Genomic DNA, 128,812 nt, shown 5'->3' on the forward strand with positions numbered 1-128,812 from the left:
CAATACTTCTGGACTCATTCGTGTTGGAGGTCGGTTGCGGCAAAGCCATCAGCTGGAATCTGAGTCAATCCATCCAATTGTGCTTGATCCTAATCACCATGTCACAAAACTAATAATTCAGGATTATGATGACAAACTAAACCACACTGGATCAGAAAGACTCTTTGCAGAAATCCGGCGGAAATTCTGGATTTTGAGAGGACGAGAAGCAGTACGCCGACATCAGCAAAAATGTGTGTCATGTCAAAGGTGGAGAGCAAAACCAATCATCCCAAAAATGGCCGATCTACCTACTGCTCGTCTCAGGTTACTGAAACCTCCCTTCTACTCTACAGGAACAGACTGTTTTGGACCATACAGTGTCAAAGTTGGTCGCAGATCTGAAAAGAGGTGGGGAATAATCTTCAAGTGCCTCACTACACAATGTATACATCTCGACATTCTCAATAACATAGATACAGACTCCTTTCTCATGGCCCTTCGCCGATTCATCTCTCGAAGAGGAACACCATTCGAGATCTTTTGTGATCAGGGAACCAACTTTAAAGGAGGGAATAAAGAACTGCAGGATGCCTTTAACAATCTATCTCCCAGTCTCCAATCAGTGCTAGCAACAAGGAAAATCAGTTTCTGTTTCAATCCTCCACACGCACCCCATTTCGGTGGCATTTGGGAGCGAGAAATAAGATCAGTGAAGAATGCTCTGAAGAGGACCATTGGTGCACAAATGGTCACCGAAGAGGTTCTAAGAACTGTATTGATTGAAATTGAGGGCATGCTGAACTCAAAACCACTCGGCTATGTATCTACAGATATTGCAGATGTTGATCCAGTCACACCCAATCTTCTCATCATGGGACGACATGATTCATCACTCCCTCTAGTGTCCTACCCTAACTCTGAGCTCCTCAGTCGACAACGTTGGCGCCATACACAGATATTGTCAGATCACTTCTGGAAACACTTCATCAAATCCTACCTACCATTACTTCAAGCACGACAAAAATGGCAAAAGGACAAACCAGATCTACAGCTAAACTCCGCTGTGATGATTGTTGACTCCCAGCTACCAAGAGCTCTTTGGCCTGTGGGAAAAGTGACCCACCTTATGCCAAGCAAGGATGGCCGCATCAGGACAGCTGAGATTGCTGTCAAGGACAAAACCTATGTCAGGCCTGTAGCTCACCTGATCCCACTTCCTTCCTTACCTGACGACACCCCTTCCTGAACACACCTTTTAGTTAAGTTTGGTCTTTTTTTTTCTTATTTCTCATTAGAAATTGGCGGCTGTTGTGAAGCTCTTATTTTGTTAACCTTTTCCTGTTTGGTGTCTCACTTCCTTCATACTCACTAGATGTTTCTAGCTTTGCCACCACACCTAATTGCACTGATTGAGTTCACCTGTTCACTCCCTTATTTAAGACTGCACTTCCCTTCACTCCTTCTTTTCACTTTCACATGGGGTGGCAGACCTGGTGAGTTTTGTTTGTTTGTTTCCTTACAAATTTATTAGAAATTCTTGCAAACTTATTATGTTTCCAACACATGAGGAAAAGAAACAGCGCACATGCTAGGGGCTCTTTGCTTGCCAGCATCATTCTTTTCTCAAGTTCACTTCCGCGATGACAAAAAAGGAAACAGAAAACCAAAAACAGGAAGTTTTTAACAAACTAAGAAAATAAAGCATCACCTAGTGGTCAATGTCTGCCATTACACTCCCACCATCACACAATGTGTGATTCTCAACAGAAGTTAACAATTTTAAAGCATTTTACAAGATAAGTAATTATACTCAAACAAATATAGTTACATAACCTTCATGTGTAACTTAACCATTTACTCTGCTTCAAGTAACAACACCGTTTTATGTATGCAGCTTTCCAAATAAACTTGCTTTGTAGTGCGTGTGCCCTTGCTGTCTAATGTAGTGTCACTTATCAGCAGTTTGAGTTTTCTGACCCTTCCATCAGCTCCTGGTAAAACTTCCACTACCCTTGCCATTTTCCATTAGCTTCTTGGGGTATCTTCATCTACCAGTAAGACAATGTCATTTACTTCTGCATTTCTCTTGTCTCTGTTCCATTTACGTCTTTGTTGTAGATTAAGTAAGTACTCCTTTCTCCACCTGGTCCAGAACTCATTTGATAAGAATTGAACTCTCTTCCATCTCTTTCGCAGATAGAGATCTTCTCTTACAAATTCTCCAGGTGGTGGTGCAATAATTGACGACTTCATTGTCAATATATGATCTGGAGTTAAGGGTTCTGGTCCTAATGGATCATTGAGATTTTCTGCAGTTAATGGTCTACTGTTTACGATAGCCATCACTTCATATAGAAAAGTTCTTAGTGAAGAGCTGTCTTTTAGCAGACTGGTCTAGGATGGAGGTGAGGACACTTCTCACTGTCCGGATCTGTCTCTCCCAAACACCGCCCATGTGACTGGAAGAAGGAGGATTCATGACAAAACTGCATCCTAGCTCTTTCACTCGTTCCTGCTCCATTCCTTTCATCAGTTCTTGGAACTCATTTCGTGCACCAACAAAATTTGTGCCGCAGTCACTTTGGAGTTGACTTACATTGCCCCTTATGGCAATAAAGCAACACAATGCGTTAAGAAAGGCATCAGTAGTAAGGTCATCCAATAGCTCAATATGGATAGCTCGTGAACACATGCATGTGAATAAGAGTCCATATCTCTTCAGTTCTTTCCTTCCTTCTTTGACATAAAAAGGTCCGAAACAGTCCATCCCGCTATAAGTAAACGGAGGGGTGGTTTCCATCCTCTCTGGGGGAAGGTCAGCCATTTTTTGTTCTTGATTACACTTTCTATATTTCCTGCACTTAAAACACTTGAAAATAAGAGACGACACCTCACTACTACATCCCAGAATCCAAATCCCATTTGAGCGCATTTCATTGATGGTCATTCCACGACCTTGATGCTGCACTTTCTCGTGGTAATGTTTAATCAACAGACGAGATACGTGGTGTCCTTTTGGAAGGATAGCTGGGTGTTTGACATAAGGATGAAGTGCTGCTTGTGTCAGTCTTCCTCCCACCCTCAGGATATCACAGTTGTCTATAAATGGACTTAACTTGTACAGTTTGTTTGACTTGTTCTTATGTATTTCTTTCCCTTGTTTCAGAGATTTGACTTCCTCACTGAATGTTTCATCTTGAACAACATGAATTATGAATTGTTCAGCATCCTTTCTTTCTTCAAGCGTTGTGGCTTCGTTGGATCTCATTTTCAGACCCTTTGCTTCCTTTGCCCAGCGCTGAAGTCTTGCTATAGCTCTTACTAATCTTTTCCAATCTGAAAATTTCTGGAATCGATCTGACAGAGACCTGTCCTCTTTTGCCTTGGTGACATGAACCTGTATTCTTTTCAGTTCTGGGTCTTCCTCATTTAACTCTCCCACCTTGGGGTCATCGGGTTTAGGGAGTTCTCTTTGCCATAAGAACCTAGGCCCTGTGAACCAGTTTGACTCTACAAGTTCCTTTGCAGTGAGCCCACGAGATGCATGGTCAGCCGGGTTGTGTTCGGAGGCAACATATTGCCATTGATTTGGCTCTGCGCTTGATTTAACACGCTGAACGCGATTCGCCACAAATGTATGGAACCGCTTTGCATCATTATTAATGTAACCAAGTACAACCTTGGAGTCGGGCCTCGGGATTGTTGTGACCTTGACTGGTGCAACTCTGGCTTTTCCCATAATGAGAGCACAGTAGACTTCCTCTGACTTAGAAACAGCTCTGAGGTAAGAGGTAAGCGCTCTTTCCATCTTGTGTTCCCCTAGGGCCATGTCCAGGTCAGTTGATCCTTCAGCGCATTCTTCATTTGGTATTGTGGCAGTTACTTCTTTGCTGTTGGTGATGAATTTGTGTAAGCGAAGCTTTCCAGTGCTGCAGAGATCCCTTGCTTCTCTAACAAGCTGGATTGCTTCTGCTTCGCTGTCCACACTTGTGAGTCCATCATCCACATAAAAGCAGCGCTGTATAAACTTCACTGTAGCTTCACTAAACTTGTCTGATCCTTCTGCAGCCAGATGTTTAAGTCCAAAGTTTGCGCATCCAGGTGATGATGCGGTACCAAACAAGTGAACTTTCATGCGAAATTCTGATGGTGGAGCTTCCAAATTGCCTTCTTCCCACCACAGAAATCTGAGGTAATCTTGATCTTGTGGTGAAACATGAAATTGGTGAAACATTCGTTCCACATCACACATGATGGCTATTTGCCCTTTCCGGAAACGGCACAAAACCCCTACAAGGGTATTTGTGAGGTCTGGTCCAGTCAGCGGATGTTCATTAAGTGATGTATTCTGAAATCGTGCTGAACAATCAAAGACAACACGAATTTTTCCCGGCTTTTGGGGGTGGTAAACCCCATGGTGAGGGATGTACCATACTGACTGATTGTTTATCTCTGTTTCAGGAACCTTTTCAGCATCGCCTTTTGTTATTATGTCCTGCATAAAGGCCACATAATCCTTGCGGTACTGTTCATCTTTCCTCAGCCGTTTCTCCAGACATTTGAGTCGATGCTCTGCACATGCTCTGTTGTTTGGCAAACTTGGCATCTCATAGTGCCCATCTGGCTTTTGCTTTATGCCTTGTTTCAGTTTTGTCAAGAATGACCTGTCTTCTTGTGATATTGGAACATCTTCAGTGATCTTTTCTGCAAAATCTGACTCAAAGACTTTGATTATGTCTTCTGGAGTAATTGTTTCTCTGACTTGACTTCTACAAACAAAGTGGACTTCAGACTTGAGCTCAAAGTGAGGTTTGACAGCTGGTATGACTTGCTTTGTGATGATACGGTGACTCACACCTAGTTCATCTTCATAGTCAGTGTCAGCATTCTTGTAGCCAACAATACTCCAACCTAATGCAGACTTCTGTGCAAATGGCTGGTCTTCATTGCCACTAATGACATCTCTGGGAAGTAAGGCTTGGGGGCAGTTATAGCCAATTAACAATCCTACTTCACAGTCAAGCTCAGGAGACATTTCATCTGCCAGATGTTCTAAGTCAGGCCAAGACCTTGCTGTTGTACTTGTAGGTATATGTGATCTATTTGCTGGTATATAATCTCTGGTGTAAGTTGTTGGGAGTTTAATTTTAGTTTCAGATTGGATGCCTCTTACTTGTAGTCCGTTCACCCTTTGGCTGGACACAACCTTTGTTTTTGATGTTATTGTAGATACTTTGAGTTTCACTGGCTCTCTCTTAGCGTTCAGTGTCTCAGCTGCTTCCTTTAAGATGAAGGTGGTGTCGCTTTGAGTGTCAAGCAAAGCATACACTAACACTTCCTTGTCTGGTTCATTTGTTGTAGAGACATAGACTGGAACAATTGATGAGGTATGAGTGGTGCTCTTCTCTTGAATGACTCTGTTAGAAGTAGCTTGCTTAGATTCCTCTGTTTTTATTGGTAAGGACTCTTTGTCCTTAGCACCCTTGTTTTCATTCAACTGGTCTTGTTTGGTTCTCATTCTTTGTTCTTGGTTTTTCTTCTCACGATCTTGATGCAAGCAAGTTGGGTGAGGTTTTCCACATGAATCACATACACTCCTGGAAGTACAAGTTTTGGAGTTATGGCCAATCTTAAGGCAGCCAAAACATAACTTTTCCAGTTGAACAAACTTAACCCTTTCTTCAATTGGCCTTTCCATGATCTTGCGACATTTATGGAGAGTATGGCCTTGTTTCCTACAGAACATGCACATGATGCTTGTTTTTTCACTTGAACTAGTGCTGAAAGTCTTGGCGTTGAAGTTATGACTCCGTTGAGCCTTGAAGTGTTCTTGCTCTGTTGGCTTAGACCTTTCGTTCTCTGTTGGCTTTATTGCTTGCAACGATGTAATGGGGTTGCATGCAATTCGAGCCTCAAGGTTGAGAAATTCTATAAAATGTCTGAAATCAGGGAACCTTTTGTGTTCATCTTGAAACCTTGTGACTGCTCTGTTCCAGCGTGAGCTCAGCCAATCAGGTAATTTGGCGGCAATTTTTTGATTTTCCACATAGTCATTGAGAACTTGTAAACCTTGAACATAGGGCATGGCTGATTCAACACTGTTCAGAAAGTCTACAAACTCACGAAGATCCTCGCTGTCTTTGGGGACAATTTTGTGCCATGCATGTATCTTGTCACGATATGACTTGCTGATTATGAATGAATTACCAAATCTTGGTAAGCAGTTTCTATTCCTGCTAGGAAATGTCCTTCAATAGCTCTCTTAGCTGGGCCACTAACATACTTGCGTAGAAAGTAGAGCTTTTCTTGAGTTGACAGATTTTTGCGATCAATCAGAGTGCAGAAAGAAAGCTTCCAATCATTATATTTGAGAGGATCTCCACTGAAAACAGCAAGTTCTGGGATTGGAATCCGATTAGCGGTGATTGCTTCAGCGAGTATTCTCACAAGGTCATTGGAAGATTCATGGGAGGTTGCAAATGTGGCTGGGTGACTGGTAGGGACACTGGTGGATGGAGCCCTTTGCACTGGAAGAGACTGAGTGAGTGTAGTTTGCTGACTCACAGGTACTTGAGTATGTGTAACTTGCTGTGGGTCAGGTGCTGAGGTGAATACAGGGGAATGTGGGGAAGAGACTTTGGTAACTGTACCTTGGTGCGGATAATGGATGTGAGTGGGCTTGGCTTGTTGAGCAGGGAAAGCTTGTGGGAGTTGTGACTGTTGAGGTGGTAAGAAGGGACGACTTAAGGGGTTGAGTGTGGGTGACTGGAGAGAATCAGGGACTTTTGGTTGTGATGTGTGAACTGTTTTTTCTTGAAAGAGGGGAGCTAACAGCTGCTCTTCTTCATCACTGTGATCACTTTCTGAATAAACTTGCAGCCTTGCTTGTGCTGCATTGTGCCTTTTGAGCTCCTCCAATCTTTCCACTTCTTTTCTTTTCTCTTCCAGCTTCATTCTTCTGGCAGCGCTTTCTGATATAAACTGAACTCTTTTTCTTGCTTTCTCTGCTTCAATTTCCTTTTCTTCAGCTTCCCTTTCAGCCATTAACATTTGATCCTCTGCCTCAAGTCTTAAAATTTCTTGCTCTTGTTGATGTTCTGCTTTCATTATTTTAATCACTTCTTGTGTAGCTTCTTCTTCAGCTGCTGCTTGTTGTTTTACATGCTGTGACATTTGAGAAGATTGTTTAGACTTCTTGGAAGATGATTTTGATTTGCAGACACTAACTGAGGTAATACTAGACACTGTGTTATCAAACACTGATTCAGCATCAGGCCATGATATATCTTCTGAATCACCACCAGTAAGGAAGTGTTGTGCCTTTTCATTTGCAATCTTGGTGAACGAAAGACATGTGTCATTCATTCTTCGGATTTCAGGATCAGGACTAGATATGTCTCTTATACTGAGGTAAGTACTGTCAACATCGACTTGGATGGTGTTAATGGTGCTCACAACTTCATTAACCAAATCACTGGCATCATTATTTTTAATGGACCTTTTTAGACCATTGATGTGATACTTCCACCTTCTGTACAGCTTTACAAAGTTCACATTTAAATCCTTCAATCTGTCATCAAACAGAATCTTTCCCTTTTCAGTGAGCTTGCGTGTGCGTTGGCTTCTTCTACTGACTGGAGGCTGTTGCACATTATCTATCGCATCCTGGGATTGCATGTTTTGTGCTGATGCTTCAGCATGCTCACCACTGCCATCTTGTGGGGTAGTCTGCACTGCGTCATTATCCTCTTGCAGGTTTGAATGGCTCATGGCATTTTCATTTGTGAATGACATGATAATTATGTTTGATGTCAAGTGTTACTTGTAGGAATGTAAATAAATGTATTATATTCTCAAATGTGTAAATATGAAATGTAAATATCAGGCCTTATAAATTAGCTTACTCTAATCTTTACATGAATACACATCAAAGTACTACATTTTTGTAATAACAAACACTTAGAATAAGAATGAATTATAGAAATAGAAGCTGTAACTATAAGCACAAACTGTAGGCAATCTTAGCACAGTGTAAATAAAAAGGCATGAAATATAAGCATACTTAAATGTTAAACTTGCAATATCTTAATATTCTTTGGTCTATTTCAAGAGTGCATAGACGTAATTATTCAGTCTCTTAATCTTACAGGAAATCGATGGCAAGAAAGTCTCTGTTGCTTTAAGGATATGTGGATGAGATATCGGCACAGGGGAAGCTTGATTGACAGTAAAACAAGTGCTTGTGCTACTTCCAAGATGTTATCTTCAACATGCTTGCTTGTTTAGCCTTGTCCACTTGCTTACGTCCATACGCAGCTGTACCAAACGCGATACCTTCCGTTTCGCGGCGACTCTCTCTGTCCGACTTCCACTTGCTTGGAGCCTTCACCACCGCAGTGAAGTGTTCTACTATGCCGCCCATTGATTAGATGCGAGACTCCGGTTCTTTTTACAGATGTTTATTATCTTGGCAGATCTTCTTAAAATCATGTAAACACCGTAGAACTAAAATATAGACAGACAAACATCATAAAGAAAATAAATAAAGGTTAGTTCGCATCACATAGCTTAAGAAACAAAATGCGACAACCAACAAACAAAATAAAATAAAATATACCACTTTGCCTGCTTGCCAATCAATGAGAGATTAAACTTCTTGGTCAATAATCTTCACAGCCTTTTATATTTCTTAGAAATTCTTGCAAACTTATTATGTTTCCAACACATGAGGAAAAGAAACAGCGCACATGCTAGGGGCTCTTTGCTTGCCAGCATCATTCTTTTCTCAAGTTCACTTCCGCGATGACAAAAAAGGAAACAGAAAACCAAAAACAGGAAGTTTCAAACAAACTAAGAAAATAAAGCATCACCTAGTGGTCAATGTCTGCCATTACACCTGATGACCCATGTGTGTCTGTTTGCCCCCTTTTCTCATGCTGAACCTGAGAATAAATCCTTTAAATAATCTGCATCTCCTGGCAATGCTTTACATTCCTGACAGAATGTTTCTGTAATGATAGTCTCAATAAGAAAATTGAACCTCCTACATTACAGGAGTCAGTCGCATAAATAATGTGTGTTTCAACATATTTTTGTGGAAATGTCAGTTATTTTGTTGCTATTTTTTTTATGAAGTGTATATTTATAAATTCTTTTTGTTGTTTTTTCTACTTCAATTTCAAAAGGGCTATTTTGCAAATGTATGTTTTATTTTTTAATTTTTAGGTTTTTTGGTCATTCTTTACACTGATCTCATTTATTTTTTTATTAATGTCTTAATCATTTGTTGTATTTTTTTTTCGCTGATTTGCTCATTATTTTTCCCCCATGTCTCAGAAAGTAATAAAGTGAATTCACGCAGGTCACAGAGGGTTAATAATACATAATAATTGCTCTTCACTGGTTCACTCCTCCTTACTCACTTTGCTGAGTTGTGAAGTCATCTTTTTTTACTGAATATATATTTACAGTCATAGAAAAATAAAAACAAAAACAATTATCTAAAATCTCAGTGTCTGAATATTTTCCTCGAGCAACAGCAGTCATCCCTACATTAACCATATTGAGGTATTTGGTCAAAATATTTCACGATATTTGATTTAGTCTCAGAAAGTAATATAGTGAATTTAGCACAGTAGACTTCCTCTGACTTAGAAACAGCTCTGAGGTAAGAGGTAAGCGCTCTTTCCATCTTGTGTTCCCCTAGGGCCATGTCCAGGTCAGTTGATCCTTCAGCGCATTCTTCATTTGGTATTGTGGCAGTTACTTCTTTGCTGTTGGTGATGAATTTGTGTAAGCGAAGCTTTCCAGTGCTGCAGAGATCCCTTGCTTCTCTAACAAGCTGGATTGCTTCTGCTTCGCTGTCCACACTTGTGAGTCCATCATCCACATAAAAGCAGCGCTGTATAAACTTCACTGTAGCTTCACTAAACTTGTCTGATCCTTCTGCAGCCAGATGTTTAAGTCCAAAGTTTGCGCATCCAGGTGATGATGCGGTACCAAACAAGTGAACTTTCATGCGAAATTCTGATGGTGGAGCTTCCAAATTGCCTTCTTCCCACCACAGAAATCTGAGGTAATCTTGATCTTGAAAAATAAAAGCAAAATAAAAATAAAAACAATTATCTAAAATCTCAGTGTCTGAATATTTTCCTCGAGCAACAGCAGTCATCCCTACATTAACCATATTGAGGTATTTGGTCAAAATATTTCACGATATTTGATTTAGTCTCAGAAAGTAATATAGTGAATTTACAAAGGTGATAGAGGGTTAATAATACACATACTGAAACTCTCTCTCTCTCTCACACACACACACACACACACACACACACACACACACACACACACACACTGAGGCCCGAACCTTACAGTGAAATTTTACATTTTAATTTTAATTCGTCATGGCGACCAGTTTCATGCATGTAGCGTTTGGTCTTTGTAAAGGAGCCGGGAGCCGCTGATGATCTGCACAAATAAATGCAGATTCACAAACAATTTGTGAAGCACAAATTCAATTTAGGAATGCACAAATGAAAGAGTGTGAATGCAGCAAAGCTCATGGACATGTTTCCCTGTTTCTGGTCCAATCCAGAGGCTGCGTTCCAGACGCTGCGCTCACCAGCAAATCCTGGTGAAGGAGCTAAGCCTATTGCTTTGCTACTGAGATGCTTGACCGGGATAACCTGTGGTTGACGCGCCTCGCTACTGCTTGCTGCGTTCTCAGTAAAAAGGTCCGCACGCTGTTCTTCTAATGCAAATTTAACAAAACCATTTATTCCCAGCGCACAGTAACAGTGTTTCAGTCCATTATCTTTTGTTTCCATCACAAAAAATACCGAGCAAACACACTCAAACATTTTGCGGCATTGCGGTCAAAAACCATTTGCCCTTCCGGGTCAAACACCTGCCGACAACAGTGACATCACTACCTATATACACCTGAGCAAGATGACAACACAGCGACACCCATAGTATATACAGGGAATAACAATTAAATTTAACGCAACATACAGTATTTGGCTCCTATACCTGGTGTCGTCATGAAACCTGCAGATCTTTCTTTCAGTAGTTTTGGTGGCGCACCGTGTTCCCTTCAGGTCTTTTTGTTGTTGTTGTTCTCAGAGAACAGAGCCTCAGCAGAAAAACACAAACTCCTTTCCATCAAATCTCCAAAGCAGATGATGCTTTCTTGTTAAGGCGCCACAGGTTTGGCCCTTATTCTCTTTTCTGTGTTGAGGGAACAGAGGCCTGTTCTCACTCTGACAAACAGGAAACACTGCATTCTTTTCAGGCTGGAAAAAGAAAAAGCCACAGGCCTGTTCAGGGCCCTGGGAACACAGGGGGCCCTGCTCACTTTGCAAACTATTAATAGATTTACTGTATTTATTTATCCATTTGTTCATTTTCCAGTGGCGGGTTTCATACATACAGATCAGTCTGTATTTCCTGTGGAATAAACGGAATTAAACGACTTTACGTGCTGTCTGACGTATAGAACTGGCTAACATTTGTTTTTACCGCCTGATGAGATTTTTTTCATCACCACAAAGAAAATGATCACTGCTTTACTTCTTAAAGTTATTTCTAACAGATGAACTCAACAGTGAAAAATGCAGCTTGAAAATGGCGACAGTCAAAAGTAGCGACTCACAGCAGAAGTGGAAATTTCTTTCTTTCTCTGTTCCTTTCTTTCTACTTGGACTTGAATGCAAAGATCAAACAGAAATCCTCTCCTGACGTCCGAACGTGTGCAGCTCTTCTAGATCATGACAGTGAGACAGAAGTCCGACATTAATCATAGCTGCTGCGCAGCGATGGGTCGGGTCCGGGCATTTTTAGGCATTTCTAAGCAACAAGCAGAAAAATATGAACTAAAATACAAACTGAACTGATTGACACACCAGGTAAGAAAGGGGCGGGACACCACCGGCTCTACCTGTGTTGCCGCCCTGGGCGAAATTCCATGTTAGTACTCCTCCTCCTGGAATAGCCTACCTAAGGTGGCATTTTTATATGCACTTTGCATCATATGAGACTTGAACTCACAATTTTTGGCATGAAGGACAAGGCTCTATCTCACTGAGCTAATTGACAAGTGTCAATTCATGTGAGGCTTCACAAACTGACTAAGCCAGTCACATGACAGCAGCCGCCTATGCATGGAAAGGCAGATTTCAAACCACTTTAAAAATAATAATAATAATTAAAAAAAAAAAAAAAAAAAAAATGATGATCATCAGTCATAGCGCCGTGATTTTTCTTTTTTTTTTTTTTGTCAAGCCAGACGATCTCAGAGGGGGAGGTGTCGGTTCATGATGCAACCAGAGGGAGGGGGTAATACTCTGAGAAAAAAAAAAAAAAAAAACTCTGAATTTTTAAGATTAAAGTGATAAATTTATGGGGGGAAAAAACTTGAATTCTCAGATTATATAGTCACAAATTTATGAAAAAAAAAAACGTAAACATTCTGAGATTATAAAGTTACAAATCTTACAAAAAAAAAATATATATATATATATATTTCCTTCTCCTGTGGAATCCAGTCTGAAGGAAATCCTGCTGGTTTGAGCCCAGAATCACAATCTCCTCCTCAGCATCTGGACTCTGAAGAGACGTTGCTGTGACTTGGGCCGATTCAGAAGAAAACAATCTGCTGATTCTGGGCTCAAATCAGCGGGATCTCCTTGTTCCTGAATCCCATGTCAGAGTAGATTCTACTCAGTAGAATCTGCTGATCAGCTGCAGGCTTGAGACACGGCCAGCAGTGGGCAGCACATGTTGTTCCTGTATAAGTATAGAAAGATAAGTATAAGAATGTTTTTCCTTGTAAATTTCATAAAGTTGTGGGTTTTCTTCTCATAAATTTACCATTTTTATCTCACAGAATATTCTGATTTTTGTTTCCTAAATTTAAATCTTTAATCTCAGAAATTCCTAATTTATTTTTTCAGAATATTACCATCCCTCCCCTTCCCAGCTCTGTAATTTTTTTTTTTTTTTTTTTTGCCCAGTGTGCCGTCGTGCAGTTGAACCAGGAGGATGTTTCAGGAGGATCACAAGTCACATTTCACTCTGAAAGCTCGGACTGCCTTCATGAATCTCATTTGGACAAATAAAAGATACCTTCACCGTTCTGTCGTTCCATTCATGCCCATTTTTTGTGAGGGGGCAGCGGAGCTTCAGGCAGAAAGCAGAAGGCAACAGTAGAATACAAATAGAAGTGGTGAACATCATTTTTTATGTTGATGCCATTCATGTCTGACGAGTAGAAAGCCTCTGCCAACTCCAAATATGCCATATGTGTGTGTGTGTGTGTGTGTGTGTGTGTGTGTGTGTGTGTGTGTGTGTGTGTGTGATGGGTCGCAGGTGAGCTCACCTGACTGTGACTGTGTGTGTGTGTGTGTGTGTGTGTGTGTTGTCCCAGGGAGCTGATTGGCTCCAGCAGCTGAAGGGGAAGTTTAAAGGCCGGTTTCTCTCAGCTCCTCCTGTGTACTGCCACTCAGCCTGCTTTTTGTGAAATATGTAATTCTGTTTTCTAATTAATATGCCATCCCAGGTTCAGTGGAGGTGTGTAGCATGTTTTTAGTTCTTTTTCTTCTATTTGTGTTAAGCCAGGAGCTCAGGTTAGCCCTTTATCTTCATTTTATTTGGGCAGGTGACTCCAGGTTGTTAACATCAGCTCTAATTTTCAGTGTTAAAAATGAAAACGTCAATAAAATATAAATAATAAAAACAAATAAGCAGAGTAAACTTAAAGATAACTTGTTTGATGTAAGTGTACAAAACTTAAAAGTCTGTGTTAGTTGTACTATTAAAGTTAATGCAACTTAAAATCCATGCCTTGTGATAATTAAATTTTTTTCATGTTGTGTGCTCTGACGGATACAAACCGATTCCTACTCAAATCAAACACAAACCACAACCACGACTTTTTCTGATACTCGCTCAGCATTTTTCAGGTTCACCTAATTAAATTAAATTAATTTCCTGGAACAGAGAGAGCTGTAAACACACTGTAAACAACCTGTAAACACACTGTAAACAACCTGTAAACCAGTGGTGTAGTCTATGTCAGTGGTTCTCAAACTTTTTTTCAGTGAAGTAGCCCCCATGAATTATTTCAGCCAAAGTACCCCCAAGTCCAGCCAGAGAGGGGCGGGGGGTCTGGGGGCGTATCATGTCTTGTAGACATCTTGATTTCCCAAAACTGAATAAATACCAAACATAGCAACACAGCTGATTTTTATCAACAACTAACCAAATACTAACAGTTATACTTAAATATAGGCTACTGCTTTCCAGTGTCTGCAAACATCTGGCTTTTCATAAACTCACTGGCAGATGTTTTATTTCAGCTGGGGGTGTGTCACTCCAATTTAACATCAGCTCCAATTAATGTGGCTATGCAGCAAAAGTAACAAAAGTAAGCAGTAACATTAAGGCTGAACAGAGTTATATAATCCCCTTTTCAGGCTACTATCACTTTACCTCTGAAATAAAGACTACAGTTTTCACAGATGTGTTGATTTATTAAATGTTCATTTCAATGTGCAGATGCAATGAATCTGATGCAGATGAATCTGCATCAGCGGGTACTGTCCACAATGCTGAATCCGCCTCAGCGGGTGCTGTCCACGGTGCTGAAGCTGACTCAGCAGGTACTGTCCGTGGCGCTGAATCTGCCACAGCAGGTGCTGTCCATGGTGCTGAATTTGCCTCGGCGGGTACTGTCCGTGCTGCTGAATCTTCTGAGGCAGGTGCTGTCCATGGTGCTGAATTTGCCTCGGCGGGTACTGTCCGTGGTGCTGAATCTTCTGAGGCAGGTACTGTCGTGGTGCTTCATTTCCTGACCTCTCCAGCTGATCCAGCTCTTCACTCGTCACTCTCGCGTATCTCGGCTTTTTCTGTTCTGTCTTGTCGTCCTCGTTCAGCCATTCATCCAAGCTTATATCGCCAAATAAATCAAAATTGACAACAAAACGGTCCATTATGCAGACTAACAAAGTTGACAGGCTTTTGATGCGGGCTTCAGTGAAACGTTTCGTGTTGCCATGGAAACCACACAGACCCGGGCAATAAGATGTAGGCGGAGTAATATTTTCAGTGATTGATTCAGTATTTTTCATTTGAGCACAGCTAACCGTGCTGTCATGCTCATTTGAGCACATTCTAAACGTCTGATTGATCAATCAGATCGCTCGGATCTACGCGTTGTATAATTTTTAAAAAATCTCAAGTACCCCCTTGGAGTTCCTCCAAGTACCTCCAAGTGGCTTAGAAGAAGAGGGGCACGAGTCAACAACCTCAAAGTAACCTCAGTAATCCCAGTAATCATATAATTAAGCATTATTACACGAGAGGGTGTGCTTGAACGTTATTATTGTCATTACAGTGATGCGCCTCGCCAGGAACGAGGCTATAGCTATGTTAGAGTCAGTCAAACGGGCGTTCTAAGGCACGACACGCAGCCGTTGTAAAATCACTGTAACCCACGGCTTCTCGGGGCTTATTGCTTAACGAACAGAGTCCTGAGAGGGACTAGCTAGCTAACGTTAGTAGCTAGCATCGCTACTAGTAAACAAACCCTACTTGAGTTTGTTAGCTAACGGTAGCTACGTTAGCTAACTACACTGAGTTTGTTTTGACTGTCTCTAACATGGCTAAGGTTATATACGTTTGATAACGTTTTAATATGAAACTGACCTTGTAAAAAATGTTCGCTGCAGATCCGGGAGTATTTGGATGGCTGCCAGTCCTTATGATTGATAGCAGCTACCCATCGCCGTCTTCTGTCCGCATCAAAAGGTATCCTGTAAAAGGCTAGATTAGACTTACAGCCTTGCCTGTTGGCACACTGCACGGAAATCACCATCTTACCACCATAAAAGTAAATTAAAAACTATCTTCAACCACGGAATGTCACGAACTATAACGCGCCTCCGTATCTTAAATTGACGTCCACTGTCAATCAATCAGTCAATCAATCATACTTTATTTGTCCCCAGGGGAAAATTTGGTTTAAGTTACATCCCGTCCAAGAAACACAAAAAGACATGACAAATACAGGGTAACTTCGGGTCAGCCAGCGTGCGCGGCGCCCCTTACATTAGATGAGAAAGGAGGACAAGTGTTCTTCTGCAGTCCGTCATGGCGTTCATATTTCGTGCGAGTGGAACGTGACGTCACGTGCAAAGGGTCAGTAGCCAGGGCCAGCATTATTCAATTGGCAGCTACGTCGGATTGAGAGCCGGGAATAACCATTATTTTAACGATCCACCTCTTAGTCGAGCATGGTGTCTCATGCAAGACACTGAGTTCACGACTTCTAACATCGTCTTCAGTGGACTCATCAAGTCTCTCAAGAGGCTCAGAGAGCTGGTCATGACAAGACTCAGCACCATCCCGCCATTACAGAGGAGGACCTTAAGATACTGAGGAACTGCGCTGCCATGAACCCAAAACACCACAGGGGCTGGTAAATAAAGTGTGGTTTGACATGCAGCTTCACTTTGGGAGGAGAGGAAAGGAGGTCCTGCGGAGACTGACACCGCAGTCATTCATCATTAAACGAGATGCAACAGGTGGGTTAATCAAGCACACACACACACACACACACACACACACACAAACGGTGTCACCTGCCTAATGATTGTGGTTTTATTTTGAATTTAAGGAGCCAAATATGTGACTCTCGCCTTCAACGAGGAAACGAAAATCACAAAAGCCACCAGGAAAGGGATCGCCAGAGCAGAAGAGGAGAGCATGTTTGAGGAGCTGGGGAGTGAGTTTTGTCCAGTCTCATCTTTTGAAAAGTATGTGTCTAAATCACGGACGTAAAAACTGCCATTTTTCAAATGGCAGTTTTGGTCCTCAAGCAGTTCAAGCCCCCCGGCCCCCCACCCCCGTACTCAAGCCAGTTGTGTCCCCCCCACATCTGAAATCAAAATTTCATCCATGGTCTAAATTGCCTAAAGAGGCGAAAGCTTTTTACCACCATCCAAGGAGAGCAGCAAAGTTTGAGGATGAGGTGTGGTACTCTTTGGAGCCGATGGGTGTAAACTACCTCGGCTCAATGCTTGCTCGCATTTGTAAGGAGGCTGGCACGTCAGTCATCTATACAAATCACTGTATAAGAAGTACCACAATCCAAAGACTGGCTGATGCGGGACTTGAAGGAAGAGAGATCATGTCAGTCAGCGGCCACAAGTCCGAGAGCTCGCTGCACAGCTACTGGGATCCTTCCCTGACCTGAGATGGAGCAGCGTGCTCTGTCAACATGTCAATCCTCTGGAGGAAAGATCCTCTAACATCTCTGTTCCCCCTGCTAAACGGCAGACATCAGGCATGGGATTTGTGGACAGCTATTTTAGCAATTGTTCTTTTAATGGCAGCATCCACTTTAATTTCTATGATAAAGAGAGTGACATGCCTCAGAAGATTCAGCACCACGGACAGCACCTGTAACATTGTCCACGGAGATGTGCGGCTATAACTTGTTAACTGTTCTTGTTATTAATGTTTTTAGTTATTAATTAGCATATTAATCGTTATCCATTTGTTTATTCTTTATGAGCTGCCTAGACCATAGATTTAATTAATTTATCGATTTTTTGTTTTTGTTCATTGAAATGAACATTTAATAAATCAACACATCTGTGAAAACTGTTGTTTTTATTTCAGAGGTAAATTGATAATAGCCTTACAAGGTGATAAGCAAAGCCACCGAAAGGTGGGGTTGAAATTATATAACTCTGTTCAGCCTTAATGTTACTGGTTACTTTTGTTACTTTTGCTGCTTAGCCACATTAATCGGAGCTGACATTAAATTGGAGTGACACACCCCCAGCTGAAATCAAACATCTGCCGGTGAGTTTATAGAAAGATAGCTGTTTGTTCTGGCGCCGACACTGGAAAGCAGTAGCCTATGCACGGCACCTGTTAGATTAAAAATGACTGAGAAGTCACTGCGGTCACGCCAGCCGTCTCCCGTTTTCGCGTAGTCAAGCCAGCCGCTCCAACATTTTAAGTGCTCCCTTATTACAGACTTTAAGGCAAATACACGGAGGCAGCTGGGAAAGTCAGCGCTAACATGAAAGAGCGTGTGGAAACTTCCGGTTTACAAAATAAAGCGTATGTATTAAATGTAATAAAATTTCATTTTGAAAATATGGGAAGTGTAAAAATGCCATGAATAGAGGTGTGCATCATACAGTAATTGTAGCTCTACTGTTCCACACTTATTTTGACCCAATAGGTCATATGACCTGGGAGTTATTAAACTATAATGCTCATATTTACATTTTGAAATGGTTTTAAAAATTAATAGAAAATATGAGAAGGGTTACAATGACATAAAAAAGGGGTGTGCATCATACAGCAAGTGTAACTCTACTGTTCCACACTGATTTTGACCCAATAGGTCACATGACCTGGGAGTTATTAAGCTATAATGCTCATATTTACATTATGAAATGCATTTAAAAGTTCATTAAAAATATGTCACCCAATAGGTCATGTGACCTTTTTATATCATTTTGACACTTCTCATATTTTTTATGAATTTTTAAATCCATTTCATAATATGAATATGAGCATCATATCTTAATAACGCCCATATTTTCCCAAATTAAATTTTAATACATTTAACACACACGCTTTATTTTGAAAACCGAATGGGATTTTGCTCCCCTCAAAAAGGGGGAAGGGGACATGTTTAGCCATGTTGGTCATACCAATCGATTGACAATCCTTACAGCTTATTTCTCTATGAAAAGGGGACTAATCAGGCTTTCTAACGGTATAAAAGACCAATCGGTATTGTTAAATGGGAGAAATGATCAACTGAAAAAATATTGCAGGGGATTTTCTCCAAAAAAAATTTGTCGCTTCCCACACAATTACCGGTGTCACTCATTCCAGAAATGCAGGATCCTTACAGGTTCTATCTCATTGGAAAGAGGACGAATCAGGCTTCACAACAGTATAAGATACAACACTATTGGGTAAAAATAAAGGGGAGAAATTATAGACTGAAAAAGCAGTGCAGAACCTTTTTTGCCTAGTTTATATATGTGTATATGTGAAGTGTGTATATGTATACATATGCGTATATATATTTTGCTTGTTTTGTGTTCTCTTTTCTTTGGCTTTTGACACCATGTAAGGTGTTGATTTTATGATTTTATGTGTGCATGTTTTTTTTTGTTTTTTTTTTTTATCTTGTGCAGGCCGTGCATGTTAAATTATTTTATTTATTTTATTTTATTTTATTTTATCTTATCTTATTTTATTATTTTATCCTATTGTGTACTTCACCTTTTTATTCTGCTTCTATTGTGTTATCTAGTTGTGTTTTATCTTGTGCAGCACTTTGGAAAACCTTGTGTTTGTCAAAATTGTGCTATTTAAATAAAGTGAATTGGATTGGATTCTTCCTTTTTGTGTCTGTACAGTGTACAACTTAAAGATAACTTGTTTGATATAAGTGTACAAAACTTAAAAGTCTGTGTTAGTTGTACTATTTAATTTAATGCAACTTAAAATCCATGCCTTGTGATAATTTAATTTTGTCATGTTGTGTGAACTGATGGATACAAACTGATTCCTGCTCAAATCAAACACCAACCACAACTTTTACTGATACTCGCTCAGCATTTTTCAGGTTCACTTAATTAAATTAATTTCCTGAAACAGAGAGAACTGTAAACACCAGCCAGTAGGTGGCGTCAGAGCGCTGCCCAACATGGGTTTGCGTTGCAGAGAGGTGGGGAGTGGGTGCTGGTTCAAATCCAAACACCAAACTCAATCCAAACTTTTTTTTTTTTTGGTAATTGCTACTTTGGCCAGTGAAGTATGGCTCTCAAAATATAGTTGTTTCTTTATCCATTTAATATTTCTAATTTTTAACATTTTTGTGTGACTTTTTCATATTTTTGCCATGTAAAAAAAATAATTGTATTTATTAGTCTTATTGTAATTTTTGTTTTTATGTTTTTATGATATATTTTGAAGAAATCATCAGAGGCAGAATACGTTTAGCCGGCATACAAGGAATTTACAGCTGCAGGGCACATTAAGTGAGCTCCCAGTTCCTCTGCATTACATGAAGCTTCACTCCACTGAAGCTCCCCACCAGAGAAACACAGCAAGCTGAGCTACAATACATATGACAACATGGAGCTCAACTACATCAAAGGTACTTTTTTTTTCTAACATCGAACCAACTTCATTCCAAGTCACTGCTCTCTCAGTGATCAATAAAACTGTCAGTCAAATAGAGTCAGGCAAAAAAAAAAGTTCAGCTCAATAATTGATGAAACTGAGCTCTCTCTGATTTTACTGCTACAAACCCTGGCAACAAAAACACACAACATGCCTCAACATATATACACAACAAGTATGTATATATGTTAGTGTGTGTGTGTGTGTGTGTGTGTGTGTGTGTGTGTGTGTGTACCTGTGTTTGCATGTCTGCTAAAATTAGGGCCCATTTGGAGGACAGTGTAAATGACCTTAAAAGTCAATAACTTGGTACAAACCACAGAAACAAAAGAAGAAACGAGGGAAAGAGAGAGAGAGAGAGAGAGAGGGAGAGAGAGAGAGAGAGCTCATAGACACAGGCTGTAGGAGCGAAGGAGTGGCCCGCCTTGTGTTTTTGTGTGCTTGTGGTATCTGGGGATGAGACGGGATCATCATCCATGTCCGTCTGCAGGCAGAAGAGGATCCCGCCGCCCAGCCGAAGCCGTGGCCCGCCTTGAACTCTTGATGGGTCTGCGGGACCGTCCCGTCAATGAACTTGATTGGGTAGAGAACCAGAGTGCAGGCCTGAAGCTCCACTGAAACAAAGCAAGAGACAGGAACATGTCCTTCTGTTTCTTGCTGATGCCCAGGTGCTGATTTACAGAGCTGTATCTAACTTACAGTTTCCTCAGCTGAATCAGATACAGATGCACAACACAAAAACTAAAAGATTCAGCTGCTTTAATTTAAGTTGTTCTGACAATCAGAAAATGAACTGGTGCAAGTTTCAGTGTAGACGGACCATGTTAATAATAATCAAAGCAGTCCCGATCAATCATGATCAAATGCAACAGAGTTACACAAACCTAAACATGTGCAAACAGAGCTTATGACTTATTTTTTATTTTTTAAACATCCAAAAAATGTAACTGCTCAAATTATTTAACAAAATGACTACTCAACTCAAAGTATCTCAGTTAACTAACTATACTTTGCTAATATAAAATCAAAAATGTAAATGTTAACAATGTTTCTGATGTACAAAACACGGTTCACAGCAGGGCCACTCAACTTCAGACGGTTCAGGGGCCACTCAGCAAAATTCAGCTGTGTCCAAGGGCCACAAGCTAAAAATGTCTGTGCTATTTTGGCCGTTTAAACAATAATTTTGTCACAAGCTACATGACTGGTCTAAAAATGAATGAAACCTACAGAAAACAGCTCCATTGCCATCCAAGGCCAAACCTCACTGAAGAAAAGATTGTCCTGCAACGAGTAATGATGAAATGATCAAGTTACAACAAAACGAGGCTTCATTCCCAAAATGCTGCTTTAATTTAATTGAAGTTGTTCTGACAATCAGAAAATGAACTGGTGCTGCTGCTTTCTTCTCTCCAGTCTCTTCCAAACTGGTTTCTCTACATCCCATCATCATTTGGTTTCCTCTGACTGGTTTTTGGAAAGTGGTGCTGTCCCGCTGCAGAGAGTCAAATATAAACACAAGGTCCTGGTTAAAGTCAGGTTCCACCGAGATTTGAACTCGGATCGCTGGATTCAGAGTCCAGAGTGCTAACCATTACACCATGGAACCACACACACACAGAAACACACACTCACACAACCACCGTGTGTATGTGTGCGCGCGCGTGTGTGTGTGTGTGTGTGTGTGTGTGTGTGAAATGACATTTCTTAGGATTAGGCTACTTCTTTCATACTTTATTTCCTAAATTTACTTCACGTGTGTTATGTTGTGTTTAATGTGCCCTGCAGCTGTAAATTCCTTGTATGCCAGCTAAACCTATTCTGCTTCTGATGATTTTTTCAAAATATATTATAAAAACATAAAAACAAAATTTACAATAAGACTAATAAATAAAATTATTTTTTTACATGGGAAAAATATGAAAAAGGTCACACACACACACAAAAAAAGTTTACAATGCAAACCCATGTGGAGCAGCGCTCTGACGCCACCTACTGGCTGTGTGTGTGTGTGTGTGTGTGTGTGTGTGTGTGTGTGTGTGTGTGTGTGTGTGTGTGTGTGTGTGTGTGTGTGTGTGTGTGTGTGTGTGTGTGTGTGTGTGTGTGTGTGTGTGTGTGTGTGTGTGTGTGTGTGTGTGTGTGTGTGTGTGTGTGTGTGTGTGTGTGTGTGATTGTCGTGGTTCCATGGTGTAATGGTTAGCACTCTGGACTCTGAATCCAGCGATCCGAGTTCAAATCTCGGTCGAACCTAAAGGAGCAGTTTGAATTATGTTTCTGCCTCCTGCTACAATCTAAGAAATGTGAAAGACAGGAGGACTGTGGGGTCTTTAAACGCATCACCAGAGGAGTCTTTAACATTATCATTTTTGTCTCTTGCTCATAGAGCGCTCTCTCTTGCTGCTGTGATTTCTGCTGCTGCTGCTCTGTGACATGGATCTGATGCATCAACTTTACAGCTAATGTCAAGTAAAAAATGTAAATGTTGACAATGTTACTGACGTACAAAACACCGTTTACAGCTAAATGGATATCGTTTGGGCGGTAATGTGAATGTAGATCTGAAAACAAGAGCAGAGGGCAGCAAGTCTTTCCACAAGCAAAGACACAGGAATGACGCTCATTTTGCACAGTTTTACTTCTCATTGAATAGTTTAAAAAATAAAAATATGTCTTCATGGACTGTGTGGTTCAGCACCATTCTTTTCAAACTCACTATCATCCCTTACTGTCTCTTATAGCAGCATAGGTGAAAAAGCTCATGATTACTGTACCTCTATGCATCTGGATGTGCTGCACATTCTGCACAAACATAAATTAGAACAGTTCTTTAAAAAACACATACAACGACACATTTTAGTGTAACCGGTTACTCTTGAATTAGTTGATGGTCCACTAAACAATTAATACAGTGTTTACTAGATTTAGTTACAGTCATACTAATGAATGAATGAATGGTTATGTAGCACCGGATGCACAGATGGTGCATCGGGAATATCTGAAGAGGAGGTCGCTGTGCAGCTTCTAACCCCTCGGGAGACGAAACATGCAAAGCCGAGGAATAGTGCCATGAGTGTGAAAATCCTCGCAGTACAAGAGAGCCAAGGTATAAGGGAGTGAGAGTCACAGAAGAAGAAGAGGGAGTGAGTTTGACCCTGTGTTAGAGGAGCGACGTGGCACCTTTCAGCCGGATCCATCACATGTTTGGGGTAGGACTCGCTGGGAACTGGAGGGACAAGTCAAACAAGCCAGTGAGCCTTGGACCACCATGCCAGTGAGCTATGACCAGACCTCGGGGTCGCTGCCCAGGACCAGCAGAGCCAGGCAGCCCGACTTTCCCCCAAAAGACCGCCTCCTGGCCATTTTTGCGAATCTTCACATCAGCAATCCATCCCGAGATGCAGAAAGTGACAGGAAAAGGGGCACAGAGGAGTACGATCGCCTTCACCGGGTCACACCACTCTACTACTACTAGCCTACTCTAATGATACTAAATATATAAACATCCATATACAAGAAATTGGTGCATATACATAGAATCTAGCATCACATTATGTACAGGTAGCAAAGAAAAAAAATTGTGATTGCAATAAGCAGTTATAATGCAGTTATAATGTATGTGAAGTCCTGTGCGTGATCTACGAATCTGCAGTCACACACAGGACAGGAGATCAGCACATACGCACAACATGGAAACATATACATTGGCACATACAAGAAATCAGAACACATATGGATTATAGAAATGCTTCTTATTTTGATACAGTTATAGATGAAAGCGCTATGCACAACTGCATCAAGCTGAGGACCATGTAGACTCAACTCAAAAAAGGTGCAGGAAAGAACAGGTTGACTCTCTGACGCTCATATTCAGACATCAAACTGAGAATATTTATTGAGCTATCGTGTTGTGACGTCACAGTGTGCTTCTGTGACCTCACAGCAGCACACTCTGATTCTAGATTTTGTCACCCGATATGAAAAGCGGCACGTTAAATTATCATCCTCAGAGGTAAACAGTTTCCACGGCAAACCAGAGACTCCAAGGGAATACCACAAATAATCCCAGCGGGTATGGTATTAAATACATGCCGATGACGGCAGGGATACCGAACAGTAGGTCAAAACCAATACACCATAACGGGTTATTTGTGAGCCAAAGCATACATGCTGTCAGTCTATTTTTGAGGCTGCTCCAAGAGGCAGACACCCTGGAGTGGAGCCGCTTCCACAGGCTGGGGCGGGTTGCGGTGGTGGATAGGTGGGGCCCACGTCGGAGGGGGTCGCTCCTCTTGGCCTTGGCGGTGGGCGGCTCTTTGGCCTGTTGTGCGCCATGCTCCTGCGGCATGGCTGTGTATGCACCCAGCCGGCCTGGGCCTGGGTGGGCGCTGTCTGGGTGGGCAGGGCGCTGCTCCCGCGTCCCGGTGTCAGGGCTCCCTGCGGCCATCTCCAGGTTCTCCTCTGGAGGGGCCTTCTTTTTTCTCCTGGGGAAGGAAAATATTTTGCAAAACCAGTTTGTCACACGTTGCATGGCGAGTCTCTGGGGGCAGTTGGGGGCGAATTTTCCATGAGACCTGCATCTTAAATATACTCTGTTGGCTATGACGTCATGAACCGCTACTGTGACATAGGCGCAATCGCTTACCTCACAGTAGGCAATTACGTGAGGAAATTAAGTGAGGAAAGTTACAGGTGTACATGGCGCCGTGGGTGAACAGCCCAGACCACACACACACACACACACACACACGCACGCACGCACGCACGCACACACACACGCACACAAACACAGACCAATATTATTTGTGTTTGTTTTTCAGCTGTTGAGGCAAACGGAAGGCTGTAATTAGGCAGATAGCTCTTGTTAATTACAACATATTGCTTTCGCTTATTTCTGGCAAAGAGGATTTACAGCAGGCCTGTTTGCTGTGCGCATGCGCCGCCTGTATCCGCCGTTCTCCTCCCCTATGTGTGTGTGTGTGTGTGTGTGTGTGTGTGTGTGTGAGAGAGAGAGAGAGAGAGAGAGACACCAGGGTACCACGGTCAAGCTGGGCGCAAGAACAATACAACTTCCGGTCATTACCTTAAAAATAAAAGCATTATTGAAGACCAAAATCTTTTTGGAGGAGAGGTTGAGCACTGTCTCTACTTTTTAATATTTAATGCAATTTTAATAAGCATGTGCTTTATTTTGGTAATCAGTATTGGAGAGATGATGGATGGACATTAATTCTTTATATCTTTAAAATAATATCAATCATATTACTGAAAACAGGTAAGTTTAAAACTGGTAAAACTGTGGTCACTACATCCAAACAATGGGAAACCATGGTGAATTTTCAATACTTGAAGCCTACAAAAACCCTACCCCTAACCCGTCCCCACTGTGATTTGGGCCTATTCAGAAGAAAAAAAAAAACACTAATTATAATTATTTCGTTTTTCTGTCATAAATTTAGAGTCCTTGAGAGTTTTTTCTTGTGAAATTGTGACTTTATAACTCATAATTGTGCGTTGTAAATCTACGACTTTAATCTTGGAAATTCTTGGAAAGTTTTTTTCTAAGAATATCACACCCCCTCTCCAATTCCCCCAGCTCTGTTTTTTTTTTTTTTTTTTTTCTCCCTATAAAGGCCCTAACACGCCGCCGGATATCCCTACACTCTTATTTCTCCAGAGACCCACAGAGCTTGCGCATTTATTTTGAACGACTTCCGGCTGCACGGCGCTGTGTTCCCGCGCTGCTTGACGCCGCGGAGGAGAGGAGAGAGCCGTCGGACCGGAGAGAGAGAGAGAGAGAGAGAGAGCAAGAGAGAGAGAGAGCGGGGGTGAGGAATCCCAGCAGCCCCAGGAGAGTGAGAGCCGGACCGGCCGGACCCCGGAGGAGGACCCGAGAGAGAACCACGTCGCCACGGGAGAGGCCTCTGTACAGGTAACGGTACCGGAGAACCGGTTCATTCCGCCTCCCCGGCAGGTGGCTGGAGCGGCCGCTGGTGATGGAGAGGCGGCGGATGGCGAGCCGCATGAGGAGATATTTCACATCCTGTTACTTACTCACTGAGGCCGTCGGATTTATGTCCCCTCGGTGCGTGATTGTGCAGCCGATAATCGATATGCAGGGAGGGAGGGGGGTTATGTTTATCGGGATAACACGGCTTTATCTCCATTTATCCGCTTCTTTGCGCAGAAACAGCGGCATATATCGGCTGCCACAACCGCCCCCCCCCTCTCCCTCTGCTGCCCCGAGTGCCGCTGAGCCTCTCCTCCTCTTCATCACAATGGACGGGGGCGTGAATTAGGTACGGCAAGGTGTGGCGTTCAGCAGACTTTACTGAGGGAGTCCAAATGTTATCATGCAGCTTTTGTCATTATAATGAAGGGAGGAGGAGGAGGGAGGAGGGAGGAGGTGGGGAGGCAAACACCAAAACCACCATGCCAAAACTGACAGGTACCCATGAGGAAGCCATCTCTGAACCTCCCCCCACCTAACACTGTAAAACACTGGGAGACTAAAAGCAGTGATGCTCCCAGCCGTGTGCTCCCTGCTCCTCCTGACAGGCAGGAGGTGTGTGAAGTTGTGGTGTCAGCTGACAGGAGCTGCCCTGATGCTGTTGTTTTTCTGTTGCATGAGGATGGAGAGCGGCTTGCAGCGCCGCGTGAATCATTTCAGATTGTTGTCCACTGAGCTCCAGCTTGGGAATTAATGCACTCTTGATAAGGACTCGTGTTGGTATCTGGATACTAGTCTGGTGCAGCTGTTGCCAAAATTATTATTCTTTTAATATTACAAATATAGTAACAATTACTCATTTGACATTGCAGCTTCAGTGTTGGTTTAGAAAAAGATAGACTGTGTGTGAAAGCGTCAAATCAAAACTGGTGTGCCAAGGGGTTGAAGAAAATAAATAGAAAATAGAATAAATAAATGCAAACTTTGTAATTTTTGTATAGCCTATTCTATAACAGCTTTTTTTTTTTTTTTTTTATCCTTATTGTTTTTATAGTCAGCAGTAGGGTTAATGTATTTTTTGAGTGCAGCAAGCAACCTGGGAAAGCTTGGCTTCTTACTTCTAAATATGGATTCATGAATTTGGAATTTGGCGTGTTAGCCCGTTATACTGATTGCATGTTTAAATTCCTTTTTCTGCTCCGAAAACCCAAACGATACATGTTTCCGTCTCAGTGATAACTGATAGATATCCTGACAGTTTACTCAGATAATCAGCCACATGCAGCACAATATCTGTAACTGAAGAGGAAAAAATATTCTGGAAAAGCTAATTCATTTTCCTATAAGCAGGAATGAGTTGTGTTTTAATCTGCATGGCGACAACAACGTGACAGAACAGTTCCGGTTCAAATCCCTAAAGGCAGGGAACAGATACGCCTCGTAGGAACTTGAATGTGCATCTGTGCAAGTGAAGTTGAAAGCTCAAGTAGCCATATTTGGCACAAGTGTATTGATAACATCTCACAAGAGGAAATATTGCGATATATTGCACCTAGATTTATCGTTCCAGCCCTCATCTTCCCATTTGGGTCCAGTGTCCATTTTCCAGTGTCCATTTTTTCTTACTCTTCATAAAATAAAATGGGTAAAATCAGGGTCCCTTGGTGTAAATCAGATAGAAACGCATGTGCATGGCTCTAGTGCGTGTGTGTGTGTGTGTGTGTCTGTGTGTGTGTGTGTGTGTGTGTTTTGGGGATCAGTGACTGGCCGATGGGAGCCACTCAGCCCAGCCTTAGTTAACCTCAAATGAGCCTCTGGAAAATGGAAAATAACCACATCCTAATGTGAGCCTAATCGGGATGTGGGCCATTTGTCAAAGCGTGTGCCATTATTAGCCAGAGAGAGAGAGAAATCAATGTCCCATATGATTCAACCAAGAGAAAATCTTTGCAATTATTCTGATGTCAACTGTTAATGCATTTGCGGTACTCAGTAATTAGCTTATACTGACCCTGTTTTAGGATTTATTTGCTGTATGATTTTGCTTAGAGCATGTAGGTGGAATTTGCTGCAGAGACAAAAAAAAAGTCCTCTCCTACTATATAAATAAATCCCAGTAATGCGTCTCGCAGCTGGTAAACTGAGGCTTCATTCGGATGCACGGCGGACGGCGACTTAACGGGAATTCGGCCGAAAGACATGAGGAGGAAAGTGACTTTCAGTGCAGGTGTTGTATGTCATGGCCAAGCCTAGAGACGCTGGCAGGAGGAGAAGACACTGCAGAGAGATCACGATGCTGGGAGGATAGATGCTGGGATAGCCCTTCTCCTCCTCCTCCTCCTCCTCTGTGATGCAGGAGGGAGGATGGATGAGGGATGGTCTGGCGCACCCCTCCCTCTCTTTCCCTCTCTCTCTGGTATACTGGTGCATTACTGCTCCCGGTTCACTACCCTGAGTGTAATCAGTCTGTCAGCAGAAGCAGACTCAATCAGTCACCCCCCTCTGAACCCCTGCACCCACCCATACACCCACACACACACACACACACACACACACACAAAGGCACTATCCCCCTCTCCTCAACACTCTCCCAAGCAGAACGCAGCGAGGATCTGTTGCCTGCTGCGTCGCCTCTTGCTCACACACTACTGCCCTGATTCTGTGTTTTGTGAACAGTTGTAATCGTGACATCTAACGGGAAACACTCTGAGGGCAGCAGAGCATCTGCACGGCACACGCAGCCAAGCCGAAGAAGAGCTACGGTGGCAAGAGAGGGACAAAAGAGGAGCAAGAGATTCATAGTAAACAACTATTTCCCCCCTAAAAAAAATCACTGCACTTGCGCTTCTTTAGCAGTCGGTTTATATCAAGTGTGCAACAATAAATGGATAATGCAATATAACACCATACTTCCTCTTGTGAGGTGTTATCGATGCACTTGTGCCAAATATGGCTACTTGAGCGTTCAGCTTCATTTGCATGGATAGCACGTTGGAGTCGGGGTGTAGTTGTTCCCTGCCTTTAGGTGTTTCAAAGGAGCACAACAGGGATTTTGAATGTTCAGCCTGTTTACTAGCATTTTACACCGCAACAAACCATTTTGCAAAACATGCAGGGGCGCTAAAGATTTCACAACATGTATAATCAGAATCTCCACATTTTCAGTTGTGAATTTTTAGTTGACACAGCCGCCTTATAATGTTCTGCTTCTGCGGCAAAAAAGTCACCAACATTCATAAACCACAGAGCTGATAATTGCTTGTGGAAAGCAAACTTTTCCCCGGGACTATTTTCCCCGGCGGAGGAGGGAGCGTTTGACTCTGCCCAATTTCAAGTCCGGAAAACCCAACAGTGCTGCTGCTTTTAGGAAAACTCATGCGGAGGACTTTATTCCGCTGATGGAAAACTGGAGTGAAGAAAGTGTGAAGGCTCTGAGAGTTCATGTTCATATCGTGGTGGAATGAATGGAAACCAGCGGCTGGAGGAAAGGGAGGAGGAGTGATGTGGCAGCTCTGAAATGCCACTGGTCGCTTTGGAAAACTGTTAAGTGTATATATTTTGTAGATATTATGCTATAGCCCACATGCACTGGTATGGTCCTCTAACCGGAACTGATCTGTTGCGGTACATGACGCTGTGCATTAGGGCTGAAATGATTAGGCGATCAATCGATTAGTCAGTTGACCGAAAATTAATCCATCATGATTATGATCCATTTTGATGACTGATTAATCATTTGATCATTCAGTCATTCTAAAATAATAATGCATCTATGATACTTTGGTGTCTTGAACAATTTTGCTGTCCAACAGTTTAATACTCAGCTATATCTTGGGTGATTTCACTTATAATTTTAATATTTAATATAATTTTAATAACAAGTGAAATTAATTTTCGCTCACTTCAGTGGTTCAGTGGTCTGGTTTGCGGAGCCACGTTGTACATGTTGCAGTTTTTATGAATAAAATAAACAGCAGTGTAATCATAACATATTCCACTGAGCGATCGCTTCACTTCGTCCACGACGTCACAACATCCTCACACATCTGGAACGCCTGTCAAACTTCTCACTGAGGAAACTGCTGGCTGCCGTGTTTCTGAAGTACTTCACTTTCATTTTACGAATCCAATGTTGGATTTTTGGTGCGACACAGTTTGAGATATTGTGTTATTCGGTCATGCTGCTGTGTTGTTGTTGTTGTGGTTAGCACCTTGTGTAACAGGAAATGGGGTCCATCTAGCGACTTGTGCCTTGCAGAATTTGTGTTTCTAAGAACTGAGGAAAAATAGATTTAAGCCGCGATTCAATGTGTGATTCATTCAGTCGGTTTCTTTAAGGCGATCAGTTCATTTGAATCAGCTTTATTTAAAACCGTTCCCCTCTAAATGTGAGTGTTGCATGATTCACTCTGAGGATGAGACTGGAGTTGTGGTGCAGCTGATAACACACACTCTGTGTTACACATCTTAATACAACATGGAGGCTACTTTGTTCCTGCTTTATTGTGTCACGTCTGAGTCAGCAGTCGGACACTGCTCTTCCCATTATTCTTCTTTCTTTATCTTTTTACTCTCCATCATTTTTGGCACGCTTCTTCTCCCACATATTGTCAGCTGGAAACTCCAACAGGAGATTTGTGCACCTGCTTTTCCGGTTGACAACCTCGAGCCTCTCTAATACTTTATACTTTATAAATGTTGAATATTTGGATCAGCCAGTTTTGATATTCAAATTTAGCGGTGTACGAGATGCGACTTTCAATGGAATAAAGTAATTATAGCAAAGGCGAACAAACTCACAGCATTTACAAAAAGAGATAATCTTTCAACTTTCAACTTTCTAAAGCAGTTTTTAAACATGAATGGGCCAGTCACTGTGTACCTTCATGATCACAGTGACAAAGCAGAGCAGCACACAGTATCCTATCCCTATCATATCTCTATAGTAATTCAATAGCGTGGCTGCCGAAAATACGTATACCGTATGCTATTGTATGAAAAAATCATACTGTTACTTCCAAATCCAAATCCTTTTCAAATGTTAAAATAGGGACAGATGATCTTTGTGTGAATTGAGACAGTTTCACCAGAGGAAGCAAGTAAAGCAAAAAAAAAACCATTAAAACTGCAGAGAACATAGAGGAAAATAATTTTTTTTTTTTTTTTTTTTTTTTTTTTTTTTAATATTATAGGCTTTTACACTGTTGTACACTATTTAAACTGTTGATTTAACCATTTGTGCAGTAAGTTATACCTGTAGTACAACAACTCAACAGTACAATATTCCTATACATTAAGTGTATATCGGTATATGTTTTTCTTTTTTTATATGTGCTCAATTTCTTATTTCTGTATTTGTTGTTGTAATATTTTGTAGGATTAATGCACATTTTATGATTTAATGCACATACTTTTGATACAACTTTACACATAATGCACCTTTTTAAAAAAAAAGAAATTGCCAGGCACGTTTTTATATTTCGTATTTCTTTCTATTTCTTATAGTTTAATTAATTTCTTGCGAATTTGAGCAGCTGCAACTGGCTCGGTTTTCCCTCAGGGGTCAATAAAGTATTTCTGATTCTGATTGCGATTCTGATTGAAATTCAAGTCAACGACATTCATAATGTGAGTAAAAGGTCAGTTTGTCAGTCATGCCTCTTGCGATGGCTGTTGTTTTCTTTTTGTTTGAGCTCGGTGAGTAAATTAACGGACATTTAGGATTCTGCTGCTGAGATTTGTTGCTGCTGTTCTTTGCTCTCTTTGCCTGCCATCTTCAGTCTGTCCTTCCTTATTATTCATTTTCTTTGTGAAAAAAGTTTCTTGGGCTTGTAAGAACCACTGAGTGACTGTTGCAATCATTTGGTTTCCACTGTATTGCTTTTAATAGTGTCCAATATGTCTTTCTCCTGACCTCCACTCACAGCAGAGGTGGACTGGTACATCATCATAGATAACTTGTACCCAACATCTGTCCGCATTTGAACTTTTTTTTTTTTTTTAGCGCGTACAAGCATCCATTTTCACCAATATGCTGCTAAACCTCATAGATTAGGTGTAAGTTTGGTGCCTTCAGCTGTTACAGGGTGTTTTTCATCAAACTTCAGCTCAGTGAGGTCATTTATTTTGCTTGAGCATTCTTTTTCATTGAGATTTTCAAGCTTAATTAACAGATTGATACCAAAAACATACAAAAAAGACAGCAGCTGCAGTACAAAGATCCCCACTAACGTACAAAGTTAAAATGGTAGACCATTCGAAAAAGGACAAAAACAAGTGCCAGTTCTCGTAAAAAAAGTTCAGGTTTCCTACGAGAACTAAATTGTTGGCTGAGGAAACCCAGCACGTCCCAGACCTAATGTTCGTAAGATGGTACAAAATTACATTTCCAATTTTGTAAAATGAGATGTGCGGCCAGAAGAGTGGCATAGTGTTTTGCCCCGTGACAGACCAGGAGCCAAAACACAGAGTAGATCTGTAAGAGGGCAAAGACCTGAAAGACTTTAGAAAAATAACTAAAGATGAGCTTCCAGAGCCCCGTCGATTAGCGGACACCGTACCCCAGACCTGGTGTCTGGCTCTAAGTGGGGTCAGTGTCTGGGAATGTCTGCCGGGGTCATTTGTTTTACAGTCTTACTTTACGGTACAGTGAATACAAGTTGGAGGAATATTTCTCGACGTCCGTCAGTGTTGCAGTATTCATTTCTCTTCATTACTGCTGAATGAAGAGAAGTCATTCAGCAGTACTTCCTTGAAGAAGTAAGAAAATGTTACATCAATGACAATAGAAATTTTCCATTTTTTTGTATTAGGAAGAGCAGCAACATCAAGCAAGGATAACTTAATTTAGACCAGAGACACGCGGCATCCCAAGATGCCCCATATTTTTTTTGTACACAGTTTGAAAATGAAAAAATGAATGAATCATAACAAGAACAAAAAAGACAATGGGACAGGACAAAGGAGTCTTTCTGATCTTGAGGAGAATGAGCATCTTTGTGGTTATAGATGTCTCCAACAACACAAACACACACAAACAAGTGAATGCCATTGAACCAGTGAATTAACTTCCTCTTGTCCGTAACAGCAGGTTCACTGGTCACAAGTTGCGATATAAAATTTCACCAAACATTAAGAAATGAGGTAAGGCAGGTGTGTCACAATATATACTTGAAGTTTGACTCGTCAACAAAATGGTTTGCAGATCTTTTGAGCAGGATGGTCTGTCAGAAAATACCAATCTGCTTCCCTCAGTATAAAATATATTTCTGTCTTCAGAATGGAGGGGAGACAGACAGACATGAGGTAAACTCTGGCACCTTCAGCATCTCCAAAACCCCCCAGATGGAGTTTGGCTCTGAGTCACTAGGAGGTTTGATTCTGGAGATATGGTCCCAGTGAACCTCCATTATTAGGGAATCCAAGAAAAAATCTTTGGTCAATACTAAAGCCCCTATTTTCGAGCATGTTTCAGGTCATTCTGAGTCTATTGACACCCATTCTTTGTTAGCTTTTTTACTGGACCATGCCATCATATGAAAAATTGCAATCATATTTGCTACTGCTGGAAAAGGTGTAATTGCGATTGGTAGGTGTGTTTAAACTCAGTAAACAGTACGTCAGTGACCAAAATGAAGTGGTGAGGCAGCCACTATCTTGGAGAAATCACACACTATTCCTTTAAATGTGAATGCAGTTAAGCAGAATATTTAGAATTAAGTGTTATTATGGATCCCACCAAGACTCTCGGCAAGATACGCCCACCTGCACTCCGACCGGTCATAAGATTGGTTGAACTGTTGCCCATTTGCTAAAACAGGCTTGACATGAGTCATCACCCTAACCTGAACCCTGTGGGTGGATCTAAATGATGCAGTGAACACATTTAACAGAATGTCAGTGGATATGCCAGCATGTTGTTGAAATGCAATGTATTCTCCTGAACTCTTGTTGATATTCAACTCACATGTCAACTTGTAATTGACTTTCTATTGAACGTCTAAAGGGGACTATCCAAACAAAGTGTGACCGAGTCAAGTGAAGATGTAATATATCACCATGTGAAACCATAAGAATAGTATTTCTTTATCATTTGCTGTTATGGCTGGTTAGCTGCTGGTTAGCTGTTGTCAGTTGCACCATCCATTAGGTCAGGTGTTTTGGTACAATGTGATGTGATGTGATGTGATGTGATGTGATGTGAAGTGAAGCCAGACAGACTTTGTCGTCCTAAGATATTTTACAAATTCACTGAGCCCATTTTAACATCTGGATCTGAATCTTTAATTTTGTTATGGGAGCTCTGAGCCTCTGCTTTTACGGAGCTGCTCAGGCCTGGGACATGAGGGGACCTAAGAACCGCTTTGAGGACATCAGGGTAACGCTCGCAACGAGACTCAGACACTGCTCGGTGGCTATAGTTTGTTTGCTCTTAAGTGTAGCCTTTCACTTTTAATTTACAGCTATTGGTTGTGTTATTCAATAAAATATGCAGAACTAGTGGTGAACCTACTAATTCAATGCAAGTTGCATAAAGGCAAGAAAAGGGCCATAGCGGCAGGGCCATACAGTGTCCTCTTAGTATTCATTCTTGCAGGTAATACTGTTGGCCCTCTGTGCAGCGTGCATGACAGCATGGTTTTTCCCAGTGCAGTCACGAGCCGGCACACCACGCCATCTGTCACATTTAGCTTCCAACTGCGACCTCTTCATTTCCCCAGGAATGTACTTGGTCACTCACTCAACAGTCAGACAGCTTGCTTATTGCAGTTGTTTGGTTTTTTTCTTCAGTTAAGGCCTCCTTTTTCTTGCAAAGACCTTGAGGTGATTGTAACAACACATGACCCAGCGCTTGGGGACCTCCTCCACCAGTTTGTCAAGCTGTGCAAGGGGCGCTATTACAGGAATAATAATAAAAAAGCCCTTGTATATACATATATGATCATCTATGTTTAATGAAGAGTATTAAAGTTTTATTTTGTTTGAGAGAATAAATTTAAAGTTATTTAATTTTCAAAAATCTACCCTTAGAGCTATAGTTCCAGTTATCTGCCATTCTGAGAGAGGGAAAGAACTAGATTGCTCGGAGGGCGAATAAATTGGAGTAAGATTCTGTAAGCATGAATAAATTCAGTACTGCATCGAACAGAAGAGAGCTTTAGTTTGACAGCCAGCTCTCATGGAGCTAATGCTTGCTTTTTTTATCATTAAATTTAGTTAGAGGACTGCTGTAACACAACACTCAACAGTATGCAATAATGCTCAACTATCACATTGAGCAGACACTGATGTTGGATTTCTGCTGGACAGTGTTTCCTGTAGACAAATGGTCAGGCTCGGTGGTAATGTGGTGGGTGTGTGTATGTGTGTGTGTGTGTGTGTGTATGTGTGTACATGGACGGGGAGATGGACACTCGAACTACAAGTTACGAAGAACAAAAAGTGCAAGTTACTTTGTCTTTTAGTATTGTTTTGGCTGTATGAGAAACATTTTTATATTAAATTGGGAAGCAACCAAGTCCAAAACTCTGCTCCTCTCTTTGTCCATTGCCCTCTTTGTCCCAGAGTGGACGAACTGAATGAAAAACAACAACAACGTGCTTAATAAAACGGTCACTGATTTACTTAATGTGGCATTTACTTCAGTGTCCTTGTGGAGATCTGATGAAAAGGAGTTTTGGACACGGAGATGTTTTTCACAGACACAGCAAGCACTATGTTATGTAATTAGTTTTTTTTGTTTTGTTTTTTTTAGATTTTGGTAAAACCAGAAAAGCCAGGAATTTTTGATTTTTGATTTGCTGTAAGTTGCTGTAGAGAATGAAAGTAAGTCAATCCATAATGGAGAGTCTATTTGCACCTGGGTGAGAATAGTCCACACAGCAGCTATTTTGGCTATTTACACCCGCCCTCTGGCTCCCCTGCCGCTGTTGAACTTATCTCAAGACACTTTGCAGAAACCCAACAGATATCGGCCAATCCCATGAACCAAAATCTGCCCCAAGAGCAGCGCAGGGCGACAGTGGCGAGGAATAAAAAACCTTTCAACAGGGTAAAAAACCTTGAGCAGAACCCGGCTCTGGGTGGGCAGCCATCTGCCTCCATGCCTGCAAGTTGATAACTTTGTGCCTCAGCGGCTGAACATGCAGAAGTGGCTTACAAATATAAAATGCAGGCAATGTTAAACACAAGCATTTATCCTTTCCAACAAAGCTATTTTTTCATATACAAACTGTCTTTGATCATATGATATACATGGTACATATGACAGCATGTGATCAGTGAAGTTGTAGCATACCAGTTCGTGTTTAGTGCTTCAGTGCCAGAAACCGCTGGTTAGATTTCTCCACACAGGCATGTAGAAACCATTGTGTCATCAGTGGCATGGAAAGGTAATCTGAATAATATCTTGTTTTTGTCTGCACATATTGAATGCATACACCTGTTGACTGCTTATTAGGTATTTAAACGGCTGAAAAATATTGCTACTGCAAATGCAAAAGGTAAAAACTGTCTAAATATGGATGTTCAGTTGACATATACATTTCGTCAGTGAATAACTTTCACTTTTCAACTGAAAAATTCTCACCAGCCTCCTTAGCTATCCTTCACTCTCTTTTCATTTCCTTTTTTGCCTAATTTTAGATGTCATTGACCACCATGTGAATACAAACTAGGGATAAAATTAGACTTATCTGGATTTAGGTTTATTACATATACTGCAGTGTGCCCTTAGGAATAATTGCATAATTTTAAATCACGCAGTTATGTTGTGCAAAGTTAATTGTATATTTCTGTAGTATTTTGGTAAAGAGAAATCCAGAGATGCATACTTGTCTGGGTGTCATTTAATGATTACTGTATTATAACCTAGATATATTACATTATAACTTTATGGTTTCAGTCTGGGAGTCAACCCTTAACAGATGTCTTTGTGGGAACTGTCCATGATGTTCCTGCACTGGACAGTTTGTCTGTCATGGCATTCCTGTTCCTGCCATGGCTGACAGACAGCATTAGAGTAACATTTAGTCAGAGAGTTTTACGAGTGTTTGAAAAGCTCTAGAGGACGGCTAACTGTCCCTCCTGCACTGTGTGAACATCTCTCCTCTGTCTCTTTGTTGGAGTGAAGCATTAGTTAAACATGCTGAGTCCGACTCAGACCATCAAATGCCTGAAGCAGATTATACCTGCACTGAAGATCTTACTGCACTGATGGAGAAATTAACAGGTTCATTACAAAATGCTAGATCTGGCAGGAAAATAATCTTACCTGATGTTCATTGGATGTAGAGAAAACACAATTACATCCCTTAAAATTGTGCAAGTATGTGCATTACCAAATAACTTCAATTTTTATCTTCATGCCAATAACCATTTTTTAGGAGAAGTGCCACAGGGCAGTTTCCCAGACAGGGATTAAATTAAAACAGGACTAGGGCTTAATCCTGAATAGTTAATCATGGCCTAAAAACTGATTTTCTAAAACACACCTTAATGTCAGAGCAGCTACTTCTGGGCTGTAGTCCTTGATTCAATTTGAAGTGAAAAATGTGAGAAGTGGTCATTGCTGTGGTGTTTTGCATTTGGTGTAGGCACTAGCCCTGCTAAACAATACTCTCAGTGCAGACTGTTGTCTCATATATTTCTTCTGCTGTCTCTCATTTCTGACAAACAACCTACTGTTGTTGCTTCCGTAAACATAAAACACAAAACCTCTGCCAGATTTTTCACAGGGAAAAGCCCCTCTATCCTACAAAGGGTTTAGAGTAACGCATGTGAAAGCTGTCATGAACTACCTGTGGGCTTCTCTGATAATGCCACCCAGAGGAAGCATACGAGAAAAGTAAGGGACCAAGACCACTTCCCTGAGGAACACCAAGCTATACTTTCCTGAAACATGATCACTTATAGTGACAAAAAATGTGGTTCCTGATTTGTATGAGCAGAAAATAGATATTTATGAAAGGGATGTGGCTTATTACTCTAGTTTCAAAACTGATGTTGCTTGTAAAACCTGGACTGGATGTAGTTCAAAGCCCGAAATTGTGTGGAACTGCAAGAGAAACAGGTTAGATACTGTCTCTCTTCTGACAAACAGCAGTAATCTGAAGTTAAAGGTGCTGCCCTGATGTTACTTATTAATATTATTTAATTAAGAACTAACACTAATCTAATATACTTTTCTGTCAAAACGCTGCCACAGTTATACCACAGGTGTGTGTGGCTCCTGCAGAGGCTTTCCGATCCTCTCCCAAACTGTGCATGCACGTAGGGCGACGCAAGACCACTTGGGTCCACTGGACTCCTTTGTGCTGTTTCTGTGTTTTGTGCTGGTTGACTGAATGAAGACAACGCAGTGCGGGTTATCATCTCTCGCAAACCGTCTGGAACTGAGGAGGTTTGTATATCTGATGTTGCCGCAGCGACGTCATACCTGCATCAGCTCTTCCACACAGGATTTAACACAGGATTTAACTTCAGCTGTGTTCCTATGTGTGTTATGCAGTTGGTGTATGTTGCCTAGGTTCATACATGCTCCACCGATCAACGTAAAGTGTCGTCCATATTACGAAAACTAAAGTGCTGTATTATGTAAACAGGTTGATTTGTGACACAAAATAAATGATAAAGCATAAAAGGAAACATAGACATTTTTCTATTGTCACACATCATACATTTCCATATTGCACAGCCCTCCCTCTATACTATAATTTTAGATGCTTGTTGGCAATTAAGTAAATAAAATAGCAGCTTTTCTAATTAACCTTAAAGACAAGAGGGCTGTATTGATCTGAATACTGATGAGGATGTGTTGAACATCACGCTTTGTGACATGAGAAAGTCAATATTGTCAAGACGTCAGCTGTTGCATTTAAGCTGAAATGCGCTGCCGGACTTCTGTCTTTGGGTGCCATTTGTCAGAAAAACACCTGATGATAGAGGGACCCACTTATCTCTGTTTATGTAAATGCATGTTGTGGTGAATGCATGGCCCTTTTAGCGGCCCAGGAGTAGTCTGTGTTGAAGACTTACAGTTTCCACCTGTTTAGGTCTGTTTTCACACCTGGTTCAATACTTTGTTTCATTGTTCATTTGGTTTAGTTTGCTTTCCCATGGCAAAAAAATGAACCAAATGAATCAGCTGAACCAAAATGTGTCCACAAAAGCCACGTGGGAGCCATCAGTCCACTCATTAGTCAGGGTCAGACAAATATCACCAGGCTGAGTGGTGTAGAAATGAAGTGTTTATTTCAGGGATATTTCTTTTTCTCTCACTTTACAGTACCAACACATTTGGGCCAATACAGGATCCAACATGGCAGCATTATTGCAGTGTTCATTTGAGCTATATACCAAGAGGACTATGTATTTCTAGTTGTGTGTTTTGTGTACTGTCCCCATTTCAAGGGGACAGTACCCGTGCCTTCTATCCCCAGTTCCAAATGCTCTTGTGCCTGAAATGCTCCTTCATGGCTCGTGAAGCGAGTGGTGTTCCTAGCTAAACAGCAGCATCCTAAGCCACGTTTGATTGATTGACAGCAGGAAGATTGACATCAAGTGTCACAACATATCAGAATGCCTCAAAATGAAAAGGTGGGAGTAATTTGCTCACAGTTGAGCTTGTTATATTGCACAGCGTGTCGCCCACATGTAGATGTGCACTTTTTAATGACACAGCACAATTTCATCAATTATTCATTTTATCAGTTATTCTGCGGCCCCGCTGGCCATGTGTCACCCCACTTTGACAGCCACTGTGATAGAGAACCACTAGGTAGTGGAATAAGAGCCAGGAATAAAGGTAGAACTTTTTTCCCCTTTGTTTAGTGATGCAATATTGATTAGCCTTTTAGTGGTTCCACCCTAGTTTCCTTCAGCCCTGGCTCGCCATTTCCTCCGTATGCCCTGTCAGCACTAATCAATGTGCATATGGCTTGTTCAATGCATAGCAGTGATAATTAGGCCCCAGGGATATCTGCAAATTGACAGGTGAATCATTCTGACCTGGTGACTCCAGGTTGTGCTGAAGGCAGTAGTACACATTGACTTTCCATTTCCACTGAGACTTTTCACTGTTAAGGTATTAAAGCCTGCGAGACTGTGCTGTCAGTCACCTGTGAGTGCATAAGAGTGCGGCAAAGCAGAGGCAAAAGTGGAAGCAAAATTGGTCACTGCAACACAGGTACAGGTAACTAGCAACGTGTTTTTGAGAGAAGATACACTGTAGGGCTATTGGACTTTGTTGCTATTGTTGCTATTATATGACTTTGCCGTTCTTTAGGACGGTAGTGAAGACAGCACTAGTGCTATCTTCCTCTCATTGTTACTGAGTGCTGGATACTGGCTGGATGCTCCAAATGCTAACTGTTAGCCTCCTGCCATTGAGGTGGACTTCGTCCCCGGCTAACCTTCTTAAAGACATCTGCCTTTGGTAACTTGCCATTGTCTGTTTTCTTCATTGAACACATGAATGCATGTTGGAGGACAAAAAGAACAACCTTCTCCATGATACTAAAAGATACTTGGCAAGTCACGTTTTGGCTAGCTTCCTTTTTTTTTTTTTTTTTTTTGAAACAGGTGAACTATCCTCATTTTTAGCACCTAGTTGGTCTGACTGGCGCCCCTCCTTGTCCTTGTCCGCTCCATCAGGGCTGCAGGATGTTCACTTCAGTGAAGGCCTTTGAGGGGCAGCAGTACTCCACCCTGAAGAGGCAGTGTTTGCAGAGCGGCCTGCTGTTCGAGGACCCCCGCTTCCCCGCCACCGACGACTCCCTGTTTTACCAAGGCAACAGGATTGGACGTGTGGTCTGGAAGAGGCCGCGGGTAAGTTAGTTGGTCCAACTGGAGTTGACTGATAGCTGTTATAGACTGACACTGATATTTTGGGTGTGAGGTTGCGTGTATCTCATATTTTGTGTTTAAGTGATATTTTGTACCATTATCAGCGTTATCTACACCTTCCACTGTTGCCCAGAAATGTCCCCACCCTCTTCACCACCAGTCTTAGGTGTCAATGGGGCATGTTAAGATGCATTTTTATTTTCCAAAATCCTTTTCATAACTGTGGTGTACTTAGTTGTGGCCACTCAAACAATTCTTTCATACCTGTGTCTGTAAGAACAGGGCGATGTTTTGAGTTCACTTGACTTCAGTGTAGAAAAAAACGATCTACAGACCTAAACTGATCCAAATATTGACAACAGCTTCAGTGCAACCTGTTTGACATTGGGACATCCGCCTGCAGGCACAATGTTCAAAAACTCTGTGGTTCCTTGTCTCAAAACACATTAAGTCATCCTCAGAAAGTTCAATCATCTCTAACTGAGATGCTGCTTCGTCTGCCGCTAAAGGGGCTTTCAGACGATCCCATTCAACAGCGAAAGGGTTGATGATCCGCAGATAACTGGTCCAACTGAGTTGTTAATATCTGATATTCTTTGTTCAGTGGTGTGCCGTGACTGCTGCAGGTCTGAGAGAGAATGCTTCAAATTGTCATTTTCAGGAGTGAGGATAGCAAAAACATTGCTGAGGCACATCATCACAAATTCCCTTTCACTGTATGGCTTTTTAATGCAAGAAATCAATGCCCCCTGATGTAATAGCAACCAGTCAGCTTCCCTGACTGATGTCTCCATCTTGTGCTTGCAAAGTTCAGCACCTTTGTAAAACTTGGCATTACCAGTTTTAATTATGTATTATAAGCTGCTAAGAACTGGTGTAAGGACGTTAAACGGGATTTACCTTTGCACAATACTCATTTTTACTAAATACAGCTTGATCCTCAACCCTGTTCTGTCCTGACTTGTAGGCCGACTTCAGTAGGATGCAGCTCTCTTGTGTTGGTGGGCAGTTTGTGTGTCATCTGTGACAGTGCCTCCATATACTCTCTTTACAAATCGTCAAAGGTAACATTCTTATTGCTGGCATGATTTGGACAATGATCGCTACTGTGGGAACATTATAGAATCATTATTTTTCTCTCATGGGTCTCAGTCAACAAAGGAGACAGCCAGTGATTACCAACAGTGACAACAAGAGAAGAGACATGTTGTGGTCAGCCTCTGTAGTGGAAAACACCGGTTGTAGCCGAATTTGATGCGCAATTATTCTATTCTTGTCATTTTCTAAGTGCTAGGCAAATAACAGTGATAATAAAATCCCCTTTTGTCCCAGAAGCATCCTGGGGGCATCCGATTTGTCTGTCCCAAACAGTGTTTTTCCCATCTTCAGGACGATGGGACCACCTTAGTCTCAAGCCCTGCAGGTGTGTGTTTTGGTGGCAAATGATATCAGACACTGGGACTTTGTCATACCCAAGGGTTTAGCAAACAGCCACCGTTACCCCATTTACCCAGCAAGCGACGGTTCTGCATGGAGTAACCTCCTTCTGCATGCATGCCACTGTAATGATAGCTAGCATTTATTGCCATGGAAACTGGGTCACACAGATGGTGTTGTTTTGATCTCCATGGTGATGTCAGCCATGCGGACCAAAAACTGGAAGATGTCAAGAGGAGAAAAAGCAGGAACAGCATCCTCTTCGTTTTTGTTGATCTCTGAGTCACAACGGTAATCACTGTCTTCGCTGACAGCGGTTTATATCAGCGGTCCAATCACAATTAATGTCACTGACCCCAAAATCACACATTATTGACCCTGAGTTTTCAAAATGTTGTCCATATGAGAAGATTTTGATCTAGTATTGAACTATGATATTGTCTCCTCTGTACATCAGGGGAGATAATGTTGGTGAGAGTGAAACCTTTATACATTCACTATTCACACTACTATTTCTAGTGAATAAAATAATAATAAAATATACTATTTATTCCAGGGGACCCCCTTAATCTTCATCAACAACCCCTGGTGGTCACGGGACCCCACTTTGAAAACAATGGAAAAAAAAGAAACCTGAAAATAACTGTGTGGCTCTTGATGTTGATGATTTTAATTTATTTCATGCGGTAACTCTCCCTAAAACCCTTGTTGTTGTTGTGAGCTGCGCACACTGTGACAGATAGATTCACATCCAAACAGTGACGTGCTTGTTCTGCCATGATGGAAAGGCTGCATGGAGCCTGTTCACACGATGCATCCAGGTTGGTACACAGGTTTTCTGGGGATGAGCGGCTTAAAAAAAAAAAACACCTACTTTTCAAAAAGGACACATTACAATGTGGGCAGAAAAAAAAATTAAAACTGGAAACTAAAAATCTTTGGCCATCTTCAGTGATTTCCATCGACTGATATTTATTCTTATTTCCTGCAGTTGTTTGTCCCCTCTTTTTTCTTGTTTGACAGCCTCACACTCACTTCCTCTTGCTGCAGTTTATGATCCACAATGGGCACAACCCGAAACAACACAAACTACTGCTTTTCTTTTAGTTGCAATTCCAGAAATTTGCTACGGGCCGGCCTCATTAGCATCACGTGACGAAGCAACATGGCAGTGCGTGTAAAACTGTTCATTAAAAAGACTCCTCCGACTTTATAAAAACACTGCGACGGTGTTCTAAAAAATTACAGAGCTGGAGGAGGAGGGTAATATTTAGAGGAAAAAAAACTTAAAGTTTAAATTTTATGAGAAAAAAACTAAAACATTTATGAACAAAAAAAACTTGAAAATTTTGAGATTATAAAGTCACAGATTTGCGAGAAAAAAAAAAAAAAGATTTTCTTATACTCTCAGATTCAGTAAGAAGGTAATCCTGGTGATTTTAGTCCAGAATCACAGTATTATCATCAGCGTCTGGACTTGGAGGAGACATTGCTGTGTCTCTAAACTGAAACTGATTGCAAAATATAATGGTTCCTTTATAAATATAAGAGCATAACAAAGATAAATATTAGAAAAAATGTTTTTACAATTTTTTTTCATAAAGTTGTGACTTTATAATCTCAGAATTTTCTTGTTTTTTTTCCACATAAATTTGTGAGTTTTTTTCTTGTAGTTTTACAACGTTAATCTCCAAAATTCTGACTTTTCTTCTCAGAATATTACCCCCCCCTCCCCCAGCTGTGTTATTTTTTTTTTTGGCCCTAGTATGCCGTTGAAGACTTTGATTCTCCATTTCTTGCTTTTCTACATTCATAAAAACATGTTTATGAACGTTATATGCCATCTCTGTCTTTGACTCAGTTTAAATCCGTCACACAGGACCTTTAAATGAAATTGCGCCTCAACAATGGTGATTAACTTGAATCATCGTAAGCTCACTGGTGATTCCCACGTCTACTACATCGATCCTGAGTGTCAAACACATCAGTCAAGTTGCTTAAAGTGTGAATGTGGCGTAAGCGATCCAAGAGGGCATTTTACCAGCGAAGGGTTGAAGGCTCCCAGGGCCCTGTAATGCCTGGTGTTATCCTCGCTGAAATGCATTTAGACTGCATTTGCTGCTGCGATGACGTCCAATATGGCAGAGTGTGCAAGAGGTTGTTCCTCCGCTCTGTCTGGCTCTCATTCTCTCTCTCTGTCCTGCCGCTCCATTTCCACCTCTTCTTTACATCAGCTGAGGGTATTTATGTCTCGACTGACAAGAAATAAAGTTAGTGGGCCATTTATCTGTTGTATGGGCCGGCTTTGCCATCCTTCCATAACAAGGATCCGTAGCACACTCTGGATCGGTCTTACAGAGCCTCCTCTTGTGCCTGTGCATGTGTGTGTTGTTGTATGGTTGTGTGTGTGTGTGTGTGTGTGTGTGTGTGTGTGTGTGTGTGTGTGTGTGTGTTTGTGCACCGCTGAAGGCTAATGTCACATGCTGATGGATGTCGTTGGGGAGACGCTACGAAAGCGGTCGGCAGGTTCTCAGTAGCGGGATAAATGATTAGGCTCTGCCAGCAACAGCCACAAAATTCACATTACTTCAGTGTCCGTAGGGCCGGCCGGGGATCGATACTCTATTACTCTTCCACCTAAGCCAATCCGTGATCGCCAGGCCACCGTAGGGAGGCCCAACCGCTGCCCAGACTCCACCGATCAATGGTAATGCAGACAGGAAAAAAAAAAGCCAAAACAAAAACAAAACGTGATTAGAGATCTTAACTCTCGGTCAGACAGTATCCCACAGAATGGCATGCAAGCATATGTATTTGTCTCACGCAGTCACACACACACACACTGCAGACGCTGACACTCACACACTGGCCTTTGTAAGGTGAGAGGGACTGCTGTGAGAGACTGGGAGGCCTCCAGGGAGCTCTGCAGCAGCTTCTGATTAAAAGTTTGCTTTTGCAGCAATCAGCTTTTTGCTGAGTCAGCAAATTACTGACCTTGGTTGTGTACTGTGTGCAGGTGTGTGTGTGTGTGTGTGTGTGCGTGTGCTTGCGGTGTGTTTGCGCTCTCCCAATGCTCACACTTGAACAGCCACCCTAGTGAACACGATCTTTGATCCGTATTTTTGCATATTCCTGTGCACATGCTCCATCCACCTCTGTGTTTTTTCTTTCCCACTGTGTGGATTAAGTCAGGGGGTGTTCTCCTGTTTTGCCTGTTGTAAAGTTGTGGGCCTGTGATGCTCTTTGAGCCTGTCAGCAGAACTAAAACTAACTAAAATAAACAGGCTTCATTCACAAAAAGTGAACAGTGATATGTGACACTTCTATCTTCCTTTTTGGTTTGGAATTGGCCATCGCACTGGAACATCGAACATGAAAGCCCACTGGGACACATCGCCTCCCGCCTCCCGACTCCAGTTGCACCTGAGTGCAGTCCGCAGATCGGGGTTGGGCTAAATGTGGGCGGAGCTAAACATTTGACTCCGCACACTTGCCCAATAGCAAGTAGCCCTGGTGTAGTGTATAGCATGCGACTATTCCAGCGTGTGCATTCGATATTGCACACTGGTGAATGTTGGTGCACCCCCCTCTCTTGAGAAATTGAGGACTTGACCCCCCCCAGAGGTGGAGTCGGATTTGCGCCCCTGCATGAGGGTCTAAATAAACTTGAACTTACTTAAATTAGTTGTTGGTGCAAGTGTTAGGCCAAATGTGTCAATGTGGGGGTTACTGACCTGAAAACCTTTGAGAACCCCTGGTTTAAATCATCATGTGACACAAAAAAATCTCCACTGAAAACAATAAATACTGTTTTGGAGGGTTAGCAGCTCCATGAGGCAGATTGAGGCTAACCCAAAACACCTGAAGCTGGACTAATGTATATGAAATAATAATGGTAATAACAGTAACCAACACATATTCACTGGCTTTGGGAGGAGCCATCATCGCAGTACATGTGCACCACAGTGTTGGGAAAGTAAAAGGCCAACATTGGCTCGATGTTACGGGTCCCTCCCCGGTGCAGGAGGCTGCAGTGTGCGCTGTATGTTGCATGGGCAGCTGCCCACATACACACACTCTTCCTCTTGCTCCCTCTTTTACTTTTCTAACCCTAGTTGAGTGCTGCAAGTGTGTAAAGATAAAGAGCTGTTAAGTGGTGCTGTGCTTTTTGCTGTCTGTTGAGTAATGGCCGAGGTGCCCATCGACCCGCCGGTCCCATAAAACAGAGGACAGAAAACAGACAGACCATTCCCACCCAGACTACAACAAGCACAGCTGTGTGGGCAGCACTAAAAGACTAGAGTTATACAGATATGTCGGGCTGCTGTCGGCTTTTTATCAAAAATAAGGCTTAAACCAGTCACGTGCCTTTCTTCTATCTCAACACTGGAGCTCCCTCCGCTCCTTTTGCTACTGACAGCTGTGATTCAGAGGCTCAGGCCGGCCACATACAAAACGTTTTGCTGTTTTACCTTGAGGTGGTTGCATTGTTATCCTGAATGTCACCATCAACTTATTGTTCCCTGCGGTCGAGAGCTCCATGGCACACTAACAGCTCGCTTCCCTGCATTATCTGCACTGACAAGGACCGCCCTTTGGCAAGGTTTCTGAAAAATAAGCCACTATTTACATAGAAATCTTCAAATAAACAATTGACGGTCTTCATAACTGAAAAGGCGTACTGAAATATTCCCATGGAAGAATTGGATATAAAATTCCATGTTATTAATAATAATTAGTGCTGCAAATGGTTATTTTTATGGTTAATAAAATAAATAAAAACAAATACTCATCAAAAGTTACCAAACGCAGTTATCACTGTTAGTTTTGAAATGTAATATGGTAACAGATTACTGGTTGCCCTGTTAAAAATATAATAAGTAATGCAACTGTTTTAAGTACTCCATCAGTGTAATGTATCTTATTACATTTAATTATGATTTGATTACTCTTTTAACAAATGTGTTAAACTGTACAATAAAGCTGAAAAGTCCTAAAATCAGAAGTTTAAACTAGGCAGTGTAAACCTCACAACAGAACTCAGCGGTCTTTTATTAAAAGTTCTTCAGCAGAGCTTGAAATAAGATCACCACCAAAACAAATCACAAGGATGCAGGTCACAAACAATAAAGCACCTTGACTGGTTGCTTTAGAGTAATGCACTTGAATGATTGGCAGAGGAGAGATGGAGCAAATTCAAACAAGACAACCAATCAAACACAAAGCTCAAAATTTGAGTGCATAATGCCAAATGAATGGAGTCTGTCTGTACGTAGAGACGCTCCTTGTATGCAGTGTGGAGATGCGGGAGAAGCTCCTCCAGATGTGTGAGTTGAAGTTCTTCCAGACAGGGTCCTCCACCAGACAATCCAAGATGACCCTCACTAAACTTCAAGGTTCACAAGGACTGTCCAGTGTCTCCCAGTTGAACTAGAGACGTCCCCTACTGCCTCTAAGAAGGCTGCCATTTGGCACGCATTGCTCCAACAACAGTCAGAGTCTGTCCACACAGTGGCAGCGAGGTGAGCATTTCATTCACGGGGACAAACTCCAACACAGCAGCGCTCAGGAGGAGACTTACAAGCAGCCACATACCTGCCTGCCGCCTCTCACCTTTGGCAGCTTGGCAGAGGACCGGGTCCAGCCCCTGACCACTGGAGGGTGGTCTCACCTCCCTCATTCAGCCTGAGCATGACCAGATCCTGGGTCAGCTCCACCCAGTAGTCGAGTTGTAAAAAAAAATCAGGTTGGATGGTCAATTTTTTTCACTTGATGAAAAGTGAGGATGGCAGTTTTACAGGGGGGGGGATGATTTTTGACCGTTTTTATTTCAGGGGGGATGCCGTCCACCCTCATCCCCCCTCAACTCGAGTACTGGGTCCACCCACCAGGCACTCACCTCTGAGCTCACATCCCACACCTGGCTTCAGGAGAGGGACCCCGGTCTCCTGAATCCGGGCGAGGAGTCTGTTTCTTCATGCTGATGCTCCACAGGGGCTTCAGATTTGCTCTTATTCTTGAACCTCACTTGAGGACTGATTTGTCTCTAGTGACCCCACCACCCACTGCGTGCCCCCAGGATCCCAGAGGAACACAAAAACTCTGATTCCAGGATGGGTTGACCAATCCTTTCAGCTCTTGTAATAATAATAATAATAATAATGATGTTTTTCTCTATTGATCCTTGCAGGGAAATGTCTCCCCTCCCCCACTCCACACGCAGTGCAGAGGTCAGGCTCGGTTACAGAACAGCAGCCCCAGAGCTACCAGCGATTCAATGTCTTGCTGAAGGACAGCTCAGCAGGGCGAACTGTTTTACGATGATAACCGCTGATTAAAATTGCGTGTTGTTTGGTATAGGAAAGGGAGCAAATCCAACAAACATTCCTATAGCGATACATCTTGCACTCACTCCGTTGTTTCCTTGTAGAGGAATATGAAAAAAACATTGTCAACAAACTGGGTTTGTTTTGAGGCGAACATTGGCACTTACACAAACACTCAAACATGCAGCGTGTAATAGATTATTTGCCGCTTGTTTATGTAGACAGATGGAAATATAGGCATTGTGTTTAGACAATAGGAGAGAGGACACTGTTGTTTCCTTAGTTTGCCAATGGAGAGCATAGGCCCACAGCCCATATTAATCATCCCAAACATTATCACAGGAAGAGAGAGAGTCTTTCCTCTGCATGAGAGAGAGAGAGTGATGGAGCACCATATTGTTAGCAGTAATAGTGGTTTGTCCACTCTGCAAAAGAAAATGGAAATCACTGCCAACATGTAATTTAGTTCCATAAAAACACAGAGCCCTGTCACACCTAACCGGCAGATTTTCTGAACATCCAGAGGTGGAAATATGAAAATGTGAGAGGACAGATTGTCTCTTTCTGATACATGAATTTGTCCCTCACATGTGCCTCACGTCTTGCACTTTGTACTTGCACTGTACACCTTTACGCATACGTCAACATATAAAGTTATTAAACATGTTTTTTCTACATTGCCAAGAATATAATTCGGGTTGAAATATGAAATTTTTAAGTTTTAAGTTTTTTTTAAATATTGTAGCATGAGAATGATCACAGTTACAGATGGACGCATAATAAAAAATATCGGCATCAGCCTTCAAAAATGTACATCGATTGAGCCCTAATTTGAAATGTTTTAGGATATTTGCTGGTTGCTTATGGCAGAAGCCTCACCTTGACTTGAAAATGGGTGGCTGAACTTTTCTGTAACTCGATGGTCGCCTTTGCGTCGACCAGATGAAGTGGCCTGGATGAAGCTGCCGGTCTGCTGTTCCTTGTCACGTTTTTCCAATTTCATCTTCTCTGAATCTCCAAGACGCCATTCACCAGCTGGCAAATCTCTTACATGTCCTTTGTCTTTCTTTGTCTTCATGTCTTTTTGTCTCTGTCTTTTTGACTATAGGAGCTGTGTGAGGATCCTCACCTGTTTGTGGATGGCATCAGTGCACATGATCTGCACCAGGGACAACTGGGGAACTGCTGGTTTGTAGCGGCATGCTCAAGTCTGGCCTCCAGAGAGTCTCTGTGGCAAAAAGTAAGTGTGTGTGTGTGTGTGTGTGTGTGTGTGTGTGTGTGTGTGTGTGTGTGTGTGTGTGTGATAGAATCTCATCAAGTTCGGAGTGTGTAACTGCAAGAGTTTTGTTCCAAAAGGAGATCCCCATCAGTTGATAAAAGTGCTGCTGTCTTACACAGTGATTGATAATACTAAATTAAAAGTCGTTACTCTACTTTTTTTTTTTTTTTTAAAGAGGAGCAGGTAATTTAAGTCTTGGGTGGTGGAGACATTGGCAACATTTTCATCAGATAGACCCTTTTACTATTCAAATATATGGAAAGATAAGAGCTCAGTTACTGGTTTGTTTTTGGTTTGTTCAAAAATGAACATGTATTTTGGACGAGAATTTACCAAATTGTAAATGTTGTGCAACGCTCCACCTCCAGTGTATAAGCGTCCATTAGGAGTCATTACATAAAGAGGAGTAAACATCAGGGGACTCATTACGGCACATCGACACTTCCCTGGGTCTCAGCAGACTCCACCAGTCAGTAGAATAACTCAGCTCAAAGCAGGCTCGCAGGACCAGCTGGAAACCCTGAGGTTAGACCAATATATTGTTTTTTTGCTAGCTCTTGTTGTTGTTTTTACTGTTAGTATTATTTTTATTGCACATGGCCAACCAAACAAATCCCTCCAGCTTCAGGTGTGTCGAACCCTGTCTTACTTTAGCTAACAGGCCTAAAGAGTGCCATTAAACAACCACATCAGAGATTTTGAATGTTTGGCCCATTTACTACAGTTTACCCCCATTTTATATTGCAATGAACCATTTTGCAGATTTTGCAAACATTTCTACTTGGATGTTCTTCCAGTGGAGGGACAGTTTCACTTCAGGTCCTGAAAACCCAACAGTGCTGCTGCTTTTAGGAAAGCTCATGTGGAGGACTTTATTCCTCTGATGGAAAACTGGAGTGAAGAAAGTCTGAAGGCTCTGAAATTTCATTTTCATATCGTAGTGGAATGAATGGAAACCAGCGTCTGAGGAACACCAAACGGCTGGAGAATAGGGAGGAGAAATGATGTGGCAGCTCTAAAATACGACTGCCTTGTCTTGGGAAGAGATTAGCAGAAACATAAAGTGCATACATTTTGTAAATATTGTTGTAAACATGCAGAATGACAGGTATCATTCTGTAATGTGGCTGTAACAGCTGAGCGCTCTTGGTGTCCCGGGACAGTCTAAATGCTGTTTCAGATGCTTTTGCGACAAGAATAAAAAATTTTGAGGAAGCACTTGAAAACACTCAAATTCTGAGATATCGAGTACTGATAGCTAAAACATTTGACTATCAACAGGTAGGGATGGGTATCGAGGAACTTCTGCGTTGGAACGGATTAGAACCCTATCCCTATCCCTAACTGGGACATCAGCGGGACTAAAGACCAAAAGATGCCTCTGTATCAGCAGGTTCTGATGGTGTTGAAAACTCAAGTAAACAGATGTGAAAGTAGGGTGGCACTGGTCAGGTGCTTTCTACCATATAAAGGTCCAGTTCTGCTGCACAGAATGAGGAACAGGCAGCTGCAACGTGCACATGCATTTCCAGCAAGAAAACATTTACATTTACCAGCTCAACGAAAACCAGCAATTAGCGAGCTGGGTGACTTACAAATTGTTTCCCCCCGGTTCCAGTGTGTGTGTGTCCAGCACACCTGTGGGCTTTTTGTTCAGAGACTGTATTGAGCTAATGCTAACACTAGGTAATGTGGCTAACCTTTGGCTATAGCTGCAAAATACATCGTGATCATGACGTTCAGTTTTATACTAGTTTTATTTCAGTTAACTAAAATGTCCTCACACCCAGTTTTAGTTTTTAGTTTTAGTTTTAGTTAGCTATAATAACCTTGGTTGTAGGGCAGACAGTGGTTACCTTTTCACTTTTGAGCTTCTACTTTTTATTGTTTTCTCACTTTGCCAGTGCGTTCAATATATTATATGCTAAAATGTCAGCATGCAGCTCATTATCACTCAGTATAGCGGATGCCAAAGCGCACACTCTATGTTGTGAACATGGAGCACCAGAACCAATTATCTTGATCTGATGATTTTTGTGTCTGTCTTTAGCATACGGCCAATGAACCGGTTTTCAGAGACATCCTTTAATTCACGCTGGTAGGCTGATCGGTAAGTGTCAGCAGCAGTGACACATGACCAGGAGGGCACTGAACAACCACAGGAGTGTGTGACTGATATTTACATATTCAGGGCTGCAGTGAATTTGATTTAATTAGACTCATGAGACCGTGTGTTGCTGCTCCAGCAATGCAGAACGGGCGTTTCTGTTAATCAGGAGGTTTCAGCCAAAGGCGGCTTGATCGCTGAGATGGACAGGAAACAAGCCTAAAATCACTGGATATCTGAGTTTTTTCCCTTTTCAATCTCCTGTGATCCGACACAAGGCTTTTCATTCACTGTCACAGTTCCCACCGTCCCTTGTGGCTCGCAGGGTCACACCTAAAGGGGAGAGGTTGTTGTGCAGATGAAACTACCACGGCCTCCCTCCCCACCCCCATTTGTCAGGGTCACCATGCAGAAAGGAGATGTATGAGGGCAAACACACACACACACACACACACACACACACACACACACACACACAGCGTCTCCAGTCACTATCTCATATGGGACTCATCTCTACCAGGCACGTCAAGGACAGATATTTGTCACACACGAGGAGGAGAATAACATTTTTGCTCACTACCAAAGCATAAAGAAACCATAGTTCAGATGTTTTTTTTGTTTTGTTTTGTTTTGTTTTTTTGTCAGGAAAGTACAGATACATGTCTTATTTATTTGATTATTCCAGATTTATTTGTTTTTGAGGTAATTCATTCATAAAAACTACAGGTAAGAGACTGGATAATTAAATAACTCCTCTAAAAAGGCTCCTCTGGTAGAGCTGTGAAGTGATCGAGGCTTGTACTTGTTGCACCTTATATTCCTGAGCGACTTTACTTCCTGAGATAATATTCAGCTCTATTATTTCCAGCACCATAATAGCAAATATATTAAGACACATTTTTCAAGATCAGCACATCTAGTTACAGCAGGAAGTCATACATTTGATTTTATTGCCAAAGATATAGAGAAAGGACAGTTGATCTTGAGCTTCTAGAAGGTATCAGATGTCTCCGCAGTGTGGGACTCCTCCCCTGCAACAGTCTTTCACTGACACTGAAAATGGAGCCACCCCTACAGCAAATGTAGTTTTAAAGGACCATACCAGTGATTTTGCATGCTTAGTGTAATCTCTACAAAATGTGTACGTGCTTCTTATTTCTGCTGATCTTTTTCCAAAACAAACAGTCGTATTTTAGATGTCATATTCCCTCCCTTTTATGCAGCCACTAATTTCCATTTATTCCCCCACCATATGAAAATGAACTTTCTGAGACTTCAAACTTTGTACTCCATCAGTGTAGTTGAGTCCTCCACATTAGCTTTCTTAGTTAGATCTGATGACTTGAAATTGGATGGAGTGAAGCGGCCTCTGGGAAGTAGTCCCAGGGAAATGTTTGCTTTACTTAGCCAATTATCAGCTCTGTGGTTTATGAATAATGAAAACTTTGTTAGCCACATAGGAAGAACATTTAAGGGTCGATGTTTCAACCAGAAATTCAGATTTTAAAATCAATGGATTTTGATACCTTTGAGTACCTCGTATGATTTGTCAGATGGTTCACTGCAATGTAAAATGTTGGTAAATTGTACTAAAATGGGCCAAACATCCAAAATCACTGATAGGTAACCTAAATCTAATTCCACAACCCCACAGCACACTGGCTCTGAACAAATACACTCACAATCAGGAAAAGCATCAATTTTGCAGCAAGTGTCTGTTCGGTTACATATACCCAAGACTCAGCTATCCACTTTGAAGGTAATGGAGCAGTCGACGCTCTCTGGGATGCAGCCCTCCTCAAACGCAAACAGGAAGTACATCACCTTCCTTACCTTGGCCAGCTCAGCAATTCTCTCACCGAACTCTTGAGCGTCTGCCTCATAACAGTGGACGGACGCATCCTGAGCGCCACCCTGGACCTTCCAGAAAACCCCGGCGGGTTCAAGCAACTGACGGGTCATCAGGTGGGTCAGGTCGGGCGTCCACAGCTGTGAGGTGGCCGTGACGGTGAGGCGTCCCGTCTGCGCCAGCCGCACTGTCCAATGTGAGAACTGGAGGGACTGCTTGGAGAAGTCCAACCGGTAGACCGCCTCGTTGGGCCGCAGCAGGCGCTCGCCCTCCTGCCGCCTCTGGCCTCGCTGCTGCAGAGACTGCACCCGCAGGCGCATCACCTCCGTCAGCTGGGGATCCAGGCGAAAGGGCAGCTCCAGCTCGGCGTGCATGCTTGGATGTCACACTCCAGCAGCGTCAGGAGGTTGATAGCAATTTCAAGGCTGGATTGGATCAGCAGCTGCGTGGAAACCGGCTGTCTTGGCTTTCACTTTCTCTTTGTCACTCCTCGCTCCTCTCTTTGCGGTTTTGTTCCCTCCAGCACAGACAAGTAAGGCACGACCAGGTGTAGGTTCAGCTTTAACACGATTTCCGCCTCCTTTTCCAACTGTATAGCTCATGTGACTGTCTCTCGTGTGTGTGTGTACCATCAATGCATCTCAAGAAGTGGGTGGGTCTTGCACAGAGGTGCCGATGAGCAGAGGTGCTAGGCAACCAGATCTAATGACATTTGCAGCTGCAGCGTGGGGATTGCCCTCAGGGGACTGGGCACAGCAATGTTTGCCACATATTTGTTTATCTCAGGTTCTTTGCTTAGCTACAGATCCTTTCCTGTAATGCATTCTGCATGGCTGATAAGTGTCCCTAAATGTAAAAGTGCCAGGGGGATTGCATGAGAGTCGGTGCAAATGTGAAATACGGAGAAGGTGTAGTTAGAGCAAGAGAGTCCTTTTCACGTTGGAGTTGGATTCTTAAGGCCGGTGAGGGGGAGGAGAAGAGGATGAGGGGAATACCTCTTTACTCCTGTTGGTCTGTACTTTAACCCGGTGCAGGTGATGCTGTCAGCAAGGCACCCTCCACTTGTGTCTCTGATCAGCAGTGAGGTCAGCCAGTACACTCACCTCGCCGAGTTTAGCTATTATAGAGCCTCACCGGGCCCAGGATGAAAGCTAAGATAGATAGACCCCTTGCTTTCTCACACTCTGTAGTACAAAGTCACAGAGAGTAAGCAAGAGCGGGGTGAGGTGCAGGACAGACGGATTCCCAGAGGATTACAAAATGACTGTGAGGTTTATGTGGTGCAGTGCTTTGTTTTTTTCTGTCCGCTCCTCCTCTTCTGCTCTTAAAGGAGCTGTTGCTGCTTCACATCGTCGGCCCTCTGGAGAGGCCAAAGTCCCTCCATCAGCAGAACGTCTCCTCCTGCAGAGCCACAGAAACTGCGAAAGGCTGTTTCGTCCACACGCTTTGACGTCTCCAAGGACGCTCAATACAACACCGATTCCTCTGATTGAAGATTACCCTCTCAGGGCTTTTCCTGGCTCAAAATGAGACAAAGGTTCACTACTGAGTGGGGGAATAATCACAGTGACAGGCCAATGGACATGTGCACATACTGCCACCTATTAGAGCAGGTTCCCTGACAGTGGCTCTCATGAAACAGTATGGACACATAAGCCATAATAATGTGTAAAAGTAAGACCAAGAAAAAAATGGAAAAGAAAACGTAAAAGTAAAAACTAAGATGACAATAAAAAGATGTAAAATACATAGACTTTCATATAAAAACCCAAATTGTCCAATTACATATTTACAGTTTGTTCACTTTGCTAGATACAGAGAACCATCTTTCCAATATTTTTTTTTTTTTACTTTTTTTTACCTTATCCCAAATTACCTGTAACTGAGGACAGTCCCCTAAAAATGTGTGACAAGTCTCCTGTCAGGCCAGCGGAGAGGTTCTTCTTATCATAGTTGGATATTAGCAGTGGGGATCTAAAATATCTCATTCTTAGGTTCGGGTAAAATGCATCAGAGATGACACTGATAGCAGCAACCAGGAAGCTGATCCTCACTTGCTCTGCCAAGATGTGCCAGCATGTCCACTCTGAACGAAATCCCTGTGGGATTTTACCATTCTCAAAAAAAAAAAAAAAAAAAAAAAAAGTGGCAATGAGAAATAACTGTTTTTAAAGTTTGTACTAGCCAATCTGTTGCAGCTGACCAGTGAGCAACAAAACTTGGTTAAAGAAATTAAGAACTGATGTTGTGTCTTGCTGGTGTTTTAGGGTGAAACTCAGATCACGATATTTGAAATGTGGTCACACTCAGATTTTCATGCTCCCCCTCTGTTTCATTCATTTTCACATTTTGTACAGAGACAAAACATTTTCAGACTTTAGCCTTCATCAGTGTCACTTCTTTACTAGTGAACAGGAATTCTCAAGTTTTTAGAGATTAACAGATTTCCCACAGGTGTTCTTCGTAATGACAATCACCTGGGATCGCCTGTCCCCTCTCGGAAAAATCAGCAGTGGCAGTCGGGCCATACCAAGAATCACACTGAAAAAAAAAACCATTACATATCAATCACTAGGCTGTACACAACATGTGAAAAAAACACCAGTAAAATAAGTTACTCATATATCAATTTCAGAAGTCATCGGCTATCGTCTGACAATGATTTTGGGCACCACACCAATTTTTCAGGTCTTCTGGTGTAGCTACATATAAATTTTCAGTACTTTATAACAATCTATGAGAATATGAGTAGATACTGAATTTTTTTTTTTAAGGTAAACACAGTTTGTCAATAAGTTACTGATAATTTAACTTAAAAGGCATGGATGAAAAAAAATGATATGGACTGAAAGCATCACACATATGTGCAGTGAAAACCCTCCTCAACTCTCATTTAACTCCTTTTTAAATATTGAGGAAATTATAGACAGTCTTGACCTTTTGAAATAACATTAGTCATGTACATGTTTCTCTTTAGTGTGCACAGTGTGTTCTGCACAGTTTGCTTCTCCTTCAGGTTGTGGATAAGCAATATTTGATACCGTCATACCATCATGATACCACCATATCAGCGTGTTTGGAGGTTAGAGATGTGTGAATGTGCTTTTCCTTTTTCATGACTTTTGCCTAGAAAATAGAAACCTGAAAGCGAGAAGCGAGAAGACTGAAAAAAAGAATGGAGGCTGGTTTAAAGGGGTTCCTTCGCCCAGAGCAGGCAACCAGTCGACCAATCATTCCCTCTTACCCACGTCCTGTTATTGCTGGATTTATGACTTGAAGATCCAAGGTGATAAATGTGTCCCCTAATCCTGAATGCATCAGCAGACATGGGGGAACGCTGTCACAGGCCACTCCACCTTGGTGTTATTTATGATCCGCAGACTGACGCTGTTTGTCTTTTTCACCCTCTTGCTCATTCTAACCTCCTCCCAAACTGCCGTCCTCTCCTTCCCCACCCTCCCCTTTCCGTTCTGCAGGTCATTCCTGACTGGAAGGAACAGGAGTGGGACTCAGAGAAGCCCGACTCCTATGCCGGGATCTTCCACTTCCGCTTCTGGCGTTTCGGCGAGTGGGTGGACGTGGTGATCGACGACCGGCTGCCCACAGTGGACAACCAGCTGGTCTACTGCCACTCGGATGACAGCAACGAGTTTTGGAGTGCCCTGGTGGAGAAGGCCTACGCCAAGTTAGTACTGGTGCCAGCAAATAAAGCAGTACATTCTTAGATTTCATGATGTTACTACTTTCCCTCTACAACCAGCTTAAACCATAAGACATCATGCTTATTATGGACATAAATGCTTTTATGCTTTATTTGCATAACAGCGAATCAGACTTGAAGGATATATTACACTTGAATTGAGTATCAAAAAACACTATATGGGTAAGAACCCCATCTGTCACTTTAATGCTGTTTCAGAACCTTTTCAGTCCTGCCAACAATAAAAATCTGAAGGACTTTTTGACAAGAAAATTGATATGGTGACTATCAGTCACAACATACGTTGCACATGCAATGTGCAGGCGAAGAAGTAAACTGTAAAACTCAGTGTGTAGCCAGTATTGTCAGGTGTGTTTAAGATGACAGTTTCGCAAACAGAACTTTAGAAAGATCCTAAGTTGTTGTTTGAAATGTTGATCCTCTACAGTTAAACTCTTTTGGGAATAGATTTTCTGTCCTATACTTCACCTGTTAGGACATTACAGGCCCTCATAGCCTGCTACAGCAAACCCATACAAAGTCAACATGGGTTCAGTATATCAGCAATAAGGCGATAGGTTGCTGACTCAGTGATGATCATACAAAAGTAAATGCATAAAAATGCACCATAGTCCCAGTTACATTTGGAGTGGATGGAAAAAACAGGTATAGTTAATATTTATATATGGCAGTGAAGTGAAGTATCTGATAGCATGGCCTTTTTTAGACCAGGTGGTTTTACCATGGGGAGAGAGTATTCTCATGTCTCCTTTTTTTAGTCAGAGGTTGCAAATGTCACCTCCTATACACAGACAGCTCACCTTTTCCACTCTTTATACACCTCAGGAAAGAGACACTCTTCCCCACCATAGCAACAAGATCAGTGATCCCCTCAGTGGGTACCAGTAACCAGACTCTCCTCTCCCTGCAGGGTTTATGGCTGCTACGAGGCTTTGGATGGGGGTAATACAGCCGATGCACTGGTGGACTTCACCGGCGGTGTTTCGGAGCCTGTGGACTTGCTGGAGGGCCAGATGGCCACAGATGAGGCAGCCCGCAACCAGCTGTTTGAAAGAGTCCTCAAAGTCCACAACCGAGATGGCCTCATCAGCTGCTCCATCAGGGTGAGCTAAGACTTACACAGCAGGCTCAGTTACTGCGGCCTGCCTGGAAGATGACTTTTAGGTTTAAGAAAGTTAAGCAGAGCTCTGTTGTACAGTTAAAAACGAATGCTGGTTTAGGAAACCAAAGCATAGTGGTATAAACCTAACTTAATTCGTAGAGTTCATATTCTTGGTGCTCGCTTACCAAATAAAAAAGAACAAGCGATCAAGAAGGAGTTTATGTTTTTCAAGGGTTTTTCAAACCCTGCAGCACACTAAGACAGAAACTGGTGCACCCAAACACAACAAGAGCAATCTAGTGTATGCAGTCCAATGCAGTGAGGAATGTACAGACGAAAATATTGGTGACCAACTCCTCAGGTCAAGCCTCAGCAGTTTACCTGAACCTGAGGGATACGGGACACTCCTTTGAGGACCTCAACATTCAAATCTTGGATAGAAAGGACAGATGGTTTGAAAGAGGAATGAGGGAAGCAATCTATGTGAAGAGGAGGTCTCAGGTACCATCTATCTGCAGCCTGCAATGCTGTCCTGTCATCCCTTCCCAGAAAATGTAACCATTCCCTCTTGGCCTCTTGTGACCTAAAGAGTCGTTGTTCACTCCTGGAGTCAGGTGACTTCAGCGATACTAAGGACGGTCGTCACAACAGGGAGGAGCACTAACGAGCCAGTGGTTTCAATAACAGTCCCACTAAGGTTGAATACCTGGGACTCCCCACCAGTCTGCCAGAGCTGAAGAAGCTTCTTGGATGAGAAGTGATGTCTTCAAAGAATCTACAAACAAATCCAGCTGCCCTTGACTCAGCTCTCCGTGGATAACCATGACCTGGATGACTGAGAATCTGCACAGACAACAAGTGATCTAATGAACATTTTAGACCAGGGGTGTCAAACTGGTGCCATGGAGGGCCGAGAGGCTGCAGGTTTTCATTCCAACTGAAAACTCCCCCAGGTGATTTCACTGATTACCTCACCTTCAAGCAGAGAGGAGGAACCAATCAGTGAAGTCACCTGGTGACGTTTTTGGTTGGAATGAAAACCTGCAGCCTCTCAGCCTTCCATGGCACTAGTTTGACACCCCTGTTTTAGACCAGTGGTTCCTAACCCAGTCCTCAAGGCACCCCTGTCCTGCAGGTTTTTGTTTCAGCTCTACTCAAGCACAGCTGACCCAATTAAGGCCCATGCACCCTCATGCACAGCCTGTTCAGGTAGATCTATTTCAACCAATCAGCATGAAACCCTTAAGTGGATCAGGTGTGAAAGAGTAGAGCTGAAACATAAAGCTGCAGGACAGGGGTGCCTTGAGGACTGGGTTGGGAACCACTGTTTTAGACTAACAAGTCAGCCTATTCATTATGGCTTGACAGAACTTCAAATTTCTCTTTCTCTTTATCTTCGGTGAAACAGGTTTGGATAAATGGAGCAGTAGGCCAAATTATTGAAGATACAGGTTTTCTAAAAGTCATGGAATTGGGAAATTTGTTTTCAAGGCCTGGAAATGTCTTGGAAAATTATGAAATATCTGTAAAGTTGTGGAAAAAGTCATTAACATTTTGATCATATTTGAGCTAGAACCTGACAAGGGAGAACAATTCAAATTTTTATTTCTTCAAAAGCAGTTCTCATATTGTTCTGGACAATCAGTCTGTCAGAGTAAAGAGATGAAGAGGCGACTGCTATGAGATGTTTTTATTATGCCTTCACGTCGACAGCAGCCAGAGGCATTATGTTTTCAGTTTGTCCCTCCGTCTATACGTACATACGTCCCATTCTGGTGAACACAGTATCTCATGAACGACTTGAGGGAATTTCTTCAAATTTGGCATCCATTTGGACTCAAGGATGAACTGATTAGATTTTGGTAGTCAAAGGTCACTTCCATATCGAACATATCTCAGGAACACCTTGAAGGAATTTCTTCAAATCTGGCAAAAAAAAAAAAAAAAAATGGATTTGCAGATCTGTTTGTGTCAAGAGAAAACATAGTGTCTGCTGGAATTTTTTTTTTTTTTTTTGAAAGTATTGGAAGGGATTTTTTTAGCATCCGACCAGTATCCAGCACTCAGTAACAATGAGAGGAAGATACCACCACCACTGTCCTGTCAAGAACAGCTGGCTGAAGTGAAATAATCTAAAATTTTTCAAAAGGGATGAAATGAACTATCCCTTTAAGAACCACCACTCCACACCAATCCATGAGTATGCAAGGAGTGTAGGTTATTGCACTGGCTAAAGCCTTAAAGTAAAATGAACTAATTTGAATGTTATTCTGGCATTTCTGCCTGTGCTCCCCCATTGGGAATATCTGTTACAGCTGTTGGTTTGGGAACATACTGTTACCACCGTTTTTTAACAAATTACTCTTGACTGAGAGGACTCCTGAATGTGTGCCGCGTTTTGTTTCAGAATGAGATATCCAACCATTCGGAAAAAAAGAACACCTTGTACAAAATGACACATAACAACAGAACAACATTAAAACAAGCCAGGTTTGGATAATAAGCCAATGAGATGTCTGGGTAACAATATGACACTGCAGCATGCAGACTGGTGCACTCCACAGATGGGAATTTTATGCCCTGGAAATGAACTCCCCCTCTGAGCTTTAATCTATAATCCTAGATATGGAAACAAGGACTAAGACTAGTGCTTTACTTTAAGTCTGGCTAATAACACACCGATAGGTCCGAATGCACCTTTCATTACAGCTGCAGAGCTCATTCACCAATAAGTCACTCTATTTGTCATCCTTTTTGTGGGGAAGAAAATGCATCATCGCAGTAACACACTCGCTGACTGATTCACGGTGAGAACAGATCGGACTGTGTTTCATTTGTCTCTTGCTTTTTTGAATACGAATGTGCTTTTTTAGGAAGTGTGTGCCCTTCTTTGTCTACCTTGCCTAGCATGCCAGTGAGTAGATCTGTCTGTCTGTCTGTCTGTCTGTCTATGAATGCTTTTTGAAAGGTGTCACATGGAGGCAAAGTGCACTGAACACACAATTATTGGATCGAAGAACCAATTTTCTGATAACACAGCCTGATGACTCTCTTTTTTCTATTACTATCCAATGGTTTTGAGTCACAAGTGGTTCATCAGAAGTATTTCAACGTGTCAATAACCACGAACAACTGGATTTTCCCTGTTTGGCAGACAGAGCTGTCAGGGTCAGCAGATAGATCAGGCACATTGCCTAGAGCCTATCTTTTTTTTTTTTTTTTAAGAAAAACTACTAGATATCTACATATGTAATTATTATTATTGAATATATTTATATAATATATAAATATATATGTCACAGTGACTCTGGAACTGACCAAAGATTCTTTACAAATTACAAAAAAAAAAAAAAAAAAAATGTCGAAACTAGTAAAAAACCCATACTCTATATTATATTATACATTATGCATAATACATACATAGTATTATACAAGATAAGATTAAGATTACACCACAAGAAAAATACCATAAAACAACCACAAAATTACCAAATACATAAATTGATAAATACATAAATAAATAACAAATAACAAGAAAATCACACAAAAAAATTCTCCCAAAAAATGAAAAATAAAAAAAATTTGCAAACCTCTCAGATTGGTCCTGTTTTGGATCTATTTGCGCTAAAACACAAGGGGGCCCAAATGATTTTTTGCTGTGGGCCCCCAAATGTCTAGGAGCGGCACTGTTCCCACGCATCCGCACAGCGTCTCTGGTTTGTGGTTTTCCAAGCAACTACTAATTTATTATTATTTTTTTTTTTTTTTTAAATCACCCAGGCAACCACAGTGGAGGACATGGAGGCGCGGCTGGACTGCGGCTTGGTGAAAGGCCACGCCTACGCCGTGACGGATGTACGGAAAGTGCGGCTGGGTCACGGGCTGCTGGCCTTCTTCAAATCGGAGAAGCTGCACATGATCCGCATGAGGAACCCCTGGGGGGAGAAGGAGTGGAGCGGCCCGTGGAGTGACAGGTAAACACGCCTCTGCCACCTGCAGGCACAAACCACTCACTGCAGCTCCTGTAATCTGAACCTCGAGGAAAAGAGGATAATACAGAATGTCAGGTCTCAAGGAGGCTAATGGATTCTTCTCCATCTTCATCCATCTGTGCCACTAATATAGAACAGAAGCAGGGTGTTTCTAGAGAGAGGTTAAAACTCAACAAGGCGCTGTCGAACATGCCACCTTGTTTTACCTCTCATAGATCAATCAGCGTAATTACTTCCACCAGTGGAGGCGGACAGGGATTACGTTTTCGTCTCATTCCTTCTGTTTGTTTGTTTGTTAGCAGAATATCTCAAAAAGTTCTGAGTGGATTTGCACCAAAAATTCTGTAAAGATTAGTCGTGGGTTGATCACAAAAAGGGCCATGCAAAAAAAGCTTGGCCATGGGGCACGAAAGAGCTCATTGTGCTGATTGGCCAAAAGGGGGCGTGGCCTGTCACAACAAAGTACAACAAAACTTGATCATTGGACAAGAAGGAGCTGAGGCGAACAAGCGAACGCATGAATGAGCAGACACCAGTCCATAGTCTCCACCACACAGACACCACAGCCATGCAATGGGAAACAGCCCGTGGTGGAGATGCGATTAGGGCATTGTTTGTCTGCAGAGAGCCATAATCCCCCGTACACTCCCACGGCATCCAAACAAGTTGCCTTTGCCACAGTGAGCCTTGTATTCAAACGCCTGGGTGAGTAGAAGTGATTTGTGCACGTGGTCATTTAATCAGGTGCACAGATCTCTCTTTTCTCCACCGTTTCTTGTTCCACTACAGCCCAGCCAGCCCATAGTACAGAATCAGGATCAGAATCAGAAATACTTTATTGACCCCCGAAGGGAAATTGAGTCGTGTCTCCTTTACCCCGTCTATTCCTGCTCTGCTGCACCCCGCAGAAGAAGAGATGGAGCTGAATTCAGCAAAGAGAAAGTCGTTCCCTCTCTATGTCTGTGTATTTAAATTGGTAGTTACCAGGCTCCGTGAAACACAGGCTGGATCATAATGGAGACTGAATTATTGATGCAATCGAAAGAAGGAGAGAGATGTTATTAAACAGGAGCTCTCTCTCCCTCTCTCTCTCTCAATCATTCACTCACTCTTACTGAATTATTTATTTACGGTTTGATAAAAAACTGTTACTTGACATGGATTCTGACAGACTGGTGAGATGAGGAGTTGGCGAGTGAATCACAAACAGAGCTGTAAACACACAGCTAATGTGTCCAGGAACCACCTGTGCTTCCCTTGAGCAGTTAATACGGACTGAACCTGGATGTTCAAGCGTGATTCACAGTGAGAAACACTCGCAGAGAGCCGACTAACACGTTAACACAGTCGGGCACATTACTCCAAACCCAAGTATAGAAGGCTGGGCATTCTCTTTTCCAGATAATATGACATTTGAAGAATTCCTCTCACCAGCCTGACAAGATGATTCCTGACATGAAAGTAAAGATCACTCTTTGGTGTTACATGCTGTCGGCTTCTTAATGAATCCCTTCACTGACTTTCTGTGTGTGTGTGTGCTTGCGGCAGCTCGGAGGAGTGGAACAAGGTGAGCAAGAGTGAGAGAGAAAAGCTGGGTGTCACCGTGCAGGACGACGGCGAGTTCTGGTGAGTTCAGATCACCTCAATCAAGGTCAGACCCATACTTCGAGCTAGTGTTGGCCTTGGTGCATGTAATGTTTAATAAATTAATATTGTACTGGTTGTATATGGGACGCCCAGCAAAATTGAACTTTGGTAGCATGTGGGGTTGTGTAGCTCCCTGGGCGTGATATGAATCCACATGGTGTTGAAATATCCTCATTAGCTGCTTCATGCTCCCCTGGGCTGCTAATCCACAATACTGTATTTTTATCCCTCCATTAACCTCCATAGCATGGCAAAACAGCTTCCAAAATAGTCCGTAAATGAACACGAACAAAGAGCTTTATATGAATATAAAAAAATAACAAGTCCTGGTACCCATTTTTCATGTAGTTATAGTTATTTGTATAAGTACTATGAGGGTGCTTGTTCTTCAAACAGGAAAATAACAAGAGAGGAGCTGTTTAATGTCTCAAAAGCTGGGTGGAAAGCAGGGGCCTGTACATCACCGTGTCAGTCTGTCAGCAGCCGTATCTCCAAATCTGTTTGGTGGTTTGCCATGAATATTGGTGACAACGTTCATATTGGCCAGAAGATGAAATCCAGCAGTTTTGGTGACTCCATGGCTTTCTGTCCAGTGCCATCAGCAGGTGGATTATACAGCAGTTAGTCCCATTGCCACCATGTGATTGTACAAGAGACATTCTGTGAGTGCTAATATACAGTATAACAGCACTCTGGTGATTTACCATTATGTTATCACTCTGCTTTACTGGTGCTCATAAATAACTGTCAGTTGCATCTACACTGTACCACTGTAATGGCACAAAAATGGACACATTTCTAAAAATAACTGGCATTAAATTGTGAATGGTGGTCGGGAGATGACATGTGGGAGGACAGAAGTGTGGAAACCAGAGTCCTCTCTCTTTGTTTTTTACTCCAACTGTTGACTGGCAGCGCTGCGTCCTCGGCTGTGGTTTTGGTTTTGGTTATGGCAGTGGTCAAGATGAGAGTCAGGAAGCGTTGTTTTGTGGCAGTGTTTGGGGCAAGAAAGCACCATGAGTGGATATTACAGTGGAATCCTTCGTGCAAACCAGCTTGAGCTTGGGGAACTGTTTTAAGTCCACTGCAGTTGCTTGATTTCTGATGGAACTATTTGTGTTGGCGGACCCGAAAAATGATTGAATAAATAAATCGTAATCTGTTGTTTTATTTCCGTTATTTGATAAATGATATTGTTTGCAGAACTGAGGTTGTGCTGTTATACTGAATATCAGTACAGCTGTGATTATCTTCGATCAAATGCTGATATACAATATAACACCACAACCTTCTTTTGGTAATGTAAAACTATCATGCAATTTGGTGACAGCGTTCAGGATGAAATCTGGTATTTTTGGTAATTTTGTTAAATTATTGGTCTTTATAAAAAAACATCTTGCCTGCTGGTGGCGCTTCAGAGACGGTCCCCAGTGAACACACAACGTCAGGGAGATGTTTTAGTGATGTCTCTAAAAAAAATCAACATAATAAAACAACAAAACAAACTTATAAAATTTGGTGACTGCATGACATTTCCTCTAGCGCCACCAACAGGCCAAAATGAGTTGAAGTGATGGTTGTTGGTGACCCGAACCCTAACCCTAACATTCACGTTGCCTAGAGGATTAAACCTGGCCGTCTTGGTGACCCCATGACCTTTCCTCTAGCGCCACCAGCAGGCCCAGTGGGACAGTGTATATCTCCATATCTATTTGGCGGATTTGGTTGACATTTTTCTGACCCTGTAACATTCCCTCTAGCGCCACCAATAGGTCAAATTGTTAATATTGCACCCTAATATCTCAAAAGGTTTTGGATTGCCATTAAATTTGGTGACAACATTCTTATTGCCTTGAGGATTAAACCTTGGACATCTTGGTGACCCCATGACCTTACCTCTAGCGCCACCAGCAGGCCCAGCGGGGCATCTGCGTTAGAGATAGCGTGTTTGTTATATTGGCATAATTGCATGTTTGCATTTGTTTATGTGCTACAAGTGTTATTTTTGGACTTTGGACGTTTTGTCAAGCCATGGAAGTGAATGGACAGACAGAGATACAGTATTCTTTTGGGCACCCCAGTAGGTCACCTGATAGAGTGCATACCACATATCAAGGCTGCCTCTGGGCCGCACTCTACTGTCACTGTCAAATAAAGCAGATATGCACCCCCAAAAAATCTTGTTTAACAAAAAAGAAAGAAATACAGAATTCTGGATTAGCCGCCCAGGAGAGCATGGAGCAGCTAATGATTGGACCAACAATGTGGACTCCCAGGACACCCAGGTAACTATACAACCCAGCAAGGTTCAATGTTGCTTCAATTCTGATGTGATTCTGTTTATCTGATTCCAGGTAAGCATGCATCAGTATGGTGTTGTTGTCATCATCATCGCTGTTGGTGTCATTACTATTAGTGTCGGTGTCCCAAGGTCTAAATGCTGTTGAAATGTCTTTAATTCTAGGGAAAACACTAAACACTTAAAATTTCTTAAATTTAAAGATATCAGCAGCATCAACCCAAAAATATTAATACTGATTATATCGGTCCAAGCCTAATCTCAATCCTTGTCTTTGCTGAAAATCCCAGTTCCCCGTTAACATATAACCCTTCCCTCTGTTCCTTATCTCATTTCCTATATTCTTTCCCTCATTTGCACTGCACTGTTTACCTATTCAAGGTCTTACTTCCGAGCTTTCCCCTCCAGTCAGTGTCCACTCTCTCCAGTATCTTCTCTCCTGTCCTTCTCCTGACCTCCTGTAGGATGACATTCGATGACTTCTGCCAGTACTTCACTGACCTGATCCTGTGTCGTCTCATCAACACCTCCTACCTGAGCATCCATAAGACCTGGGAGGAGGAGGTGATGAGGGGCTCTTGGGTCCACCGTCAGGACCCCCTGCGTAACCGATCCGGAGGTTGCATCAATCACAAGGCCACTTTCCTGCAGAACCCACAGGTTAGTCTGCATGTGTGTGTGTTTGCATGTGAGGAAGAGCTACACTGTAAAAACTGAAACTGAACAGATATCCAAAAGGCTACTGAAGGAGCTTAAAAATATATTTTAGGTGCTTCAAAATCCTTTACATGTGATGAGATCACTCAAATATTCTGCTGGGTAGTTGAGGGCACTCAGAGAACTTACATTGGCGGTGCTTCAAGAAACTTTTTGTCTTTGCTGGAAGAACCTTGACAAACTGTAAGCTCTTGCAGGAACCTCTGAATACCTCAGTTTGTTTCAGAAAGCGCTTTGCTTCGGCTCACAGCTTCTCACTGTGTCCTACTTGGCACCTGGAGCTTTCTAGGGTTCCTTAATCAAAGAATTAAGGTTTCTATGACCAGTGTCCATAACTGTGATCAATGTGGAATGGGATTTCATGTCCTGCTCTCTCTCCCCAGTATGTGTTTGATGTAAAGAAGGTAGAGGACGAGGTGCTCATCTGCCTCCAGCAGAAAGAGAAGAGAGCCACGCCCAAAGAAGGCAAAGGGGAAAACCTGGCCATCGGCTTCGACATTCACCGGGTACAGACACATACCCAAACACGCCTCGTCACCCATGAATGTTTTTCACCATTTCCACAATGAGACGCTGTTTCTGCTATAATGTCGCATCACCCTGCAGGTAGAGCTCAACCGGAAGTACCGTATGCACTCAGCCCAGCAAAAAGTGGCAGGCTCCATCTATATCAACTCACGCTGCGTCTTCCTCAGGAAGGAGCTGAAAGAGGGCCGTTACGTCATTATTCCCACAACCTTTGACCCCGGGCAGCAGGGCGACTTCTTGCTCCGCGTCTTCACCGATGTGCCTTCAGACTGCAAGTAAAGCCAGCTGGTCATGTGAATGTTAAGCCATGACAGAATAGATCCAAGACATGACATGACTGAGTTGGGTCCCCTCTGATGAGATCTGGAACTCGGGGGGTTGGGGAGATAATGCAATGCTCTATTTCCATTTGTTTGTCCATCTGTCAATATCTGACCACTGAGGCTATGTTCAGACCACAGGCAAAAAAAAAAAAAAAAAAAAAAGCAGTTCTTCCCTCATGGCTTTGTCCCTTTATTTGAGCTACTAAACTAAACCTGTAACACAAAGTTAGCTGATTTCTCCTGAGTCAAACAAGCGGTTTTGGTGCAGATTCAAAAGTTACCTTCAGTCAAGAGTGCAAGTGGGCCAGTCGGAACACAACTTCATTTTTAATTCCTCCCAGGTTGTTAGCAGTAGTAAAAGTAACTAACCAAGTAGCTTAGCAGTCTGCTGCTATTTCAGAAGAGGTGAGGGCTAGTGATGTGGAAACTTCGGTCCAGATCAGGCCAGATTGACTGCTGAGAGCTTTCTTAAACTTTGTTCTCAAAAACATGAATAAAAATAAGTATTGGAAGCTTAAAAAAAATAAGGCTTCAATTCAGACAGAGTCCAGAGCAGGCAAATCTTTATTTTCAAATGAGATCTCAAATGAAAACAGGCAGTGAGTCATTCTCCAGAGAAGACTGAAATCCCCAACCTGTAGACCTGCCTTTATACCGTTTTTTGAGCCCCATCAGCCATATCTGCCCATTGGTATGGGGCGCTCTGACATTTGAAAATGCTGATGTCTGCGATTTATTCCTTTGAAGACCATGGTTTGGTGTATATCACCCCATAGGTATCAGCCCAATGACCAGTGGACACGATTGTATCTTTCAAACACCCCTCATTCCCCTTTAGCGCACAAACTAGGTCTTCCTTCAAAGTAGTGGCCGACGTTGAGTAAGCACTTGTCAAGACAAAAAAAAAATTCAGCAGTCAGAGTGGCTGAGATGGAGTGGAGTGAACACACATACAAAAGCAGGTCTAGCTCTAGATGGATTTTCTTTTAACTATATGGTTGAAATACACACAAGCCTAAATCTATCACACTTTTTCCAGTACATGTGAGTTTCTTGAAAATTATGACGTATATATTAAATTTTATCAGCTTATATGGTGTTTTGGTTCAGGATTACTTCCACACTAGCATAGCACCTCAGGCTGATGTGGAGCTTCAGCTGGTGATGGTGTCGGTTTCTCACATCAGCTCTATTCCTACAAGCCTCCAAAATGGAAGTTTTCACTGTGTGAGCTCTTCAGCAATGTTAGTCGTGAAAACACATGCCAACATTGCTGCAGCAGTGGTAAGACCTGCAGCTATTTCAGTTCCAGTAAGCAAGACATTTTCACTGCGGCTGGCTGGACTGATGAGCCAACAATAACTACACTCTTGGGGAACAAAAGCCTTACCCCACCCTGCTGGAATGTATCACTGTGGAAAATGCAGCCTTTAAAACTGAATTTTATCAAAGTTAGTGACTTTCAGGAACTCTCAAATCTTGGTTGCTGATGAAGATAGTACTCAAGAATACTACCGAGTAAGAAAAGCCACATTTTTAACTGGGTCTACCGTTCCTTAAAGAGCATTTAAGGTATTTTGGATCATGGAGCGATCTCATCGTGTCCTCCTTAGTTTAGTTTGTTTGGGCCTATCCAGCGGTTGCACCTGGATACTGGCCTAACCACCTGCACAAGACCTTAGTTGAGATGGTGGTTTCCCAGAAGCTTCCAAACCCGCCTTCAGTTCGGCTTCATTTCAATATTTGCTCAAACAGCTTTTTCATTTGTAGCGACAAAACAGTGGAATGCTATCCCTACAAACACTAGAGAGTGTATTAGTTTAAAATGGTTAAAATGCTCAAAAGACAGTCATGTTGTCAATAAGATCTGACAATGCTTCTCTGAATCAATATGCACTGCTCTCTATAGTTGTGTTTATCAGTGTCATTTTTATAGTGTTAAATCTGCATTATATACACATCCAAGGACAACAGATGGGAATTAGCATTGTGCCATATCTGGTGCAATAAATTTATTTTACACTGCCCCTGTTTTAAATGCACCAATAAATGAAGTGAAAGAAAAAACAAGGGAAAGGGGCATTTTCCTTGATTTCACACAACTACGTGAAGCACTGTGCATTAGTTTGGTTGGATCACAGCCAATACCACTGCTGCTGGCGCTATAAGCTCGTTTGGAGATCACACAACTCAGAAATGTATGTCAGCCAGCACATTTTATACACACTGCGAAAGTAAACAGGGAGTGAACAGTATCTGTGATCCACTGGTTAAAAAAAGATTGTGAAAGTTGTGCGACATTTGTTTTTCCCTGCTTATGAGACTGTTTGATCTCCATAATGTACGCCAAGGCAACGCAAACAACCTGTATTTGTTTCGCATATTTCATACACAGTACTCAAGAAAATTAAAAGTGCTTTACATATGACGCAAAAGCCATTTAGTCAGAAATAAAGAGCCTTAAGATTAAAAATAAAATAGCATAAGAGAATACATAAAGTGCAGTGGGGAACATGCATTTTTATTTATTTATTTATTTATTTTATTATTTAAAAGTAGTTGGAGTTGCATTAAGTCTCAGCATCTCGTCCCACTTCTTCTCCACAATTGTTTTTTACCTCTAATGTATTATGGTCATTGGTAAATTAGTGAATTGTCCCCAACAATGACTGCAGTTTGGCCAGTGGAGCCCAGTGGAGAACAGGGCAACAGAACATTATTTTCACAGTTTCACTCATAACTTGCAGTTCTCATAGAATGGTCTGGTCATATTTTGGATTTTTTTTTTTTTTTTTTTTTTTTTTTTTATTTGTCTCGAACAGTTCAACATATCAGTTGAAAATTCTTCTTTAAAAAAAAAAAAAAAAGTCAAACGCATAGAAATTAACTGTACAGTGAACTAATTCATACACATTCATTTACAAAACACCATATTACATGTCCGAGAGGGGACAAAAAAAAAGCCATGCTTGTTTGTTAAGAGTGTTAGTACACTGAATGTACAAAATACTTCCCTGATGTCTGAATCTACATCTCATACATAACAATCCCTCTGTAACCGATTTACAGCTCCTATGGACTTAATCAGGGAAATCAATGAGGGATAATGACTTTACCTCATCAGTCTACTGCATGAAAAATCCATAATGTTTTGTGCTTTTAGTGTATAATAATTTTGTTCTAGTCTGCAGTATTTAAGAAACAGTGGCCAAGAATACTAATGAGGGATAGATGTCTATGAGAATGGGTGTGTGATGTGTTTTGTCATGTGAGCATCTGCCTGGTTTGGGCTCAGCTCCCTAACATCTGTGTCCTCCTCCTGTCTCCGTCCAGAGAGCTGACTCTGGACGAGCCTCCCCAGACATGCTGGACGGGGATGTGTGGCTACCCTCAGCTGGTCACTCAGGTCCACGTACTGAACGCTGAGGGACTGCAGGGACAGGACTCCAACGGAGGTAGGACCACCTGACACAGCAGACAGATGGACGAAGCATTGAAAAGAGTGGAGAAAATGTCAGGGATGTGATTTTGGGGAGGAGGCGGGTGCACTGTCAAGTCAAGCTTTATTTATATAGCACATTTAAAAACAACAAAAGCTGACCAAAGTGCTTTACAGACTACAGAATTAGTAAAATATGCTAAAATAAGATATACTAAGAACAGAATAATTTCAAGTCGAAATAAAATCAAGATACAAAAGATAAAAGATAAAGAAAAGATAAAAAAAAAAATAAAAAGATAAAGGATAAAAGTTTAAAAAAAGATTAAAAAAAAGATTTAAAAAAAAATAAAAGATAAAACGATAAAACATGGAGAAACAAAAATCATGTTGGGATAAAACATGCACATCATGAAGAGAAGGCCAAGGAAAAGACATGAGTCTTCAACAGTGACTTAAAATGGGTAATAGAAGGGGCAGTTCTTATGTGGAGGGGTAAACTGTCTCACAGATTTGGGGTGGCCCCGCAAAAGCCCGATCTCCCCTTGTTTTGAGTCTTGACTTCGGGACATCCAGCAGTAGCTGGTTGGCAGATCTCAGTGCTCGAGCTGGAGTGTGAGCGTGAAGCAATTCGCCTAAATAAGTTGGTGCCAGAACATTAAGGGCTTAAAAAAGAAAGCAACAGAGTTTTAAAAACAATCCTGGGATCTGCACACATCTACTCAGCGCCTGTGTCTTGGATTGAATCTGACTCTGCATGCAGGTGTGCACTGTATTAGTAGAGCTGTTACTGATACAGTATTAATATTGGGTGCCGATACTTACATAATTCACACGATGGATATCAGACTGACATTACTGATCCACGTACTGATCCAGAATCCATAGGCTCTGTTTTTATGAATAATAAATATGGAATAATGCAATCTCAAACCCATAGCCAAAATGTTGTAGCATGTAAATGTTTACTCAGTTCTGCCTGGATATCCGTAGTCAAATATTTTTTTGTCTCCCATAACTCTATGAGGTAGATGTACAGGTGGAGCTTGAGTTGGACTATTAGTCTGCAGCTGATTGAGCTTGTAAAGGGCTTTTCATACAGGTGACCAAATTCACCTGGCCTTAGTTCAAGTTCAATGAGAGGTGAGTGGAGAAGAAACACAGGGTGAGTGATGCAGGCGGGCACAGCAGAGCAGAACCAGGGCTTGTCCTCGTAACGAGGGCTTGTCCTCGTAAAAAAGTTGCACCCTCGCTTGTATGTGCCCATGCCTGCCGCAGGTGCGTTATGGGCTGCCATCAAACAATGAAACTCAGATCTGGAAGCCAGCGCAGGATGTACCCGTTTTCCTGACGCTCCTGCTTCCATAGCAAAACTAAACTGATGATGATTTGCAACAGATTACAGCACATGCTGTTTGTGATGCTTTTCTGCTAAAGTTTTATGGTCACAGCGTGCAGACCCACAGTTCAGCCTGATGCAATTTATCCCTTCATGTGGGAAGTGGTCAGTACAGAAGAGCAGCAGTGTGGAGCTGCATGTGATTTTTGTCAGCCAAGAGGTGCTGTGTGATTTACTACAGCCTCATGTAACCTCACACACAACACCAACAGCAACAAGAACAATAATGCTAATAATTATAATAATAACTAGGCAAAAGTGATCTGGTATCAGTATCAGTATCGGCACAGATCCAAATTCAGGTATCAGAATCGGATCAGACCCGCCAGATCCCTCACTGCTCGCCCAACTGGAGTCTGTAGATTCTTAGTAGACTGTCAAGTGTGAAGTGTCAAGTGCAATGCAGGTTAAGAGTTTCATTACAAAATATGATTTGCACATGATGGATAGCATGAGATTATAACACCTTTTTTTTTTTTTTTTAACAAATAGTGCTTAACTCAAGTCCTGTGTTGACAAAATTATAAAGCGTTTGCAAACTGGATCCTTTGCATTTTAGAGACGTTAAAGGATAAACAACAGGTGATTTTTTTAATACAGCATCCTGTTTTGGAAATGAGCACCCAGTCTCTCTGCGTGAAGTGATAATGACGTATACACATAGGAAACAGTATATCAATTATCAGTATGATGTGGTGATCTAAAGCCTCTTTCCCACAGCCTCAGATCCATATGTGATCATCACCTGTGAAGGAGAGAGGGTGCGTTCACCGGTTCACAAGGACACACGCTGCCCAAACTTTGACATCAAGGGTGTTTTCTACCGTAAGAAACCCAAGGACGGGATCCATGTAGAGGTGAGCTGTCGCTTTCTAACACCACAACCTATCACAATACTCAATACTTACTAATGGTAATACTACAGCTATGACAAAGTGAGCCGAACCAAAGAACCAAAGAAATTACAAATATAATTGTGTCTCTGTCCAGCACCACACGTTTTTAATATATTTCTCTATTACTCTGCATTCTCCCAGTGAGCATCTTCACTCACTTTACCTTTACTGGTCACCTGTTAGGACAGCAGCTTTGGCACTGTTACTGTCCACACTGGCAGAAACAACACATACCCAAAAACACACAAGTTAAGCACAAATTCCTTTGGACGATGCTATCCGGGTAACAGGCCTAAAAAACAGGCTATACAGCATCTGAGTATACTGATTTAGTGCACGACCATCATGTGTATGGACTGAAAATATTAAAGGGATACTTCACACAATATGCATAATTTTTGTATCAAATACTCACCATGTGCTGCCTTCACTCTGCCATGCTGAGCGTTTTACTCGCCAGCCTTCATGGCAAACTCAAAAACGCTAGCCATCTGTCTATCTCCATAATTTTAATATTTTTACAAGTCCTTGGTATCCAGTTGTTTACTCAGTATTTCCCAAACATACACATTTTCACTTAAATCTTACCGCAAAGACCACTTCAGCAAAATCCTCGCATGCAAAGTCACGAAGCGTGCGTCCACACAAGCGCATGCATTTGACTGGAGGAGCAGCTTCAACGATTATGCATGATGGATGAAATATTCCTTTCAACACCCAAATTCTGAAATGGACTGATTTGCTCTGAGCATTGTGGCTGAGTGCATGACACGCTTCTCACATGAACTTTATTATGGCATTATTAATCAAAGTGTGAATAAACAGCATCTCCCACATGGGTCCACTTCTTTGTCCTCATGACGGACTCCTTTCCCAAACAAAAGTTTATTTGAACCAAAAAAAAAAAAAAATGTTTTGTATCATGATTTTACATTCTGGTGTGGCGTAATGGTTTCAACTAAAGATGTAGTCGAGAGCACCTGAACTGGAGAGGTGCTGGCTTACAGAAGAGACATGAGAAGGGGAGAGAGAAGCCGATCACTGATAACTTTTGATGATATTAATTTTTTTAAAGAATGTTTCGCCACACACTGCCTTGTATTTACAGTTATGAGTGTACAGCTTCCCTCTCCTCCTCTGCAACTAATAATCCAACACATCTTCCAGGTGAACTGCAATAAAAATGAACATTGTGACAAATAATTCTAGCATAACTTCTTGTGATATCACAGTCTTTGGGTTTTTCTGTTGTGGTAGCTAATTATTACCTCAGTCTATGTTTTCTTAAGAAATTTAAAATCTTTATGAAGTGTAAACTTCATCAGGACACATCAAATAATGACTGCTGGACTATCTGTGCATCTACTTTTCTAATAAGTTAAATCAGTGCTACAAATGCCACAAATGGAGGTCAAAATAAAAGGACACATCAACAAGCTGTGTAGGCTGCTGTCTGTCTGCCAGTGTCCTTACAGGCCAGTCTGTGCTAATGAACCTCAGGCTGTATGAATTATTTGGTGCCACAAGGTGACCATAAGATTACAGCATTGCTTGCTGGAAACACTGTGACAGAAACAGCAATGACAGCACACCAACTATTTAGCTCTCATAGGGCAAGGTTGCTTTATATTACTGTAAGTTAACACGAGCTGTCCCTGACAGCATCATTTCAACAACAACAACAACAACAATAACAACAACAAAGGGCTAATTGATGCCAGGTTGAGACAGCTACGTGTGGTTTTGCTTCTAAGTTGGCCACATATATCAAACACAAAATGTATCATTAAATTCATGTCTTCTAGCTGACATTCACCTGATTTCATTGTAGTAGCAAATGTGTTAACACAGATGAACACCTATAAGGTGAGCTGGCCAGGTGCTACTTTTAGTTAATTGAGCTGGGCTGCTAATTATTGGCAAGACTTGTCTTCCTGGGCCTGATAATACAGCTGAACTCAGAACAAGACATTTTATTGATGAGCAAACCGGTATAGCTAATTGCTCCTCTAATCAACAACATTAGCTCTTGCTATGGAGAAGCCCACTTAGTGATCTGTCAGTAAAATGGTAGGCACTCGTTAAAAGCAAACCTGCTTTATAGCCTTTTGTACTCTAAATGGCACCATCATTTTCAAAATGAATATACAGCTGTAGGTATTTAAGAGAACCCGAAACTATAAACTCATGAGAGAAATGTTAACTGAGGTAACGGCTTTCATTGAGTCCCCCTGCTGGTCATTAGAAAGAATACAGGTTTATGACACCTATGCATTGGCCTTATTTTTCAGCCCCAGATGTTAGACCCCGACATCCAAGACTATTGACAGATTTGGGTCAGATATCAGGTTGATTTTCACCTCACTAGCTTTGGCTCTCGCTTTTCGCTTCCTCACACACTGCCTCATGCCACAAACAAGTAGCTAATCCATTATGGATGAAATAAAGCACAAAACTGGAAAGGGAGAACTTCTTAAGGTCCCAAAATATGAAGGGAAAGTCATCTTTTTGACATATTCTTAAAGTTACAACACCAACCAATGAGCCAGCGGGACTTGTAGAGTTGCGATGCCAACAAAAAAGGCAAGATCTTCTGATTTACAGCAACATTTTGATCATGGATGCCAAGGGACCAGCAGCACTAAACCCAACTCTGAACCAGTACCATCTATGATGGAATCACAAATCCCAGCTAAATGTTTGGATTTTTGCTTTATGGACATTCAGCCATCTGAAACGATACCTGGTAAAGGGTTCATTCAGTTAGCACAGGAGCTAATAAATGTAGGGGCGTCCATCTACACTTCCAGCTGTACTGCCTGAAAAAAACCTGAGGTAGAAAACAACTGTTAAAGGGGGGAAACCAGATACAGCACAGTATTCCTCAGTGACACTGTATGCTGAAGTACAGGAGACACTCTCATAGGTAGATAGGGCAGATAAATGATGTGTCCTCAGATGTGTCGGCATTCCTGGTGCAATTTCTGAGCCTATTCTGTGACAAATACCGAGCTGGAAAGCGTTCAGCACCTAACACTACACCTCGTCATGTCAGAGGCTGAAGTGCCAAGCAGTTTTCTGTCAACGACAGCTTGAGATGGATAATTCAGAAAGTCCTGATCCAGCCATTTCACAAACTGGCCAGACTGTTATGGATGAAGTTCGGTCAATTGAGGATGTTTCCTGTGTCTAAGAGAGAGGAAATCCAGCGAGAGGCGAGACGCCAGTTAATCTGCTTAAGAGGGAAGACAAGGTGATCCATCAGGTGAGCATGATACCAACTCCAGCAGCCAAGAAGAGAGCTCTGTTTGAGAGTTTGAGGAAGAGTGGGAAATAATACCCCTCAGCTTGGGGAAACCAGTGAAGCTCCAGTGGACCTACACCTCAATCTCTGCATGGAGGAGATGGAAGAGACATGCTGCACTGTTGAAAGCAACACGAGAGCTTTCTGCTGTGTCTGACCTGAGTAACACGCTCAGTGCCAGATATATCTGCATAGCAGCAAGCATGCATTTAGCTCAGCTGGAAGAATGCTAGAAGAGAGGAAGACTGTGCTGAAGCCTTCATCTGTGGATGCTGTAGTTTCCCTCCATGATGCTCTGGCTTAATGGACTAAGACTGTTTACGAGAGGCTCTACGGCAGGCGGACTGGGATCTGTTTTTTAGTTGGGATGGGGGTAGTTTTTTCCTTGATGCACTGAAGCCGTACTTTTTCTCCAAGCATCCCTGGACTTCATTGACTGAGGTTATTTGTTCTTGGAATGTTCTTGAGAAAATGGACTTTAGCCCTGTTCTTTGGTGAAGCTTTTGATTCTTGATTCATGTTCATCCTTGCAGATAGCTACGGTAAGATTAGTGTTGATCTGAGTTTCAAACACGATCAAACACATTAGGTTTATTTAAAAAAAATACTATAACACACCTAATTAAAACAAAAGTGCTGTGTTAATTTTTCAACACAGTTTTAGTATAACAACATGTCAAACACACAATAGGTGGGGAACAGGGGCAGCAGCAATGAATGTTTAGAGAAAGATAGCAGATGATTGGATCAACCATCTGTTTATGATTAGCTAACCTTGTCAACTAGACAAATAAACCATATGTCTTAGGATGAAAGCGTCATGCCAAACAAACATGTAGACAAATCTGCAGTACACAATGAATGGCCTAAGCTTCCTTGGGATGAACACACCTGTTTACCTGCTCCTCTAGAGGGCCTTAGTGTTGGGCTGCCATTCTGCCTTGTTGTCCACGTGGACTCCCGGGTACTGTGGCTGTAGATGATTTTCTGTGAGCCACATGACAAAGTTCTCAACCAGGCCCTTTTACTCCTCTTCCTCCTCATCACTGATAGAGCCCTTAATCAAAGAAACTGCAGGAAGCCAAATTTGGGGGTGAATTTGAAAGAATGAGCAGGAATAGGAACAGCAGAGCCCCCTGCTGGGTCTCCATGTTGCTCACCTTGATACTGGACACACGTCTCAGGTGATGCACACACTGTGGACTACTGGTGAGATAATCTGCAATCTGGATCTGTTTTAACAAACTTTCATGTTCCTTTAAAGGCCACATGAGAAAGCACACAGAGATATTATCAAGTAGCTCCCGTCTTCAGATCAGCATTACAGCATTGGCCTGAAGAACACATGCATTAGCTAATCACAACTGACGTCTGTTTTATGTGACATGATCACTGAACACAGTATTGCACGTTTAACTTTAAGAAGCTAGTATTAATTAATGGGGCTATCTTTCAACTTTAAATTCCCCAGGAAATGACCTCACATGACTTCTACCTCCCGTGAATCAGCGCATCTTCAATAGTGACATCATCCTGCACCAGTTAGTGCAATAAAACCTTCACAAATCCTAAAACATCCTCTCTCACCCTACCTAACCCTTCAAATGAAATTGTGTTTTTCTCTCACACTGAGGTTCTGCTGGTTTGCACTTGTGAATGATCCTTCCCTGCACCATGCCCCGCTCAAACTTCCTGTTTCAACAGGAAATACTTCAGATCAAGAAAGTAAGATGGGGTCTTTAATGTTTATTTAGATATTTTATATTTAGATTCAGCAGAAAATGCTGAATATTTTTGATGTTTATGTTTGTTTAAAAATGTGTGAATAGAGACACATAAAGTGCGTGAAGAGCGAGACATTTCTGAGGGGATCTAGAAATCTTTATCGAACACAATATTGCCGGCTTCTGAGGGTCAAAGCATCAAAAGTCAAGGTCAGATTGCTTCGACCCTGGCACTATTAGATTCAGCCGAAAACACTGATCATTATTGGTATAAATAATGTACATGTTCATTATAAATTACAGGGGTGATTAGCGAAAAATGAAACAATTTGATAGTAATTTGTAATTTGGTGAAAATGTATTTTTTACTTGGGACAACCAGCTTGAACCCGGGACATTCACAGACAAACTGGGACACCTGGTCACTGTTAAAAAATAACAACCATATGGAGCTCATAGTGATTTCAGTTCTCTGAATTCAACATCTCATTTTTCACTCAGACACCTAAGGTATCTAAATAATAGACAAGTTCAGGATTAAAACAAAGTTAACAAGAATGCTTTGAACCTTAACTGGTTGCCTCTGTTAGCTGACTTGCTCAAAGACCAGTCAACCTGCTGCGTCCCTTGTCCCTTCATTGGTTTGGACATATTTTTTCTTCTACTAATAAACAGACAAGGCTTATTTGCCTGCGCAACACATTTAAATTAATGTCTTATGTCAGCGATGTTGCACCTTGTTCAACTCAAACTGACGCTTTGCAGATCTTTTTTGTTTTTAACATCTCTGGGGCACAAAGTGATGATGAAGGCCTGTGGTGTTTGAACAGCTGGCTTCGTAAATGTTTTTGGTGTAAAACTGTCTGTGGCATGTAGGGAAGGAATGGATTTTACCATATTTATATAACATATTGGCTTTTTGAAATTATAGAAATGAACAAAGTTCTGCCCATGGTAAGATTACCTGCATACTTCTATGGCCTCTTATGCATGGGACCCTGAGTGGGACCTCTCGCTGTATCCATCCTCTTTGATAATAATGCGCTCAGTGATGCTGTCACATAAAACAGAGGTAACTTTGATTGGGTGATATGTGTGTTGACGTTAGGACAGTGTTGGTCACATGTCGCCAGCTTCATGTAGGTCGGAGGAGGCCCGGAGTCCTTTGGGCGTCAGATGGTTAAGCATCGGCTTGTTGAAGGTCTTCATGATGTGTGTTGTTTTTCATGTCTACAGTCATGAAGAACGGAGAGTCAACCTGTCTTAGGTACTGGGACTAAACCAAAAAACATTGTGTGTCACTCGTGGCAGTGTGGCACCCTTTGCAGATGCTTGAATGAAGTGCTGGAAGAGTTTGCCCAGCTGATTGGCACATGTTTTTAGCACCCTAGGATTGATGCCATCCAGTCTGGCTGCCTTTCCCGAGTGGATCCTCCTCAGCTCTCTCCTCACCTGATCGTCAGAGATGCAATGGCTGGGGTGAGGGAGGGAGGCAAGGGAGGGGCAGCTGTGACTAGGCTGCCTTTATATGGCATGTAACAGCACCTGTCTTCATACAGAAACCAGGCCTCATCTCTACACTGTTTTCATTTTTCCTCTTTCATTTTACTTTCCTCTGCCCCTGAATCATTATATCGCATTTAAAGCCATTTCTCATCTGCACGCATCCCTATATGCATGACAGCGCACATCACTCGGAGTGGGGCAGTTGTGGTGGTTTGCTGAACATCCATAGCCAATCAATTAAGAACCCTCTCAGGCATTACCCTGGAGATATGAGCTTGTCAGCGTGATACGGAATGATCGGTAGTGATATTATATTATTGGACATACTCAATCAGACCTGTGAAATTGTATAACCTCTATCAGAGTAAGTGGAGCAGAGCCGTGCGTGCTCTGTGAGGAGGTAATGCCTGAGTTCCCTGAGCATGGCTGTTTTGATCACTTTTGAAGTCCATACTAAAAACAAGAGGACCAGGCCTTTTCTGTTGAGGTCCGTGGACCCGTCTTTAGACTTTGGAACAACCCACCTAAAGAAATTAGGCTTGCCAAATCAACCTGTTTTCCAAAGTTTTCTATGTTGCTTTTTATTTTCTCTATTTGAAATATTTTCATGTTCTCTTCTGGTTTTAGATTTTTGTTTAGTGGGGGGGAATTTTTAAAATGAAATATTAAGGGCTGTGTAACTTCATTGTTTTTGAAGAGTGCCGTATAAGTAAGGTTTATTATTTTATTATAGCTATTGCTGTTCTTCTTAGAGTCTCTTGTACATCAGCACTTTTTTTATCGTCACAGTTTTCCTCTGTGCTTCTTGGTGTCCCCTCTTTACCTTCCATAAAGTTTTAATTTCTGTGTCCCTTCTGTGTTTCCTCCTGTGAATTCTCTTAATGCCTGTTATTGCTCAGCCTTTTCCTTTTATGCTTTCTCTTCTCTTTGTCTCTCACATTTTGCTGTCGGGACACCTTCCCCCACGACCGGCTAACAGATTTACAACAAGAACGTGATCGTGGACACCTTCCTGGGTCAGGTGACCCTGTTCAGCGACCCCAATGAACGGCAGGAGCAGCACACGCTTCACCTTCGTGACAAGGGAAGTCGCCAAGACAACGACCTTCCAGGCACGCTCACTGTGCGCCTCATCACCTCCACCACGCTCACCAACATCTGATGCCATCGCTGCCACCGGCCCACCATTTCTGTCTTTGTTCAGCTGTGCGGTCCATCCCAGAATCACCCTCTAACCCCCCTCTGGACCTCAGTGTCTTCTTCTGCCTTTTGCTCTTTCTCTCTCTCTGTTTTTCCTTTTTGCCACCATTGAAATCAGGCTCTTACTGATACAGGCTTTTTGAAGGCAGATGCCAGTATTTTGATACTGAAGCTGGCAGTAGCAAATATCTTGTGTTAGTATTCAATACATTTAAATTTGACTGTACTTGTACCAAAACATCCCAAGTAATCAGTATTCAGCATTTCCCCTAAGAAATGTGTTCTCGTAAGGGTGGAAAAGCGTCTGGACACTCAACCAATCCCTATGAATTTGAAGTTTTGCCCTGCCATGGAATCATTTTAGACCCCAACAATCCCTAAAAAGTTTGCAGAATCCTGGAGGACTGCCTGAATCAGCTTTTAGCATTTTGCTAAATGTGACAGGTTTGGTGTCATATTTAGTGTGTGGCAGCAAAAATCTCCACAGAAGCCCATAAAGAAATTCCTTCGGGTCATTTAACAGCTCCTTAATTACAGATTTTACAGACAGAACCTCCATCATAATCAGCAGTGGACGTCACTGGGGGGCTTATACCTAATTTTTAATAAAATGCCAATAATAGCCCTATGTTTCATTAAACCAATATATTAGTCTAACCTTATCTGAGACATGCATTCCCATTCGCAATCCTCCAAATTTCTTTCTGCAAAGTGTCATATTTCTGTAACACAAACACACATATACATGCATGCGCATATGCACAAAAACACAAACATGTTCCTGTACTCTCCATGCATGTGCCAGTGTTTCTAAGGGCTATGCATTGCCTTAACGCAGAGTCTGTGTCTCCAACCCTGGGACTGGCCATGTATGTTGAGGAGAGGGGGGGTTATGCTAAATCCTGGGTGATTCTATCTGTGTTTTTCTACTCCATCAACTGTCTTCAATTTTAGCACGGCCTCCATTTCAGCTTCTTAAAATCGCTCGCCCTTGTGATGGACATCATCATAACCTGGTCAACGTTTCTATCCCCTATTTACTGACATACAATATACTCTTTTCTAACTGTGGATAATACCAGTCATGTCCCAAACTCTCTGCCCACCCAGACACCTGAAGTCTTCTCCAGTTTGCTAGTGCTTTGGTGAGCATGCACCACTGTCTGTCTGTAATTTTTTACTGTGGACTTTACTAACAAAAGCCAACAGCAGCTATACTCTCCCTCTATCGAGAGTTTGTGTGTGTTGTTCTGTGAGTGTGCTCGTGTTTGAAACCTCACCTTGCGTTTCCCCCCACCACCACCATCTTCAACCCCCTAAGACTGCGCTTTCTACCGGTTGCTATGGACGGTCTCCAAGCTGCATGGCTAAAAAGAAAAACTCTTTGCCCGTATTGCACATCTCTCCACTCGTAGCTTAGCAGCCGGTGCTTTTGATAGTGCTTCCCTTCCCCTTCCATCTCCCCGTGAAACCCTTTCCATTCTAGTGGAGTACAAAGTTTCACCCCGACATAATCAAGTGCTTTACGGGACCAAAGATGAGCCAGGCCCTCCCTTCTGCTTGTCCAGCTTGGACCAGCCTGGCGTGGCCCAAGCCTCGCTAAGAACCTCCACCCCCTGTGCCACATCATCTCTTAATGGCAACACCACTGCCTGACGCTTCCTCTGACTCGAGTCGCTCGGCCCGGGCCGGCGACTCACGCCACATGACCCAGAGACAGCAGCTGTGCTTCTGTCGTTGGCATAGAATAGGTGTGTGTATGAAAGAGTGAGTGTGTGTGTGTGTGTGTGTAGAGGTGTGTGTGTCATGCTAGTGCTAGAGCTGCTTTGAAAGAGAGCACTTGAGCGTGCATGGATGAATGTATATCTCTTAATACACGTGTGTCTGAAAGCAAGTGATTACCTGTGAGGAGCATGAATATTACCGGACAGAAAAACGAGTCTTTTTCGGGGAAGACACACGTTGCACTTTACTTCGTAACGATGGGAACAAGTGATCCGTGAAGGCTGGACGGAAGGACGGAAGAGAGAGAGCAAAGGGGAAGCCCTGCCAAACAACCTGTGCCATCGCCTTGGCCCTGGCTTTGCCTCCACAGCAGGAACTGGAAACCACATCAAACATGGGATGTACTGTTCAGTGCTTTCAGAGCAACTTCAAATGGCTTTTTGCATACCGAGCCATCACTGGTACAAACAGTCTCTGCTGAACCATTGGCGTTTCTGGCATTAGATCATCTTGTTTGACCTTCAAGCTTTTGACATAGAAGCCCTGACAGTATATCACATCTTGTCTTTTTTTTTCCTCTTCAGAAGTGCAATATGATTGCAGAGACTTTTCATTCCAAGTTTTATTGACTATTGGGTATGTCATAGTGTTTTTTTTTTGTTTGTTTGTTCGTTTTGTTTTTTTTAGTAAGTATGCTTCTTTGTTTAATAGAAACTGAGCAGGGGGGTGGGGTCTTAGACATTACAGTCATTCTCAAGACGTTTCATTTGAATGTAAGACAGTGGACTAATTTCTCAATCAAACCATCGAGTCCTTTTTACTCTTGTTGATTTTCAGCGCCTTTTTCCATTACTTGAACTGTCACATATGGCATTTAATTGTCACATTCCTTTGTGTACAGCATCTTTATAAATGTGTCTTGCATGGGTTATTTTCCAATATGTCCATGGCCTTGTATTGTACTGTTCTATTGTTACTATATATTTATTCTTTGTATCTCTAAGTCTTGAAAATGCTAGTTTTAAGCAATCAGCATGTCTACACTAATGCACCTCATATCAGTCTAATCATATCAACAGGTTTGAAACAGTTATGTTTTGTAAAATACAGTGATTCATTCATAATGCCTTTAGCATTGATGAACATTGTTAGCGGCAGTTGTTGACTACTATTTAGGTGCTATTTAAAATACCTGTGTTCTCTGTGCTACCTTTATGTTGCACTCAGTCTGATAGTGGGACTGAAAATGAGGGAGAAGTTTTATGTAAGAGATGAAAGGAGGTAATGCAGAGACTGAATCTGAAAATAACAAAATGTTAGTTTTCCAGAAAGCCAGAGTTGAGAACTGTAGTGCCAAGCAGTCTGAGGATAGAGATGAAAGCATGTGCCTGGAAGGCTGCTGGTTCTAATGTCCAGACCAGATGGGAAAAGGAAGGAGCTCTTTTCCCTCCCTCAGTAACTACCATTGAAGTGTCCTTGTGCAAGGCACTGAACTCCCAACTGCTCCAGTGGAGCCTCTCGCTGGCCAACTCTACAAGACTGTTGCACTGGGCAGCTCCCAGTTGTGAGTGTACATATCTGTAATTCTGCCTCTCCAACGTATCTAACTCCCCCAGGTCATTACTGTGAATAAGAATGTGTTCATAATCAGCTTGCCTGGCTAAGTGACGGTTGAATTTAAGTTTGGTTGGTTGATGGTGCCAAAAGCATAGGCGGCCACATGGACGTGGTAAGACTGCCAGCATGCAGAACAGGAGGGTGACGCTGGCATCGACTTAAGACTTCAGCTTTAGGGTGACTCGCAAACTCAACGAGCATCCTCTCCTATCCTGCTTACTGACTGAGCGAGCACAGCGTCTTGCCTGTTACTGCAAGGCCCTAGGACACCTCAGTGTCACAGAGTCTCCACCAGCTGTCTGCCACAGCCAAAAACAAGAGATCAGTACCTTCTGCAGCGCTGCTCTAACCTGCACTGCTTCATAGGCAGAGATGGAAAAGGGGATTTTGAAGCAAACTGAAATGGCTCTCAGGTTTACGGGTCGATTTGTTTCGGAGCTCCATACATCACATCAGTATCACAATTTACAGAATCTGCTTGTTTTTTTTACTCCATAAATTCTGACTGGACTGTCAATTAATAACACAGCAACTCATTCAAGCTTGAAATTATTAACTCGCTCAGTAAACCCAGACAAAAATTTGATAGATGGATAGATAGATTTACTTTATTGATCCCAAACTGGGAAATTCTTAAAATACAAATACAAGGTCCTGGTTAAAGTCAGGTTCCACCGAGATTTGAACTCGGATCGCTGGATTCAGAGTCCAGAGTGCTAACCATTACACCATGGAACCACACACCAGGCATCACCAATGATCATAGCTATGTGGCATTTGCATGCTTCAGTCTTCATGTCAACTTAAAGTCGGTCTTCAAATAATATACATGCCATTGTGATAGTTGGGAAAAACTAACCCATATCAACAACCACACTGTCCTATCCAACCCAACATCAGACTGTTAGACTGATTTGTAGCAGCGCTATCAACACTAAAGCGGCCACTTTGCAGCATTACAGTAAAAGGAGAACAATTCACAGTATGAATATGTATATTCACAATTTATCATTTTACATATCATGGGACAAAATGATCGATAATTATCAATATTTTTATTATATTTACATTGCTGTCAAGTCATCAGAAGATCAACTGCGTTCAACTTCACTTCACATATTGGCCAGAAGTTGGTGCCAAAACATGAACTAGAGTTTGGATATGCAATGGGTCGGGCCGGGTTTGGACAAAATTTAGAAATTATGTTCGGGTTTGGTCACAATGGTGTTATTGTAGTGAAAAATGATGGACCTGCATAGGCTATGTCAGGCGGTGAATTTATCCTAGCGATGGAGAAAGCAAAATCCGAGGCTTGGGTTTGGTTTGCGAGAGCACAAGAACCCCAGAACAGATTCATTACACCGGTTTTAATCGTCACGAGTTAAAATGGCAATCACCGCACTGATATTCCCTTGAAATACATGCATTCATCAATACCCTGTCACAGTTTCCCCTCTGTCTGAAATGGCATGAAATTATCTGAACACCCGATTAAGGCTGTTAAGGAGTGATTCTCTCCATGAATGTGCCATGTAGCTGTCATTATAAAACTCTGTTAGTCTTTATAAATGTCGTGATCCAGAGTCTTGCCAGCGCTTCATCAGGATTTGGCTCCTTACTTTTATTACTTTGGATTTGACCCGACGCAGCAACAGAGAGGCTGAAGCACGATCTGTCAGCCTTAATGTGGGCATTTTCAGAAGAGCTACCGTCTACGTCTACAACCCATAAACATCACCAAGCAATTTCAGCAGTCGGGCTCTTCTGCCGGCCGTTTTCCATTTCATGGTTTCTTTATGAGGATGCAGCTGTTATCGTCTCTCGTTTCCTGTGCAGAGCAGCCCACATGCTTGCTAAAGTGATTAAAAGTCATGATGCTCCTGCTACAGAGGTCTTAGTGAGACATGACTCAGTTTGAAGGGGTCAGAGGTCAGGTGTCGCCAACTGAGATCTAACTAAAGACAGTAATTCATATTGCTTATGTTGAACTGCTGACGTCACAGGCGCTAAATCAACAGTTCCCTTCTCTTTGTGGTAAATTATCCAAAGTAGGTGAGCATCACCGGATGTTTTGCAGTGCTCTAGTTTAGTTTGGAGCCCTTCCTTCTCCGCTGCTGCTCGTTTTGCTCGGTGCATTGCAGTTTTCAAGCTGGTGATACAGGAGGAGTGTGGAGGAGTACACAGAGGATATCAGATTATCTTTATTAGTGTCTGTCTTGACGTTCTGTATCAGGAGCTAAAGATGGCGCTATTTCTGTATGAAATATCTCTCCAGTCAGACTGAGGACCAGTTTAGGATGTAGGGGGCTACTTTTTGTTTTGCAAACGAACAGCGTCTGTAATCTATTTACCGAGGTGCCGCAGTGCAGGTCTGTGCAGGTGAAATCATGTGCGACCACATTCATTGGTGCAGCATTTTAGGGGGTTCTCATGTAGAAGGAGGCAATGGAAATTCATTTAAATGACTTGCGAAAGCTGATTTATCATCATATATCGGTGGCAGTTCCCTCAAGTTTAAAAAAGCACATCTTAACTCGTTTGCGGCACCGACAGCCAGACTGATTCAGATGATCCTACACAGTCAGCCAGCTTCATGCAAACTGCTTTGTTCACATTCATTTATGCGCTAAAAAGTGTCATTTTGGACGTGTTTTGCTGCGCTGTAGAAGCGACTGGAGAGACAGAAGGGTTAGCAGCCCGGGGGGCGTGTGTATCAGCAGTGTGTACGTGTGAAAATGATGCCGAGCAAAACTCTACACAAAGATCAGCATGCATCAAAGGGAAACTCGACGTGAGACGGCGCGTGGCTCTGCTCAGACTCTGCACAGACTTTAGCAGAGATTTTACTGTTCTTAAACTCAGTGTGATAGTCTGTGTCTGTGTCCAGAAATGGTAAAACAGACAGTAAAAACACACTGTTACACCATTTTTATCTATGAAAATAAATCAGAGTCACAGTGGCCCAGGATAGATGATGGATTTGGCTATGTCTTGCAGTAAATCGTAATCAAACCGGCTACTCTTAAAACACAAAGTGCTGCATCATCAGACACTCAAATTCAATGCACACTTTCCCCGCCGGGGCAAAACATCACGAATAAACGAGCCGACACGTTTCATCCGCGAAAAAGCAAAACTACAGTGTCAAAGTGTGCGACCGCATGTGCCAGTATTTCCTGTTTCCCTGTGTGTGAAATGATGATGCTTCTTCTGTGGTGCTCGTTTGGTCTCTGACATTTAATATGAACTCGGACTTGGGCATCTTTAGGGCATTAGGGCACTGATTTCTCTGCTTGACGATGTCTGATGAAAAATCTCCACACAGTGAAACTCAGAGATGTTTATGTGCGTGTGTGTGCATCAGTTTAGTGTTTAGTGTGTATGCTGTGTTGATACATGCGGCTCCTGGGGGGCGTGGACCAGCTGATCAGGAGGTTTCACCACCAGGTGGGCTTCTCTAACACCCAGAGAACCAGACCAGCCAACTCCCTGCCACCGTTTGATTTTCATTTTCACATCCTCAGTGATAACTAGAAGGAGCCAAACTATCCAAAAGTGCGCTGCGTTCCCCTCCTGGAAAGTGTGTGTGCCAAAACGTGAGACAGAGGTGTGCGTTAAAGGGAGACGGGGGGGGTGATGGAGGTCTACTGGACATTGTTATTATCACATTTTGCTGAAACACTTTTTCTGTCCTTTTGGTTCTCTGCTGTGTTTTGCTCTTTCTCATGAACGCCTGTTGTATTCTTACTGCATTGCTGTTGTAACTCATTGTAATTACCTGCACATTGTGATCATTGCCAAAATGACTGTCACTGTTAACCACCACAACACACACACACACACACACACACACACACACACACACACACACACACACACACACACACTCATACACTGTATTACCTGATGGAGATGGCTGGAGGTGCACACCTTGACTGTGTGGTGGTTGAAAAAAAACAAAAAGTTGATTTGTCCTTTTTGCTTCTTCTGCATCTGTTTTCCTACGGGCCTCGCTAAAGCAGGTTTCAGGAACCCGAACGCACCGTTTGATGAAGCTGAGATGTTCGGATGCCGGTGACTTTTCTATGAATCCAAAAAATGCCAGTGCATGTAGCAAACCGCTTCAGATCTGCTCGTACCGCTGAGGTTCACAGAGGATTTATTTTTGGTTCTCAAGGTGTGTGTACAGAACATAATCAGCTGTTGCTACTTTGATAAACATACTGTGTGAGGTAAAAGGCTTATATTGCATACTTGCATGCATTAAAAAAACAGTATCCAGTTTTCTAATATTTTATATTCTGTAATCTGCAGTATACAGTATGTATATAAAAGTAGCAGCAATTTGAATTATCAGTTATTTATAGAATCCATGTTTTGATGGATGTGATTATTTATCCTGGATATTATTTATTTCAAGAGGAAATAAGTGTGGTATTAAAAAGAATTGTTTTTTGTTTTTTGTTTTTTGTTTTTTTTTTCATCAGCAAGAATATGTATCAGAGGAATCAAGTGGAATATATATGAAACAGAAACTGCGTGGGATTCGGAGAGCTCCGGAAGTGATTTCTACAATCTTTTGTGATTATTTAAAGGGTCATTCCGTGTGTCAACTCAGCGAAGATGGTTTGCTTGACCACCTCAGAATCTCTTGAAACTTTGTAGGAACGATCTTTGGCATCTGAAACTGACATCCGCCAACATTTTCAGAATTTTTTTTTTGTCTGAAAACCTGAATTTGAGAGTATTTTAAGCAAAAAATTGAGGCCAGAATTTGCTGCGTTCTCTCCATTCACCAGAAACGTCTGAGCATCTCCTGAACCTTTGAAGACTCTAGGACATAGACTTCAAGAGATGTGGACATCTGAAAGTGGCATCTCGTTGAATTTCCATCTCGCGAGTGATTTATTGAAAATTTCCACTGGGTGAAAAATTCTGAAAATGTTGGAATTTCAGCTAAAAAAAAAAAACTGGCAGATGTCAGTTTTCAACATTTTCAGAATTTTTCACCCAAAGGAAATTTTCAATAAATCACTCGCGAGTTGGAAATTCAATGAGATGCCACTTTCAGATGTCCATATCTCTTCAAGTCTATGTCCTAGAGTCTTCAAAGTTTCAGGAGATGTTCAGAAGTTTCTGGTGAATGGAGAGAACGCAGCAAATTCTGGCCTCAATTTTTTGCTTACGATCTCTCAAATTCAGGATTTCAGATAAAAAAAATTCTGAAAATGTTGGAATTTCAGCTAAAAGATTGGCGGATGTCAGTTTCAGATGCCAAAGATCATCCCTACAAAGTTTCAAGAGACTCTGAGATGGTCAAGCACCCGACCTCCCCTGATCTCACTGCGCTGGTACACGAAACGACCCTAAAACGTCTGCACACGGGAGACGCATTTTAACGTCCCTCCGTTGGAGACAAAACGCCGACGGGTTAGGGTTTGCTTGCCTGCTGATCGTAGCGCCTCGTCCGCTTGCATACCGCTGCATGTGTCTCCGCCGTTCGGCACGCCGGTGTGCCGCTATCCGAGCGATGGCGTCACACGAGGGCTGCACGACGCTCGACTCAGTTTGACCACCGGACACCTTCCGTACTCTCGTCATGAACATTTTTATCCAAGTTGGCGTCTTGTCCACTTAACAAACAAAGCTTGTGATTCTCTTGTATTTTTCTGCTAATGTTTATTATCTGGAAATCCGAAAAATACCCACTGCATGGTGACACTTCTAGAAGATATTACGGTCTTTATAACAAGTACCTTTTATCAGTATTTTATAACCTTGTTAATTTTATATATCCACTTAAACTTGTGTTCCAGACTGGTCCGTTTTCCTGGTAGCTAGCTGTCGAGAGCTGTGCCGTACCTTCTGTACCGTGTGCTTGTCCGTGCGTTCCTTCTTTTCCACGTGAGCTTTTGTTCTCTTTTTTTTCTTTTTCCAAAGCGTGTTTGTTGAATTTGGTTCTCGGTTACACTGTGGTTATTTTATAGCTACAATCTATTTTTTTTTCTTTTGTATTTTATGTCAACTTGTGGCATGACTTTGAAATAAAAGATGAAAACCTGTGCCGGGTTTGTCGTCATTTAACAGGAATGAACATGAACAGACGAATGTCCACACGGATGGATTTGCAGTGAAGGGTAAGGGTTCAAATTTGGGCTTCAAAGCAAAAACAAAAAGCATGAAGGTCATCATCAGACATTTCAATTGTCCACTGAAACCCAGAATAACACTTGAAGAGGAAGAATCACACATTTAATCAGATTATACTTTCTAATCCGTCTTCACTGACAGCCAGTATTTATCCATTCTGACCGGTTATCCAAGATTGAACTCTTAAAAAGCTGAGCAAATTCATCTGATTTCCTTCGAGAATGTACATTGTAATTCAATGACGAGAACATTACCATGAATCCAAGAAAAAATTACCCCAAAAGTAAAACAAATGATAAGAAAAAGACCTGAACAAGACCCAGAAAATTTGCAAAAAACAGTTACCAGAAAACTGTTTATAATCATCAGCCTATTATATTTATAATTAAGTCACAAAAATGTACAAGAAAAGTACCACAAAACTACCAAAAAAAAGAAAGAAAAGAAAAGAAAGGAAGAAAGAAAATGAATTTTTGATATAAAAGCCAGACTTTGGGCTCCTGGGTTTCAAAGCTTTAAATCAAATCAACAAAAACAGCAAACCAACAAGTCTAGATTTAATCTGGGATGATTCAGTCCTGGGATTTCACCTGGACTGTAAATTTTATAGATTTGCTTTTATGTGATGTCTTATGTTGGATTATTGTGTCTTGTGCGTCATCGTGTTGTGCAGCAGAGGAGGTGTTTACAACCACAAATTAAAAAAAAAAAAAAAAAAACATGAACTGGCTTTTGGTTGAAATCCTGCTGTGTTCTATGAGTTGACGATAGACGGCTGCAAAAAAAAAAAAAAAAATTATATAAACAAGTTATACATTATTACTCGAACCCTTGAGCCCTAAATTTCCCGTTAGGGAACCTCAAAGTGGAAAAAAGCTTTTTTTCTTCTTCATATTGTGTGACAGTCTCTCATCCAAACTGTGCATGATCTCCAGACCAGTGGTTCTCAGATGGAGGTAAGCATACCCCTAGTGGTATATTGGAGTACTGCGGGGGGAGATTTTTTTAGCATGTTCATTTTATGTCATGCATAATTCCTAAAATAATCAGCCTATGCTATAATAATATCAATAACTAATGTCAGTGCAAGTTTGATAAAGCACAGTTTATCTTCAGTTCTCCCTCTGGGTTCCCTGAAGGTGTCAGATGTGTGTGTTTGCCGCGGTCATCAAGCGATGACGTTTGTTCACCATGACCAAAAAAAAAAAAAAAAAAAAAAATCCAGAAAGTGGATCAGTGGTTGAAGCATAGTAGTGATACAGCCGGAAACAAGGAGGAAGAAGAGAAGAATAAGCAGAAACAGAAAAGAGAGAATCTGCTCAGCATCAGGTTGTTGTTTGTTTCACACATACAGGCTTTTTTTTTTTTTTTTTTACCTTTTTTTTGCACTGGTCAGTGGGAACTTAGTTAAAAAATATTTTAAGGAGAAACACTGTTTAAAAAAAAAAAAAAAAAAAAAAACATCTGAGAACCACTGATCTAGAAAAGAACGACATGTCATGTTGCATCACTTTATACACATTTCCCTCTGATCCAGCAGGTCAGGTTTTGGATCTTTGGGAAAACTCGGGATCTTCTCTGGAATTTGAAATGAATTCCCGATGGTTTGAACAAATCTGAGCCGCTCTGCAGATAAATCAACTTCTAATTGGATGTCGAGGCCTCCTGTGTGGTGCAGCACATGGCAGCCTGGACCTCACGACCTCGGGCAGCCCCCCCCCCTCCAACACACACACACACACACACACACACACACACACACACCTCCCCACCCCCCTGCTGTGTCTGCCACCAACAAGCTCCACCTCCGGGCTAATCAGGATCAGCAGCCATGAATGAGGCAGAGAGAGCGAGAGAGGCTGGAGAGTCACTTCTCTGACCCGGACGTCAAACCGTACGAGGTCCGACGAAGACGAACACACACACACACACACACACACACTGGCCAACTGAGATGGAGACAGCGTGACGGGAGCTGGACGGCATGGAGGGGATCAGAGAGGACTGACAGACGAGGACACGAGGAGACCAGAGGACAAAACTTCATCCTCCAGCTTCCAGCTTCCTTCCCAGTCCTGCAGCATCTCATCACCAGAGTGTAGACCTCGACTCGCACTGGGAACACTGGGAGAGGACCTGACGGACAGGGGACGGGAGCCTCGGCGGGGCCTGAGAGGTGAGTGGGACAGGTGAGCGCAGGGCTTAGCCAGCAGCCAGGCCTCTGCTCTGCTGCTTTCAGCTTTAGGCCAAAGCCTCTTACCCCCAAGCCCTGCGTCCTCAGCCGGCACTTAAAGGAACCATTATGTACACGAGAAATAACACGAGGTGATTGGCTGCATTGTTACAGGAAACAATATGACATGAGGAGACAGGAATGCGAGACAAACCCTGACGCCCTCAGGCCGGGTGCAACGCACAGCTGAGGGGATTATGGGAAAATTAGGGAATAAAAAGTACAATTAAAATGTATGTCTGTGTTGTTTGGTTTTAGCTACACAGCACTGAGCCATCATGAAAATGTGAGTGTGTTCTAAAGGGATAGCTCACCCATTCTGAAAAATTTTATACGACCAACGCCTTGTTTAAAGGGACATTTAACCCCTTTTGAAAAAAATTTTATATTATTTCACCTCCCCCCAGCTGTTGTGTAGGACAGTAGTGGTGCTGTCTTCCTCTCAGTGTTACTGAGTGCTGGATACTGGCTGGACGCTCTAAATGCTAACTGTTAGCCTCCTGCCATTGAGCTGGACTTCCCCCCGGCTAACATTATGAAAAATAACCACTTTAATCCACTCCAAGAGGGTTTAACATCACTTTCCAAGTGTTATTTTCTGAAACTGAACTGCACTGTATGGTTACCAAGTGCACACAGATGATAGTTTTCCTCTGAGCAGCAGCACAGACAGCTTAGAAAACACATTTTTATACCATTTCCTTATGTAAAAATTATGCTACACATCATCAAACTCAAATGCCACAATTTGAGTGCATTAAGCCTGATATTTTTAAGAGTGTTAGCCGGGGGGAAGTCCAGCACAATGGCAGGAGGCTAACAGTTAGCATTTGGAGCATCCAGCCAGTATCCAGCACTCAGTGACACTGAGAGGAAGAGAGCACCACTACTGTCCTACAGAACAGCTAAAGGGGGAGGTGAAATGATATTAATTTTTTACAAAATGAGTTAATTGCCCCTTTAAACAAGGCATCGAGCACAACCACCTTTCTCCCCTAAACGCCACTGTAAACTAAATAAATAAAAAGATAATTCACATGCAAAGAGACTGCAAAGTAATGAAAGAGCACAAGGCGGACGTCGCGGCGGCGTTCCTCCTCGCTCGGCCGGCCGCCCTCTGAATCCCTGCCATGTGAGTCGGTCCTGACACGCATACCGACGCTGCTGGGTCTCTGGTCAGGACGGCATTACGGGCCACACACACACACACACACACACACACACACACACACAGATTAGTGGCTGAATCCCCAGGCAGCCCTTTGGCATTAGCCAGGCGGCTGCTGGCCGGCGACCCGAGCTCTGCGGCCGGGTCGCCTTCGGGTCTCGAGGTTGAGGTTTGGACCTGCGTCGTTCGCTCCCCGGCGCTCCCCGGCGCTCGGCACAGGCAGCGCTGTGATTGGACGACACCGGGATCTCACACTTTTCTTTCAAAGGTCTTTTTATTGATCAGAAGCCACACTCCAATCCATATGCAAATAAAATTTAAATTAAAACAACCACACAGGACAGCACAGGGAAAATATCTCTGATACTCCTTCATAGTACAAAATACAAAAAATAATTAAAAATAAAAAGACAAAGAAAAAGAAGATAACTACTCAGAGATTCCCGATTGTAGTCGGTTTTTCAAAAAAATGCCAAGAAGGGACACCATAATTTTTAAAATCTATTCTGTCCTCTTGGTAGTAGAATGATTTTTTTTTTTTTTTTATCTGCAAGGGACATCCTGAGAGCCCCTCCGCTCCAGTAAAACAGCCTGTCGGGCCTGTAAAGATGTAAAAATCAAAAGAGAAGCAGAGCGTGTGAGGGAGGGAGGCCGCTGCACCTCCACATTTATCACACGGAGGCTCCACATCAGCTGCAGCCGAGTTAGTTTGGTTTTAGATTCATGGACATGATGATGACTTTAAACTACCGAAGTGCACGATCAGAGCGCACGGAGGAGGAGACCCACTTCCACCCTGAGTGCCCGCCGTCTGGAGGCGAGGAGGAGGACCAAATCAAAATCCAACAACAAAATGATGTTTTTGTTCGCTGTGAGCGTCTCAGCAGAATGAAAACAACATGACCGATGAGGCAAAGTCCAGCAAACCAAACGCACCGTCTGCATCAAATCATTTCACCGTCTGAAACGCGAGCAAATCCGCTCAAAATCATGAGAAAAAAGTGATGAACAACTTAGCAAGAAACTTTTGAGCATCTCCTGAAACTTTGAAGACTCTAGGACGTAGACTTGAAGAGATATGGACATCTGAAAGTGGCATCTCGTTGAATTTCCATCTCGCGAGTGATTTATTGAAAATTTCCATCGGGTGAAAAATTCTGAAAATGTTGGAATTTCAGCTAAAAAAAAAAAAAAAAAATTGGCAGATGTCAGTTTCAGATGACCTTGCTACCAAGCAAAGTCCAGCAAACCAAACGCACCGTCTGCATCAAATCATTTCACCGTCTGAAACGCGAGCAAATCCGCTCAAAATCATGAGAAAAAAGTGATGAACAACTTAGCAAGAAACTTACAAGGAGATGAACAACCAAAATAAACAAACCAAAAACAAAACAGAAAATACAGGAAAAGTTCTTAGAATTATTATAAATCTGTGGCACCCACCCAGCACCCAAGTTAATTAAAAACTAAATAAAGTTCAAAATAACAGCCGACCCACAGAAACCTGAGCATATCCGCTGGATTTCAGAATCAGGATCAGAAATAGTTTATTGAAAGTGGGTCAGCAGCGGTGGCTCAGTTCTCAAGGAAAGAGTTCAGTGATAAGAAAAGAGAAAGAAATGCGAAATATAAACGTCTTCTCTCCAAAACATTAGAAAAAATTAACAGAACACTAGCAAAACAATAGATTTTTTTTTTTTTTTTTTTTTTTTTTTTACTGGAATAATATTACAAATCAAAATGCAAGGAAATTACCAGAAAATCAGCCCCAAAAACTCAAAAGGGTTAAAAAAAAAAAAAAAAAAAAAAGAAAGAAAGAAAAGAAAAAGACCAGAAAATGATATTTATAGTGATGAAAATGATGTCGGCAAAGGTCAGTGACAGTGGACATTGCTGTGACAAAAATAGGCTACTTGAGTATTTTTTAACAAGATGTTATGTCCCTTCACTTTGACAGTTCCATAATTAAAACAAACCAAAATCTCTTTTCACATCAGAGTCCAGAGGACAAAATCATCTCAAACCCAAAGAGAAGCAATTTGAACATGAACACAGAACCTGAAAAGTCTGAAAAGTTCGACCCGCCGGCCAAGATAAACATTTTCTCTCTCTCTTTCTTCTTCTTCTTCTTCTTCTTCTTCTTCTTCTTCTTCTTCTTCTTCTTCTTCCTCTTCTCCTCCCACCAGATGCCACCTTTAACCCTCAGCCCCAGAGAGCAGAGAAATTGCAGCAGCTTCATTTGCTTCCCAGGTACTGAAAATCAGGAAATAGCCACAGATCTGTTGTTTTTTTTTTGTGTGTGTGTGTGTGTGTGTGTGTGTGCTCCTCTGAACCATGACTGCTGCTGGTGCTGGTGGTGGTTGTTGTTGTTGTTTTGGGTGCAGACAGGCCGGCAGGTGTGTGTGTGTTTGAGGCGGTTGCCAGGTTGGCGCCCTGTGGCGGTGGATAATCTGGGCGTGGGCATAAGCTGCGCCCGCTGTGACGAGCTGCATATGGATGAACATATGGATGTGCTGTACAGAACACGTCTGTGCAGTGCACTCAGAAAACCCTTCGCCTCTGCTCTCAGGCTATTTAAGACAAGGGCGCCGCTTTAGCACCAGGAACCACCTGCAGGACAATTTGACTCACTCCAATTTTTTTTTTTTATATCTTTGAGTATGTCTTTATGGTCATTTTACAAGTACAACGCAATTGAATTGTATCCCTCCTAACACCCAGCCTGTGCTTAGGAAAATTTTTGAAGATGTCCTGGAAGCAGCACCTGCAGACAAAGGTGGAGAGCAGCACAAACACAGAATCAAAGCTTTTTATTTTATTTGTTTAAAATCCCGGCCACATAGACGTTCTGCTGTTCCCTGCAGAACGTTACTGTCGGACCTTCATCCATGTACAGCAGGATATTGTGTCCCGACCTGCCGAACTGGGCCAAGTGGAGACTCAGATATCCACTTTGTACACTGTAAAAAAAAAAAAAAATGTGAAACTTACAGTAACATCCTGGCAGTTGTGGTTGCCTGAACGTCACTATGAAAAAAAAATATACAAACAAAATAAATATACAACTGATAATGTATACGACATTATGGTACGCTGCTCTGCAAACCGTAAATTTCATGGTCAAGAACTGTTGTTGCTTTACAGTAAATTACCACGACAACAACAGTGACTTTGTTTAAAAATAACAGTTGTAATATAAACCTGTTTACGATTTATTATCTATATACTTACAGTTTAAGGTATGTTTTTGCCGAATGGTGAAGGCTTTTAATCTGTAAATTGATTGTTAATTTTAGTGTTTTTACCTGCTTTTGAAATTACGGTATTTTAAAATTGTGTGTTTTTCTACATATTATGTCAGTAAAAATTAAAGTGACATGCTGGTTCTTGGTTTAGGGTCATTTAATGAATCTGCTATGGTGGATTAGAAACCTTTTTTTTTTTTGTACAGTGCACGTCAGTTAAAATTGTTATATCTCAGAAACAAAAGGCGTCTGTGCCCTTTGCTCTTGTCTCGCTGAGGGAGGCCAGCAGAGGAGTGACGGCTGGGAGGGGCGAGCTGCTGCACGGTGATTCAGCACGGTGCCGAGCTGTGGCTCCTGCTTAATCCCCGGGGATTAGGCCTTGGAATCTGAGTAAGCCTTGAGCAGCTCCCCTCCCTCAGCTTCCTTCAGTCTCCCACACTCAGCTGAGCCTCGAACGGCCGAGGCAGGACGTCTGCGGTCAGCCCTGACTCTGCAGCGTCTCTCCTGGCACCAGGGGGCCCCGCTCGCTTTGGATTGTCTCCTATAGAGGCTCAACAGAAAGTCAACTGATGTACAAATTGATAATTTAAAGTTAATTTTAACAAACATTATGCCAGAGATTGACAGCGAGACCAATGAGGTTCACAGCCCCCTAAAACCTTCCAGGTACACCGGGGTGATCAGATAAGACGGTGCATTGTTTCCATAGCAACGGCTCTATTTAGTTCAGTGTAGGTATGTACCCGAACCCAAATACGATATTCGGAAGTAGGCTACACAAATAATGCTTTGATCCAGAATAGTTTTTCTGTCCCAAGTTTCTTATTATTACATTATTCGGGAGCTTTTTTCTAAAGAAAAAAAACATTTGGATGCGTGTTTTGAGCCAATTACAAGAGATTAAAACAAAACGTAACAAAAAAAAAAACATGTTGGTGTGTGTTTTGAGCCAATCGCATGCACTGTGGCCCCGCGAAACGACACGTTTCATCAACACAATCTGATCCATTCAGTCCGATCACGTTTGGAAAGTCTAGAAGAGCCACACGATTAAATTATTTTATTCCCGTTCCAGTTAGCCGAGAGCTAAACCCGAAGTTAGCCGGCAAGCTCGGCGGAAGTCTCTAGTGCGCCCACTTCTGGTTTCTTCCCGAATCCGAATAACGAATCCGAGCCCAAATACAAATAGTGCAATGGCTGTACACCCCCAGTTCAGTGTCTCTGTCAGCTTCCTGTGACGAGACCTCAGAGTGTCATCCGCTCATTTTCACCAACGCTGCCTTCTCCATGTGTTGTTTGCTCTCGGACCAACAACCTGAAAATGTCAAAGTGCAGCAGGAAACATCGTCAGCACTCTGCAGTTTCAGCTTCACTTTCACCAGAGTCTTTGTTTGATTATGATGAGGCGTTCTTGTAAATGGTGTGCTGTTTTCACCTGTTTGACTCGGTGCCTCCTCTCCGTCACAGAGCCCTCGCACGGTGACTTCTGATGTCCTGGACTCACCCCGAGGCTGAACCATGGTCATTCTGCAACAAGTACGTCCTGAGAAAAACATCTCTGACTGTCCAGCCTCTTCTCATCTCTTTCTGTTCTTCCTCTGTTTCATGATGTTACTCTCCTTTCTCACTCAAACACTTCTCTGTCGTCCTTTTTTTTAAATTTATTTTACATTCACACAGTAATACACGTCATACTTTGGACTTGCCCAGCACTAGCTAATATAACAACATACAACAACAGCAAACTATCAACAGGATACAGCTAATAAAAACAGAGTATAATAACAGCAAATAAAAACAGAGTATAACAGAGTATGGCAAGGTATTAAACACAGTTTACAATGGTAATCTATTAAGAACTCATTATAGTAAGTATTCTTTTATTTATTCATGATTTATTTGATGTGAATCGATACAATTTACATCAACTGGGCTTTCATAAAAATAAGAGATTAATAAAATAAAATAAGACCTGAGTGCAGATTTGTTGATGAATTAAGCAGGATTTGGTAACTCTCTTAAAAGTGGTGATGTTTGCAGCAAATTTCAAGTGATGAGGTAGTGAGTTCCAGGATTTTAAAGACAATCAATGGATTAATAACAATAATCGTAATAATAATAATAACTTTATTTGTATTTCATTTTATTTTATTCGTTTTCAAGCATGATGCACTAAGTGCTACCCATAGACAACATAACAGCACGATCAAATAACGATATACACCAATCAGCCATAACATTATGACCACCTGTCCAGTCTGATGCAGTTCAGCTCAGCAGCTCTGCCATCAATTCTACCTTTTAACAAAGTTTATAATGTACAGTTTGTGTTGACATTATGCAGAATGTGTCACTTTAATTCTGTGTTTATTATTGAGGTTGTAGTTTGCAGAAGTCTGCTACTGGACTGCATTATATTGAGAGGTATTTCTAATTTTTTGTCCTCCCTATATATATATACAATGAGGGAGGACAGAATATTGGAAACAGCTGTCAATAAAATGCAGTCCAGTCCAACAGCAGCACTAACTATGAGCTCAATGCCAAACAAGAAAGAACAAACATAAAGAAGAAAGAAAGATAATTCAAGTAATTTAAAAACAATCACCCACATTTTTTGAAGAAATAAAACAGATCTTTTCTTGTTATTTTCCTTTTTGAGTTAGAAAGTAGATCCGGCAGGTAGCAAGAAACTTCTGTGTGGTAACTTTGTGTCAGGAAGAAATGGACCGATAGTACTTAGTGCTTCACAGAATGACTTTTGATTAAATGAAAACCTCACAACAGTTTCACCTGAGCAGGTAAAAGGATGCTCTGCTGTGATATTTTTTTGTGCAATTTGTGCAAAGTAACTGAGACTAGTTAGACTTATTAGTTTTTAAATAAAAACCTCATGGTGGACTTTTTAATTAAGTATAGGTAATTAAGTGTAGGTAGCAGAAAAAAAATCTCAGACATGTAGAATGGATCACTGTTCTTTATTATTTATTTATTTATTTATTTATTTATTTATTTATTTATTTTTATTTATTTATTTATTTATTTTTGAATACGTTTTAACCTTTGGACCACTGATATAGCGCCACAGTCAGGACTATTTGCTTCAAAATTTAGCTGCCATTATCATTATTATTATTATTATTTATGTTTTTTTTTTTTAAAGATTGTTTTTGTTGGCATTTCTGCTTTATCTGACAGTCACAGTAGAGAGACAGGAAAGGCAGGGCAGAGAGAGGGGCGACCTGCAGCAAACGGCCTGAGGTTGGATTCGAACCCACGACTCTGTGGTCAGGACTGAGCCGTAACAATAAAGTTCAGATCGGGATGCATATTTTTGTCCAAACTCGACCCGAAACCCAGATTTTGCTCATCCTCCATCACCAGGTTACATTTACCACCTGAAAGAGCCACGTGTCTCCTTCAGTGTCGTCCTGTAAACTCCAGCGCTGTACAGGACGTTGCCTAGAACAGACACTAGGTCCATCATCTTTCACTAAAATAACACCGCCGGGACCGAGCCTGAACCTGAATCTGAACCCTCACCCCACCCCCAGGAAGGCAGCTTTAAAAAACAAGAAAGAAAGAAAGACAGAAAATCCATAGAAATGCAAGAGAACCTGGCAGCTGGCAAGCCCCCAAAATAAAACTACTCCGCTGACGAGACTAATGTCCAGCACGTCAAAACAACTTGTGCATCTTAATCCTGAGAGGCGACAAAGCCCTTTCCCTGGCTGAGTCCGAGTCCTGGATCCCAGCTGACTGACACTCAGTGGATCACATCCGGATTTAAGCCCCTCCTGACTGAAGCATGACCCTGCCCAGCAACAGTGGCAAACTGTAGGGTCAGAGGTCAGCGTGCCCTTTGGAGGCTGCAGTTGGCCGGGCCTAAGCCCTCGTCAGGCTAAATCCTCCCAGTGGATGAGCTGGCAGCTGAAGAAGTGGGTAACCTATTTCGAGCATTGAGAACGGTGATGCAACCTTGTTATTTCCTGGTGAATTGAAATAGAAATAATTACTGGAATAAAACAGTAAGATTGTTATGAAAGGAATGGAATGATGTAACTAACCCAAAACAAAAAACCCTACCACACACACACCTCTGGCCACTGTTAATACGCTGGTTGGTCGCTCTGGGTTGGCAAGACGTCCCAGACCTTGCTTGTATCTGGTGATTATGTGGAGGGTTAAGCTGTCCAACAACAATAGTGCCCTAACAGTCTAAACTCCCTTTAAGAGTCTCGTTAATTGCTATTATTTCCCCTGGTGGCGTGTATTTTGTCACACTCATGCACTCATTTTTGCTTGTGGCTCATAACCTCGAAATCTGATTGATTTCCTACTAATTCACTCATCGGGATTTCGTGCACAATGCATTGATTTGCTGATAAAGTGAACGCCATCGTGCCGTTGTGACAGTCGCCTCAGTTCCATTAACAACTGAACCATCAGACAGAAATATTGGCTTCACTACTGGCGTTATTATAAATCTGAAAGCCCACACTGGCTCTCTAATGTAGGTCCAAAAGTAGTTCCGGCTTCCACATGGTATTCTATTAGCCATCGACCACGGTGTTATATCAGGACTCGTTTTGCATGACCCAAATGCTCCATTCCTTCAGAGAAGCTGTTGAGCTGTTGTTTTATACCTCACAGACAAACAGTTGATGTTTTTCCTGCTGTAACTTTAAGGCCTTGTTCAGACTGCAAGCAGGTCAGATTTGTTTCTCAAATCAGATCTGTAAGACAGACTGTCCGCACTGTCATCTGCAAGTGATCAGATTGGATTTGTGCGGTGTATAAATCACCCATTGGTACATTTAAAATTAGTTCACAGCTCACTTCTGACCACATCTATATGACGTACACCGCAAACAGTACACACCTGAGAAACATCATTCCAACATCACTGAAAAGTCAAATTCAGCCAAACGGGAAGGCCTACCTGAACACAAGGTCACAAACCGGCTGGTAACGTAGAAAATACACTCTATTTATTTATTGTTATTTTAATGTATGTGCTTGATTTGCAGGGGGACTATGTGTGGCTGGACCTTAAGACGGGCCGGGAGTTTGATGTCCCGGTGGGAGCCGTGGTCAAACTGTGTGACTCCGGGCAGATCCAGGTGTTGGACGATGAGGGCACGGTGAGTCCACAGCAGAACAACCAGGAAACTTGTGTTTACATGTTATCCTGTGCAAACATGAGGTTAGACTTGTCGGTTTGCTGCGATGTAGGGATAATTTTAGATTTTTATAAAAAGTCAGAAGATAATACATATATTATCATACAGATAACCTGTTTCAGAGGCTTCCCATCTACCATGAATATGCTGTGTTTTCTGTATTTTCATCACAGTCACTGTAAGTGTACTGCCTGCAGAACTTGATTGGAGTGGAACAGGCTTATAATTGTCATTTTACTCTGAACAAGCCACATGATCACGGAAAACATTGCAACAATTCTGCTCCATTCAGGCTCTGTGGTCATGCCTCTCGCCCGTGTGCCTTCTGTTGATGCATATTTCCACCCTGTGACCCCACTCTTACAGGAACACTGGATTTCCCCACAAAATGCCACCAACATAAAGCCCATGCACCCAACCTCCGTCCACGGGGTGGAGGACATGATTCGTCTGGGTGACCTTAACGAAGCCGGCATCCTGCGGAACCTGCTCATCCGCTACAGCGAACGCATCATTTATGTTAGTTCCCCCTGAAACTCCACTTATCTCACCATGGCGGTTTGGTAGTTTTCTTGTGTCTTCCAAGCTGTGGAATAAAAATTATAGTTGTCCTGTTGGATTTTTAGATATTGCCGCCTCTCTTTGACCTCCACATCTTTGCCGTTGGTTATCAGCTAAACTTTCTCCTCAGTGGCGACATGCAGGAAGTAACCTGGTCGTCTGTCAGAACTATCTGTATGACAGGTCTATAGGTAAATAGGTTTACTGTAGATAATGTCTAGTTTGCAGTGTAGTGTGGGGGAATAGGCTCTAAAAAGGACAAAGGAATACACCATGTTTTTGTGAGAGTAGCCAATCATTTTCATCAGTCATTTTCAGAGTGTTTACTTTGAAAGATGAGATATTTCAGCTCTTGGCTTTGGGTTCCTGCAGACGTACACCGGCTCAATCCTGGTGGCAGTCAATCCCTACCAGCTCCTGCCCATCTACACAGCAGACCATATCCGCCTCTACACCAACAAGAAGATTGGGGAGATGCCACCTCACATATTTGCCATAGCAGACAACTGTTACTTCAATATGCAGCGGAACAATAAGGACCAGTGCTGCATTATCAGGTGTGTGTGTGTGTGTGTGTGTGTGTGTGTTTGTGTCATTAACTCAGAAACTGGCAGACATAATAGGAGGGGGATCAGCCCTTTCAGCCTGTATGTACAAGGGGTGACCGATAAGTTCATGACCTAAGTTAGGTCATTCTTTTTTAAAAAATGAAACATATTTATTTTTCAGTCGAGTCCCCTCCTCTATTAACACACAAAGTCTCGTGGTCATGGAGCACGCAGATCCCTTCTGTGTAGAAGCTGGTATCTTGGAGACGCCAAGAAGTGGTGTCATGATCTGAGGCAAAACGTCAAAAACCGAGCTCCTTTTTTCATCTTCTGGAAGAGGTAGTAGTCAGAGGGTGCCAAATCAGGAGGAAAGGGTGGACTTTGTTTTCCTGATAGTCCACCAGCAGCTCTCCTGTTCCTTAGAGAATGGTGACCATCACCTGGCCTGCAGACATTGCTGTCCTGCATTCCTGGAAGGCAGAGATCCTCGGTGTTTCTGACTGTTCCAGTTGTCAGATTGTTCCGTCTCTGGTGTCATCTGTGGTTGTAGGTGATTGACCCAGGTCTCGTTCACAGTCATGAATCTCGAGTCTTGGGTCTTGAAACCAGGCTGTCATGTAGGACATTTGGAGCTTGTTGCGGATGATTGAATGGATGTGTTCCTGGGAGATTTCTAGCTCCCAGAGTCTTGTCAATGGTCCAAAGTGACAGGGGTTGTCTTCCAGGCTCTGAATGCCTTGTTTGAACTCAGCAGTCCATTTTTTTACCTGTTGGACGAAGGGGCATCCTCCCCTAGCGTGGCCACCATGTCCTCATGGACCTTCTTGGGTGTTAAGCTCTTGAGACCGAGGTAGTAGATGACAATTTCTATTTTCTTAGGAACCACTGACTTTCATGGTTCAATTAATCTGTTGCCCAAAAAAAAAAAAAAAAAAAAAAAAAAAAAAGCCTGCTTCTAGTTGACCATATGATATGATATGTGCAAAGGGTGATTGATAAGTTTAGGATAAGTAGGGATAAAATGTGTTTTCTGTGTGTGTTACATGAATTTATGACAGTGACACTGTGTTTTCTATGTGACAGTGGTGAGTCTGGAGCCGGGAAGACGGAGAGCACGAAGCTGATCCTCCAGTTCCTGGCAGCCATCAGCGGCCAGCACTCCTGGATAGAGCAACAAGTCCTGGAGGCCAACCCCATCCTCGAAGGTCAGGCAGCTGTGGTGGAGCCACACAACACAGCACCCCATGTCCTCCATCAGTTTTTATGTATCTTGGATAAAAATACATAATAATGCAAATCTGAAAACCTAACTGTCAAATCTGATCCTGACATACTTTCATTAAGATGTAAATTCAGGTCAGTGAACGCGTCAATACTTTACAGAAAAGTTGTGACCAATGACCAGAAAAATGTGCAAAGATACTTTTTTTCTTTTACACTATTTCCTAAAATGTATACCAATAAAGTAATATGAAGTAATCCATGATGTAAGTGCAGTATCTTGAAGAGTAACTCAAAGGAGATGATGCACCTCTGAAAAATGTCATGGGCTCATTGTAATCTGATTACAGTCACTGTTGACCCAGTTCTGAGTAGGATTATATGTTTTTCTCCTGTCAGCTCATTGTGTAATTTTCCCATTCATTCAGCGTTTGGCAATGCCAAGACCATTCGTAATGACAACTCCAGCCGCTTTGGGAAGTACATAGATATCCACTTCACCAAGAGAGGGGCCATTGAAGGAGCCAAGATAGAGCAGTACCTGCTGGAGAAGTCTCGTGTCTGTCGACAGGTGAGAAGCCAGATCGCAATTTACAGCATTGTTTTTAAAGAGACAGTTCACCCACTATGAAAAAAGTGATATTATCTCACCTCCCCCCAGCTGTTCTGTAGGACAGCAGTGGTGCTAACAATCTGAAAAATAACAGGCTTAATCCACTCAAAGAAGTTTTAATATCACTTTACAAGTGTTGCCTTCCAAACCTAAAATGTACAAACCATTAACAAGTGCATACTGACAATAGTTTTGATTAAATTTGTGTTTAAAACGGTATTTTTAGTGTTATCGAGATCTGGAAAGATCCAGTAACTTAGGAAGCTTAGGGGTGTATGTCCTGTTGGTGATGCTGTGATGGACCAATCAGTTCATAATCTCAACTGAGATTATGGTTGGGCTCCGTCCTTGCAACCTGTCCATCACATGTGATTTCTGAGTGATACCCAGGGCCACTCGCCACAGTCGAGGGGGACGTCATGTCTCTGTTGACTTGTTCTTTTCTTCTCTGTCTCCTCGCTGTCATCCTCCAGGCTCCAGATGAGAGGAACTACCACATATTCTACTGCATGCTGCAGGGTATGGCTCCGGAGCTGAAGACAAAGCTTGGCCTGGGCCTTGCCACTGACTACTCCTACCTCACCATGGTGAGCGTCCAAAATCACATAAACCCCATCATGAGAGTTTCACAAATCTCAGGGTACCATCTAAACAGTCTCTTCTAAAAGTTGCTGTTATTGTGACGATGCCTGATGACGAATCAGACAAGCATTGACTTCAGTAAATCACCTCTGACAGAAACATGACCAGGACCCGTTGAATTGAAACATCAAGGTGTCTGGAAACCAGGCCAAATTTTCCCAGTTCTCTCTTTGGAAATTGAAATGACAGGTTACTGGTCAGTTTGTTCCATCATGTTGACATTTCATAATTGTTTCATTTTTAGGTGCATTTTAAAACTGAATGCAAACGTGTCCTTTAAGGGAAACAAATTACAGGCAACAAACAAATTGTGGAAACTAGTTTAACTGCATTACAAATTGTAACTACACCTACACTACTATTGCATTAATGATTATCCTCCAAAATATGTTATCATGATCACCAAACACAGAAAATATGACCCAGCTTTCACCACCTCCAGAAAATAAGTGAATTCACCTCAAAAACAGGCACATGTGGCAAAATATGTATGCAGTATACATCCAAGTTGAAGGTGGTGTGAGAACAGAACATCATGGTGGGGAGGGCGCTTCTTTTAAAGGGGATGAGAGAAGCTGCTTTGACTGGGGTTAGGGTTAGGGTAACTCCACCTGTTAATGAAGTATTCCTGTTCCAACTGCCTTTCCTAGATAGTGCTTGGATGGCGCTTTTTGCCAGGATGACTCCGATCCCTAAGTTGCAAAAATGAGTTGAGCGACGATATCACCTGGTTTTAATGCCTTCACTGCTGCTAATGCTACAGCCATCAAAACAGAGCCCAGTAACTACATAATAGATATTTAACATACTGTGTTTTACATACATATGTACATACTAGGGGTGTACAGCCACTGCACTATTTGCATTTGGGTTCGGATTCGGGCTTTTAAAAATAACTCATTATTCGGATTTGGGAAGAAACCAGAAGTGGGCACACTAGAGACTTCCGCCGAGCTCGCCGGCTAACTTCCAGTTTAGCTCTCGGCTAACTAGAACGGGAATAAAATAATTTAATCGTGCAGCTCTTCTAGACTTTCCAAACGTAATCGGATTGAATGGATCAAATTGTGTTGGTGAAACGAGTCGTTGTGGCAGTGCCTCAGATGGATGTGATTGGCTCAAAACACGCACCAACATATTTTTTGTTACGTTTTGTTTTAATCTCTTGTAATTGGCTCAAAACACGCATCCAAAGGTTTTTTCTTTAGAAAAAAGCTCCCGAATAATGAGGAGAAACTTCAGACGGTTAAACGATTTGGGATCAAAGCATTATTTGTGTACTTCCGAATATTGTATTCGGGTTCGGGTACATACATATGTACATACTGTACAGTATACAGTATATAGACAGGAAGAATTCATGACTACATACAGCAGGACCTTGATTATCCAACCCACAATTTATACAGAATGGCCGGTCAGTCATACCATTTCCTTTTTCCCGTCCTCTCACTAGAAGCTGCAGACTGCCCTGCAGGAGCCTACAGATCTAATTCTGTTGTTGATACAGAACTGTTCTCTAGTAGATTGCTCTGTTATTCATTCGTTAGGTTGTTCCTGTTCCTTTAAACATTTTCTAACACTTCAGTTTTTCCATTCCAAAAAGGGGGACACCTTGTGTGTTTAGAGGTTTATTTGTGTCGGTGTAGATCAGCGCCTCCTCCTCTCACCCTGCAGGGTGACTGCACAGAGTGTGACGGCCGCGACGACCTGAACGATTACTCCAGCATCCAGTCGGCCATGAAGGTCCTCATGTTCACCGAGACGGAGAACTGGGAGATCTCCAAGCTGCTGGCTGCCATTCTGCACATGGGCAACCTGCGCTTCGAGGGCGAGTCCCACCGCATGCATCCATTACGACTGAAATCATGTGGAAAAATAACTGAAATCGCAGTGTTGATCATTAGGGGGTTAGATTGAACAAATTTCAAGATATTGACCACTGGCACAAAGATAAAGTTTTAGTCCAAACATACTGATCAAAAGACATTTAAAAAAAATATTGGTTAATATTGGTTAAACCTAGGACATTTCCACAATCAACCTCTCCCTCTGGAAATCTTCCTTTTTTTATTTGTAATAGAAAGAATACAGTGAAAAAATTCCTCATATGTTGCTCTGTGCTCCCTTGGGTTGCTAATCCACAATACTGTATTTCTGTCTCTCCATTCACTTGCACTGTGCACTGAAACATGTCCCAAAATAACAGTTTTAGCACAGAAATGAACAAACAAAGCAGATTTTGCCAACATAAAAAACAACTCCATGTACCTATTTTTTTTTTTTTTTTTTTTTTTAGTAAATTAAACATCTCTTTTCTTGCTGTTTTCCTGTTTGAATTGGAAAGTGGATCCGGCAGGTCGTCATCTTGCACTAGGAAGAAACAACTAGATAATTGTAATTACACAGGAAAAACTGGGTACCAGGACTTGTCCTGATACTGTAAAAGTGATATTTTGGGAGAGGTAATATTTTGCTGTGGAAGTGAATGGAGAGATAGAATTACAGTGCTGTGTATTAGCAGCTCAGAGGAGCACAGAGCAGCTCATGAGGAGATTTCACCACCATGTGGACTCGTGTAACACCCAGGGAGCTAGACGAGCCAACACTCGACCAAAGTTCAGCTTTTACACTCTACACTTTGCCCTCTGTATTTGGACCATCAGTGTGTTTCACTTGAAGATTTTGCTTTGAACACACAACAAACCACTTGTTGTCATTGGAAAGATGAAGTGGCTTATGCCTTCTTATCCTCTCCTCGTCCCCATCAGCTCGGACCTACGACAACCTGGACGCCTGTGTGGTGGTGAGATCCCCCGACCTCACAACTGCTGCTTCACTCATGGAGGTGAGTGAGTGTGTGTGTGTGTGTGTGTGCATGATAAGCGTGTGTGTCCTGGACTGCCAATGAAAGACAATAAAAGAGAGAGACCCGTAATATTACTGTTACGGATGCCATGCTCTCCTTTGCTCTTCTCTTTGCTCTTCCCTCAGCACACCCTCGTGGTGTGTTGGGTTTTGTTATTTTAGTTTGGGTTGGAGGTTTCCGGTAGTCTAGTTATCGGATTTTGTTTGGGAGAGTTTATTTTCCCTTTTTTTCTGTTTTGGTAGTGTTATGACCCGGCTCTGAGGCCACAACAAAAATGGGAGACACACCAAGAGAGATGTTTAACCAAATAAATTATTTATTAAATTAAAATAAATAACCCAAAAAACCTAAATATGGGGTGTGGATGTCAGTGGAGTCAGTGATGTAGGTGTGCATGAGTGAATAATGTGAGTGCGTGTTGTAAGGTGTAAGAAAACAAACTAATTCGGCATCACCGGATGACCCAGCGCCTGTGGAGAGAGCAAAGGGAGAGAGAGTGAGAGCGAGAGAGAGAGGTTGGCAACAGCCAGGCTTTTATCTCCTGGGAACACCAGGGCCCTCAGGTGTTCCTAGTTGAGCTGATGATGACCCACCTATGAGACAAAGATGAGCCATGCCAACACCCAATCTGACCAACAACCTGACTAGCAGAGGTCATCACAGTAGTCTAGGGGAAGCGCTGGGTTCACACCTCTTTCGGTTCATTTCTTTTTCTTAATATTGTTTATTTCTATAATCAACTTTTGTTTAAATGGCAATTCAGTTGTGGCATCCATCTTTATGTTATGTCCTCTCTGAGCCAGTTGTGTTTGTGTTGAGAGGCCGTAACAATTGCTATCAGAGAAAGTAATTAGTTGCTGGATATCAGTTTTTGATCAGTCTGTCTCTGCACAGTTTACACACTGATGACAGGCGAGAGGGGCGTTACATCATTCTTGTTGCTATGCAATACTATGACAACAAGCTTTCTAATTAGCATTAATTGCCTGACCTGCAGCTTGCTTTGAGTTGAGACATTTTCAACTCGTAGTGCCCGCAGGAAAAAAAAATCCTATATCCACAACAGGAAGCACACAGTTTGGAGCAGCTGCACCTGTTGCAACCAGATCATTAAGAAAAAGTCACAGCAAAATAGAATGCAAACCAATAGACATTTTTTCAACAAGCAAAAGGATTAATCACTTTAAACTGGAGGAAAAGCCAGTACACATGGTATTGGTGCATGGAAAAAACACACAGCTGATTGTATGGCTATGGAAAACATAACATACAGGTCAAAGGTGGAGGTGGCTTTCTTGTGCAATGGTTGTTCATGTGATGTTCGAATATTTTATGTACCTGTCTTTTCTGCATTTTGAGAGTCCACTAGAATACAGACATATAGGCACTGTACATAAAATGAATTATTTGAAACTAAAGTATCACTTCATATCAAAGTAGTTACATACACATAAGTTACACCATAAGGGCAAATACAATACAATTCATATACGGACATTGGTACATCATATATTCAATACAATATTTTAGAAGATCTATTTTCTCAACATGACGCCATACATGTGACCAGTTATACCACAATTATGGGATGCAAATCGTATGTGAATTTCTCTGAGGCCTGAGTGAACGGCATTTTCACGGCAGGTATTTCAGCTATTTCATACACGGTATTACAAGATGTAGTCGCATTGCCTAAATTGCCTGATAGGACCTGTTTCCTTATGGCATTTGAAACAGTTTACAAGAATTAGAGGAGGATGGAGTGGGGTGGAATAGGTTCTATGGAATTTTAGGCTTAAGTTTGATTTTAAGATCGATTTTCTCACAAGTAATAGCTCATTTCTGTTCATCAAAACTCTTCCTGATGTAAGATTTGACAAAAAAAATGATAGGAAAAGGCAGTGGTTGCCAGATCTGACACATGCTGTTAATATTGGTGTGGAGCTGCTTTTGTAATCATGATTTAGCTTTCAGGTGGTCCACCATTTTATGCACTCCGCTTATAGTAAAATCTGTGGCTGCATGTTTAAAAGGGCATGTTTGTTATCCCACTTTGATAACGCTGGCTTGTTGTGGACTGCAGGTGGAGCCCAAGGATGTGATGGTGTGTCTGACCACCCGCACCCTGATTACCCGGGGAGAAAGTGTCGCCATGCCCCTCAGCGTGGAGCAAGGCCTGGATGTCAGGGACGCCTTTGTCAAGGTGCCGACCTTCTGCCTTTTATGAATGAGTGCATGAATGAATGATTGATTGATTTCCAGCATGTACACAGCAGACAAGATAAGCACACGTAATAATAATCAAAATAATAGAAATTAAGGAAAAAGCATAGGAAAACGGAGAAAACATGAACTTATTTAATAATAAACCTTTTAGCCTATACCTGTCTAATTCATCCCCATATAGTTTTCATATCTAATTGTACACTACTCACAAAAAGTTAGGGATATTCTGCTTTCGGGTGAAATTTCAGGATGAACCTAAAATGCATTATAACCTTTACAGGTGAACTTAATGTGACCTTCTGTAAACTCTTGAATGCACATGTCCAACTGTTCAGTGTTTCAGTACTTTTTGCACAAGTTGCTGTTCTCTAACAAGGAGCTTAACGGCAAAATTCACAACAGGTGTTTGATCCATGAATCGACCAATAAATTTCCTGGTTCAATTAGAATTGGTATTTAAACAGTCCTCCTCATCATGCTGTTCACATTTTGACATCATGAGACCAAGACGACACCTAACAGTTGATCAGCAGCACCTCGCCATTGCGAGGCTTCAAACAGGATGTTCTCAGACGGAAGTGGCCACTGAGCTTAGAGTGTCACAGAGTGTCATCAGCAGGTTGCAACAGAGATACAGAGAGACTGGAAGAGTCACAGAAAGACATAGAAGTGGACGTCCTTTGGCCACATCCCACACTGATGACCGCTTCATTGTGAACAGTGCCCTGTGGAACCGGATGATGAATGCCACTCAACTCCAGGCACATTTAAGGGAGGTGAGAGGCACCCAAGTGTCACGTCAGACCATTCAAAACCGTTTACACTAGCATGGTCTGCGTGCTAGACGACCTGCAAGGGTACCTGACCACACCACCAGGCACAGGTGTCATCGTTTTGCATGGGCCAGGCAGCATTTACGCTGGACGAGGGAGCAGTGGGCCTCAGTGCTGTTCTCTGATGAAAGCCGATTCATGTTGAGCAGAAATGATGGCCGCCAACGATGTTGGAGACGTCAAGGAGAGCGCTATGGATCAGCCACTGTTGTCACCAGACGAGCCTTTGGTTTTGGTGGTGTTACTGTGTGGGCAGGTGTGTCTAGTCAGTACCGAACTGCCCTACACTTTGTGAATGGTACAGTGACAAGCCCATACTACCTGAATAACATCATTAATCCAGTCATTGTGCCCCTGCATGAACAACACAGGCCTAATTTCATCTTCATGGACGACAATGCTCCAGCTCATCGAGGTCGCATCATTAGGGAATGGCTGCTGGAGACTGAGGTACCTCAAATGGAGTGGCCTGCACTTCCTCCAGACCTGAATCCCATAGAAAACCTATGGGATCAGCTGAGTCGCTGTGTAGAGGCTCGGAGCTCTGTACCCCAGAACCTCAATGTCCTGAGGGCCGCCCTTCAAGAAGAGTGGGATGCCATGCCTCAGCAGACAATAAGTCGACTTGTGAACAGCATGAGACGTCGTTGTCAAGCTGTAATTGATGCTCAAGGGCACATGACAAGTTATTGAGACATTGACATTTTTTGTTGTGGTATATCCACCACTGTTGTTGGCTTTTTTTTCAAGAAATTGTTTGAGATGAGGAAATCACCAGTGCATGCTTCTACTTAAATGCCCTACTTTCATGATATAATATCACTGTAGCATGAACTTTTTACATTTTCTGTAAATTTCACCCGTAAGCCAAATATCCCTAACTTTTTATGAGTAGTGTATATAGATAAATGCCCTTTTATAACCATTAATCCTGCAACTTGAGGCGATTTGGGATTTAGTTCCTCTTTAAGTGTTAGACAAAATCCCAGAAAAAATGTCCTTGAATCATTACTTGGCTCCGGACAAGAGGCTGAGCAACACATCTAACTGTAAATCCTGAAAAGGCGTGTTCTGTCTGACTGTGTGTGTAATATTCCAGGGTATCTACGGCAGGCTGTTTGTTTGGATCGTGGATAAGATCAACGCAGCGATATACAGGCCACCGTCCTGCGAGAGCAAACTCGTTCGCAGGTCAATCGGTTTGCTGGACATCTTTGGCTTCGAGAACTTCACCATCAACAGGTAATTTTTACTTGATACCTCAGTAAGGAACAATGTGTAGTTGTGAAAAAAAGTGAATTTGCTCAGGTTTCAACGGGTTAAGGGTGAGTGTACCCATTATTTTTGACATGGAGAGTCAAGAACCTGATGGTGGTTAAATCAACCACACCTGTGGACACAATATCATCAAAGGAGAGCCACATGCATTTAGTGTGGGGACAGATTTGGGTCCTGCTTTGGACAGCACTAATGCAATGAAGGTTTTGAAGATTTGCATAGCTGGACTGACATCTGATTTGCTGACAGTTTGGATGCATTGTAATTAAAATCTGGATATTGGTGGAAGCTCCTCCCTGAGTTAGAAATATTTTATATCAGATGTTTAACCAGAGAAATTATTCCACTTTGCAGTCTGTCAAACTTGCCCTCTCAGGTGTAAATACCAATTAAAGGATCATACCAGTGATGTTTAACGATCGGCCCATTTACTACAATTTACCCACGTTTTGCGAGGGTACTAAAGATTTCATATAATCAAATAATAATTAAATTACAATTTTTGGTTGAAATGGCCACCATCTGATGTTCTGCTTCTGTGCCTAACAATATTGTTGCCATCATAACCACAGAATTGATAATTGGCTGTGGAAAGCAAAACTTCTCCCTGGGGAATATTTTCTGGTGGAGAAAGTTCAAGTCATCAAAACACAACAGTGCTGCTGCTTTTAGGAAAACTCATGTGGAGGACTTTATTACGGTGATGGAAAACTGGAGTGAAGAAAGTCTGAAGTCTCTGAAAGTTCATTTTCATATCGTAGTGGAATGAATGGAAACCAATGGCTGGAGAAAAGGGAGGAAACATGATATTGAAGTTCTAAAATATGACTGCTTGCTTTAGGGAAAGATTAGCAGAAATGTGAAGTTTAAACATTTTTGTATTACACTAAACATGCAAAATCACTAGTGTGGTCCTTTAAATTTATAGATATGCTATACTGGCATAAAGATATATCAATATAAAATACTGGCTGCCAGCACAAGTATCATCAGTGTCAGCCATCAAGAAAAATCCAGTGGAACCTGAGTTTCTATGTTCCTGCTGAGTTGCTCAATGTGCTCTAGTTCTTTCACTCTGCCCACTCGTTCCTTTCTTCACTCTGTTTTCTTGCCACAGCTTTGAACAGCTGTGCATCAACTTCGCCAATGAGAACCTGCAGCAGTTCTTTGTTCGCCACGTCTTCAAGCTGGAGCAGGAGGAGTACAACCTGGAGGACATCAGCTGGCAGCACATCGAGTTCACAGACAACCAGGACGCCCTGGACATGATCGCCAACAAGCCGATGAACATCATCTCTCTCATTGACGAAGAGAGCAAGTTCCCTAAGGTACGATCCCATCCATTGTGTTGTATTCTGTTACTGAATGCAATACACAGCATTATAGAAACAATTTCTATCACAGCTGTAATATAGGAACATAATTTTGATGTACTAGAAAAATACAGTCTAGGGTCAGTTTGCTGATAAATATTGGATGGTGTTGGTCACTTCTAATGTCCTAACTGCATACATGTGTCCAGAGAGTGCATCACAAAAGCTGATGCTGTTGCTGCACTGCACACCTCAAGTTTGTGCATTTAGTCATAATGTAAATAAACCATGGATTTGATTTGTTTGACTTTGGCAACAGCAAAATGGATGAGGAGAATAAGCTTGCTGTGCTCTCAGAGTATGTAAACAACCTCACTGATTATAATGGGAACGTTCTGTTTTTTTGCTGGTGCTCATTGCTACATGTCCTGTCAGGAGAAGGCCACATCTGTAAACCCTGCTTTAAAGAGGAGCTCACACACCTCAAAGAGCTTCATGTCATACATATATTAATTTCTTGCCTGTGCTTTAATGAACGGTCTTTTTTACCATAGTGCAAAAATGTTGTTCCAGAATCTTCTCGAACCAGCCAAGACCAGCAATTCTGGTGGAAAAACAGTGGCATGAAAATGGTTCAATTTTAAGTTTTTGATTTTTTATGCATGAATTGTGTCTTCAAAGTTGGCGTCTGTTTTTTCTGCCTTTTCCAGGGAACCGATGCTACGATGTTACATAAACTCAACTCCCAGCACAGGCTCAACACCAACTACTTTCCTCCTAAGAACACCTATGAAACACAGTTTGGCATCCAGCACTTTGCTGGTGTGGTGCATTACGAGACCAGAGGTAGGTCCTGTTTTATTGGTCCTCTGCATTTACATCTTTTCATATCATAAGAAAATGTCACCTCCACTGACACCATGAAACAGTGATCAATGATGATTTGCTTTGTGTATTTTCATATAAATAAATGTCTGTTTTCCTAATTGGGCACAGTGACTTGTATCACAGTAGTGACTCAGTCAGTACCCAGTGTGTCCTTTGGGAAAAGTCCTCACAGGAAACAATATGTTTTATGTCTCCAGCAATAGCTTGGCATAAAGCGAAGAGCTGGGTATGAGTAGTTGTAGCCTCGGCAGCAGAGCATCCAGGGAAAAAGACAGCATGTGGGCGTACTGTTTGATGGGACCATGGTGTCCATGAAATGTCACAGTATCCCTGTTCCTGTCTCCTCCTGTCCTCCAGGATTTCTGGAGAAGAACCGAGACAGCCTGCACACTGACATCATCCAGCTGGTCCACTCCTCCAAGAACAAGTTCATCAAGCAGATCTTCCAGGCTGATGTGGCCATGGTGAGATCGGCAGCTGATACCATTACATTTCACTTAATTAATCATGAGAACTAAACTACTGGCGGTGGTAGCTGAGTGATATATTTCTGTAACCCTCTTTGCGGTACGTTGTCATAGCTTTTAGGGTGCTGCATTTTCCAGCTGATCATGGCATCGGTGGCTTTTGCCTCCCTTTAGCTTTTCTGTTGAGTTTCACTAACAGCACTCCCCTGCTCTTGATCTTGTCTCTTCTCTCTCTTTCATCTATTTTGTCCTCTGACATCAGTTTCTGTGTGGCTATCAGCAGCCCAGCACCCCCACTCCCAAGGTAATCAAAGGCCAGTAGCAGCATGTGGTCTCTCCTGTTTGTCTCAGTTCAGTAACGTGTGCTTCGTGTGAACCCAGATACCCACGGTGCAGCTCCAACTGGTGGCCACTAAGGGGTGCTCTTTCAGTCTTGATATAGGGCAAGCACAGCTGACACCTAATTAGCATACATAATTAGGTGCTAATTAAGGGATTATTTCTGATAATTGAAAACGATAAAGTAAGTTATATTAGTCTGCTTGTGTCATGAATAATGCAAAGTCAAGTCCAACCTAAAAATGCCTACTGTTTCAAGAAATGTGATTTTAAGATTTTGGCTAATTAACAACTAATTATGCATGCTAATTAAGGCATGTTAGGTCAAAAGTTCTTGCCCCATATCAAGAAAGAGGACCCCTTTAGTGGTCATCTCTGCAGAAAATGGTGATTTCTGCCCAAACTACACACACCTGCCCCTTACAGACCAGAGATCAAAGCTGATTCGGATTGGCTGAGTATGTCAGTTACTCAGTGATTCATAGCCTACCCATAGATGTTGTTTCGTTGAAGCGTGTTTTGTGTATTGCAGTGAGCAATGCACAGACCTATATACCGGTGAAACTAAACAGGCATTAAACAAACACGCGGCTCAGGATGGAGGTCCAACACTTCAGGTCACTTGAGGGGTAAGGAACAGTTCTTTGAGGACGAATCTCCAACAACCGTCGGTCACTCTTGGCCGCATTAACAAGTGGTAACATCCCCACACAAGTTAAATACCTGGGACTCCCCTCCAGTCTGTCAGAGCTGCAGAACTGAAGAAAGCTTCTTGGATGAGAAGTGAAACGTCTTCAAGAATCTACAACCAAGTCCAGTTGCCCTCGATTCCACCCTCCTTGGATAACTATGAACTGGATCTCTGACAAAGCCAAATACATTTTAACTTTCCAATTAGGGAAAGATACCATACCATGCCCGGATGGTCGGCAACCCCACCAGCTACTTCCACAAGCAAACCAAGACAAAGTGCTACTAGAAATTAAAATGCAGATCGAGCCACATATTTTTGTCCAAACCTGACCTGAGATGGGAGCACAGTAACCAAGCCCGACCTGAACCTGACAGGTATCCTTTCTTGTGTCAGAACTCGACCGGAGCCCAAGATTTTGCTCGTCCTCCATTACTGGGTTACATTTACCTTCTGAAATAGCCTACGTGATGCCTTTAACATCATCACGTAAACTCCCGAGCAGACAGCAGGTCCATCATTTCTCACTAAAATATCTCTGATGTGACCGAACCTGACCTGAACCTGAACATAATTCCCAAATTATTTTCAAAACCTGGCCCAACCCGACGGGTCCCAACGAGCTTGGGTCAGGTATCCGCACTTGAGATTGCAGATTTTAGCTTCCCAGCCCTTTGAAATTAAAATAAGAAAACTGCATTCAATGAAATGGCAAACTCTCTGAGATGCACCCCTCTCAGGAAAGTTTTTCTTTTTGCCTGTACAAAATGATAAATTCTGTGTCAGGGTATTCTTGTGTTGCCTGCATGTTTGTGTTCTGTCCATGGTGTGCAGTAGTGATCATCTGCGTGCAGCCCATGTTTGTGTACATGCTTGTCATCCCCTTTGCTCGTTTGTGACTCAGCGTTTTGTGGAAATGAGTGTCTCGATATGATGGGATGATATGCTTTGATATATGTCATGGGCTTTCCAATTCCATACAATCAATTTGGAGCAACAAACTAGCACCGGCAACAACTTACTGGAATGTTAAAGTTTACCTCTGTGAGACCCAGGAACTCATCAGTGGGCTTTAACTTCAGTCCCGCCTCTGAACAAAATTCATTTTCTTTTTCATTTTTTTGTAATTTTCTTGTAATTAAAAATTATTTTTCTGTTTTTTTAAAATAATTTTATGTTATTGTACGGATTTTATTTTCATTCTTTTTGTTGCAATTTCATTTTAAATAAGTTTTTGAAAGAAATCAACTCAAATGGTTCATGTTTCAGTGGGTTGAAAATGTTGCATCATAAGGTGCAACTATAAATTTGACAGAAATCTTGTTACATTATGTTGGACGTGCCATCTTGTTGTGAATAGAATAAAATATAGGAAACACAGTTCATTTTCGCAAATAGATCACAATGATCCAGCAAAGACACTAAACTCAGAGCAGGACTTAAATGCAACCTGGACACACCTGGAGAACAGGAGGGACAGCAGACAGACTGAAACAACACAAGGGGGACATGATATGTATTATCACATGTTTGCATTGCAGTATACTGAATTCCAGCATATCATCCCATCCCTGCATACCTTCCAGAAAAACCTGTGATTAAGTGGAAGCCTATCTCTGAAGGGTGCCTGTCAAAACACTGTTCACATCGGAGGCAAAACCAGCTCAACAGCCACTGAAACATCCATCACGCGTCCATTTTATATAAAATAACATTGAAATTTGTATTGTATGCTTCATACCAAAGTTACAAAATACTGTGAAATAACAGGAACAAGTCAATATGTGGCCTTAATGAGCCAATGGCCTATGAAATGTTCAGTGACCAGGGAATTTCGTTTGGAATAGACAATCAGTAGCTTCTGTGATAGACTGGGCTGTAACTTCAGAATCATGCAACCCTGTAGGTATTTTTGAGGAAAAGCACTTTATCTGTTTTTGTATGATTTTTTAGTTCATCCCTGTTACTTCCTGTCGTAAACAGGATGTTGCTACTTTACCTTGATGTTGTTGAAACCTACTTGTTTCTCTCTCTCTCTCTCTCTCTCTCTCTCTCTCTCTCTCTCTCTCCCTCCCTCCCTCCCTCTCTCTCTCTCTGCAGGGTGTAGAGACCAGGAAGCGCTCTCCCACCCTGAGCAGCCAGTTCAAGCGTTCCCTCGAGCTGCTGATGAGGACGCTCAGCGTGTGTCAGCCGTTCTTCGTTCGCTGTGTGAAACCCAACGAGCTCAAAAAACCTATGGTGAGTACAGTAGCCTGTATGGGCCAAACAACACCAAACAACGCCTTCTGGATCAGATGCAGAGGCTGCAGCGTGCCACCGGGAGCCCTGCCAGGGAGGGGCTTCAGGAGTAGCAGTAGCTGTTTTGTATTCTCAAAAGTATAAGAAAAAGACTTTTTCTCATAAATTTGTGAATTTTTGTCAGGGATTTCTTTAATCTTGGAAATTCTGAGTCTCTTACACCTCTCCATGTTATTCTGTGTGTCTGTCCCTCTGTGTTATTTATTAGTTATTTGACAGGGAGCTGTGTGTCCGACAGCTGCGCTATTCCGGCATGATGGAAACCATCCGGATCAGACGGGCTGGCTATCCCATCCGGTATACCTTTGCCGAGTTTGTTGACCGCTACCGGGTCCTCATGCCCGGAGTCAAGCCCGCCCACGTCCAGGTCAGCAGCACAAATACTGTGTACTCACCTCTGTTTCTGTTTCCCAGCATATTTCTTATTGTTTCAATTTTGAAGAGTTGTATTCCAACAAAAGCTACCTGTTAGCTGCATGGTAAGGATTTAATGATATTAAAGTACTACAAGCAGCACATTCACTCACACTAGTTGTCTTTGGGAAAGTATTTGTCATGCAACGTTTTGGTCAGATTCCAAACAAGTGACAACTAATATTGTTGAAATAGATTTGATCGAATTTCAAAGTGTAATCCAACAAATTATCAAAGTACCGATAATCTGTTGTCAAAGCGCTCATCATCTTGGAACAGTCACTCCAACATCGTCTTTCCGCTCTCAGGAGGACCTGCGAGGGACCTGCCAGAAGATCGTCTTGGCCCGGCTGGGGAAACACGACGACTGGCAGATCGGCAAGACCAAGATTTTCCTCAAGGTTGTCTTTCTCATTTAAAAACTTAGTGAACATCCCGGACGAGCCCCCAGTTCATGTGATGCCTCTAATATCCCTGTCTTCCCCAAGTCCCACCAGCCACAAAGACAAATACGCTCAATATAAAGAGTGTGAATTTATTTCCAGAAAAGCGCTATAGAAATGCAGTCCATTTACCATTTTATTTAACAAACAAAACACATCTATATAATTCTGCAAAAACTAAAGAAACCAAACGACAACAACTTACCTCCGTAACGAATAGAAACATGAGAAAACAAGGTCAAACAAAACTGGCAGTCCACCCCGACCAACTCACAATCAAATTAACAAAAACTGCAAACTAAATGTGGTCAGTTAGGAGAGGAGGATGATGGGAACAACAACAGAAACAGCAATTTTGATTGAGATCTTTATTTTGAACATAAAAACAGCAGTAAAATCAGACAAAACAAAATAATAATAATCAATAGTCAATAAAGGTAAATAAGAAAACAAAGGTCCAAAAAAAATAAAGTAAAGTAAAAAAAAAATAAAATAAAAATAAAATGCATCTATCGTCATTAACATGCTCGAAAAGGAGTAGGAAGAAGTAAAAACTTATTTAATCCTACCCCCTAATCTCTATTTCATTATAATGTCTATTTCATTATAATCAGACAGAAAATAATCTGTCCATCTGTAATTTCTGTACAAAAAACACAAAATGTATTAAATTAAAAATAAAATAAAAATATAAAAAATAAAATAAAAATCTCCTCAATATCAGGTTGTTGTTTCGGACACTGATGGAGCTGTGTTGGACCTCTGCACATATGATTTTTTTTTTTTTTTTTTTTTTTTGCACTGGCCAGGGGAACTTGGCTGAAAAAATATTTCAAAGCAGGAACAGTATAGAAAAAAGTTTGTGCACCGCTGCCTTGTGGTGACCTCTTACTTTATCAGCCTTTGTCTCCTCCTGTTTGTCGTCAGGACCACCATGACATGCAGCTGGAGATCGAGAGGGACAAAGCCATCACAGACAAGGTCATCCTCATCCAGAAGGCCGTTCGGGGGCTCAAGGAGAGGTGAGGAACTTTCTACGATCGGTCAAGGGCGCTTAAATCTGTTTTGTGTGTTCATTCTACTTTCTATGTGTATTACAAATGAACGTCCATGTTCGGCTTCATGTTGACTTGTGATTCCTGAACTCCTCTCGCTCTGTCGTCCGACTCAGGACAAACTTCCTTCGAGTGAGGAGCGCTGTGACTGTCATCCAGAAGTACTGGAGGGGTTATCGGTGCAGGAGGAATTACCGAACTGTGAGTCCCTCCATCCTTTTGCTTGCCAACAAACCATTTTCAAGGATCCTTAAGACTCGTCTCTGTTAACTCCACCAGCAATGCCTTTTTTTTTCCTCACACATGTCTTCTAAACATATTATTGTGGATAGCACTTCATTTAAACAGACAGACCAGTGTCTAAACTCTTTCCCCTACAAGTGAAGCTAACGTGGACTGAGAAAGTGGTGGAAATTCTTGTTAAGTGAATTTGAACTTTGTAGTGTTGTGTTTTAAAGCTCCCTGTGTGTGATTTGAGTCCACATGTGGTGAAATATCTTCATTAGTTGCTCTAGATTTCTATCTTTCCGCTCACTACCCATTTTTGTATAATTCCTGTATAAATCTGTGAAAGTCAGGTCAGGTTTTCTGCAGAGGCTTCCCATTGGATCTACTGTCAATTTAAAGAAGAAAATATTTAGAAAAGAGCTGCTTTATTTCCTCAAAAAATGGGAACCAGGACTCGTTGTGTTCTATACTGGCAGGATCCACTATGTTCGCTTTCATTTTATCTGTGAAAAGTGGTATTTTGGAAGCAGTTTTGCTTTTTTTGCCGGAAATTTAAGAGCAAAAAAATACAAAACTTGGTGCAGCACATTCTCAGCACTTGGTGAAGCACTTCATTAACAGCCCTATCAAAGCCCTGCAGAGACATCATGCTGATTTTCGCATGTGTGTGACTTGATAATTAAAAAAGCGTTTTGTCTTTGTGCAGATGAAGACGGGTTTCCTGCGCCTGCAGGCCCTCTGCAGGTCCAGGAAGTTCTACAAGAGCTACCAGCTGGCCCGGGTTCGGCTCACCCTCATCCAGGCCCGGTGCCGCGGCTTTCTCCTCCGGCAGAACTTTTGGCGGCGTCTTCGTGCCGTTCTGACCATCCAGGCCTACACCAGGGGCATGATTGCCAGGCGACTCTGCCAGAGGCTCAGGGCAGAGGTAAAAAGTTCTTATATTTACTACTGCTATCTCTATCATGTCGCTTATGGGCCGGAGAGAGAGGGCTATTGGTGTTAAACGCAGAACGGAGGAAAGTGGAAAAAGGGGGGGAAAAACTGTTAAGTGCCACAAATTAGAATCGACTAACCTGAAGGGAAGCGGCAGTAAAGCCTTAACACATATTTCTTGTAAGGCCAGGATTAGACAGGAAGCTTTTTATCTGATACTCGGATATAAAGCACAGCCGTGAGAGCCGCTGGTAAACCAGAAAACAAGAGCTCAGAAAGTACAAGGGACAAAACCTCATTCTGCTGCTCATCTACAATTTGTGAGCTGTTTTCAAGCTAATTTAAGCAAACAAATCCCATTTGAGACAGAGGATGTGGCTGCACGATGGGCGGTGGACACTGAAAATAGAAGGAAAAGGGCATGGAAATGATCTTTATTTACTCTTTTAATATGAGCTTGTTGTGTTTTGTTTATGTGAAATACATAAATGTTTGTAAACGTTGTTTTTATTTGTAATAAATATGCTGCCTTATATGCCATTGTTGCACATACCTTCTCTCTTCTACTGTCCTGAAATGGTACATTTTGAATAAATTGACTACTTTTAAAATGTTTGCCCTATCTCAATTTGTTATTAAATCGATAAAGCATATCATAGATGCTTTGCTAAAAACTTCTAAGAAATATTCCAAGTCTACGGCTCCAGTGACTATACAAGAAAGGACCTATTTGGTGAAGGTGGGTGTTGTCTACTAAAGATTAGCTAAATTAGGGTAAGTAAATGTAAATTGTATTCCACTTAAAAGAGCAGTAGTGGATTACCCTCTTCGTTCCTCAGTAGTCTTGGGTAGACTAGGATTGCAACAGAAATATAAAACATAGATCATAATCATGACCAAATGCCCACCTGCACCTCACCCTCCGTTTTTCTAATTACAAAACTCAACTGAAACCTTTGTCTTTCTCTCGTCTCACCGCCCCCCCCCACGCAGCTCCAGCATCGCCTGGAAGCAGAGCGCCAGCGCCTGGCCGAGGAGGAGCGGCTGCGCAACCAGATGACGGCTCGGCGGGCCAAGGCCGAGGCCGAGAGGAAACACCAGGAGCGGCTGGTCCAGCTGGCCCAGCAGCAGGAGGAGAGGGAGAGGGAGGAGAAGGAGGAGGTGAGAAGGAAGAAGGAGATGCTGCAGCAGATGGAGAGGGAGAGGGAGCAGCCCGTCGACCACTCGGACATGGTGGACCGCATGTTCGGCTTCCTGGGCAACACGGGGCCGCTGCCCAACCAGGAGGGACAGGCGCCGGCTGGGTTTGAGGTATGAGGGCTGATTGACTGATGAGGGCTGATAATTTCATTACACGCATGTTAAAGTCAGAAACTTTCAAAAAATACTCCTCCATTCCACTTTTGCACCTGACTGAAAAAAGCCAAGGCTGCTTCTAGATGACTGAAGATCAGCAATTCTAGTATGATAAGAGTGAATGTGTGACTTAGGAATTGTGAGAAGACATGGGAAGTGAATTCTTAAATTGAAATACTACAGTGTATAATATCTAGAGTCTGTGAGAGACAAAATTAGGACATGGACACAGATCTGGTTTTGGCTTGTGTGGACAGAAGTTATTATCACAGTTACAAAAGTGTCACATTAAAAAACTGCTGCAGAAATCATGTCTTCCCAACTTGTGATCCATGTTGTTCAAGGACCATACCAGTGATTCTGAATGTTTGGCCTATTTACTACAATGGACCTAAAACACAGACAAAAAAACTATCGATTTTTGTGTATCGTGTGGAGAAATGTTTGACTCATGCAATAAAAGGAACTGTTTCCGGCATGTTTCTGGAGCCAGAAAACCAAGAAATCGGTCACTGCCCCGTCACTAAACTGACAGCCAGTGGGTTCTGAGATTGACCAACAAACCATTTTTCAAATCATGCGGGGGCACTAAAGATTTCCCGAACATATAATCAAAATCCCTTGATTTTAAAATTATGATTTTAAAATTATGATGAATATACAGTTGTCCCTCGCTGTAACGCGGTTCACCTTTCACGGCCTCGCAGTTTCACGGATTTTTTTTGTGCAATTTTGCATGCTTTTTTTTTTTTTTTTACATCGCATTGTGTTCTGCGTCCTGATTGGCTAAGGGAGAACCCACACATTGTGTTCTGCGTCCTGATTGGCTAAGGGACTGTAGACCATTGTCAATCAGTCTCCTCCGTGCCGTGTCTCCTGTACAGTACAGAATGCGTTCATTCTATAATACTGGACTTATTTTTCTACGAAGGTTTGAACTTTGAGAGTTTAAACAAGAGAGAAAAGTGAGAAAATGTTAATGCCTGTCTGAGAAAAGTGTATAAAGTGTGTAGTGAGGGGTTTTACAGCCTTAAAACATCTAGAATCATTGTAAAAAATAAAGCTGACTACTTCGCGGGTTTCGCCTATTGCGGGTTATTTTTAGAACGTCACTCCTGCGATAAACGAGGGACCGCTGTACTGCATATTCTCTGCTGTTATACTCTCACACACAAACTCTTAGATGCTTGAATCCGGTATCCTTCCATTATTTACTGCTGCAGCGTGCCAGTCCACAGGTGTAATTAGTCTCATCTGTTGTATGTATTTCTCTCCCTGTGTGCATTTCATCCACCTGGACCAGGACCTGGAAAGTTCTCCTCGGAGTGAGGAGGCAGAGGAGGAGATGCTGCATGAAGCTCCGCCGCTGCCTGACGAAGAGGAGGAGGATCTGTCCGAGTACAAGTTCTCCAAATTTGCTGCCACCTACTTCCAAGGTGTTTCCACTCACACCTACATCAGGCGGCCCCTAAAACAACCTCTGCTCTTCCACGAGGATGAAGGAGACCAGCTGGTGAGTTTGACCTTTGACCCCAAATCTGAAGCTCTCTTCACATGCACACACAATCCTCCTTAGTTAATCCATTTCTTAGATCTTAACTCAGACAATAATAGCAATATTATATATAGTATGTGACGCTAATGGGCTCTAACAACACAAACAAAACACAGACAGTAGTTAAAGCCAAAAATCGCCTACAGAGGTGTATTTTTAAAAAAATAATTTTAAAAGAGGGCTGCCGAGGGATCTGTTTAAATCATTTTTAAATTGCCCTGGTGGCCGATGAAGTGAAGCTGGACTTTGAGTAATCTGCTGGCACTCCAGCAGTCAGGAGTCTGGCCGCAGTGTTTTAGACTAACTGTAATCTTGATTTACTCTGCCAGTCAGACAGCTGTAAGAGGAGTTACCACAGACAGGATGTGATGGAATGTAAGTGCGGTTGCGTTCCGGCTGCGCCGCGGCTGCCGGAGCAGATCAGGGCCACTCCAGTCAAAGCGTGTGATTCCTCCAGACACGTCCCAGTGCGTTTCAGCAGAGTCTAAGAGGAAGCTCTGCGCTCTGCTCCACTTAAAATGCATGCCCAGTCTGTTTTTGCTGGGAGCCACATTGAGCCGTGCAGGGCGTCAGACACAGGAACGGCATAAAGCATCTGGTCAGTCTCAACACTGTGCAGACTCGTACACCAAGAGGTTCATCTTGGAAATGGAGAAACACAAGAAGTCAACAAAGTCTGAGCAAGTCCACAATATCAGACAGGCAAAACGCTTCGCTTCTGAAACACTCCCGGTGTGAAGCCAAGCAGAGAACGGGACAAAACTGCATCACACACATGACTTCACAGAGCCACGCCAGAATCAAGGAGTAATCCTGAAAAGTCTCCTGAGGTGTAGGAAACACGAATGTGAAAACTTTAGCTTTGTTTGTGATGGAAAAACTGTGTCCTCCTCCTCCTGTGTCATAAAACAATATCGCTCTATGCAGTAAACTTTCTCAGCAATAGGTTTGTTTATGGTAATTGTATTAATGTTTCAAAATTAATGAGGTAGTGATTTACTCTTTTAAAAAGCCATACACAGCACCTTTAAGTAGGAATACTGTCGATAGTAGAAAAATAGCTTGTAAATGACTGGTAACTAAATCAAGCCAATGAATGAATGCTCCTCCTGCTGAGTTAAACCTGCCTCCTGTGCTCCAGGCGGCGCTCGCGGTGTGGATCACAATACTGAGGTTCATGGGCGACCTCCCGGAGCCCAAGTACCAAATGACCATCAATGACGGCAGCGAGAAGATCCCCGTCATGACCAAGATCTACGAAACCCTGGGCAAGAGGACGTACAAGAGGGAGCTACAGGAGCTGCAGGTGGAGGGGGAGGTGAGAGAGGATGGACATGAAGATGGATGGATACTGTGAATAAGATAGAATATAGCTGGATCCCGGCTGGATGCTCCAAATGCTAACTGTTAGCCTCCTGCCATTGAGGTGGACTTCCCCCCGGGCTAACAGTCTTAAAAACAACCACTTTAATCCACTAAAAGAAGGTTTAACTTCACTTTTCAAGGGTCACGTTCCAAACCTAAAATGCACATACAAACACTGTGCAAATACTTATTCAAATTACTGTTTAGAACTGTATATACCTTTATCAACACTAAGAAAGATCCAGTAACCGATTGTTCACTGTTAGCTGGGGGGAAGTCTATTTCAATGGCAGGAGGCTAACAGTTAGCGTTTGGAGCATCCAGCCAGTATCCAGCACTCAGTAACACTGAGAGGAAGAGAGTATCACTACTGTCCTACAGAACACGTAGAGGGGTGGTGGGAGGGTGTAAGTGGAGTTTTTCAAAATGGGTGAACTATCCCTTTAAATGAGATCATTTCAGATACTTCCTGAGGGTTTGTTTTAGCCTCCTGAGGGAGCAGGGAGTGGGTGGGGTTTACCACGTCATGAAAATTTAAACAACAACCTTAGTGAGTTGTGTATATGAATATATATTGGTGTTATGGACACATTATGGAGGTTAATGATGGATCTAATTCACCATCGCCTGTCATTCACTGTCATGTTCAGCATCTCCAGGTGTGTGTTGTGTGTTTCTGTGTTGCTCGCTCCTCACAGAGGGTGTGGAGACTATTTTTACTGGTTATTTCAAAACACTCCTGATATGTAATCTGAAGATGTAATCATTTTACTAACAAAATGTATTAGTTTAGTTAGGAGTGTCATTCTTAGACACCATTGTGTAATTCAAATGGACAGATGTTGCTCAGGATGTTTTAAAGGTGTGAAAAACTCCTACTGGCTGTTAAAATGAAAAGGGCAGGAGGGGTCAGAATTAAATTTGGGCTCCACAATAGGAGGAGTTATGAAATGTGTATAAAAGCAGACAGGACACAAACTGGAACAGGAGTTTGCTTATTGATCCATGGACCAGCTTGGTTTATTATTCTACCCTGACCGAGAGGAATAAACCTGCTCACTGCATCAGAGGTTCAGTTCATTCGGAGTTATTTCAGAGAGGATATTGGGCAAGAGAAGAGTGGAGGAAGACCATCACTCATCTGGTCCAAGTGGTGGGTTTTTCAACAAGGGCTAAAACAGAAAACAAAAATGTATTTGTAGTAGTAGTAGTAGTTCTTTATTCCGAGTAAGTAAAAACAAACAAAGAAAAAAGAAAAAGAAAAGTAATCACACAGTAATGGACAGACATAAAATAAATAAGCTTAAAAATGAAAACAACACATAATGAGTTAATTTTACCTCTCTGGAGAGGAGTGGGAAGAAGTAAAACTTATCAAGTCCCACCCCTCGTCCATAAGTCAGTTATGTATTATTATCGTTAGGCTCCCTTTTCCATATGAAGCATACATTAATTCATTATTTGGACTAGTTCTGATATTATTATTATTTGCACTTTTTGTACTTTTTGCATTTGTTTTTATTGGTCCATGTTTACCACAACCAGCCAAAAACGCCTAGCCTGT

At 42.2% G+C, this 128,812-nt stretch overlaps 3 protein-coding genes and 3 non-coding genes across 10 annotated transcripts in view; 3 read left to right on the forward strand and 3 right to left on the reverse strand.

Annotated features, from left to right (window-relative positions):
* Positions 1-21,742: 21,742 nt before the first annotated feature.
* On the reverse strand, positions 21,743-21,814 carry trnaq-cug (transfer RNA glutamine (anticodon CUG)). Its single transcript has one exon. It is a non-coding gene; the product is annotated as a tRNA-Gln (tRNA).
* A 569-nt stretch (positions 21,815-22,383) lies between these two features.
* Positions 22,384-22,455, forward strand: trnaq-cug (transfer RNA glutamine (anticodon CUG)). Its single transcript has one exon. It is a non-coding gene; the product is annotated as a tRNA-Gln (tRNA).
* An 18,358-nt stretch (positions 22,456-40,813) lies between these two features.
* On the forward strand, positions 40,814-82,150 carry capn5b (calpain 5b). Its single transcript, XM_030068915.1, has 12 exons — positions 40,814-40,978; positions 49,868-49,999; positions 57,471-57,679; positions 58,626-58,818; positions 62,598-62,791; positions 64,358-64,435; positions 67,220-67,415; positions 67,856-67,978; positions 68,079-68,275; positions 71,657-71,778; positions 73,888-74,018; positions 81,571-82,150. Exons 1-12 carry the CDS (start codon positions 40,814-40,816, stop codon positions 81,751-81,753), a joined length of 1,923 nt encoding a protein of 640 aa, XP_029924775.1. The 3' UTR covers positions 81,754-82,150.
* On the reverse strand, positions 53,788-54,368 carry ompb (olfactory marker protein b). Its single transcript, XM_030068917.1, has one exon. The coding sequence runs from the start codon at positions 54,366-54,368 to the stop codon at positions 53,886-53,888; it is 483 nt and encodes a 160-aa protein (XP_029924777.1). The 3' UTR covers positions 53,788-53,885.
* A 3,649-nt stretch (positions 82,151-85,799) lies between the features above and the next one.
* trnaq-cug (transfer RNA glutamine (anticodon CUG)) lies at positions 85,800-85,871 on the reverse strand. Its single transcript has one exon. It is a non-coding gene; the product is annotated as a tRNA-Gln (tRNA).
* A 7,235-nt stretch (positions 85,872-93,106) lies between these two features.
* Positions 93,107-128,812, forward strand: part of myo7ab (myosin VIIAb) — a 59,478-nt gene continuing 23,772 nt past the window's right edge. For 2 of the 5 annotated variants that reach the window (XM_030068270.1, XM_030068272.1), the window contains exons 1-23: positions 102,939-103,073; positions 103,479-103,631; positions 104,046-104,230; positions 105,305-105,426; positions 105,871-106,013; positions 106,529-106,642; positions 108,375-108,528; positions 109,469-109,545; positions 111,650-111,769; positions 113,725-113,867; positions 115,021-115,231; positions 115,927-116,062; positions 116,462-116,568; positions 116,834-116,875; positions 119,702-119,839; positions 120,108-120,266; positions 120,622-120,714; positions 121,684-121,778; positions 121,928-122,012; positions 122,746-122,964; positions 123,966-124,283; positions 125,632-125,841; positions 127,025-127,201. In XM_030068270.1, the coding sequence (XP_029924130.1) occupies positions 102,939-103,073; positions 103,479-103,631; positions 104,046-104,230; positions 105,305-105,426; positions 105,871-106,013; positions 106,529-106,642; positions 108,375-108,528; positions 109,469-109,545; positions 111,650-111,769; positions 113,725-113,867; positions 115,021-115,231; positions 115,927-116,062; positions 116,462-116,568; positions 116,834-116,875; positions 119,702-119,839; positions 120,108-120,266; positions 120,622-120,714; positions 121,684-121,778; positions 121,928-122,012; positions 122,746-122,964; positions 123,966-124,283; positions 125,632-125,841; positions 127,025-127,201 (3,336 nt within the window). Of the gene's footprint in view, positions 93,460-96,870; positions 96,935-99,396; positions 99,466-102,938; positions 103,074-103,478; positions 103,632-104,045; positions 104,231-105,304; positions 105,427-105,870; positions 106,014-106,528; positions 106,643-108,374; positions 108,529-109,468; positions 109,546-111,649; positions 111,770-113,724; positions 113,868-115,020; positions 115,232-115,926; positions 116,063-116,461; positions 116,569-116,833; positions 116,876-119,701; positions 119,840-120,107; positions 120,267-120,621; positions 120,715-121,683; positions 121,779-121,927; positions 122,013-122,745; positions 122,965-123,965; positions 124,284-125,631; positions 125,842-127,024; positions 127,202-128,812 lie in introns of those variants that run through there. The other 3 variants (XM_030068271.1, XM_030068274.1, XM_030068273.1) reach the window with 3 other exon arrangements.

Source organism: Myripristis murdjan, chromosome 14 (assembly GCF_902150065.1).
Source record: "Myripristis murdjan chromosome 14, fMyrMur1.1, whole genome shotgun sequence".
Classification (NCBI taxonomy): domain Eukaryota; kingdom Metazoa; phylum Chordata; class Actinopteri; order Holocentriformes; family Holocentridae; genus Myripristis; species Myripristis murdjan.

Bases quoted from the DNA above. Each gene is read 5' to 3' on its own strand.
- capn5b (XM_030068915.1), top strand. From the start codon at position 40,814: ATGTTCACTTCAGTGAAGGCCTTTGAGGGGCAGCAGTACTCCACCCTG. The intron at 50,000-57,470 runs GTAAGTGTGTGT...TCCGTTCTGCAG, and splicing joins GAGAGTCTCTGTGGCAAAAA to GTCATTCCTGACTGGAAGGA. The intron at 68,276-71,656 runs GTAAAGCCAGCT...GTCTCCGTCCAG, and splicing joins GATGTGCCTTCAGACTGCAA to AGAGCTGACTCTGGACGAGC.
- ompb (XM_030068917.1), bottom strand. From the start codon at position 54,368: ATGCACGCCGAGCTGGAGCTGCCCTTTCGCCTGGATCCCCAGCTGACG.